The following is a 130,959-nucleotide window of genomic DNA, read 5'->3' on the forward strand; positions in this document are numbered from 1 at the left end:
ATAAAGAGCCACAAACTTAGACATCACTTTAAAGGATCATTGTGCATATCATCCACAAATTGCAGGACTGGTGGAATAAATAAATGTCACCGTAAAAGAATAGGAAAAAAATAAAATAAACGTATGGATGAAACTGTATTGATTTAGTGAAGTTATATATCAGAATAACTCTAACTGTGAAATGACCTACTCCATTAGAGATAATTTTTGGAAGACAGTTTGGAATGTCCCTGTTAACCTCCCTTTTGCAGAAGAATGAAGAAGAATAAAACTTTAGTGATTATTTAAAAGCAATTTTCTCTAAATGAGAAATGTTACAAGCAAACATACTGCCAGATTTTCTCCTCTCTCTGTCATACAGGAAGCAGCTGTCCAGCCAGGTGACTACATCTTAATCAAAGTCTTTAAACAAAAAAAAAAAATGGTGCAGCCCGAAGTGGGAAGGCTTTTATCAAGTTCTTATAACCACACTAACAGCAGTAAAGATTGCAGAAAGACCTTCGTGAATACATCTAAGCCACATCAAGAAACAGTTGGTTTGTTCTGTTCAGGACAGTGAAGTTGTTGTTTAGTTAATTTAGGTAAGAGAAGTGTGGGTAAGTTAGTGGACCCGGAAGACGTGACCCCTGTGTATTTTTCACGGGAGCAAGGGAAGTTTAACCTAGAAGATATTGTAGGTAAAATTAGTTAGCACTGTCCTGTCTACACAGAACAGAAGAAATGGCTGATTTTCTGAAAATAATCATTGTGATCCTACCAATCATGCTGGTGTGTGAGACCCCGCCTGGCTGGAAGAAGCAAGAGAAGCAAGATGATTCTAAGAAGAAGGAGAAAGGCGAATGGCAGCAGATTAAAGAAGGAAAGTATCAGAACACCTACGAGATCAACATGTGGTACACTGAAAAAAATGGACTTAGTGGGTCTTTGAATTCACACAAAATAAACATGTATATGCAACACAAAATATTTATATTCCTTGTGTGAACATAATTTCATTGATTAGGATTAAAATGTTTAGTTTGAATGTAAAATGAACACATTATTCTCACATTGATTAAAATTGATTGAATTGAATACTTAAAGCAATAAAATTGGGTTTGCACACAAAACGGCACCTCCTGAGCAGCAGGTGGCAGTAAAGCTCAATGAAAAGGACGTCAATTGCCATAAAAGAAGAATAAATATCGTTTGTTTTGCGCGACAAAATGAAGACTCAGCACAGCAGTCAGTCAGAAGAACTCTCTCAGACGGACACCACATTATTAAAGTAAGTTCTATTATTTATTTATGCTTGCTTTATACGTGATACATCTTAACGAGATAGACAGGTTTTTTTTTTTTACTATATGTAGCCATTGCAATGACTTGTAGTAAAAATTCGTTTGGAGGAGGTTGGTGGAGTAAGTTAACGTTACAGTCAGTCAGTCAGTCAGTCAGTCAGCAGGCTCATAAAGAAAAACAGCGTTTTAAAAACGTCAGCTGTTTAACGTTATTTCACGTTTGGTTGTTTTATCTGAGTTGAAAACTGTCAGCTTTGAGTTGACTTTTGAGGCACTTTTTACTCAGTTGTTCTATGGAAACGTGTCAGGACAAATAAAACGCTAACCAAAAGTTATTCTGTCCAGAGTAACATTATCCATGTAAGTAATTTACCAGATGATATCAATTGACTACATTAATAATGACATTGCGTATAAAACAAAGTGTCTGCTTAATCAGATTAACAGACCCGCGTCAGTTATTCGTGACTTCGCTACGCCACGAGCAACACTTGATTCAATTAGAAAAAGCTTTTTTTTAAATGTCTCGCGTGACGTCTGGTATATTAACTAAAAAAAAAATCGCTTTGAAGTGGCCACACCTTAAAGCTGACGTTTTCAGAAGAGCACCTTGTTGTTTTAACCTCTTAAACCCTGAGGACCCAGTCCCGGGTACAAAATTTCGTATTTTGACTCAAATAAAATATTCTTTTAATCTTTAATGGTCCATCATGGACCCCAGTAACACATATGAGATACTGTTTGAAAGCTTAGACTCTCTACTTTCTCCAGATATGCATCACTTTGAGAAATCTTTTACTGTAAGAAAGTTATTTACACTTAATTTACACTATCACCCCCCCCATAATTTTTTATATGATTTAATATTCACATATTTCATATTTTTCAAGTATGACAAACATGGGCAAGTCTTATATCAAATGAAAGCTCTCATTCTCAGGAATAAGGCTACAGCCTTATTGAGTGTGGACTGCCTCAGATAGCACATATAGCCACAAATGATACACCATCTTTTCTCTTAGGTCCTGCTCTAAAAAATGAGTCCATTCACAGCATTTTCTTAGGTTGTGTGCATGAATAATCCCTTGTTATTTATTATATGTCCAAAACAAAAAATTAATATTTATATGAAAAATGTATTTTCGGACACTTCAGTAAAATGAAAATAACTTTTGAATGCGACATACTAAAGAGATCATTCTTTTTTTGGGTGTTTACTGTCTGCTGCTGGTAACAACCAGAACTGTCTGCAGTCTGCTAGAGCACCCAGAACCAGAGTTATACACTATCAAAGGCAGTATTTACAACATAAAAAAAGAAAATTTCATCATATGAAAAACAACATAAATAACACTATTTGTCACAAACAGCAGCTTTTTATGTAACTTCAAAGGGTTTTCTTTAAAATGATATAAAGCAATTGCATTTATTCCACTGTATGTGGTTATGGGAGCACTTCAAATGTTTTTAGGCAGAAATTGTATACAAAAAGGGTATTATTCCTCCCATCAGTTGGAGTAAAATAACTTTTGCATAGATTATGATAGAGAAAAAAATATTTTTTCCTCTGAAAGCTGGCAATTGCTGGAATCAAACAAAACTGTCTGCAGGGAGCTGAGGCACTCAGGGCCAGAGTTATACACTTTTAAATAAAAACTTTAGAAAAAAAACATCAAAAAGCGCCTATTTATTTTTGTGCTTATTAGAGGACTGACATCACATACAACCATGTTTAGCACTTTCAACAGTGTTTTATGTAATTTCAAAGGGTTTCCTGTAAAATGATACCAAACATTTGTATGTAAACCTCTGCATGTGGGTATGGGAAGCTTTTGAAATTGGGTAGGCCAAATCCAGGCGAAAATCCCCAAAATAGCTTCAGGGTCTCATTTTGTCCAAAATTGAGTACTATGACAGATATAATACTTAATTCATTATTGCTCTGTGTATGTGTGGTCTCAATCATTTGAGGTTATGTGTTGATTTCACATATTTCCTCTTATAGGTCCATCATCCTTGCATGCGCTATACACTCAAAAGCATTGGTAAGTAATTTCTTTCACTTTTGTACTGCTGTTAGGAGCTAACTCTTATTTTTGTAACTAATATACATGTATTATTCTTTGACTCGCAGTACTCAAAACAATTGTTGGTTAATTTGTTTTCAGATAAATGCTGAATTTAAAAGAATCACTACTGTCTTATGTTCCTGTGTCACCTGGACCTCCAATCCAAAAACCTGACGAAACTCTTCTATCAGAAAGGAGGACAGCTAGCAAAAAGACTTCAAACAATTAATGATCAAATGACAGATGTAAGTAATATAGATTCATAGACATAAAAATGTGTAAACATTGTTGGAAGTACAGAACGTTTAGTATGTTTTAGTTACAACATCTTTTGGCACACGGGTCATTAAAACACCTGGGAAGATTTAAAGGGGTAGTTCACCCAAAAATAAAAATTCTCATCACTTACTCCCTATCATGTTGTTACAAACCTGTATAAATGTCTTTGTTCTTATGAACACTAAGGAAGATATTTTGAGGAATGTTTGTAACCAAACCAATCATAAGCCCCATTCACTTCCATAGTGGGGAAAAATAATACTATGGAAGTGAATGGGGCTCATGAACAGTTTGGTTGCACACATTCCTCAAAATAAATATCTTCCTTTGTGTTCACCAGAAAACAGACATTTATACAGGTCTGTAACAACATGAGAGTGAGAAAATGAGAGAATTCACTTTTGCTGTAATTGTCAGGTATCATTTTACTCATTCCAGTGTAGTAAACGCGCACACACACCTGGAGCAGTGGACAGTGCAGCTGCCTTGCTTTGTAACCCATGTATTTGTAACTAATTGTAACATGCTGTGGCAATGCAGATGGGTCTGTGTACTTACATTTATATTTGTTTGCATTGTACTAATTTCCAATGACACTTTTATTGTAACAGTAACCTTTCTTTTGTTTCTTTAACTACATTTGTCTGTTTTGTACAGGGCATGGATGAAGTCAGCATCAATGAGGTCATTTGAAGACACCACTGTTGGGATTTGTGCTCTCAAACAACATGCTTCTTTTGATGAAGAAGAGGATCTTTGTATAGTCCTGGAAGGCATGAAGGTGTTGCAACATCTTGCCATGTTGTTTGAGCTGATGTATGCCTTAAACCTGAGCTATCCTGATCTCTGCTTTATTTTTGAGGAAATCCAAAAGATTTTAATGGAACTGCATTGAGCGTAACTTTGACAAACTGTTTCTTTCAGTGAAAGGATCAGAAAGACTGTGCTGCTCATTTTTGACTTTGTTTATCTGTTTTAAGTGTTTTCTCTTATTAATACATTAACAGTTTGCTGCTCAGAGTCGATTTTGGAAATGGTTGTTGTATTTTGTTTTTGTTGAATCTTTGATTAACAGTTTATACAAATGCTGTAGCTCTGACTTTCTTAAGGATTGATATTTTCCAGTTTGTAAATCCATTTTAAAAATAATAGTACTTACTGTTTTGCATGTCACTTGGAATGCAGTGTTTGTGCTTTAGCACTTCTAAGGGGCTGTCCACACGGAGACGCGAATCACTGTATACGCATACATTTGTTATCGTATTGGCGTTTCATCCACACGGATCCGGCGATTTCAGAGAGTGAAACCGCTATTTTTTGAAACCTGGTCCTAAAGTGGATAAATCTGAAACCGACACCCTTGCGGTTTCGTCTGTACAGCCAATCCGTATATTTTGTGAAGCGAAAACGTCATCACATCACGTGTCGGAAGCGTCACACGTAACAGCAACAACAATAACGGCGGACTATGTGATTGTGTTCGTGCTACAGAAGCAACTAAAGCCTACTAGCTTTATTACAGCAAAATCTATTGCTTCTATGCAATTGTGGTGACCAACAAGCGATAATGGACAACACCATACGTTGGTTATGCGCATGCTCAAAGTCTTCTTCTCCGTGTATAGTGAATATCTGTAGCAGAATTACAGCGCCCCATACTGGTCCGGCATATATACTACACCGGTTTCAGTGGTTTCGTTTTTACGGATTATTTTTTTAGAGCAAGGGAAAAAAATGATCGGATAGGGAATGCACCGGCTTCGTGTGGATATAGCCTAAATCTACTGTGATTGTAACTATTTTAAACATTTGGGTCAGTTTCACAGATGGCTTTTCCTAGTCCCAGACTTTTGCAATGCCTTAATTTGAAAACATATTGCACTGACATATCTTGACATATATCAGTGCCATTGTTTTGTCTAAAGATGTACTCCAGTGTTGTTTTTGTAAGGTAGGTTTGTTTGTAAACTTTTTTTGTAAAACATATCTTAATATAACAAGGGCCTAGTAATGGCTTAATCTACAACCTTTCTGGGAAATTGTCCCTTTATGTATTTTCTGCATGTGCTTATTTTTGTAATAGTTATTGACTGTTAATGAATTAATGTGTAGTGATTTAAATGAATTGGTGATCTGAAAGCAGTGGTTTGCCTCAATATCACTAAACAATTGTACAAAACTCTTTGCTTTTTATGCCAATGCAAATGTATTTTGTATTTAAAAAACAATAAATAACATTTGGATAATTATGGGGTGATTATTCTGGTGCCAGAGACAATGAAATTGCTTTAGAGTTACATAATCCCATAATATAAGCATTAAAAAAGCATGTTGGAATTACAGATGAAAATCTAGTCCCCTTACATAATAAAATTACTTTAACAGATTTATTTTGTAATGTTTTAGTAAAGAGAAGTATCACTTTGAGTCAACATATTTATATTAGACTACTTAAAATAATTAAAATGTTTTGGTCTGACACATAAAAATTAATTGAGGACAATTATGTTGGTTTTACACAATCGGATTATGTGGGACCGATGTACACATTAAAATTAACTCATTCACCGCCAGCCTTTTTGAGAAAAGTTGCCCACCTGCATTTTTGTGATTTTAACAAAATTTTCACAAAATTCCTTGCAGGAAAAATCATTTTCTATAAATATATAAACATACAAATTATATCAAATTAAAGAACACACCCTCTGCTTTCAAACAAACAATACACAAACAAACAAACAAACAAAATGGGGAAAAAACGTTTCATTATATATTTACTTTTTCTACTTAATTTATCCACTGAAATATGGATATTTCTCTTCAAAAATTTTGAGCAAAAAGCTTAAAAAATAGCGTTTTTTAAAGGAATTTATGTTAGAGATCAGACTCAGAATGACTATCAAACATAAAGGCAGTTAAAATAAAACATAAACTCTTTTTTTACTACCGTTTTTGATAAATTCGATAATCCATCTGGTGGATAAAAGCGGTATTACACTTTCACTTTGAAATTCGTCCAAAAAGGCATATTTATTAGTTAAATATGAACTCATAAATGACGAGATAACTCGTCAATGGCGGGGAATGAGTTAAGTAAATTGAAAGGATTTTTTTTAGTGTACCGTTATGCAAAATATACTGATTTGAGTAGAAATCACACAAACTGTTATGTCTGTTCAAAGATGCCCAAGTCAGGAATGAATCCGCATGTAGTTCCTGAACCTGTGATAATCGTTTCCGACCTGTTTCCTGAATGTCTAGTATCAGCTTATTCACCACAGTTTCTGAACATGACTTTGCAGAACCGCCTGCCTCATGTGGATATTAAGAAACTGACTTGAGTATACCGTTTAATGTTAGTGATAAAATGTACGACCCAGTCCATGTTCCTCCGAGTGCACAGTCTTTGTAAGAGAACACTGTGACTATGGGAGATGAGGTTTATCTTGGAAAAGTGCCCAAACAGAACTATAAGCGCATATTCACTCCTTGTACTAAAAACCAGACAGGTCATTCTAAGTTTCAGACATGTATTTTATGGGAAACTTTGCAGTGGATGATTATGAAGTATTTTCACGAGTCAATCCTTCAGTTAAAACTGATACAATGATATAATGTTTTTGTTTGCTATGTTTTTTATTTTTTTCCTATTAAAGATAGTTGATTACTAAAGTACCTTAGAAGGTAGCGGGGTGTACCTGGAAAAGAAACAGGATAAATGATAAACAGGAGGGAATGTTGGAGAAAATGATTTTATTACCATTTATGAATATGTTTCTTCATAACCAATACTTTGCTTCTTCCTTATAGCAACATAAAAAGTGTACGCGCTGTCCCTTAAGTTTTAACACCCCCCCACCCTTCTTAGTTTGGGGTGGTGGAAAGTTTACTTATCTATTTAGAACACAGCTTTCACCTATAGTCTAGTTCAAAGATGTTTTTAGATGTGTGTGTATGTGCGTGTTACATTCATGACGTATGTTGCCTTGCACTTATCTTTTTTTGGGTGTCAACCCATCTAATAAAATGAGCTTGCAGACAAAGAATCGGAGAGAGACAGCTTGAGCATTTCTTGAGAAGAAATCTCTCTGGTTCTTTCCCTCGCGAGTTTTAAACCTGTATTCTTGGTCTGACGTGTCTTAATTTTGTTAAGGTATAAGTTAAATAAACCTAACATAAACAGCGTAAGTTGGGAAAGGATTTATTTTGTGTTGCTTTCACAAACACGTGAAGGAATAATGTCGTCGTCCTACAGTAAATTCCTGCCTAAATGTTCATTATGCAGCTCATTATGCAAGTCTTTTGTTTCCTCAGCTGTCAATCACAGATTATTCAAGAGCTTCCCACCTTCCTTGCATATTGACTTTGAAATTGCAAATTAATATATTGTTTTATGTGAATGAGTAGGCAGAATGATTTTCACATAATTTTAAAGAAAAAAACTCTAGACTATAAGATCCTGTTTCGAAAAGTCTTGGGAAAACATGTTAAGAAAGAGTTTTGTGGACTTATATCAGTCACTTAAAAATTTTGCTTTTTCAAAAACCATGCATAAACATTTTTCTCTCAAAAATACAAACATGTACATACATGTTGATCCTATAATATTGTAGCCCAGTTTGTGGTGAACACAGTGTTATGAGATTTTTGTCATTATTATATTTTAAAGGGACACTTCACCGATTTGCATAAAGCTTTGTATCGTTAGAACCCCAGTCATGTTTTTGAATGGTCGTGCATTCCCTCAGTTTCTCCTGAGATGGGAGAAATACTGATTTCAGTGAGGCACTTCCTTCTTTCAATGATGTAAAATCGTCATATTGCGTCATTGAAAGAAGGAACTGCTGTATCTTTGTTGAGGGTAAAAGACTACAGACACTCACAACCTTCGGTGTATGAATGTGCGCGTGAATGGGTGAATGTGAGGCTAATTGTAAAGTGCTTTGGATGGCCATAGGTCTGTTTAAAGCGCTATATAAATGCAGTCCATTTACCATTTTTCCAAGGTGGGGGCTATGGGTGGGACCCACTCACGCTAAAGACCTATTACTGATCAGTGGGTGGGACTTACGAAAATATACGAACACAGACAAAAAAAAACGATCAGCCGCCATCTTTATGCAAAGCTAAGCTAAACAGACGTTGTGGAGCGAGCCAGACTTCATGTTACAATAATAGCGGAAGGAAATCGCTATGATATGGAAGAGGGTGATTTCGCAACCATGATGCTCTAATCCCGTTGTTCATTGCTGTTATGAGCAACAATACAGCAAAGAGCTGAGGCAGATGGAGAAACAGAAGCCCGAGTAGTAGGCCGGAGCCTTGGCTTCGGCTGAGTAGAGAAGCCCGGGGAAGACACCGCAACCCTTGGCCTGCGCTGCGTAGAGAAGCCCGGACTGGCTCGAGCTGGACGGACTAGTAGTGGCTGTACTTTCGCTGTGTGCTTTCTATTTAACATTTCTGCATCAGATCAGGATATGAACGTTTGTTTTGTGAATGTTTCCGGGCACTTTGCGAGTGTTTATTTCAAAGACGTGTTTCGGCTTACGAGCACAGAGCTAAGGCAGCGCGTCTGTGGAGGTATTGTGCAGTGGACGCGTTTGTGTGCAGGATGCAGAGATAAACGGATGTCTGACTAAAGTGAGTGTTTCTATTTTCTTTGTTGTACTAACGTGGCATTTATGTACACAATAGCATATCTGAGCGTTGTTTTATATGTCTATATTGTGAAAGCAATGAGGCTGATATAACACAGATGTAATTATAATTACAGTAAACAAAAGAAAATAGGTAAAACTAAATAAACATTTAATATGGTTACCCTTTTTTAAGTACTTGAAAAGAAATTTGTACTGCGGATCTGACACCTCACATTACTGTTTGAATAAGACTTTGCTACACACCAGACCAGAGTGTTATGTGTAACACAACGTAACATCAAGTTTAAGGTAAGTCATGATTGGTTTCTGTCAGACATAGTGGCGGCTATTTTCTTTGTTTTACTAACGTGGCATTTATGTGCATATCTGAGCGGTGTTCCGATTAATGGGAGTGGCTTGCAGAGCTGCGATTGTGGTGCATAGTGGGAGTTGTAGTTTTTCATACAAATGTGCTCTATAGTCACGTTCTGTCTTTTCTCGGTCAAATAGGCACACATTTCTAAATTTATGTTACATTTCGACTACAAATATGACCCACTTCCAATAAAGATTAATGTTTCTATCGATGAAATTGCCCTTTAAGCAACCGAAAAAAGCACAAATGTCAGTGCAGGTAAAAATTTCTTCAGGGCCCTAAAAACCCCTTAGACCCCAGAGGGTTAACTAGATTTTTCTCAAAATTAACTTTCCTGACCTCAAACAGCTGTCATTTTTTGTCAGATTCCAACAATACATCATACATTGTTTTGAATTTTTTGTCAATAGAGAATGTCAAAATATAAATTAATTTCAGAAAATTAGCTCATTCTGAATTTGCCAGCATGGCCAAACGGTGCAGCAGCAAACAGAAATGGAGAAAAAAGTATTTTCTGAACGGAAAATTAATAAATAAACTGATGGTTCTGACAAAATTTAAATAGGTTGATGTAAGTTAATTGCTTTGGCAAAGAAAGAGATGTAACAGGGCCAGTTGTTTTCTTTCTTTTCCATGGGTTTAATAGACAAGTTCATATGTTCTTTATGCTGAGTATGATTTTGCTAATAATAAACGTACATAAAGCATCTGTATTTTGTCCATGGCCATATTGATTGGAGTATTAAAAACTTAAAAATATATATAAAAAAGTCTTAAATTAAGGTAAATTTAGAATAAATAAAAATGTGAGCTTAATTTACAGTTAATCATGATTTAACTCATGACCATCATGCGATTAATCTAGATGAAATATTTTAATTTATTGACAGCCCTAATTTAAACATACTCAGTTATATGCAGTACTGTTGGTTAGTAGCCTTATTTTTTTTTAGGTTTAATTACACAGAATTAATGTACTTCTGATAAATAGATGTCAAAACTGTACACTTTTAACGATTTCAGTAAATTACAAAGTATTTTACTGTATTATGAACTGTATTTTACCGTAGGACATGCTATACTGTATGTTGCTGTATTTTGATGTAGCATTGTGGGACATATCATCTTTGTGCCAGTAAAATACTGTATTTTTTATTTACTGTAAAATTTACAGTTAATTAAAAATACTGTATTTTAATGGCAGGTGGTGCTAATTTGTTTTAAGGTTTGGTGTCGTTGCATAGTTAAGTCTAACTAACTATGCTTTGAGTTCATGTTGAGTGTCAAGCGTTACAATCCAATATAGAAAGCAAATTTATACAAATAATGTAATGTTATTGTATTTATATCTTGATTAAAAATGTAAAGTAAAATTCAGAAGAGGAAAACAAAGTCCTAAAAACAATCAAACAACTAATTAACGCAAGTAGAGCTGGTTTATTTACCAAAACACAATATAATCATCTTCATTAAAGTATTTTGTATATTCCAATTAATTTACAAATGTGTTTAAAAATTAGAGATAGGTTTTGTCGGTTGTTGATGAGTACCAGCTGTGAATTTTCTCAACGCGCCTAGGCAGTCACGTCACAGGAAAAAGTGAACAGTGTCCCAATATAAAGTAAGGGTCCTTGACAGCGCCCGAACCCGCATGCTACACGATATAATGCTTCCCCACCTCGGGAGCTAGGGAACGAATTGAGACACAGCCCTGGATTAAATCACGTCTCTGCGGATCACGTGCCTGTACACAAACGCGCAGCTCCCTTACAAAAGATGATCCTGATATTTATAATAACAAGTATAGTAAACGTTTTTAATGTTATCATGAATCAATGTTATAATTGTGTATTTTATATTATTTTTTGAGAAGAGTCATGACTGAACGCGGACCTTACACGCTGTTAATTTGTGTGTGCGTATGGCCAAGGTACAGTGGCGCTCTTTTGCACTCAGTAAATCCAAGACCAGCCATCAGTAAATCGAAATACAGTAATAAAAAGATGAGCGCGAAACCCTGACACTTTACAGAAAGGCACGGATGTCCCCGCCTGAAGAAAAAAGAACACAGGACACCGGGTTGCAAGTTAAACAGTGAGTAAAGTTAGTAATCCTGTGATTTCTTAACATATTTAATATTTTTGATTTAGTTAATTAATTTGAAACACTTAACAACACGCAGTTAACGGTAATTTACCTCACAATTTAGGACTGTTATGAACAAATAGATAGGGAGAGAGTTTTTTAGTGACAAATTGTAATGGTTTTGTTCTGTGTTTTTCTTGTATTCTGTGTATTTTTGTATTTTGGACTTTTATTTTGACATCCTGTTCTGTTCTGGCTTTTATTTTGATATACATCATGCCATGTCACAGTTCACACTTCCTGTCTGTCTGTATTTAAGCACTTCTTGTATAGCTGTTCCTGGCTGATTATTACATCGCCCCAACCTGTTTGTATCTGCCTGTATCCTGTTTATCTGTACCTGTTACCTGTATCTGTTCCTGTTTTGACCCGTGCCTGTTTATCTGGATTCTGATTGCTTTGCTGCCTGCCCTGAACCTTAGCCTGATTTTGGATTACGTTTGTTGGATTTACCCTGTATGGATTTGTTTGCTGGCCCTTTATGGGATTTTACAATAAACACCTTTTGCACATGGATTCACGTCTCACACGCTTTCATTAAAGCACCTGTTACAGAATAATCAGCCGCACCCGGAATCTAGCAAAGGTTTGTAATCTCCCACCAGCACCATGAAACCTGTTTTTGCACTGCTTGCACTCCGTCAGAACCACCGGCCCATTGAGGATTTTGTGAGTGACTTTCTGGAATTATCGAACCAGGTACATTTTGATGAGGACACTTTAAAACCATTTTTTTATAATGCTCTTGATTGGTTGAGTGGTTGCGTTTGTGTATGCCACACGATATGTCTGCCTGGTCCCTGGAGAGTTATATTGACTTTGCTTTGTTTTTGTGTGGTTCTCCGTTCACTGTGGGTGTGGTGGATAATGAACCAGGGAATATTCACCACACACCTAGCCATGTTCTGCCCGTTCTGCCTAAACCTGTTTATGTCCTGCCTGCTCCCAAAATGGCCGCCACCATGCCTGCTCCCAAAATGGCCGCCACCATGCCTGCTCCCAAAATGGCCGCCACCATGCCTGCTCCCAAAATGGCCGCCACCCTGCCTGTTCCCAAGATGGCCACCATCCTGCCTGGCCCTAAAATGGCCGCCATCACGCCTGTTCCCAAAATGGCCGCCATCCTGCCTGTTTCTGCACCTGTTTTCGAGAGAGCGACCACCATCCCTGTACCTGTGTTTCAGAGAGCCATTGTCACCACCACACCTGCACCTATGAGGGCGGTAGTTCACCCTGCACCTGCCGTCAAGATGGCCGTCTTGCCTGAACCGACTACCACAGAGGTATGTCTCATTGACTCTGTACTTTCTGAATTTGCCATAGCCCTGTAGTGCGTTTGGTCTGCCTTCTGCTCTGTTGTTCCCGAGATTCCTCAATGCCCTGAATCTGAACCATCCGATTCATCTGTCCCGTCTATCTCATCTGATCTGCCCGACTCACCTGATCTGCCCGATTCACCTGATTCACCTGATCTGCCTGATTCACCTGATCTGCCTGATTCACCTGATCTGCCTGATTCACCTGATCTGCCTGATTCACCTGATCTGCCTGATTCACCTGATCTGCCTGATTCACCTGATCTGCCTGATTCACCTGATCCGCCCGACTCCTCTGATTCTTCTGATTCATCTAATCCATCTGATTCATCTGATTCGTCTGTCCTGCCTGATTCACCTGTCCCATCTGATTCGTCTGTCTCACCTGATTCACATGATTCGCCTGGCTCACCTGTCTTATCTGACTCACCTGGCTCATCTGATTCACCTGGCTCACCTGATTCGTCTGGTGCACCATCTGAAATATCCCCACCTTGGACAGTGGAAGCTTTCCCAAGTTTTTTTTTTGGGGGGGTAGTACCCGGACACAGGGAGGAGGCAGAGGACACCAAGGCGGAGGCCGAAGTGTGCTCGGACCCTTCCTCTCCTTGTGTTCCAGGTCCAAGCCTGCCCCATGACCCAGGTCCAAGCCTGCCCCATGACCCAGGTCCAAGCCTGCCCCATGACCCAGGTCCTCTATTGGACTTTGTAATTTGTATGTTGGGCTCCGGGAGTCGCCCTTTAGAGGGGGGGTTATGTAAGGTTTTGTTCTGTGTTTGCTTGTATTCTGTGTATTTTTGTTATTTGTACTTGTATTTTGATATCCTGCTCTGTTTGGACTTTTATTTTGAAATATAGATTAATCAGCCTCAACCAGAATCCAGCAAAGGATTGAAATTTCCCACCAGCAGCATGACTCCAGCAGATCAACTTGTTTGTCTCCGCCAGAACCACCGCCCCATTGAGAACTATGTAGAGGATTTCTGTGAACTATCATGTCAGGTAAACTTCAAAGATTCTTTTCTGAAAGACATTTTTTTATTGTGGACTAGATCGAGACATTGCCCGTTCCATGCCACTCCATACACCACACTGGACCATTGAGATGTACATTGATCACGCTCTGTTATTGTGTGGTTCACCCTTCACTGTGGGTATTGTGGATACACCACCAGGGAACATTCACAACACGCCAAACGATACCATGCCTGTTTTGTCTGAATCTGATACCTCTGTTCCTGTTCACAAAATGGCCGCCACCATGCCTGTTACTAAAATGGCCGCCACCATGCCTGTTGACAAGATGGCCGCCATCCTGCCTGATCCCAAAATGGCCGCCATCCTGCCTGTCTCTGCACCTGCACCTGTCTATGTGAGAGCAACCACAATTTCTGCACCTGTTTTTGAGAGAGCTACCGTCATCCCAGCACCTGTGATTGAGAGGGCCATCGTCACCACCACACCTGCACTGATGAGGGCTATTGTTCACCCTGCAACTCTCATCAAGATGGCCGCCCTGCCTGAACCAACCGCCACAGAGGTATGCCTCATTGACTGTGACATTCTTGAATTTGCTATGGCCCTGTGGTGCGTTTGGTCTGCCTTCTGTTTGTTTGTTCCCGAGGTTCCTCAAGACCCTGAATCTGATCTGCCCGTCTCATCTGATCTGCCCGTCTCATCTGATCTACCCGTCTCATCTGATCTGCCCGTCTCATCTGATCTGCCCGTCTCATCTGATCTGCCCGTCTCATCTGATCTGCCCGACTCTTCTGATCTGCCCGACTCTTCTGATCTGCCCGACTCTTCTGATCTGCCCGACTCTTCTGTTTCGTCTGTCCTGCCTGATTCACCAGTCCCGTCTAACTCATCTGATTTGTCTGGTCCACCATCTGGGACATCGCCACAATGGGCTGTGGAAGCTTTCCCAAGTTTTTTTTTGGGGGGGTAGTACCCGGACACAGGAAGGAGGCAGAGGACACCGAGGCGGAGGCTGAAGTGTACTCTGATCCCTCCTCTCCTTGTGTTACAGGTCTATCCCTACCTCATGACCTAGCTTCATGTTTACCCCTTGATCCTGCTCCATGCCTGCCCCTTGATCCTGCTCCATGTCTGCCCCTTGATCCTGCTCCATGTCTGCCCCTTGATCCTGCTCCATGTCTGCCCCTTGATCCTGCTCCATGTCTGCCCCTTGATCCAGGTCCAAGCCTGCCCCATGACCCAGGTCCAAGCCTGCCCCATGACCCAGGTCCAAGCCTGCCCCATGACCCAGGTCCAAGCCTGCCCCATGACCCAGGTCCAAGCCTGCCCCATGACCCAGGTCCAAGCCTGCCCCATGACCCAGGTCCAAGCCTGCCCCATGACCCAGGTCCAAGCCTGCCCCATGACCCAGGTCCAAGCCTGCCCCATGACCCAGGTCCAAGCCTGCCCCATGACCCAGGTCCAAGCCTGCCCCATGACCCAGGTCCAAGCCTGCCCCATGACCCAGGTCCAAGCCTGCCCCATGACCCAGGTCCAAGCCTGCCCCATGACCCAGGTCCAAGCCTGCCCCATGACCCAGGTCCAAGCCTGCCCCATGACCCAGGTCCAAGCCTGCCCCATGACCCAGGTCCAAGCCTGCCCCATGACCCAGGGCCGCATCTGCCCCATGACCCAGGGCCGCATCTGCCCCATGACCCAGGCCCGCATCTGCCCCACGACCCTGGACCATCCTGGCCTTATGACCCAGGACCTCTCCTGAACTGCCCTGCCTTGCCAAGAGGTCCTGGGCCGCCCGCCCACCCTCTATTTGGACTTAATTATTTGAATGTTGGGCTCCGGGAGTCGCCCTTTAGAGGGGGGGTTCTGTAATGGTTTTGTTCTGTGTTTTTCTTGTATTCTGTGTATTTTTGTATTTTGGACTTTTATTTTGACATCCTGTTCTGTTCTGGCTTTTATTTTGATATACATCCTGCCATGTTTCACTTCACACTTCCTGTCTGTTTTGTATATAAGTCACTTCCTGTTCACCTGTTAGGGGCTGATTAATGTTTAGCCTTACCACTCTGTTACCTGTCTGAATCTGTTCCTGTTTGAATCTGTTCCTGTTATCTGTTATCTGTAATCCTGTTATTTGTATTCTGTTCCTGTTTCTGACCTGTGCCTGTTATTTGGATATATTGCCTGTTTGCCGCCTGCCCTGATATTGTGCATGTTTTGGATTACGTTTTTGGATCACCCCTAATGGATATGTTTGCTGGCCCTTTTTGGGATTTTTCTAATAAACACCTTTTGCAAATGGATTCAACTTCTCCGCTTTCATTAAAGCCAACCCCGTTACAGAACTCTTTTAAGACCCAACAAAACTTTCTGTGCAAATGTTCATATTTATTTCTTTTCCTTTTTAGAACATTTCACCATCTGCAAAGGTAAGTAATCCTGTGATTTCTTACCATATTTAATATTTTTGGTTTAGTTCATTCATTTGGAACACTTCACAACACGCAGTTTACAACGGTAATTTACCTCACACGACTGTTGTGAACAAGATAGGTAGAGAACTTTGAGGTAGAAACTTGTTTAAGACTGAACAAAACGCAACTTTCTGTGCAAATAATCATATTTATTTATTTTCTTCCCCTTTCTAAAACATTACACCATCAAGGTTTTAACATAAACGGGTCTCTTTTTCTTGTTTGACTGCGTATGGTAGCCTACAGGTGAGTGATCATCTGAAATGCTAGCTGACAAACTGAGCTTTTGTGTTTAATGCTATTTTGACGTCAGTCTCTCAGTTTCTCTCTAACATTGTGTAAGGAATAATTGACGATGGGTCGTTGAATTAAATTGATATAACTGCCAGTTAGAAAAACTGTGTGTGTGTGCGCGTGCGTGCGTGTAGGTCACAACAACAATGGCAGATGCAGAGACCACGCTTTCCATTGCTTCCACTCCAGGGCTGATCATGCTTGGTAAGATTCTTTAATACATACTTTGGGAACATTAAAAAGATTAATGTATTGTTAATGTTAATGTAAGCATTCTGCTTAAAGTTTTTCATTCTTCTTGAGTTTTGAATATCAAGGGTAATGAAATGATGATGGCTTTTTTAGGTAAACTTTCCCCCCCAAGAATTGTATTCTGTAATCATTTACTTATTCTTGCGTAGTTCTTAACCTGCATGAGTTACATTTCTTGAGTGAAAATAATATTTTGATAAATGATGGTAATTGAATAGTTGACAAAACCCATTGACCTCCACAGTATTTGTTTTTCTTACTATGGAAGTCAGTGGGTACCATCAACTGTGGTTACCATCAATTATTAAAATATCTTCTTTTGTGTTTTAATAAATACAACAGAATCAACTCCTACAGGCTTAGAACAATACAAGGGTAAGTAAATGATGACACAATTTTGGGGACATATGAACTATCACTTTAAAATGATAGATTTTATATTATTGAGAAAAGCTCTAACATCTAAATATTGTTACTGACACCAAAATCAAATAACAAACACTATTATTAATTAATTATTTTCAGGGGATTCAGATCTACAAAACAAAAAAATGGATGCCGTCCTCTTTCCTGCGATTGACCTACCATTTATGTCTTCAGCATTTGCTGTACTCTTTGGTTGCTACTACATGCTCATCATCGAGTACCAAGTGGAAGCAGCCAGTGCTTTGGAGTTTATTCAGAGGTAAGTACAACTTTCGTTATGCTATAACATTTGGTAAATATTGAAGAAAGACTTCTGTCATCATTTACTTACGTATATGTCCTTCCTAACCTGTATGCTCTTTCTTCAGTGGAACACAAAATAATATATTTTAAAAAATGTTGTTTACCAAACATGTTTAGTTCCTTAACTTTCATTGGTTCCTTGTTGACTGCCATCATATGGAAAAAACAAAGCTGTTTGGTAACAAACATTCTTCAAAATATCTTCTTTTGATATTCATTAAAGGAACAGCATACAGGTTAGGAAGGACATAAGGGCTTTTATATAGGATTTTAGATTTCAGGAAGTGGCAAAGTCTTGTCATCTAATAGCAACTGCTGGTCCTTGTGGTAATTACAGAGCCGGCGCCAGACCATAACTAACAGGGGGGCACGTGGGTTCCAACAGGGGGCACGCAATAGCAACAACAACTTGCAAAAACAAGACATTAAAACAACAAATACAGTGCAAGCACACACTCATACAACTGGTACAAACTGTCAGCTCATTTCCCGTATAAAGTGCAAAAGACCACAAATTACGCGCAAAACTAATTTGAACTTTGACCGTGGGGTGAGCGCAAGCTGCGCTCCTTTGCACTCACGCTTTGCTCGATGCAACAACAAACTGCCCTCGTGCGGCGCAAGCCATTGAAATGAATGGGTTTCATAGCGCACACCGCGTCCTAAAAGCCGCTTTACCATAATCACGTCGTAATGCTGTTAACGGTCTATAGCCACACTTCACATTTAAGCTTATGTAATTTAAAACAACGCTAACTTACCTTTAAAATAGCTGAAGACGGCATGTTTGAACATTAAACTTCCTTAAAACAGTGTTCTGTTGATTTGAAAATTCCACCTCGACCTCTATTCTCTGAGTTTGAGCCAGTCTGTGTTTGCATGAAGTCAGATGGAGCAGGCGGTGCTGGTTCGTTCTAAGTGTTCTAATATCCATATTTTACACAATCCATAAAATGCCGCGAAAAAACACGTTGCTAGTAATACATCCAATCAGAGAAACTGGTCTATTTTAATTAAAGAAAACATATATCAACTATATTTCCTTTGATTACATTACAAGTCATGAAACATTCAATGTTAAATTTATTTTAATTATTCTTGATATATATTAAATTAATAAAAAACTTTGTAGGGGGGGCACAACAACCTGCCTGCGAATGCCCCCCCTTGACGCCGGCCCTGGTTAATTACAGTGGGCCTGAGCAATATGAGGCTATTATCGTATAGCAACAATTAGGAATGGCACTATTTTCAAAAAGTGAAGTGTCCCTCTCTTACACATCAAATGATCTAATGAATTCTTTTTTTTATGTAAAGATTTATTGTGAGGATCAACTCCCGACAACAGCAAGTGCTCCTCTAAGTTCCAGGTGAGCAAAAGAAGTGGGAAGATGGTGCAAAGGAAGAACTCTGGCCTGAATCATCATGTATATATCCACCTTTATCAACTTTTTGCCGCCATTGACGAGATATCTCGTCAATCAAGGGAAAACGCTTCCCTGCCAATGACGATTATTTCCGGCTTTCCGCAATAGCGCTATTATCCACCAGATGGCTCTCTTCCCCAACTTTTTAAACCCAGAAGTATTGCCCTATGGCAAGCGGCTGCATGTCTGTGTCTGTTTTAAAGATCGCTCTGAATGGGATCTCTATGAAAAGTCTGTCACAAAAATGGAATTATCTCTGCTTTTTGCTCAAAATGTGGTGTTTTTGCAGAAACCTACCCATATTCAAAAGCTGATTACAAAAGAACTACTGAAGGTAAGATGAAACTTTTATTTTTAAAGCAGAGGGTCTGTTCTTTCATTTGGTATATTGTATGTTTATATATTTAAAGAATAACATTTTCTGGAAGGCATTAAACTTTTGTGAAAATCATGAAAAACGCTGGCTTTGAAAAGGCTGTTGCTGCAAGAAATTACAATTTACTGAGGATAATATTTTGAATGTATAAGTTTTTGACATTGCTTATGACTGCATTTGAATGTATTGTTCATGAATTGATGCTGTGATATGTGTGTGTAAATGTTTTGTGTGTTACAGGATAAAATAAGTTGCTATAAGCAAATCTATTTTACTCAGGATAGTATTTTGTATTTGAACATTGTTTTGAACATTGTTATTATGAATGAATTAGTTCATGACTTGATTTAAAATTCTGTAATATGATATGAGTAAATGTTATTGCAGGTTTGAGAAAAACAGTTTGTGATGCAAGCTGAAAGTTCAATGTGCAAAAATATGAAAATCTGATTTCATGTATTTGAACAACTAAAATTTAAATTTAAAAAACATGTTGTCATTGCTTATTTTTGTTATTTACTAAGAGCTGTTTTAATACCTCTATTTAAATTTTGTGCAGTTTTGCAGTAAATAGAAATGGGACAATGAATCACAGGAAATTTTACAGTAAAAATACACATTGTAATATATACATTGTATTATATATTACTGGGAAACAGACTGTAAAATTATTGTATATTTTACAGTAAAAACATATAAAATACTGTAAAAACAGTAACAGCATGTAAAACAATACTGTAAAAATTTATACAGTATTTTAAATAGTACTGTAAAGTTATTTTACAGTAAGTTGCTGGCAACCAGCTGCCAGTAAGTTACTGTAAATTCTACAGGAAATTTTTTACAGTGTAGCATGTCTTATGGAAATCACTGTAACATTTACTCTACCATCTGCAAGTTATTAAAGAAAAGTAAAATGTCTAAAAACAAATGAAAAAATAATTGCTATACTAATGTTATTTATGTAAAACAAAATGGCCATTGCTTTTAAAGTGTGGAGCAGAGGAGAAAATGTCTGCTGGAGAAGAAAAGCAGTAAAGGAAAACACAGATTCATGATTGTTGTGCAGTGTTTTCACATTTGTTTGTTTTATTTGGATCCCAATTAGCTTCAGAATAAGCTAAAAGCTATTGTTCCTGGGGTCCTATAATCTTTTCATATGACAAATACATTTAACCACATCACATAACTACATCTGCACATTACACAAATCACTTCACATTACACACATTTAAAATAAACATTTGACACAACAAAAATAAAACTCAGAGTAGATCTAAATCAAAAATAAAATAACAAGTGACCTCTACCAGAATCTCACTTTAGTTACTAATTACAAGTTAATGTTAAATATTAAAATATTTTTGAAGGTAATATTTCTTCAATGATATTTTAAAACCATGATAAGTATTTTGTTGTTTGATATTGGTATTTGGGAGAGAATTCCATTCACACATAGCTCTGTAGCTGACTAAATGTTGAATTGATAAAACTACCCTCTATTGCATGCCTTGTTGGATAATGATGTGTATATTTTGTATATAGGATAACATTTATTACACCCTTTATATTTGTTCGACATTCTATTAAAATAGCATATCAACAAATAGAAAAAAAATGACACAAGGTTATCTCCAGACAAGTGTACCACATCACTACAATGTTCCCTAGTCCAGTGTTTCTCAACCCTGGTCCTCAAGGACCCCCTAATTAACACACCTGATTTAAATTATTAGCTTGATAGGGAGACATTCTGGAAGAAGGCTGATGAGGTGTTTTAAATAAGGAGACATCTAAAACTTACTGGAAGGGGGTCCTTGAGGACCAGGGTTGAGCAACACTGCCCTAGTCTACACGAATAACAACATTATTGGAAGATATAGTCATAATGTTTTTAAAAATTCAGATATAATAATATTCAAAAACGCATGAATTTGGATGAACAAAAGTAAGCCACCAGTATCGGTGGTGCAAGTCAGAGTTTATTTGAATTTGATAAGGTAGTCTGGGTAGGCCTGGCAATCATGGAACACCACAAACATGCTGGGATCCTGTGTGCTGTCCACTGCGCTGTCAAAATTGTCAGGGAGGATCCTCATGCCTTCCTGACCCTGAGTGTAATTACCAGTAAGTACACGAACCACAAACATGAGTTGGGTGCCATCTGATGCAGGAACAGAGTACAGGGGGTTGGCAGAGTAGCTAGCATTTACAGCAAAGTATGTTCCCTCACCATATTTGGTTGCTAGAAAGTACATAAAAAGATTAATCAGTTAACTAATTAGTCATGCAAAGTAAGCAACCAACTGAACAACAAGTGGTGCAAATAAGTCAACATGCTAGGAAGAGTAGAGAAGTAGTTAAAGGATAATTCCGGTATTTAACACTTTGAGTCTCATTTCTGGTTTGTTTTGGATGAACACAGAAATTTTGACAATGGGTCGTGTCTTGAGTTTTTGACTCGTTTAGAAGCGTCTCTTGACTGCTTTAGAATGGAAGTCAATGGCCATGCACAAACATGTCATTAAAACACAACATTCATTTTCAAAACTGTGCTACTCACCGAGTGGTTTGTGGTGTTCGTTGATGATTAAAAACAAGTTGTGTAGCGAAATACAGTTTCTGTTGTGTTTTATTTGACATTTTGTAAAATTCCATTGACTTCTCTTGGAAGACTGTTTGCTCGCTGATATATCACTCCACCGCTGGAAACAGAAAAGGGTCTGTTTGTTTTTACATGTGGTTGTAGTTTTTTCGCTCGGTTTCTCTCAGAAGAAATTTTTCCCATATTTGTAGGGCTGGACCAGAATATTCGAATATTTGTTCCGTGGGTTGACATTCGATTTTCAGTTTTGAGATTCGAATATATATATAAATATTTTACAGCGTTAATGCAGAGCTTTTGCCAAGCAGGAAGTGCGCTTCACGCTCCCGCTCTATAGGTGGCGCAGACAGACCAACATCCACCAAACGGCACAAGTGTGGAAGAGATCGCCTTGAACGTAAAGCGCGCTTCCTGCTTTGGCATTTACGCTAATAGTGTTGTAAATAACGTTCAGTTTCTTGCAAAAACTGATTGATTTGCTTCACAAGATGTCAATATGTCACACGGAGTTATGGGGGATTACTGTTGTATTGGATATATATGCTTTAGCTCTTAAAGTGTGCGGATCTGTTGACTTGCATGACGGAGCACCGGGGTTTCTGCAAAATATCTTATTTATTGTTCTGCCGATGAAAAAACATATTGGATGGTGTAACTGTTATAAATTTACTTGATTTTGAAAGTATGGTACCGTTTTATTACAGTTTGTTGGACTACGTTCATTCATGCTTCAGACTCAAATATAGAGAGGAAGTATATACGCGGTTGTGAAGTATCTGAAAAAATAGTTCCACTATAGCAAATAACACGGATTGAAATCATACATTGCGCCAATATATTTGTTTTTAATCAACGAACACCACGAACCACTCGGTGAGTAGTACAGTTTTGAAAATGAACGTTAAGTGTTTTAATGACATGTTTGTGCATGGCCATTGACTTACATTCTGAAGCAGTCAAGAGACGCTTCTAAATGAGTCGAAAAGTCAAGACTCGACCCATTGTCAAAATTTCTGTGTCCATCACTGTAGTTCATCCAAAACAAACCAGAAATGAGACTCAAAGTGTTAAATACCGGAATTATCCTTTAAGTAAAGATAAAATTAGGTCTGTTTATCGCACAAAGCTATTGTGAGGCTTCACAAAATGTTAAATTTAGCAAACAAATACCATACTTTTAATTTTGCTTTAAGACCCTACAAAAAGAGATGTCTACTTAATCCATATAAGCATGAACCCATAAAAACGGCACACATACCATTTTGCCCAGCATATCCACGGTTAAAGTTGGTATTTATGATGGATGAGCAAGCTTCCTTCGTTGTCCCATGATAAAGTATCTTCTCTGCTGCTCCATTGGGAGCATTCCTGTTCTCCAGCTCTTTTTTACGTCCCTCATACAACCGTCGAAGATTTACATTCTGAATACGTTCAATCTAAGGACAGTTAGCACACACAAAAGATCTGATTACATACGTGTACATGTACCCTGTACTAAGATTTGCTAAGTCATCTGAATTCAATGTAATCTAAATTTGCAGCCCTGTTATTATATAGTGTAATGTTCATAAAAGATATTAGATTGTCATATTAGATGTTTTTTAGACCAAGATCGATATTCAGCCCAACAGCTCAGACTCTGTATTAGTAGCATGAACAAAACTTGGACAAATTGTTGACTGTAGTCTTATGTTCTCAGTTACTGTCAAGTGGTTGCTTGTGATATATTACTGTGCAAAACTTGGACTGCTGCTGAATTTACATTATTTTTCGTAACATAATACTGCAGTGTGTGTATTCAGAATTATCATAAAGTTACTGTTACACTTATATACTATACTTTACAGATTATAAGCCGCACCGGAGTATAAGCCGCATCATTCAGAAATGCGTCATTAACCCAAAATAACATAAAGTCACAGTGGAGTCCATTATAATTGTCTATAAATTAGTGGACTATACATCGTGTTTATTTAGACAATTGATTCACAAAATCCAAGCCGAAGAACAGACATTTAATCTGGAAAGGCAAGTTATTCAACTAAACAATAGCAGACAGAACAGCAGGCTGAATAGATTTCTGTAATTTAAAGTAATATTATCAGTTATTTAAACGATAAACCATAGCATACAGAAGTTACCTGGAAGGTTAAATAGGCTAAATTAACCAAACAAGCCAATTAACGTGAAGTTCGCATACTCATCATTCCACATTACTGAATCCATTGACTTACATAATACAGAAGCAGCATATGGCGGACTCTCGCGGCTGTAGATGGTAATGTTGTCTCTTGCCTCATAAATGTCAATCTTAATTCATACTGACTTACAAGAGGCATCTGACTGTAAGACGCGGCACCACCCAAGTTATATAAAAAAACAGCGGCTTATAGACCGAAAAATAAGGTAGTTGTACTGTATAATTATCATTATAGTTATAGAATGTCATGTTTACTTTGGCATTATTACTAGGTACTGTACAAATTACACATTCACATAGAAGGCAATTTCTGTAGTTTTCCAGAACCAAAGCCAGGTAAAATTGTATCTATAAAGTGGTTTGGTATACACATTTGTTGTATACACATTTAAAAACTGGCGATACCTTGAGGACTGTTTTTGAGACCGTCTTTTTGAAGTCCACCTTTATTTTCTGGAACTCTGATGATGATTGTTTTAGGTCAATGATCTTTTGTGGCTCATTTGGCTTCATGTTGTCCCAGTAGATAGGCAAAGAAAAATCTAAAGCGGAAAACAGAGTTAGAATTAGTCATATTTAACATACACATCTTCACATATAGTTCTTGTGCAATTGTCCCAAAATTGACCGAAATGCAGATGTTACAACTTATGCCATGGGCAAGGTTAATTGTAACAGACAGACGCTGTCTACAAAAGCACAACAAATATTAGTGGTGCTTGCATTTATACAAAGCATCACTATTGTTATTGGTCAGGGATAATATTATTCTTACATCTGGACCAAATTTCGGTCCTGCAAGCTTTGGGGTCATAGCTCCGAGCTCTGTAAGAACATATCTTGAAATGGGGTGTAAGTTAGGGATGGGCATTTTCCAGTAATTTACTATTCGAATATTTAAGCTCATAAAGAACAAATATTCAAATATTCATTTATTTAAATTATGTTAATTAAGACATGCGCGTTTTATATTTTTCATTTTGTCATAATTTCACAGAAGGCTTATGTGGGCGACAATCCGAAATCCAAATTTGTCGGCCGAGAGGCTGAGCAGGGGAAACTATTGCCAGACGCGCTTCCTGATCTTCAATGATAATGAATCCAAAGATTTAGTTGTATAGATTTATTTGCGTGAGAAACAAACAAGGTTATGTATCCAATACATTCCATAATTATTTCACTTGCATATGAAATCGTGCCCGGACAGCATTAGATTGCGTTTGTATAGCGGTCAACAAAAATAAAACTTCCCCAGTCACCCCCTCTCTCCCCTCGTGAACTACACAGGTGAACAGATGATATGCTTTACCTCTTCCGCCACCACCAGGTGCTTTAATTACCGTAAGTGACCAAAAAGGTGTTGAGAATAATAAAACCCATTCCTAGCGCTTACAGCTTATAATTAGGAAATATCCACAACAAGCTAAACTTCTATTCTGTATGTATATATATATATGTATTTTTAAGTTGAAAACATTGTAAAAAATTATGTATTTTTTTAATTCTTCTTTAAAAATATCCTACAGAAAAAAGGCCTTAAAACCCCATGCGGAGCGAAGTCTGAGTCAAATCCTTAGTTTCAAGTCGGTCGTTAGTATGAATTCATTACTGTTTGATCTTACATACATTATATTATACCAAATATTATACACTAACCCCAAATCTAAGCGAAGTTTGAGGACTTGCGAAGTTTAAAGTTTGAGGACTTGACAAAGTAGGCTATCATCATTTAAACAGACTCAAAACACCAAATAAGAGCCCGGAGCAAACGAAAAAACACATCAACATAACCGACTGCTCAGTCGCCATATTAATATCTTCTCAGTTTAGTTTGACATGTATTTGTCAATAAAGAAACCATATTTACCCTACCTGCTTCGGTGAAAGCTCGTTCTTCTGACTAGATACAATAATGCCGGTGCTGCGGAGAAAACTCTTCCTCGTGATGATGGTTATCCGATAAAACAACAAACGGATTGTTGAACAAGATTGAATATCAGTATTTAACATTATTTTACAAATAACGTAAGCTGGCTCGATACATTATTGTTGACTGTGCAAAGTTACTAACATTAGCTTAATTTAACAACATTTCACAAAGACGGAGCTTTGCTTTTACACTGCCATGTGCAGTTATCCAGTTAATTTTCGAAAGAGCACCGCATATAATAAATGTTCTCTGTTTCATTTCATTCTCTGTGTCTGTCGCGTTATTAACAAAACAAAGTAGACTTTATAGCAGAAAGCTTACAAATCTCCCATGATGTGTTGATGCGGGCGGCGGAGAAGCACATTTAATAACACGTGAGCCCTCACTGAGCCAGTGGCCAAATACGGCGCACCGCGGACAAACCCGGAGATAAAAGGAAAAACTTAAATTCGTCTAGGTCTAGGTCATACAGGATTTTCCTACTATATTATCTAGGACGTATAGGGCTTTTTAATTAAAACATTTCTGTGTCACAGAGACCAGTGGGTGGGGTCATTTTACACCGGCATCCAATCAGTCTCTTAGGGTCACGCCCTGGCAACCATTTTGGGCACCCTAGCAACCAATCCCATAGACTGCCATTATAAAAGGCAGAGATTGATATCTTTGCAGAACAAGTTAATGGGCTCATTTCACTCAGACATTCAATTAGTCTCTCGGGATACTCATAGCTATCAAGTCATTCCTCTAGCAACTACTGCTCAGGACCCAAGCAACAAAAACTCAAACAATCTTAAAATCTGAATGTCGTATTGGTTTATATCCATCAAACTGACATGCAGCCATTGGAGTATTGTCATTGACAGCTGCCAAGCCACTTCCTAGCAACCAAAGACAAAATTAAGTAAATGTGAATCAACTGTGTGTATGTGCTTGGCCATTTCGTTTGTTGGAGCACCCAGGGGATTGGTGCATATCTGTGTGTTTATTGTAGCACTTCCACTCATGGTCAATAATATAATAGTGCTTTAAGCCACTCCCCTCCATTTTTAACCAGAAACTTTGTCTGTGCCTCTCTCCCTTGTGGTGACATGGTGATTAGATCAATCCCATGGTTTTGAAGTAAATGTGATCAAAAGTTTTGAAATCAGTGTGTGACATTTATGAATGTCACTACCGATCACACATTTTCAATGATTAATTCAGTTTTTTTATTTTTTCTACTGGTCATTTAGGTTTTACTCATGTTTCAATGTCGAGAACTGTGCTAGCTAACTACGTACTGATTAGCATCTTAGCAGTAGGATCAAAGTTAGCTTAAATCGTCACTACCGAAACAGTCACAACCAAAACAGTCACAACCGAAACATTTGTTGACGTGTCGGTTGTGACGTGATTGTTTCGGTAGTGACAAAATGACACTTATTTCTTTATCTTAATTAATAAATAGAAACTTTCAACTGCACATATATTCTTTTTCAGTAGGCTACAAATAATTTGTCAGTCAATTTCTGTAATGTTGTACGTGATTTGACTAGGACTACAAACTAAGATAAAATGAACTAGGCCAGATTAATGTAATTCATACAGTAGTAGCTTGACTCATTATTGAAATAAATGAAGGCTATATGATTCTACCTCTGGTCTCTAGGAAAACTTTCTGCGATAATTAAGCGGGACTTTGACTGATTGCTTTATATAATTGACATAACAGATAGTTATCAGTATCATTGTAAATTGACATGTCATTGTTAAGTGTAGACATGGCAGGCTCACACTAATAATGTAAATGTAAATATCTTTGGTTAATTTGTAGAGATAGCTACAGAGAGAGAGGAATCACCAACATGCATAGACGGAAAGATGAAAGTAGAGCTGAGTGACTGAGAGAGCCTATTTTCTTGAGCCGATACTTCTTTTGCTCACTCAGTTTACTTATAAAATGACACGATGATGCCAAATGTTACAAGTCTCAATTTAAAAAAGTAACATTTATTGAACTTAAAAAACTATATTTCTGTCTGTAAATAATGCCGGAAAAACTCGGTGAACACAGCAGCCACAAATCGGCCAATGCCAATACACATAAAACTCGCAAAAATCGGCCGATATATCGGTCGTTCACTAGTTCTTTTATATGAAAAATGATTCAACCAACCTCAAATCAAATAAAAAATTAAGTTTATTTCAAACTCAAAAAAGTCAAACTCAGCAACAAGAGAATCAGTTAAGGAGGTTTAGAGAAGTTAGCATGTGTAATGGAAAAACAGGCACACATTTGTACACCAACATTACAGATGGACATGGGTGCACACACACCAAATTCTGTAGTTTATACTGTGGGCCTGAAGTTTTATATGGACATACATTATGTAATCTTTTTCTCAAGAGATATGAAAATCAACACAGCATCTTGCATCCCTTCAAGGTCTGAACTATCCGCCATCTCTATAGTGTAATTTCAGTTTTTTTTCTGCTTTTATGTGGTGTTGTGTTAGATATTCTTTGTGCTGTATGTTTTGACTGCATAATGCCAACCATTTTTGACTAACTAATTACTTTTTTTACACAAAATATGGACAATCCAATATGGTTGTCACTACTGAACATTTGATGTCACGACCGAAACAAATAATGTTCTGGAAAAATAAAATAGGTTTTGTTATCAGAAAAGATGACATAATTTTATTTAGTTAGATAAAAACTTAAACTAATGAATTCTTGAATTTGAAAACTGTTTAAGTGCATGTATGGCAATTACAGATAAATATTGCCTTCAAAATGCATTTAATTTGATGAACCACTCTTATAGTTTTGTTAAAATAATATTTCTAATCAATATAACCAGTCTTTAAAATAAAAATATATATATATATTTAGAAGGTTAATGTAAAGAAAATCAGAATAGGCTATTAAAAACCTAATTTTTATATCAAATGTTGTTGTGTTTCGGTAGTGACAAATTCTGGGAGAGAGATAACATTTCGAAACTGTATAAAAACATGCTAAGAAACTAAAGTGTCCAATCAGTAGATTAGTGTTCCTTAGATGTTCTACTATGTTTATGACTCCAAAGCTTGCAGGAAAAAACACACTTTTTTCAAGAAGTTTTGAAGTGTCAATTTGCACCAATTCGGTAGAATGGCCCAGATATGTGTTCGAAATGTTGTGGAATACATTTTACATATATGAAAAATTCGATGGAAATATATATATTGTAAATGTATGCACAATATGTGTACATATAATATATGTACACATACTGAGAACATGCACATACAATTCATTAACATATATGGGGATATATACAGTATATGTACATGAAACACGTAAAATATATAAATACTTAAATATGCAACCTGCAATATACAAACATTTACACCACATATTAAGACAGAGTGATGGGTAATCTATCAAAAGCCACCTTTATTTCCTTTTAACCAGGCACAGATACTAAACCCAATTTGAGTTATATAGGCCTATTAAAACCACAAGAGTTTTTGCATATGGTCAGTCAAAGAAAATGTGGTTGGCTTTACATTACATTACATAAATGTGTTGCATTGCATTTACATAAACTACATTTTAAAAGAGTGCCATTAAACAAAAAATATACAAAATATGAATTAACGCAACTTAAATTACCAATGTCCATTTCAAACTTTCAGCAGTGCCTTTATACAATATAAAGACAATATCTATAAACAAAATGCACAGAAAATAATGAATAAATAAATAATAAACCAACTTTCAAAAAACTTTGGGAACCGTGGAAAGCAAATAAATAAATTGCCAAAAGAACAGTCCGTTATCCTGGTTAGGAGTCCATCTTGGTTCTTCACTGATTTAAACAACTTATATAACCATGCTTTTGCTCTTCACCTGGAGCCGGTTGCACCAACAGGGCTTACGCCTGGTCCTAAGGTAAGTAGGTCTTAACTCCGCATTCTAAGTCCGACATAAAAGTTACGACAGTTGCACCGTCCAGGCTTAAGTCTTCTTCTCGCTAAGACCAGGCGTAAATCTTACGCCTAGTCAGTAGCAGGCATAAATTCAAAATCTAGGCATATAATAGCCGTTATCATCCGATAAATAATGTTTCTATAGTAACCACATAACTAAAGAGAAGTAAAGACATGGCGCGCCTTATACACAGGCTTTACAATGAGCGGGCTTTTAGACGGGAGAGAGTAATTAGGGACAGAAGCAATCCATTGGACATTTACAATGATGATGAGCTGATAGAGAGGTTTCGATTCTGTCGGAGGGATATATATGAACTTGTTGAAGAGCTGTCAGCCGACTTACAGTACATATCAAACCACAACGCAGCATTGCCACCAGCATTACAGCTGTTAATAGCGCTACGTTTTTATGCAAATGGTGCGTTTCAAAACAATGTTGGAGATATGATTAATGTCCACAAATCCACCGCATGTCGGGCCATCCGCAGAGTTTCATTGGCACTAAGCCGTCGCCTTCCGCAATCTGCTCACCTCCCCACTGAGGCCGAGGCTGCGGTGATGAAACACCGATTCCGCCGGGCCTCTGGCATCCCTGGTATTGTGGGCTGCATCGATGGGACTCACGTCAGGATCCAGGCACCATCTGAGCATGAGTATCTTTATGTCAACCGCAAGGGATACCATTCAATCAATGTGCAGATTGCTTGTGACACCAATTATAAAATCTTTAATTTGGTGGCGAGATGGCCTGGATCTACCCATGACGCACGCATCCTCCGGGAGAGTGCCTTATACCAGGATTTCGAGGCTGGAAGAGTAAACGGGCTGCTTCTCGGCGACAGTGGATACCCACTGAAACACTGGCTGATGACGCCTATAATTGCTCCGAGGACTGAGCAAGAACGACGGTATAACACCATCCACACCACCACTAGGTCACTCGTTGAGCGGTGCATCGGAGTCCTCAAGCGCAGGTAAAATCCTTCCCACAGTGTCTGTGCCCCTATCCATGGTGCTGATGTAGTGTGGTCATTAAAAACTATACATGGGCGGCGCTAGTGTGGGGCTAGCAGTTGCTTTATATTTGTTAAAATGTTATATCTTAATTTTAATACATTTTTCATCAACCAATTGCCTGTATTTGGCTTATTCTATGAAAATGGTGGCTTTCCTGTCCCAGCCCCAATCATCAGGAAAACACTTAAAATTTTCAGAAAGTGACACAAAATATATGTTTTTTGTTTTAATTAAATTGTTTTATTATTAAAAAAACATATCTAATACAGCTATATTGCAAACCAATTTTATATATATTGTAGAACACGATCAGTACCATGAAATTGGCTTGTGCCTCGGGTCAGGAGTCGTGATTTAGTGACATAGCCTATTTTGAGTTGAAAAAATATATAATTCTCCCCCTTTAAATGTCATAATACAAAGGGAAGCAGTACAGTTATTTAGTAAAACTAAAATATCAACTAAATATTATAAATAATTTACAGGGAATACCTGTACCCCAATTTCATGTCACTTGTGTTACAATTTATAAAAAACACCACTTTGAAAAAAAATCAACATCCTTGCCAACTTCTTCCTGGGTCAAACATTCATTGTAGGCATTGCTGTTTTGAAAAGCACATAGTGAGTGTGCGCACTCTCGCAATTTGATAAATAATTTGATAATTTCATGCGAGGACTTAAGATTTGTCACTGATGCTACTACAGTATAGTAAGGGGAAAGAAACATTTTATTAATATAATTTTAAACATTTCATGATTAAGTGATTTATTTACAATTTAAGAAGTGTGGATTGAGCTACTGTGGCCGCCCTCTTAGATATGCCATTGTGTCTGCAGATCAATTATTTCTAATGTTACAACAAAAAACACAATTGTAGAAATAGAAAAAGGTCACACAATAGAACTTTACGGAGGTCTTTGATTATGTATGCAAATAAAATAGTCAAAATACATTCTGGTAATCCTGAATTGTCATCTAAAATATAGGTAACATCAGTGACAAAAAAGCAGCACAAGATTTTTTAATGTAATGTAGCACAATTTTTAATGTAATGTAGGCTAGTAAAAATATAAAAATACATTAAGCTGTCATTTAAGTTGATTTATAATGTTAAGAGGTTAACTATTATCTGACTGTAAGTTTTGGTATAAAAAAGTCTTTTCAAAAAGACACCATTTTCATAGAATGACCCATTTAATAAATTAGAAGCAAATATAGCAGACAATAATGTATGCGCCCGCGCTGTCACTTGCATTGGATGTTAAGAGAGCATTTCATCCTAACTTGACGAAAATCAGTGTATGCCTCACACAGATATGAGAAATACATCAAATACACAAAGCTTGAAATATCTTTAAACGAAATAATTACAAACGAAAAGACAAAGGCTATTCTCTGATTATGTAATCCATTATGTGCATTTGTCTCTATATGCGCGTTCACTATGAATATGGCGATCGTCAAAATAATAAAAAAATGAATATTACATATTTAGTGGCCAAGTTTTGCTCATTTATTAATAGTAAAAAATTGAAACATTTAGGTTTTACATTAATCATTGACTATTTCATCTAGGTTTTATTGTCTTCATGGAGAAATGCGGATGCACCCTGAGAGAGTCTGCACCGTAATAGCAGCGTGCACTGTCCTCCACAAAATCTGTGTCACCAAGATGATCCCTCTCCCTAGGCAACACCATCAGCCGGTGCCGGAGGAAGGTGTCGACCCTGTGGACCATGCAGGGCATGAAGATGTCGGTGGACGACTAGTCCGTACACGCATAATTAATGCTTTATAAATGTTAAAAATAATTTTGCCAATAATCTGCAGGTTGTAAACCATAAAAATAAGCCACAAAGAAATCCCACTAGGTCTATAATAAACTTATTTTATTTACATATAATTGTCATTGATTCATTGTACACAATTTGCCATAAGGCTTATTTACAGAAATACAAAAGACCGCCCATCATCTTCAGAAATAGGCGAAGATGAACTGTTTATCTGTTGTTGGAGCAACTGTATTTCTAACAATATTTTTTGTTTTTCAAGTTCTAACTTTTCCTGCTCGGTCTGTAGTTTTTTTGTTTCAGTCTCCACTCTCACAATTTCCTTCTCAAGAAGTGTCTGCTGCAGATTATCCAGCCTCCTCATCCGTTTCACCGGTGGTGCACCGCTGCTGTGTTCGTGAGAACTTTGTGGAGTGACTGGGTCCTCCATCGAGTCTAAAAATACAGATAATCTATCATACCCCTATTGTTATCTGACAACTACTAAAATCCTTATTTTAGGCCATTCTAATATGGGCTACACACCTTCACAATTCACACTCTCGATTGAGTGATCGACAGCCATCTCTGGGGAGACAAGGGTTTCTTGCATGTCAGAACCGCCACTTTCCGCACCGACCAAACCAATAAAAGCCGGTGAATCCTCTCCAAAGATATCCACAATTATGGTACTGTACAGGGAAGTTTTTGGGGGAGGACCCCCGCCGGTCGGGTGGTGTTTTTTTGCAGATAAATCTTTTTTTGCTTTGCTCAGGAGGTCTTTCCACTTTTTTCTTACATCGCTCTCTGTCCTAAGGCAGCCGGAGTCAGAGCAATCGTTAATCGCCTCTGTTATCTGTCTCCATGTTGTTTGTTTTTTCTGGTTTGTAATTGTGTTTGATTGCTTGGAAGTCAGTGTGTGTTTGTGCTGACTGTACAGCTCTATTAACTTTCGTATCTCAATGTCGGTGAAGTTTCCTTTTCTTTTTCTTTGCTCCTCCATCGATATGGCTAACGTTACAACGAAACAGCGGAAGATAGTTTACAGCGTAACCTAGCAACGCACGCTGCTGGTAAACAACACATGAACGCGCAACGCTAAGACCGGGCGTAGTTACGCCTAGGCTTAAGTTTGGTTGGTGCAACCGACGTCAGATCAACTCTAAAGACTGGTCTTAACTAAGACCTACTTAGCAGTTAGGACCAGGCTTACTAAAGCCCTGTTGGTGCAACCGGCCCCTGGTGTCTTAGCTCGCAGATTCTACTGTTGATGGGTTTTCTGACATCAGCTTCCTTGGCCATTTTAAAACGGCATCTGTGGAGAAGAACAACAAGGATTACTCTTTCCCTCCTCCTGCTGCCCCTCTTGTTCACAAAAATCTCTCAGAGATGCAATAAAAACTGGAAAGCACCAGCTCTGAAAACTTTGTACCTTTTAAAACTTAAAGTTTCATTGGAGCCTGCTGACATCAGCCTTCTTCGCCTTCTTCTTCTTGAGTTTTACTGGCAGTTGGCAAACAACTTTTAGGGGCATTACCGCCACCTACTTATTAGGAGTGTGGGTCAGGATCATAGGTCAGGACCTATCTATCAGGGGCTACAGTCTTCGGATTGAGAAACAGCCAATATCTTGCCTCATTGTTCCGCCCCAAGCCAGCGGGTCATCATCACTGATATCAGTTGCCTTCTCTTGCAAATAACGCATTAACTCCGCATTTGCTGGCAGTTTGCGTTAACACGAACCTGAAGATATCTCACTGGGCGAGATTGTACTTTGTTTTTCATAATTTGTGACGTGCACATCACCGCAGGCGTGCACTTCCCGACCGGGGGTCGCACTCCACTACCGTGGTGGTCCGGTGGTAATTACAACCGTCTTAGCCCTACTAGCTTCATGCTAAATCATGCTACCTTCATTCTTAATAATGCAATTTTCATGCTAAATCTTGTTAAATTCATGTTACATCATGCAAGCTTTAAACTAAAACATATCAGCCAGCTAGACTACTAAATAAAACTTCTTCGTCCATGTTAAATCTGTCAAAGTTTTTGTCTGTTTTAACTGTTTTAAACTTTCAGTCCAGGATTTGTCAAGCCAACAGGACCACAAAACCAAAAAAAGGGTAAATTTTTGGAACTGAGCTTTATAGACCCTTTTACTGTTTTTACACAATGATGACGTGGCAGCGTATGCACGCGCATTTAGGCAACGGAAGTATGGTAAGAATCGGCAGTGAAGCAACACAGACAGAGAAAGCATGTAAGCAAACAAAAGGCATCATTTTAGTTGAAACTGAAATTCGGTTGATTTGAACTAAAGTAACATTTCAATTAACTGCATCCTGGATGTGATCTCAGATCTTAAATATTAAAGCAGCAGAGAGATTTGGAATATATAAATACCAATTTGGAACTACTGTAAATTAAATTAGATTACACACTTTAAACAATCACAAATTACATAAAAGGTTAACTATACCTGAACAATTCTCTAGTCGTTTAAGACTGGTCTTCTTTCCTGTTCCACATGCTGTGGCAACCATCTTTCTCAAATCCACAGTCCATTTTACACCGTGTGCATCCACAATTCCATCTTTCACATCACCTTTTTCAAGCTTATGATTCATCTCTTTTGATACCTTCTCCCAAAAGCCCCTTGGTCCCAGAATGCACCATGTGACTTTGGTATAAAGGCTTTCCCGGTCTCTTTTTATCACCTTAGAGTAAAAAAACTGTTAGAAGTTGATAAAACTGTGCATTCATTTATTAAATTATTCATATACAATTTTTTTCTTTTAAGCTTTAATTTGAAAAAAAAAATCAGAAAAATTTGATGTTTCATTTAAGTAAAACAGTTGAATGAGGGGGGATTACATTATGAAATAAATGTTTTTCTCTAATGTGTACACACTGGACACAATTATTGGAAAATATCTCTGAAGTATATAAACATTGATATTAACATTTTCTTAGCGAACTATGGTGACTAGACACACGATGTTTCTCTGTTTCACGAGAGAAAAAATATATTAAGTAACAAGATTAAGTCCCAAAGACTAAAACCAAAAGACTATAGTTCTGATGGGCAGCAAAAGATTGTTGAGCTACGAAAAGTAGAAAATTGGCTTAAAGGAAATAGTTAAACCATAAAAACATCTATTTCCAAATCTGCCTGAAAGAGTACTTGTGTCTATATCATCGTAAAGGTGCCCTTTTAATGTTCAGCAAGGAGAATAATTTAAGTGGATATAGACTCCAAAATCACAGATGGAAAACTTCAGAAATCAGTTGAATCCTGGGGTCAGAAAGCTTTAAACTTATAGGGTCGGTTTCCCGAACAGGGATTAGACTAGTCCTAGACTCAAATAAATGTAAGAGGTGTCCAAACTAAAAACAACTTGCACTGATGTATCATTAAATACATCAGTGCCCTTTGTTTTGCCTCAAAATTCACAAAAGTAATGTTTTTAGTAAGGCATGTTTGTTAAAACTAGTTATATTTCATAATTAATCTAAGGCCTAGTCCTGGCTTAAACCAATCCCTGTCCTGGAAACCATACCATAAAATTATAAAGAAAAACAGCAACTCCACACAGTTTAAGAAATCCTCTGCTCTCATGCAAAAACAAACTCTAGTATATTTATTTGGAACTGGAACAGGACTGGGTTCGGTGCCAAATGAAACAAAGTTTTTTGGAAGCAGGAACACAAGATTGTTGTTTAATAATGACTCAGAACAATTGTTTAAATGCAAAAATGCACCGAGCAAAAGTGCGTCACCTTTACTCGTTTTTCAAAAACAAAGATAACTTCTACAGCTTTTATAAGCACAAACATTGACATAGCTCCATCTAGAGCAGTGTTTCCCAATACTGGTCCTCGAGCACCCCCTCCCAGAAAGTTTTAGATGTCTCCTTATTTAACACACCTGATTCAACTAATCAGCCTCCTTCCAAAATGATAAACATGTCTCCCTAACAAGCTGATGAGTTGAATCAGGTGTGTTAAATAAGGAGACATCTAAAACTTCTTGGGAGGGGGTGTGCGAGGACCAGGATTGGGAAATACTGATCTAGAGGATATCAGAAAAATGCATGAAAGTTTACATAAGACTTACTAAATATTCAAGTTCAACATAATTATTTAGAAAGAGTGTAATAATATTTCTCAACACTACTACTCACTCGCAATTAAAATAATTAGCAAACTGGTTTCACTTCAGCCAATAATCTCAGTTTTGTGAATTTTTCTTTACTCAGTCCTTTTGTGAACATATCTGCAATCATGTCTTCAGTGCTGCAATATTTTAAGTCTATGGCTCCACTTGCAGTTTGCTCTCGAATGAAGTGGTACTTAAGGTCAATGTGTTTTGCACGTCCATGAAATTGAGGGTTCTTTGACATAGAGATAGCAGACTGATTGTCCTCATACATCACCATTGGTCCTGTTTGTTTGTTTCTTAGCTCTGTTAAACAATTTTTGGATCCAAACCGCTTCTTGAGTTGCGCTTGCCAAGGCCTTCTACTCCGCTTCAGCGGTAGAAAGAGCTTCACATGTCTGTCTTGCTGCTCCAACTCACAGCTGCTCCGCTGGTTTAAAACATGTATCCTGATACAGATTTGTGATCATCTTGGTCTCCAGTAGAGCCCTGCGCGGGACTGTTTTTTTAAACCCATGCCCGCCCGCACCCGCTAAATTTATGACCAGTCCCGCCCGCTCCCGCAACCTGCGTGTTCCACTCCCGCCCGCAATATTTGTGTCCACTCCTGCCCGCTCCCGCGGATTTTCTCAGAGCTTGTGAAAACTGTACACAAATGCATGCTCATACAAAACATTGGTTCAGAAAAACAGACTTTCAACACTATTGTGTTTAAAATTAGGGATGTGCACGAATGGTCGAATATTTGATCTGCAATAATAATTCTAATGGAAAGATGCTATTGGAATGTTAGTTTGTTTGTTTTTAATGCGCCACCGCAGGGTAAATGCTACTATTCATTTAATTTTTTCACTTCATGTATTGTCTTTTACAGTCTTTAATGTAAATATACATCAAATATAAATTACATATACATGAAAATGTATTTGTTTGTATGTCTGATTGTTTTGGCAATTCAGATCGCAGACTAATTTAAGTATTTACAGTTTTAACACCGGGGTTGTCTGTTTTTGTCCACCGGCTCAGGTTTAATTTAGACGTGCTTCTCCGCCGCATCAGCGCGCATCATGAGAGATTTGTTAGCTTCTTGTTGTGACTTATTTTATTTTGTTATTACAGCTAAACAAGACAGACATGGAAAACGAAACGAAGAACATTTATGATATGCGGTGCAAATGGAAAATGAAGTGGAACTGCAAGTGCCTGTTTAAGCAGAGTTTTCTCCGCTGGCATTAAGAACAGGCTTTCACGGAGCACGTAGGCAAAATATGGTTGTCTTTCTTCATAAAAACATGTCAAACCAAATAAAGAAGATATTCATATGCCGACCGTGCAGTCTGTTATGTATATGTTTATTCGTTCGCTCCGGGCTCTTACTTGGTGTTTCGAGTCTGCTTGATAGCGTACTTTGTTATGTCCTCAAACTTTAAACTTCGCTTGCGTTTGGGGTTAGAGTATAATATTTGCTAAACTATAATTTCTGTAAGATCAAACAGAATTCGTACTAACGACCGCATTGAAACCAAGGATTTGATTCAGCCTTCGCTCCACGTGGGGTTTTACGCAGTTAAAATTACATAATTTTTTAAGTTTAGCTGCAAAATCCCACCGGAACCCACGGGTCTCCCGCAAAAAAATTCTGACCGCCCACTCCCACCCGCAGCAAAGGTGAACCCGCCCGCCCCCGCGAGATTTGCGTTGGGTCCCGCAGGAGTCCAATCCCCATGCAGCCCTCTAGTCTCCAGCCCAATCTGCATCTGAATATCTAACATATTCCTTTGGCTTGACCTTGCTATACGCAGGCCGAGATGATTCATTTGACAACACACTAATGTTGTTTTGTGGGTTTAGCACAAAACCTTGCAACATTGCTCACAGCATCTGGTCTTGTTCTCGTTGACAGATAAAGCTAAAACTACCAACAGCAGACTGAAATTGTGTCTGATGTACTTCTTCGTCATCAGAATGTTTTAAGAGTTTCATGTTTATGTCTACTGGTGTGTTTATTGGCTTTGAATTTTCCATTCCAAATTTCTCCAACAGGATTTTTGCATGTTGCTTGACCCATCCAGATTTCTTTAGTGTTTGGTTTTTGGACAATTTTCAAAAATTATTTAGTTCACCTATGTGCATGGTCTCAAAGTATTTCAAAGCATTTTTGTCACAGGTCGGAGCGGACCACAGATGTCGTGAGTCACGCCCCTTCCTAGGTTCCACCTCGAGGAGGTCCCCAGAGCACCCCAATGACCAAACACACGAAAAGGTAAGTAAAATTAAAACAAACTTTATTTAAATTAGTTAAAATACTTGGGGGAGGGGGAAATGGAAATCTTAAAATAACGTCTTCTGTTCTGCAGGGGGAGAACGGGCCAGAGGGGACTTGACGGCAAGGGTAAGTATTCGGAAGCCCTTAGTCCTTCTCTTTGGGTTTTGTTGACTCGTGGCGCCCTTCGTTTTTTCCTGAAGGCAGAGTAAAACACACAATCAATAATCGGTCGGGTAAGAGTGGCTACCTGCTACTTAGTTCCCTCAAGTCCAGCTGACGAATGACTCGTTCCTCTGATGTTGTTATACAGGGTGCTCGGGCGGCGTCTCCCCTCCTGCAAGCTTCGAGATGGATGCAGCCCACAACAAAAGACTCCTAAAGGACAGGTAAGCGGCAAAGTGAATATTTCTGAATGTCTACCCTGCACCCTGGCCGACTGAGCTTTTCGGAATCAGTACCCCTGGATGTTGACGTTCGAGAGGCACGGGGTTTGCAAGGCGAATGGAACTTTAATTCCTTACAGATGATACTCCCTTTCATTAGACCGTCTATTCATGACTTACGAGGCTTACGAGGTAGGTATGGCTTTTGGGCTTGTTATAGGTGATATTCTCTTTCGTCACTGGGTCGTCTATTCGTGGCTTATAGAGCTTACGAGGTAAGTATAACTTTAGCTTGTTGTAGGCAATGCTCTCTTTCGTCGCTGGATCAGCTATTCGTGGCTTACAGGGCTTGTGAGGTAAGTATGACTTTAGCTTGTTGTAGGCAATGCTCTCTTTCGTCGCTGAATCAGCTATTCGTGGCTTACAGGGCTTACGAGGTAAGTGTAACTTTAGTTCGTTGTAGGCAATGCTCTCTTTCGTCGCTGGATCAGCTACTCGTGGCTTACGAGGCAAGTGTAACTTTAGTTTGTTGTAGGCAATGCTCTCTTTCGTCGCTGGATCAGCTATTCGTGGCTTACAGGCCTTACGAGGTAAGTGTAACTTTAGTTCGTTGTAGCCAATGCTCTCTTTCCTCGCTGGATCAGCTATTCGTGGCTTACAGGGCTTACATAGTAAGTATAGGTTTTAGCTCTGACTCTACAGAACTTCAAGGTGAGTGTACACAGGGAAACCCATACGTCACCTCTTAACTCCGTTTTTGGGGGGGGCAGGGGATTCTACCAGCTCCGCGTTACTGCTCGTTGGGCCGACTACGGCCGATGTAGTCATCGTGGGGGGTTCAAGTAGAGCCGCCACACCGGGCGCACACATGCTGTTGACCTAGATCTGAGAGCGGACGGCCAAGCTCACTCCACCACACAAGGTATGCAACACAGTGGTTAGATGAAAATTACAATGCTCTCCTTCAATGGTATGGTCTACCCCACAGTACCTTAGCCGACATACACTGCCTCCTGGCTGAACACAAGGCCTGGACTTACACGTGGGGAGATGTACAATGATGATTACCGCCACAGCAGCTCACATGAACGTCTAGCTGGGACTTCCTTGACCTAGAGGACGAATATAAACAACGAGAGACACAGCACAGCACTGCAAGACTTCGGTGCACACACGTCAAAGACAGACTCACCCACTGCACTCCACACACTTCAATGACTTTTTAAGGTCCGTACTCTGCACTCGGTCGTGGTTCGCCCCGGCGGAAGTTCAAGGTTGCTGTCACAGCCGGTATTCAGCTGGCGTCCGTAAAACCCACAATGTAATATCCGTTGCCTTGTAACTCTTCGGCTCACCCACCTGTCTCGTCATCCACGGTGGGGCCGCTACTCAAGGGTCAAACACTCCAACACAGGTAATTATGTCCATTCTTCAGATGAAACAACAATGTAAACAAACCGCTGTACTCACTACTTCCTGGTTATTGATCTCCTCTCTTCTTCGTCTCTGGTTCTCCCCAGACAACTCACCCAACGCCCAGCAGTGCTGCTTATATTTCTGTCCCGCGATTGTCTTTTCCACTTGGCCTTTAACATAGCACACACACCATAGGTAAGTACATATCTCTGTCGACTTCACCCGTCTCAAACCTGTTCTGATTGTTGGTCTCCGATCGCTTCATTCACTCCATAAATCCTCCAAATGGCTCTGCCTGTTCGCCTTGCCTCTGTATCCAAACACCGATCCATCCGTCGTATTCCTTTCCAAACAATCACACTTCCTGTAACTTACACGCCTCTTTTATACTCTTTCCAGCGTGTGAACTGCCCCATCAGCGATCGCCACGTCATCGCACACACCTGTTACGGATTTTGCTTCATTTGGCATTTTTTTTTACCCGACGACCCAAATGTAAATGGCACTGAAATGTTTGCATTCGGCAGACCCACATGCAACCAATTTGGCGAGCTGCTCCATTTGTTTTTGTCGGAAGCACTCTTGGCAAACAGATGAGAGGTTTGAAAAGGAGATTGACACACACACACGCGAGAGAGTCCGGTCCGTTCGGCAAAAACACATTGATTTTAAATGACCAGAGACCCGATGCTGCTATTATTGTACCCAACCCGTCTCCAAGGCACATGTGAAACTTTTAGACCCGAACCCAATCGGGTCGGACCTTGGGTTTTCAGATCTAAGTGGACCCGTGAAAACCTCTAGTTTTGACACAGTTTTGTTTCATCAAAGTCTGATCCAAATTTTTGTGAACAACCTTGTGAAAACTAGGGATGCTTTAATGCCTTTTAAACGTTCCATCAGCATCAACCTTGAACACCTATTTACTGCCTACTGCTTTTTGATCATTTGGTAGCTCTACCAATATCCACACATTGTCTTCAGTGATTTTCTTTCTTTCTTCAAGGCTTCCTTCCATTGTGCTTTTTCTGGACTGGTTAATGCTTCTTTCATAGTTTTCAGCTGTCTGGTTATTAGTGAGTGTTAACTATTCTCCATAAAAGTCTGGTGGTTTTCTCATTCTTGCTGATCTTTTAATGATCTCTTGATCAATAATCTCCTCATTGTGAGGTTCTTGACAGTCAAATTCCCCATTCTATATCACCTCATCTTCCACAAGTTCCTTCTCAACTACATATTCTGACTCATTGAATATAATATCTCGACTGTAGAATACTTTGGCGAGTTTTGGATCATAAAGGCAATGTTCTTTTGTTACTGTTCCATACCCTAAAAGGATAAATTTCCTGGCTTTGAAATCCAGTTTCTTTCTTCCATCCTTGGGGACATGTGCATATGCTGTACATCCAAATACACATAAATGATCAGCTTCAGGTTTCTTACTTGTCCAGGCCTCAAAAGGAGTCATTTTTTTCAACCAATTTTGTTGGGCTTCGATTCCTCAAGTACACAGCTGTTGACAGTGCTTCTGCCCAAACTTTTGAGGTAGCTTTGTATCAGCTAACATTGATCTTACTGGCTCCATCAACATTTCGTTCATTCTTTTAGCTACTCCATTTTGTTCAGGAGTTTTTGGTACTGTGAGTTCATGTTAAACTCCTTCTTTCCTCAGGTACTTCTAAAACTCCAATGAAATATATTCACCTCCATTATCTGTGCGTAAAACTTTAAGTTGTCTTCCAGTAGATTTTTCTGCAATGGCTTTCCATTCCAGAAACTTCTGAAAAACTTCACATTTCCACTTCAGAACATACAACCATACATAATGAGTATTCTCATCAATGAATGTCAGGAAGTATTCTACTCTGCTCAAGGATTTTTCATTAATTTTCCCATATACAGTTGTGTTAAAAAGTAGTGTACTAATAAAAGTGAATAAAGTGTTAGAAATAGAGTTTATTTTCTTATTTTTAAATGTATTGAAAACATTACACATTGAATGTGTAATCAAAGCTTTAACCAAATTGATCAAGTCTGTCTTGTTCTTTTAAGGGAACAAAGAAAATTAACATTAAGCTGTTAAAAAGTTGCAGTGTCAGCATTTTTTCTGTAGACACTTAAAGAAATTTCTTAAGATTTAACTTCACTTAAACTATTAAATTGCTAATATTTAGTTGCATAACCATTGTTCCTGATAACTGCTGCACATCTGTGTCAAATTAAGCCAACCGACTTCTGGCACCTATAAACAGATATTTCAGTATCCACAGTTTCTGTCAATGTTTAGGTTTTGCTTCAGAAACTGCATTTTTAATGTCACGCCACAAGTTTTCAATGGGGTAGAGATCAGGGGATTGAGCTGGCCACTCCCTAACCTCTGTGACAACCGGGTGGCAAATGCTTTAGAGTATCTTCTCTAATCACCTTTCCATTAATACAACCTGTTCTGGTGTTGGGAATAAAGCATGTTTTAGAGCAGGGGTCTTCAACGTTTTTTGTCACGAGTTTGAGTAACGCAGGTTTATTTTCTGCATAGCTTCATATCAGACTCAGGAGAAAACATGCATTGAGTCCGCGTGCATCTCTTTGGGGCAACTTTTTGAGAGGCGGATTTCAACCTGACTATGAATCTTGCACAAAGCACCATCACGGTGGGGGTTTCATACATTTTTAAATGCGAGTGATAGTTTTGTCACAGTTTAAAATGCAGATGCGGTGTGGCGTCATTTGCCTGTTGAGTTAGCGCTTTAAATCTGAACCGCGTGAAACAGCCGTCCAAGTTCAGAAATATAACTTAGATTAGACAATGTCGCACTGATTCGAAAATAACTTTCTGAAAGAAGGATACAGATAAGATTTACCTGTTTTATGATGCCTTTTCTGTCGGTACTGCTGCTTCCTGAGTGTACATTTATAATCTTCAGATATTTTATTTTGGTTCACTTGCTAAACTGAACGCGCGCTTCACGGCCACGCACGTGCACAATTTAAAGGGGACATGTAACGGTTTTTTGTACATATATTTTACGTTTTTAGCAAAAAATAGCTTGTGGTCAAACATCATTTGGCGGACCCCCGGTTAGAGACCTGTTCCTGAAGACCTTTGTTCAAAATAAGTTGAATTTTTTTATATTTCAGGGCTATACAGTGCGAGTATTTCACTTAGCAATGAAGCAAAGCATACCATTGATTTAGCATAGAAAGCATGCAAGAGGACGGGGTCGCAATTACAGTTACGAGTTGATGCGCGTGCATCTGTTTCATCTCATACAGCATGAGATGCAGAGCACGGGTTACGCCATTATTTACAGGCAGAGTGCTGGAAGCCACAAGCGATTGAAGGTCATGTGACTAAAAACAACCAACCTTTCCATGACAACATCGAAAGCTCGGCCTAACAGCTGATCATACTGTAGCTGGACAAAGTGGGTTTTTATTTCACATCTCTATGGGGCGGTTTCCCGGACATGGATTAGACTAGTCCTAGACTAAAATAAATGTAAGAACTGTCCAAACTAAAAACATCTATTTTTAACATATCTTAAAATGCATCAGTGCCCTGTGTTTTGCCAAAAAATGGACACAAGTAATGTTTTTAGTATGGCATGTTTGTTAAAACTAGTTTATTTCCTAATTAAACTAAACTCTAGTCCTAGTTTAAGATAATTCCTGTCCGGGAAACCACCCCTATATATATTTGTATTAGTAAAGTGCTAGAAATCAATATTTTTGCTGACAGTTCCTCGTCATTGTGGAGAGTGCAGTTCATGGTTCCATAGCACCCTCACCTGTTTTTACTATTTGTTAAATAGGGACTGCTAATATGCGTGTGTGGCGTGCTGTCCCGGGGCGAAGGTTTCCGAGCTCGGGAAATACCCCCCCAAGTTCGGAACGTTCGTCCCTTGACCGGGGAAGGAGCCCCGGGCTTGGGGCGTGCCCTGACCCGGGTTATCCCTGGTGCTGAGCTAAATGTACGTAGTGAGGTGAAGGGGTGGAGGTGGGTTTGCGATAATTCCGGAGAATGAGGGTAAGGAGTCTTGATTATTTATAGGGCTGGTACTAAGTTGTTGTGTTGATTAGTGATTGATAACCAGCCGTGTTCATTGCTTAATGATCGAGAGCCAGCCGTGTTCATTGACTGATCGACTTCTCCCAAACCTTGTTTATAAAACATATTTTTTTACGTTCAATAAATGTTACTTTTTTAAAATTGAGACTTGTAACATTTGGCATCATCATTTCATTTTTATGATGTAAATTCAGTGAGCAAAAGCAGTATCGGCTCCAAATATTGGCTCAAGAAATTCGGCAGCCTGTCATCGGCTTAGGCTGATAAAACAAAAATCGGCATCGGCACTGAAAAATCCATATAGATCGATCCCTACTCTGGAGCACCGCTGGTGGTCTGCTGACTAATCTGGGGTTGCACTGCTATTTTTTTAAACACATCTGTGCATCACTGTGCACTACTCCAAGTGGTTCCACAACTCTCTTGTGATCACTTTTTGTAAATTTGCTGTGATGATGCTTTCCTTTTGTACATGATTCACAGAAGTCTATGTCTTTTGAGATATCAAAGTCAAAGCAATCAACTAGATTCTCAATACATTCATGTTTCTGTTCACTTTTCCTACAGTTCACATAATAAAGACTTTTAGCCTTCTTTGTTGCCGTACAATAAGCTTTTGACATGTATCTGTGATATAACGTCTGTCCTCTATGAATTTCACCCTTTTTCCAGATTGTGTTGACCTTGACACACTCAGTAAATTATATGACAACTGTGGTATATACAGCACATTATTCATCTTACCCTCAGGCAGTGTCATTTTCAAATGAACAACTCCACATCCAGTTGCTTTAACTGAGTAACCATCTCCCAGCATAACATCTTGTAAGGATTTCATGCTTTTAAACTCAACAAAATTACCTTTGTCATTACGCATGTGACAGGTTGCTCATGAATCTACAACCTACCCCAAAAGGGCTCATGTAACACCGCTCTTCATCATTCTACACTGGCTACCTATTATAGCGAGTGTCAGGTATAAGTCACTTCTGCTCACTTACAAAACTTTCACTGGCACTGCACCAGCAAACCTTTACACTTTCCTGCATTCCTACACCCCATCCAGAACCTCACGTTCAGCAAAGGAGCGGTGCCTTGTCTTATCTTCACAAAAGGCCACTTAATCGCGCTCCCGCTCATTTTCCTGCACTTTTCCCTGCTGGTGGAAGTATCTTCCTATAGGAGTCCGATCAGCCACATCTCTCGCTACATTTAAAAAACAACTAAAAACTGAACAACTAAAAAAACTTTTCCAAATATTCTTGACAAATTGATACTGACTGTAGACACACCTATTCTATCATAATTAACTTACTCGCCTTCTCTCTAAACAAGTATTGTTTCAGAATTGTAAAAAAAACCTTGGTAACTTGGTATAAGCACTTTTTGTATTATTGCCTCCCTATGGCAAATCACTTGATTGTTTCCTTATCTTTGTAAGTCGCTTTGAATGAAAGTGTCTTCTAAATGCCTAAATGTAAATATGTAAATCAACAAGACTTACACGTTAAGTTATGGTACAATTTATACGATTACTGACCTGTTTGCGAAGTCCACATTGTAGCTGACCAACCACCTCATTTACTCCATCCTTCAGGCCAAACACTACCCATTCTTTTGAGCTGGTGTTTTGCATCTGCAGGTGCAGTGACTTGACTTTGGAGCACAGCTGGTCCACCTCACCATCACTGAGACAATCAATGTCTTCAGAGCAGAAAGACTGGGAAGAACACTGTTTCTCATATGCATGCTGAAGCTCTCTGCAGGCATTTGACACGTCAACAGTGCTGTGTCCAATGACTAGAAACTCAGCCTTGTCCTGTCTGACCGGCAAAGACAAAAGCAAATTACGGTTGATCTGTATAGGTAAAGACTGTGATCGGCTCGGTCTATTGGTTGGGCTGCGCCCTCTGGTGGTTGTTAGGGTGGGTACAAGAGGTCCAGGAACTGAAAAAGGTATGCATTGTTGACAATGAGTGTGAATTATTTGACTTGTGAAAATATTGTACACACATCATTGTTAAAAAAGTAAGAATCAGAAAGGCACGTCTAGTATAAATTCAGTTGAATAAAATTATTCAGACAGATACATCTTATATAAATTATAGCCTGTCATAACATTAAACAGATTTATCTTCACCTGAAAACTGCGTATGAATGCCAAAGATGTTTTGTGCCGTTGCTTTGAATGCCAGGAAAATGTTGATTTTTAGCAGAATGATGCGAATATTTTTGAGATATTGAAGATTTGCTCCTTGAACACCATCCTTTACTCCCTGTAGAATGGACTTGGCCACCTCTGTTGGGTCCATAGCTCCTTTTCCAGTGCACAAGCCAAAAATTTAAGTCAAGCACAATTATGTTGTCAACATGTCTATTCATATGTATTTCTAATTAGATAAAGTAAGATATTAGGCTATACAAAACCTAAATATTTACTTGGTGAACTTTTTATTGGAGCTGTAAAATCTTTGTATGATTAATAATGTGTCAAGTCATGGCATTTAATGAGATGTCAAAGTGAGATACAGTCTCCAACAATAAAAAACATGTATGCCTGTGTCATGATTTACGAGAAACGGGACCCAAGTGTAAGTAAATGTTGAACTCAAAAAACTTTTATTTAACACAAAGTTAAACAAAAGCACAACATGAGGGACAATTACATAACAAACAGATGACAATAAATGATGAGACTATGACGAGATTACTTGATTTAACAATGACAGAATTGTCAAACAAACCAACAGATCTAACAAACCAAAACAATTCAGCACAGGACAGACCACACTGGGGCCGTAAATAGGAAAACTAAACAACATAACGTGGGAAGGTTAGGTGAGGAGAGTTAACTAATAATAAATAATTAACAAAGAAACAAGGCGGCAGAAGCGCAAGACAAGGAGACAGCCCAAACAAAAGGCCATGTGCTTCCACACAAAACATGGGTACCACCACGATCCTGCCACATGAACTATGATTTACTGTGACAGGCTGACAGAATCATAACATGTCTGTGCATATATACCTAAGATCATTAAAAACAAAATAATTTTTCTTAACCACATTTTAAAAAACCTGATCTGCTATCTTTTACTGTGAAAATTGCAACGTTTTGTCTTTTTAATGTGCAGGGGAATTTTTAAACAAAATTTCTATTTATGAGTATTTATCGTTGTAATATTAAGTGTTAAGTAATTTACTTAAACAAAATAAAGAGAGATTAAATATATTTTTATAAAATGTGTCCGAAAGGACCTACTGTGTGTTCACACCAGCCGCTTGACCATTTTGAGGTTACGCGCTTCATTCACGCGTAAAAGCAGCAAGTGAAGTTCAAGTGATTAAAGACATTCACTTGGAAATTTGCATCATGGGAGGGGCTTTTGCGATGGGTGCTCACTCCCTGTAATCACGTGACTATTAGAGCAAGCTCCTGATTGGTTAACGCAGCACGAATATCCATCAAAATTCGAAAAGGCATCCTGCAGCGCCGCAGGATGCCTTTTCTTGTCTTTACATTGACTTAACATGTAAATAACTCCTCTTTCTCAATACAATTGCGCCTCTTCCGTGTCTGGTGTGAATACCACATTACTTTATACCATTATTTGGGCATTTGACAACAACTGTATAAGAGATTCATAAAGGCATAACTTACTGCTATGCAAAAAGAGTGAGCTAATGAGTTCCCTGCTGGTTTAACTGGTGAAGCAGGCTGGTTTGGGCTACTTTTTAAGATGGCCAAGCTTGTCCTGGCTAGTAAGGCAGGAAGACCAACCATCTAGGACAACCGTCTAGGACAACTCGAAGGTATTGTAAACCGGAAGTGCACGTTAAATAGCACAAGCTTCGTCTGATGGCGTCTACTTCAAAATGTAAAATATACGTTAGCAGCCAATGTTAATCGTTAATGATTTGGGACAAATATGATGTTATTTAATGTTAAACTATGTGAGTGGCGCTGTGTGGCGCGACAGGGATTTGAGCAACTTCCTGAGTCACAGCTGAGCGGCGCGGACAGGCGCCACCTGGCGGCGCCGGTGTGCGTATACTCATAGAAAACAATGTTCGATTTTTTTAGAACGCCGCGGCGCTGGGCGCTGAGCTGCGCAGCCGGTGTGCGATCCCCTTAACTCACCAGCTAAGACCAGCTAAAACTCTATCTTCACCAGGCTGAAAGACCAGCTTTGCCAGGGAGGACCATCTTAAACCAGCTAAGACCAGCCAACTGACCTAGCCAAGCTGTACACAATCTGATGCAAAAATACCTTGTGCACATGCACAAAAGATTGTGCTTAATTTAATGTATGTCTTATGTTTACCTCTTATTTACCTATAACATGATTCTCATCATAGAAACCATGGCGACCTATATAATTAAGCACAGTCTAATGACAGACAGGTGCGAAGCATACGTTTTTTTTTTTAATGTGAGGTCTGGTAGCATGCAGGGAGTTAAGTTTCATTGTTTGGGGTATGTTATGCCTGTTTGAAGATATGGTTTATGAACTGTTGTTCTTGGATAATGTTAATATTGAGGAAAAAAGAGCTATCTTTAATCCTATTCCCGACTGCATGGACCATTTTATCACGCATTAAATACCCTTAATAAATTCTCCAACGATACGGCTTAATGGAAGCCGTAACAGTTACTCATGCACACTTTAAAAAAACCTACAATGGGACAATTTGTATTCTTGTGGACCTCACAGGAATGCAGGGTTCACAAATCATCAGACAAAATATATTACCGATAATAAAAGCAAATTGCCAGATAAAAACAAAATGCATTTAACTGCCCATATCAGGTTGACTTAGTTGATGAAACTTAAAAACTTACCAGTGCATATAGCTGGTATGGCCACTGACTGGTAGTGGCCATGTTCACATTGAATCACTATTTCTTTTGCCAAGGTCTTGATTACATTGGCATCCCTCTCTCCACATACATGCATGATCTGCTTACATGGGAAGCCTCCTGGTTGGGTCTTAAAGATTTGTCCACGCTGTACCTGAGCTGCAGAACACATAAGAGATAGTGCTAATACAGTGGTTCTCAAACTGGGGGCAGCAAGATGGTGCCAGGGGGCGCTTTATATAAAATATATAAATTTATCAGAAACTCTGTGTAATCAAACTTATGAAAAATAAGGTGACCAACCAACAACACACTGTATAGTTTAGTACAGGGGTTCTCAAAGTCCCGACTCCGGTCCGGCTCCGAAGGGAATTTGATCCGGATGCGCATACACTTTATATTCATTTCTATGTGATTGATTAAATGTGTGCATTTGCTACTTTAAAAATCCATATTTAACTTGTAAACCATTTGTTTAGTTTTTTCTTTCTTTTTAGATTTAAGAGAATATTTAAGATTTATTCCTGGTCCGAAAATAAAACTGTCACGATCTCGATCTGATCGACTGCTTTGCTTTGGGATTTGTCATGTGTCTGTGTGTTTTGACAGCTTTCACGTGCACGTCTGTCACTCGGGTGGTCCTCCTCCCGCTTCATTCCTTTCACCTGCGTCCAACACCTGATGATAATTTTCTCTCCCTCGGTTGGCTATTTAATTCTCATCCTCCCTCTGTTTCTCTGCAAGTTCGTTATGTTATGTGCTTCGCCGTCCCAGTCTTGTCCAGTTTTTGTTCCTTTATCTAGTTCTAGTTTTCGTAGTTTATTTTGTCATCTGTGCGCTCTGCTGTGTCGTTCTGTGCTGATTGGTGTGCTCTGTGTGTTTTCTCTGCCCTCAGGATTACTTCACCGCGGACTCACTCTGCTTCGGACATTCTCTCCGCCTGTTCAGAACTGTCGCTGTCCAGCGGTGTATGCTGACCATCCGCGGCGTGTTACTGATACTCTATAGCCTGCTTTGCTGTCATCATCGCACCCTGTCTCCGTATAGCGGAATCATCACCCTGTCATCGTACAGCGGAAACATCACCCTGTCATCGTACAGTGGAATCATCACCCTGTCTACGTACAGTGGACATCTCGTCTAGACTCTAGCAGTGGGTTTTGCCCAGCAGAATTCTCGCCCTGTCACCAAGCAGCGGAACACACATTCTGCTATTTAGCAGTGGAACTCTCACCCTGTCACCAAGCAGTGGATCTCTTCCTGTCTTCTATCAGCATTCTCCTCTCTCTCTCCTTATTGTGCAAATAAAAGTCATATCTGCATTTGAATCTGTGTTTGTGTTTCTTACCCTGACAAAAACAAGTTATTAAAAAATTTTACTGTGTGACCCTGTAGCCATCACACTCATAAATTATTCACATCTATTTCATGTACTACGGCTTTTGATCAGTAAGTCCTTCCGTGTGTCTCAATTCGCTCCCCAGCTCCCGAGGTCGTGAATCAGTATATCGTGTACACAGGTTCGGGCACTGGTAAGGACCCTAGCTCACTTCACATTGGGACAATGTTGACTTATTTTCCTGTCACGTGGCTGCTTAAGCGCGTTGTGATTATTCACAGCTGTACTCATCAACAACCGGCAAAACCAAAATTTCTCTGACTTAATTTTAAAAACAGTACATTGTGAAAATGCTGTCATTACTCTCTTACATATCTGTGCATAAAATTGGAGGCTATAATTAAATTTTAAATGTAATAAATATATTTACAATTTTAAATAAATATTATTATTTTAAATATTGAGTAGATTGTGGTCCCTTACTGTGTAGCAATGTGTGTTTATATTTACAACTAAAACAAACGTTTGTCTTTATAAAAGTTCTGTAACATTTCATAAAGTTTATTGAGTTGGATCACGTGATGTTCGGTTGGCGAGCTTCAGAGAAGGTCACGTGATTTCCGGTTAGGGAACATAGAGACCATCGATGCTCACTGGTTTTTGCATTGCATTGTGGGAATTTTTAGGGAACGAACGGATTTTGCGATTGAGACAGCCCTTAAAATGGCCGACTCCCTGATCAGTGCCCTGACTACTGAACAAGGGAGCTGATTGAGACACACGGTTATCAATCTGAAATCGCATTTGAAAAAGCAACAATCATCAAACATAATCATTATACATATTTTTTTATTATCATGAAAATACCTGAAAAGGTTTGAAGCACAGCAATATAAATATATCCTTAAGACATTTCCTAGAGCTGCGTGTCATAGCTTCGTGTGTATGGTTCTTAGTCTGCAGCGCATTAAAAAAAGAAAGAAAAAAGTCTGCAGCGCATATTAAGTTTCTGCACGAGAGCGGCTTTTGAATGTAGCGGCATTTCATCGTAATTCATTGAGAAACATAGCAAGCATCATCGGCCAATTTATAGGTGCACCACTAATTTAGAGGAGTGTCTCTGTCTACCAACCACACTTTTTTTGCCACGGTTTATGCATCTAATGCAGGGTTCTTCAACGTTTTTTGGGTCGGGGACCCCTTAGATGAGAGAGGCATGGAGCAGGGACCCCCTGATACTAAATGTGTAAAACAGAGATATTTAAGTAAGCAGTAAGGTACGAGAGGCTGCCTTTTCGTATTAGGCACAACGCAAAGTGAAGTAAAGTACAACTGATGACCAATCAGAATCAAGGACTGGAACTGTTTTATAAATAGAAACAAACCATATTGTCACACAGCCATACTATATTAACATGCATAATTTTTTTTTGTTAAAGTAGATTTATTTTTTATATTAATATAATAATAATAATAATAATATATTATTTTAAGGTATTTGCAGTGTAATAGATTTTCATTTTACTGTGAATTGGACAAGGGCTTTCAGTTTATAAAGATGACTGATCATGGTGAATGGCACAAAGACTCTCTATTCTGGTTGGGATGGAGGTTGTGCTACTTTATAATTCAGAGGTCTGTTGGTCTGTCATGAGTTTGAGTAACGCAGGTTTATTTACTGCATAGCTTAATATCAGACTCAGGAGAACAACATGCAACGAGTCCGCGCGCATCTCTTTGGGGCAACTTTTTAAGAGGCGGACTTGCACAAAGAACCATGACGGCGCGCGTTTCATTCGTTTTTAAATGCGAGCGATAGTTTTGTCACAGTTTAAAATGCCGACGCTGTGTGGTGTCATTTGCCTGTTGAATTAGCGCTTTAAATCTGAACCGCGTGAAACAGCCGTCCAAGTTCAGAAATATAGATGAAACAACATGTCGCACTGATTCTAAAAATGACATTCTGAAAGAAAAAAAAAAAATAGCTTGTCGTTAAACATCATTTGGCGGACCCCCTGCAGTTCCGTCACGGACCCCCGGTTGAAGACCCATGATCTAATGGAAGACAAACTGACATTTTTCTAAATAGGTTGCTCTGTATTTTGTACCTGGTTACTTTTGGCATATTGCATGTGTTTCATGGTTTTTTTTTTACTTTAGATGCAAAATACACTGCGTGAAACAGCCGTCCAAGTTCAGAAATATAGATGAAACAACATGTCGCACTGATTCTAAAAATGACATTCTGAAAGAAAGACACACATAAGATTTACCTGTTTTATGATGACTTTTCTGTCGCTATTGCTGCTTCCTGAGTGGACATTTATAATCTTTAGATATTTTATTTTGGTCCGCTGTCTAAACTGAACGCGCGCCTTCAAACCTATGCGGCCACGCACGTGCACAACTTAAAGGGGACATGTAACATTTTGTACATATATATTTTGTTTTAAGCAAAAAATAGCTTGTCGTTAAACATCATTTGGCGGACCCCTTGCAGTTCCGTCACGGACCCCCGGTTGAAGACCCATGATCTAATGGAAGACAAACTGACATTTTTCTAATTAGGTTGCTCTGTATTTTGCACCTGGTTACTTTTGGCATATTGCATGTGTTTCATGTTTTTTTTTTTACTTTAGATGCAAAATACACTTGTTATAAATGTACTTTAATAGAGAATACTTTTTTCCAAACTACTTGTGTTAATTTGTTATATAAACAAATGATTTACATAAAGTTATTACCATGCTTGACAAAGTTTTACTGGACCTATGATGAGAATTCAGATTTGGACCTTTGAATGTAAACTTTGAGAACCCCTGGTTTAGTAGGTTGTTTAAGTAAAATTGTAAGTTTAAAAGTTTAATGTTATATTTAATATTATATAATATAGTTATTTAATATTTTATGCATTTTCTTTGGCGGGCCACAAAGAAGATGGGCCCTATACAAAGTTTGATAACCACTTTGCTATTACATCAACTGTACTGTACTGCAAAACTTTGTAGTCTTTTCACAGAGTTGATTTCACATATTTAAGATGTTTTAACATGACAAAATTAAATAATTAAACAAGAAGTACGCTTTCTTTTCAAGACAAACTCGTTTAAAGGGGCCATGGCATGAAAATCTGACTTTTTCCATGTTTAAGTGCTATGATCGGGTCCCCATTGCTTCTATCAACCTAGAACATGTGAAAAAGATCAACCCAGTAACTTCGTTTTGGTAAACCATTCTCTACAAGCACATAAAAAAATAGATTGTTGAAATTTGGCTCTCCTTATGATGTCATAAGGAGCTGTTATTATAATAATATTATAATAATTCATCAGCTCATTTGCATTTTAAAGGACACACCCAAAACGGCACATTTTTGCACACATCTACAAAGTGGCCATTTTAACATGCTAAAATAAATTAATTATATGGAATTTTTAGCTGAAACTTCACATATGTGCTCTGGGGACACCAAAGATTTATTTGACATCTTAAAAAAGTCTTGTGCAATGGCCCCTTTAAATGATTTTATGAAGTTATTTTTATACAAACTGTTTTGTTAAGGCTATGTACCATTCAGGAATAGAAGTTTAAAATGTTTCTTCTGTCTCTCAAGCTACAAATCAAGCTGTTTTTGAGGCATTTTTCTATTTACACGGGAATTATGATACCAATTCCACAAATATTTGCAACTTTGTTATGTGTATAATGTGTAGTAGTACTGCATATTTTGCTCACCCCCTTTCACTTGAACCAAGATTTCTGATCCTGCCTTAGTGAGAATGTCCTGACACACTCCTGTGAAATAAAAGATTTGGATAGAGCCAAAGGGTGTTCTCTTATGATCTAAACAGTTTAGCATTTAGTAGGCTACCTTTAATTATTTGATGAAAAACACATTTGTCTTAAGACATTTGTTAAAATATTTACAGTAATTGTCATTATGAAAAAATGTCAACCTGTCTGGAGGTCTGTAAAGTCAGTAGTGTTGACAATGACATCAGTTGTCTCATTGGAGATGTCACCAAACACTATATGGAGTTGAATCCCAGCTATTGCAACAACGATCTCATCGAGGTCAGAGGTCAATGAAAAAAGAGCTGTGTGGACAAGGTATGTAAACCAATGAATCTCTGTGTAGGTCTGCACTTTTTTTGTCTGCATTTGCAACCCATCCTCACCCCATGTCGTGACCATTCGTCAATATGTGACGGGGAGGGTATACCTTTCGCGTCATTTTTTGACGAACTGGGGACTTCAATACTATTACGTCCGTTGCATTCTCTTTCCTATTTTCTACCCATTTTCACGTCGGTTCAGGGTTAGATTTACATAATGACATCCCTACCCAAACCTAACTCTAACCCCAATGCCAGGTGACAACTGTCGTACCTAACTCTAACCCCAACGCCAGGTGACAACTGTTTAATTTCGCGTACACTGTTTAATTTTGCGTAATCTAACCCTAAACCGACGCGAAAATGGTAAGAAAACAGGAAAGAGAATGCAACGGACGTAATAGTATTGAAGTCCCCAGTTCGTCAAAAAATAACGCGAAAGGCACACCCTCCCCGCCACATACCGACGAATGGTCAAGTGTCGCCAAATATTGACGACATGGGATGAGGATGTGTTGGCATTTGTGTAATATTTTATAGTTTACTTCTTGTTTGTACTTGTAGAATATAAGCAGAAGCTGACAAAGTTTTATAACAAACTAATATTTTGATGGCTTATAATGTGATGGCTTATTTTTTATTCTCAGTCACTGATTTATTTTGTAAAGTGTTACTGCCACTGGTTGGTTGTAATCTTTCTATGTCATATTTTATTTCTAAACTCTTGCCTTGCCCTGTGTCATCCACCATTTTTACACTTAGATCCCCACAGATCGTTTGGAACATCTGCAAAACATTTAAAAGTAATGTAAATATCATGAAAATGTTGTCATTTTCATTGGGTTATTCAAACTTCATATGGCTTTCTTTCTTCTTTAGAACCAAAAACATACCCAATATTCATATATTTAAAAATTAATGCAAATCATGTCCTGTACTGAATACAAATTGGCTAAGCAAGAACAAACTAACATATAAACTATTATCTTATGACCCATTTGTATGCTAGTGGGAACTTTGAATGGATTGGTTATTTCATTTCTGAGTAATCTGTGCATTTCATAGCCTTTAATAAACCACATTTTTAAATCGTTTACCTCTTCAGAATGAACATTATCAGGCATAATGATGATGCTGATGGTGTGGAGAGAGCCAGTGGATCCAGATAAAAATCTGATCATCTGACTGTTGAGAATATTAACAGCATCTTTGACAGGTATTGACATTGCCAAACCAGGTCCAATTATTGGTAATGCAACAGAACCCAAGGACTGCTGCTCACATAGTGCAAAAACTTTGCGCAGTCCACTACGTAGTGCCTGTGACAAATTGATACAAAAAATACTAAAGTGATCGGCAAACTAATAATCATTTGCCCATTCAGTCTTTTTACCAAACTTTTCTGATCACAACACTATAGAAATGTCTGTCTCTTACTTCATCACTCTTGTCCTTTTGTTCACCTTTGGGCAGACATTCTATGAAGAAAACCTTGGAACATTCTAACGTTGGTGTCCCTTTGACCTCCAGCACATCTCCAGGCGTAAGTGAAAGCTGTCCCTTAGCATTGTTGAAATTACTCTGAAACTGTTGTCCTCCTTTACGCAACAAGCATGAGCCGATCGCGGTTGAAGTCAAGTTTGTTTTTATCATCGGAGCAACAAACACATCAGCCTGCATTAAAAGGTGTATAACATTCAGAATGGGTGCATAGAGGTAACGCAATTAATTGAAAGTAAGATACCTTCTTAAGGTAGTCAGTCTTACCTGCTGTTCCTCAAGACAACCAACCACAACTTTAATGTTGATGTCCTTGTCATCTGTCTGCATTGATTGTGGAGTATTTGGTAGATTCTGGAGACTGACACAGCTTGTGTCATTGGGCACATTATCAATTCTTTGTGTCTCATCACTGAGCACAATTTGTACCCTAAAACTATTCTTTACTAACTGCAAAGTCTTCTTGTCATCACCTTTAAAAAACTGTTGGGCTCCAGGGCCCTCCACTTTGTATCGTTTAATGACAAGTCTCTTAAGAGCTGTCTCAAGCTTTTTCTTCAAACTGTCGACTTCACAATGAGGTCCTATGAGGTGGACACATGGGGAAGGTAAACATGTTGGATTTATTTCAACTGTACTGTTCTTCAAGTCAACTAATGACAAAATCTCAGAGAAGTCTTCTGCCATCTCTTGCATGGGAAGAAGTACAGTTTGAACAGTATTCTCTTGGTTTCTTTTGTATTCTAATACAATGTCTTTCAGCCTACAAACTTCAGTAGTGTCGCCCACAATATCTATAGTGATTCTAGGGCCAGTTGAATCTGTTCTATGCTGATAGTCAACATTCACTTTAACACCTTGTTGATTGGCCTGCTGGATGGCTTTGCTCAAAGCCTCCTTCAGTTTAATAAATTGAGGTGATTGTCCTTCAGTGTTTTCCAAGCTCATAGTTTCAAAGCGCAGGTCTCTCTGCACTGCAGCAGCAGCCTCCAATAGTGCTTCATTAGAAAGACTCAACAAAAGGAGATCTGAACCTGCATTCTCAAGCATAACTGGGCTGCGGAGGCTATGCTGAAATCGTCTTTGGAAATGCTGTACAACACCACTTGATTCCAAGAATGTAAGAAGAGTGTTATGCAATGGGATCCTTTTATCTTTGATCTCGCTCACTAAATTCAAAAGCTCCTTTTCACCTGCATGGACCTCATTCTCTGAACCTTTCAAAATCAAAATGCCTGGCCTATCTTGGTTGATCTTAACATTAGGAAAATTAGATTTCCTGTTCTGTTCAAACTGTTCTTTCACTAGATCATATTTTTTCTCAGATATGTGACACACTCTCTGATCCATCTGTTTGGCCTGCAAGGCATCAACATACTTTGTAATCTTGTCTACTTGTTCACGCTCTCCAACCACAACAGCTAAGGTTCCTTCATGAAAGATTTTTATGTGTTCATTGGAAAGGAAAGAATTTTCTTGCAGAACTGCAAGTCTGTCTCTCTCAACCTCAAAGTGGAGGATATAGCTCTTCTGTATTTGCGTTACCACTTCCTCAATTGCAAAATGCAATTTCTTTAGTGAATAGCCATCTTTAGTTGAGTCCGTTACCACCACTAACTCTTCAGACTCTATGTCAATCTGGAAGGTGCTGGAGAGCAGAGACAAACGTTTCTCCAAGATTGAATTTGCCAGTGTACACTCACTGAGGTAACGTAGCAGATAAGGCTCCAACTTAAAAACCTTCTTTGTTTGTTTAACACTAGCAGATGCCTATAAAACAACAACATAATAAATAATATTTGAATAAATTATCTAAATATGGCTCCTACAACTGTAATGCATAAGGAGGACAAGTATTTTACAAAAATTCTGTAGTGAGAACTTTACAATAAGAATTTTAAATGAAAAGCTCTGACAATACCCAGCAAGCAATAGGCGTCATTTCACCATCTAGGTTAAAGGTGGGGAAGGTGCTATTTGAAAAACGCTTGGGAAAAGTGTTGGACGAGTACCAAAACACACTTGTAGCCAATCAGCAGTAAGGGGTGTGTCTACAAATGATGTGGAGGATAAAGTTTTCTGTTCTATCATACCACATACCTGTAACTAAATACTGTGTATGGACTCTAAAACAATTATATATACTATAATACAATAGTGAAAATACTGTGTATGCACTCTAAAACAATTATATACTATAATACAATAGTGGATATAACATGGTTTAAGTTTACAATTCTCACTATTAACTGGTTGATTATTAGCATTAATATTTATGAGATGTTGGCTGTTTATTAATACTTAATAGCACATATTAATGCCTGATTCTGCAAAACCTTATTCTACGTCCTTATCCCTGCCCATTTCTATCAATACTTAAAATTAATAACTTCTTTAGTATTAATAAGCAGTAGTTGGAGTATATTGAGGCAAAAGTAGTTAATAGTTAGTTAATAGAGAGAATTGGACCCTAAAGTGGGTCCAGAATAATTGATGTACTTTTATACATTATTTTGTCGAGCTATTTCAAGCCTTACCTTGTATCATGTACTAAATAGGATTTAGAAAGTAATTAGTAATAAGTAATTAAAAACTTTTTGGAGAGAGTAATTTGTAATCTAATTACATGATTGAAGATTTAATTTGTAACTAGTAATTAATTACTTTTTTTAAGTTACTTAACCAACACTGTCCATACCACAAGTGTTGAATTTATTACAGAGAACCAAATGTTTACTTTTGTAAGATTTAATAAAATGAATAAAATAAAATATGTAGTCACAATGGTGCACTTAGTATTTATTGGTGTGTGATTTCCGAGAATTATTGGGAGCATTTACTTTAAACCAACAGAAAGTAAGTCTCTCTCTCGCCTTCTGGAAAAACAGGTTTGACCACATTGTATCAGCAAAAAAAAAAAAAAAAAAAAAACAAGTCATAGTTGCGGTCCTGGATCAAATATGAGCTAAACAAACATATATAAATACAGCTGCTTTTAATTGTGCAACATACCTGTTGACCAGATGCTTGAGGCTGTTTATTGCTTTCAGCAACATTGTCACAGCTTAAAGAAACACAAATACTGTCTTGCCCAGGTAAATTGATGACATGATCTTCCCGTCTCAGAACTCTTTCCTGGGCTTTAAATTCAAAAGCATTTTGACGAGTACATCAATTAATACAGTGTTTTAAATCTAAAATAAGTCATATAGTTGTTTTAACAAGCATGAACCGTGACCTGGTTGAAGGAAAGATGAAAAGGGGAGGTAAACACTAATTAGCTTACCTTCTTTCTCCCTAAAACATATCTTGTATTTGTTGGCATCTACTTTTAGGATTTCACAGTCACCCCCTCCAGACCGTCTCTTGATTTGAAAGTATTTATGTATATGTTTAAGTTCAGTATCTGAAAGATTTTTTGTCTTAAAAAACACTCCGTGCTCGTACTTTTCCATTTTGAACCGGTTGTTGTGTTAAGCTCGGAAATGTATGATGCTAGTGCCTTTATACTTTCACTTTTACTTATTGTAGATCATATTACACACCGCAATATCCGTAGCCACTCCTCTAGTTGTCTAGAGCTAAAATAAATGACTCACAAAGCCTACCAACCGGAAATGATTTTCAAAAAACACTGAAGCACAATACCCAGTGAAGATTGCAGTAAATGAATAGACGAGTCATTCTCTGAGATGGGTGCCTTTTGGGTCATATTTTTTTTTAAATATATACCTTAAATAGTTATACTTTTGATCATTTCATGTGATAGTGGATTAGTCAAACCTTTAAGAAAATACATTTTCCTACCTCAGGCATGAAATTCTAATCAATATTTAGTGTTTTTTCTTACTGAAAGTTGTTTTGGAGTTCAACCCCGTCACAGACAACTTGGACCCTGTTTAAATATGATTTAAAAAGATTTTCAAGTAAATTCTTGTAGAAGCTTTTCAATGAGATGTCCCTTGTTTGATATCATTTATTGCATGTAGAATTTTATTTTTTAATACTCACCATTTGAATACCAAATCAGGTCACGAAAACTTTATCTAACATTGGTCTTCATATCTTATCACAAAATATGCATTAACATTAGAATTTAATCAGGCTTTCGTTTTTTTCAGACTGTCCTGTAAATTCTGCATACAGCAAAACAAACATTGACCTAAGTTGTATTTTATCACCAAAATATTAATAAAACTATCAAATAACAGGGTTGAACTCAGCATAACGGGGTTGAAAATGATAACAGGGTTGAAGTGATGATCATTATTTAATATAGCATGGATTTCTTACCTGTAAAATTAATGATATCACATTCAATAAAATTGTATTTTAATAAAGTTGGCAAAAAAACAAACATTTTAGTAAGTATTTAACATTAAATCAAAAGCATTAAGGATTAATTGATCACAAACATCAATCAATCTTTCCATTTGGTTTTATTGAACATAAAATACCATAATCGATTATTTCTAACAGGTCACATCACAATATAACAAGTTTGGGGCTGCTTATCACCCCAATGCCAGTCTACAATTGAGTACTCTACTAAAAAGTGTCAAATATTCAACCCCATCACAACGATTCAACCCTGTTATAATAAAAATGTGACAGGGTTGAATGTGACGGGGTTGAAGTTTTTGCCTAACAGTAGCTGTAACTCCGTACTTAACTAAGACAGTAGCATCACATGGCATTTAGGAAATTATACAAGTTTAATATTTTGCAAAACTATTATTTAATTCTTCTTAAACCGTTGTTTACTATCATTTAGTAATACAACAGAGTTGAAATGTTGAGCCTGACAATCTTGATCTGACAGTGAAAAACATTAAATAAATGTAAGAAAAGATTCTGACACTTGCCTTTCTTTGCAGCATGTTCTTCAAGAGACTTGTGTGATATCACTTTCTGGGTGTGATGCCACAGAGATTGATTTGTTATTTTTATAGGGGGGTAAATAGTATGGCGTGACGGGGTTGAAATATTGCAATTTCATATAATGCATTTTTATATACATATGTATATTTTAGTTAAAGTTAATCCACATATGATTATATTAGCAGTAACTATTTTGCATTAATTGCAGTTTTTATTTGTTTAATATTCAATGAAAATGTAATGATGGTTAGTGAGGACATGCAAGCATGCTTGTTGTCTACTACTTAGGCAACCCATATCTATAAATTAAAATAAAAGCATTTTTTGTTGCATTATAATGCAAAGCCACCTGGTTTTATTAATTGACAGCGTTAAAATGCATTTTGTGATTTCCTGTAATTGAAAATCTTCGAAGTAAGTTTGGGGGGACTTAAAGGGCACCCAATTCAGATAATCACCCAGACAATGTTACACAGCAAAGCTTGTGTTATATAAAAAATACAGCACATTGTGCTCATACTGCATGATCCCACACACTACATAGTCAAAAATTCACTCTGTTGTTTTGATGATGATAAGCCTTTAGAGATTGTATTTGTTGTTAACAGAGTCAAGTACACAAGTAGGGACAAACAGGAACAGAAAAGGAGTACTAAGCTACATTCATAGATGCAACAAATTTCTTATCATTTTATAGGAGAACACTCGTTTTATTTTCACATTAAACTGTGCATGTTGTCCCACATGAAAAAATACTATGGTATACTTTAGTATTTACTATAGTAAACTGTAGTAAATTATAGTATATTATAGTATTTACTACACATACCATAGTATTAGGGCTGTCCTCGACTAAGGATTTACATATTCGAATCAGAATTGTTTAATCTTTCCACAGTCGACCGATAGTCAAATCATCTATGTTTGTGTGCATGGGTTGGGAGGGGGCCAGACCAAGTACAAATTGGTAACTTTTATTTTCTTTCACAAGCAGCACACATAAACAACTTTCTGTTAAAGTGACCAAAACTGTCTTTCAAGTGATGAACGAAGACAAAACTGACGATGCATTTATTTTTTTAAGGTAAAATATATAAGGCAACATTTGTTTATTTATTCCTCATAACATTTTAAAGCTACGATCTACAGAACATCACACAAAAATACATTTTGAAACCTAAAAAAAAATAACAAAGGTGATTCTGCCTTGGAAACCCTGGCTACAATTAAGTGTTTTTATTTAATTTGGAGATATAGCTCGTCAAAGCAGTCATGACCAAAAAAACCCGACAAATGAGAAATGACAAATAATTTGTGGTTGTGACTGTAAATGATAAAAACTAATCTTTATTTACAATTCATTAAACGTTAATTTATAACACGAAAAACACTGAAATTAATGATTTTATAGACACTACGCGTTATTATTTAGCACAGAAATACCTGCTTGCTTGCTCTGGCTTTGATAATCTCTGTATTCACTTTAGATACAGAAAGACCGGATGATATTATTTATTTCAGGAATCTCTTTGATATCATTTGAAAGTGAACACCGGTAGATTAAATCACAAGAAAGACATTCGTGTCAGGCAGAAATAGGTTCGGTGCAGATAGTTACCGTTTCATCACCAAAATTTAAAAAAACACTTACCTGTTTTGTAGTTTCACTTTTGACAAGATAACCAAAATGTATGATAAATACATTTTAAAAACTTATACCCATCGAAAAACATCCTTTTTTAATGTTTAGTTTGATGAACTCCTAAATATAAGACGCAGAGCACCTAGCCCGTTCGGCTAAATTACATGCGTAAGCATGGCCAGCACGCAATAGTGCAACATCGATACAACGAAAAGCTATCCAAAATTTACAGACTTAAATTAGATCAGAATTTACGTTCATAATAGATACATTTTTTTAATAAAATAAGGTCAGAAGTAACAAAGTGCAGAACAAATATGCAAAATGCCTCAAGTGCACAGAAACAAAACACAAGCCAAATAGTTAAATCAGATAACCCAGAGTGATTTATAAATAAAATAAAATATTAAAAGAATAGAAAAGTATAGCCATAATTTAATTGCCAGCTTTGTCTTTTAAATGTAGAAACAAAGAGGCAATGGTTTATTAACGAAGAAACCTCCGTGTAGCCCGGTCACAGGGGATGTTGGATTTATTAACGCATTTTAAAAATATTTATTGAAAGCTGTTACTTCACATACTATTTGCAGCATTATCATAATATGCTGTATTAATATATTGCGAGAAAGCTGTTATATGTGAAATCAGATAATGTGTGCACCCATGTACGGCCACAATTGAATGATCCTCATTTCATAACACATCTGCGACAATTGGACTGTGACATTGGTAGTCGAATCAGGCTTCTCCTATCGATGCATCGAATCTTCGACTATTCGGGGTCACCCCTACATATTAACTGTAGTAAACTGATAAACTGTAGTAAAGACCATAGTATACTTTAGTTTTTACTACAGTAAACTGGTGTATTGTAGTATACTATACACTGTAAAACCCAACAGTATCTGTCTGCGTCCTGCAAGACAGAGGCGTCAGTTGTAGTAGGCGTGTCTTGTATTAGGAGGCGTGTCTTATACCCTTTTAAATTGCGGTCCACCACGCGAGATCTTCCCGTTCCATTACCCACAGTAGATGGTGGTAATGCTATTTTAAAAATGCGAGCCTTTAAGCTCGAAGAAGAAGAAGAAGAGATCTGCCTCTTTCGCGGTAAAACTTCTAGATCACGCATCACGCGAGGAAGTTAAGATGATGTCGGTAAGTACGAAAGAAGTGGATTAACAAGAATGAATGTTTTGTTTTTACAAGCTGTTTTGTTTTTCTTGTGTTTGTGCTACTGTTTAACATTCTTTACGAACTATTTTAACGTCGCCAAAACCGAATTATGTATTTTGAATCATATCTCCTGAACCGAACATAATAACACAGAAAATGTGTTGTCTATGTTTTGATATTCAAGGATTATAGCGATAATGATGTTCAGGTGAATAGTTATGGTCAATTCAGTGACGTTGTGAGCAGGGAGTCACAGTATCTGAGAACCTAGGCTAGACTTTATAATATTATATATGTCATGTTTAAGGTCATATTGAATATTGTTCTACTCTTTACAGTCACTGTATTGTTAGGGTTAATGAACAAAGGATTGTGTTTTACAACTCTACACAACATGCATGCAACAGACATGATATTATAAAGTCTAGCCTAGGTTCTCAGATAGTATGATTTCCTTCTCACAACGTCACTGAATTCACCATGAACTTTGGAACATTTGTAATTAAGAGTATGCACCTATTTTCCAATAAGGGTATGGCCCTTAGGAGGTGGTGATGTATCATGTTGATGGAGAACTTCCAACTGGACAAGTACTTATTTAACATTAGGGCATTTACAGATTCTCACATGATTTAACACTTAATAGCAGGATTTATGCTTCAGGTTATTGCATTTCTGATAATATTTGTATTTCACTTTTATTTCCCTCCACTACCTCATTTAGCCACAACAAGCTTTTTGCACATTGGACCAATGACTCCATGGATCTCCTAAAAGGTCATCGGCAGCCTGTTATGCATCTGAGGAAGTGCAGGTTAAAGGAGATTAAGGTAATAGGTTTGCCTTTCATAGAATGCTTGGTCGTAAACACAGATGATGGTTGCTTGTACATTTGCTAGATGAAAAAGTAAACATTGTAAAGAGAAAATTATTGGCGTTTATTAGTTACACCTGCGCTTACTTTGCTACTTCTGGGAAAGCTGACTTAACAGCCTGCTGCAACATGGGTCCATTAACCAGAAATGATACCAGGAATAGAATTAAAATAGTTTCAACACACTATACTAAGTTTGCACGTAGAACATCAAGACCTAGCTAGGCCGCGCCGCCTAGTGGCTCCGCTCGACTTTAATTTCATTTCACCACATACGTAGTGAAAGCAGATGGTTATATCAGGCTCAGTAAGGCCACCCTCACAACATACGCAGTACACTTACCCCCCACCCCTGCCACAACAGCTCTGCCCATCCTCAGTAAGCCTCCCCTCCATTCGTTGTATATCTTCTGTATTGTATTCCCTTGAATCTGAAACGTGATCTTGGGTCACGTGATCTCAACATGGCGGCGCCCTGTGAAAATGCTGTATCTCGACTCGATAAAAAATGCACTTTATTTGTATAACGCATACATAAGAAAACTGAAACAGCACGGGAAAACGTGGCTATGCCACCGAAGAAAACAATCAGTAAAGTAGAGATGGAGAACGAGATGCCGGAAATTCGTAAGTCGCTCAATCATCTGACTGAGGAGTTGTTCAAAGTGACTCACCAGCTGACGAAGCTGATGGGACTTTTTGACGAGGTGAAACAATTGAGAGACTTGATAAAAGAAAAAGACCAAACTATAAATGAGCTTGAAATGAGGATTGATCAGCTTTAACAATACACGCGAATGGAAGACATTATCATCACAGGCTTGAGCGTCAAACCCCACTCATATGCCAAAGCGGCAGCAGTGGGGAGAAATGTAAGTGCGGATGTTGACACCGAGGATGTGCTATCACTGGAGAGACAAGTTGTAACATTTCTGAGGGGAAAAGATATCTAGACGCTAATAACATCGCTGCGTGTCACACTCTGCCAAGAAAAGACACAAAACAGCCAGCAATTATTCTGCGTCTTGCAAATCGGAAACACAAAATTTATTTACTGCGACAAGGAAGGAAGTTGAAAGGAACAAATGTTTATTTAAACGAGCATGTTAAAAAAAGAAATGCTGAGATCGCCCGAGAAGCCCGTATTCTGAGAAGAAATGATAAGATAAAGGCGACATGGACTCGGAGTTGTAAGATCTTCATTCAGCTAAAGGCATCTACTCCGGAACAAGCCAGGGTAATACTGGTAAGACAACTTAAAGACCTTGACCAGTTTAGATAATGTTGATTGAACACAACAAATGAACAAACAAATTAAAAAAAGAGACATGGCGCATGTTGATGACTATTATTTTATGCTATGGGTGAGACTACGTTTGTTTCAATTAGATCGGGTTCAAATGGATCTCTTTGCATTCTGTTGGAGCTATGCGGACTATGAAAATGTGCGGACAAATTTTCAGCGTGTTGGAGAGTGGATTATTATGGGCCCACTTTACGTTGATTATTGTTGGACAATCTTTTCATGTATTGGACTGTGGATAAGTTTATGTGCAGACAAACTGGAAAATTGGTCTACTTTATGTTGGACGGAGGAAATTTGCTTTAAAATTATCGTTACGATGCATGGAGAAATAATTTTTATAATAATATAATAAATGAATGTAAATACTATACTGAAGAGCAAAGTAACGGTATTAATATGGAAGGAGCTTTTGGCTTGATTCATTTCAATAGTAGAAGCCTGTCTAAAAATTTTGACGACATTAAAGAATGCCTCAGTAAAATTAACAAATTTAGTGTTATTGCAGTGTCGGAGACTTGGCTGGATGGGGATAAGGCTTGTGAAGTGGAATTGTAGGGATATAAGCAGAGGTGGGTAGAGTACCCAAAATCTGTACTCAAGTAAAAGTACAAGTACTTATACAAAAATTTACTCAAGTAAAAGTAAAAGTAACAATCTAATTATTTACTTGAGTAAGAGTAAAAAAGTATTAGATTGAAAAACTACTCAAGCAGTTAGTTACTCGTTACTTCCGATCTGATTGAAAAGAAGCGTAAAATCCCTGAATTTCAGACTACTTGGAGGGCTTTCACAAACCTCTCCTTAAAAGTCTCATTGTTCTGCTTATATACTACTTATAAACCTAGGTTAAAGTAAAGCAGTCTATCTCAGTCCTCCAACCTCACATAACGTGTCATTAAAAAAAATCTTAAACACACACTGACTGTTTTCTGACAGTTAACTGTGTCTTTATTTTCACGTTCACAACAAAATTTGGCTGCATCTGCCTTTAAACAAGCTTACAGTAAGCAAAAAAGAATGTGTGTGTTTGTTTGTTATCATGTTTTTATATGAATAGGTTATTTTCATTGCCATTAATGTGCAATTAATGAACATAAGGAGCTTGATAAAATGCTTATTTTAGAATTTCAAATGGAACTCATCTGTTTTTGCAAATCAACTCTACATTTATTATAATATATAAAACATGTTTCTTTAAAAACATACTTTATTCTTTTATTTTTATTTTTAAGTATATAGATTCTTTAGGAAGGAATTAAATAAAATACAATCCAGTTTTATTCGTATGTATTTTCTACATTTAAGTAAGGTGTCCGGTTATGTGTAGGGGAGAACAGGCGAAAAGTACCATTTTTCAGAATTTTTTTTACGTTTTTTAAATTTTTAAAGATAATGTTTCAGACAGAGATATATTTTTTCTGTGGTCAGTAACTATCAATACCAGGTGGAATTTTGAACAAATGTAAAATGACTAGTATAATTTCACTTTGAACATAAGTGGTGAATTGTTTTTTTTTAACACAACAAAACAATGTAGATTTTCGTGTTACACTTGTTTTTATTAACTATACATGACTATGACCTCTTTAATATGTAACTGCAAACATATTTTGTAATTTATCTTTGTAAAAAATAATGAAATTATATTTTCAAAAGCAACCAACAGTACAAACTTAAATTCAACAGTTTGAACACTATGAAAATTAAATTAAATAAAATTAGAATAATATAAATGGTACAAAAGTAAGTGTTATTTTCGTCCCGACAGGATCTCCTCACATTTAAACCCGATTTACTTTTATTTTGAAAAACTCTTGAGAAGTCAAACTTCAGGATGTGTTAGAGCACTAAATAACCTGAAGATTGATGAAACGAGAAACACAACGCGTTATAAGAAAACAATGACCGCTTTTGGAATTTACTTATGGTTGAAAACACCTTTCTGGTTCTACACCCGGAAAATGGTCAGTAAATAACGCGATATTTGTCAGCTCTGTCAAGGGTTGCGGAGATGCTGTCATAGTTTGGGATGCAAATGTTATCAGTCCTCTGAGAAAATCGCTTTGTTACTTTCGTCCAGCGTTACTTTTGCCCCGGTTCTCCCGTATTATTAATGCAAGACTTAACATTATGCTGTTCAATTTTCGTTTTATGAGGAAATTATATGGAAATGTGCAGATGTGAACGTGTGTTGTTTGTAAGGTTAGAGTAATTTTCATTGCTTGCACAAGAGCGCATATGACAAAAACAGTGCCTGAAATAATATTATAATAAGGCACTGCACAAAGTGACACTTACCGCCGTGTTGTTTCAGGTTGGAGCTTGAATTCCTGTACGCTGATATTACGCATATTACGCTGATATTACGCTGATAGTACGCAGGTATTATCCAGCATCACAGCATGAATTGCCACCTCTGATCCTAATAAGGCCTATGACATTTTTTTGTCTATACCCAGATAGCACACGTACGTCACGGAGACGTCTGCTAAATATCGCTTCATCTTCTGTAGATCGGCCGCGAACATTGAAAAGTAAGACATCTGCAATATCTCTGCAAGACGTCTTGGCGATGTCTTGAAACATTCGAAATTTTTACGAGCTGCATATATCTTCTGGAGATCTTGAATCCGAGCAAACGCAGACGAATCAGCTGACCGAAATGCTCAACTCATTTCATTGTTTACACTCATTTCTTGTTTAATTGTATTGAACACAAACAAAAAGATTGAAAAAAACCCTCAGCTGCATATAATTAGCCAGTTTTTTAAGAGTTTTGCATTTAATTTGCATTCATAAAATATAATTATTATATACCCTTCCTCGTATCACGTGTAATATAGAAACATGAAATCATACCCTTATTTGCGTTTAGTCCAGTTTCACTTGCATATTTTGCAGTTCTAAGGACGAGACGCCTGCATTTAAATTGCGTTTATGTTTTAAGTGCAGAATAAAACACATAAAGGTACTCAAAGTACCTTGTACACGGAAAGGAGCTTCATAATCTTACTGGCAACATTTTAACAAATACACTATAACCAATAATGGACAGCAGTCTCTGCACCATTCTTTAAAAGATATCTATATAGATGAAGAAACCTTATACAATGTATTCATTTGACCAGGTATATCCAGCATCACAGCATGAATTGTTTCGACAAGTTTGTTTACCAAATTAAATTTATGAAACGTAGGCTATGTGCTGAATGTTCATTACATCCAGAACTTACCCAATATACTGCAACGCTATGACATTTACTACCTGCTCATTTAATCACTGCACAAGACCCAGAGCTGATCATGACACTTTACATTTTAGACTTTGCATGTTCTACATAAAGAAGGAATTCTTTAAAAATGAATGAATTTATAATAACCCTAAAAATTAAAGCATTAAAAACACTGTGATGTAGTAAGTGCTGAAAGTACCATGTGACACTATGAATATAATCACAAATAATGGAGACTGTTACACAAGACTTAGATGCAACTTTAATTACAATACAACATTCGGTACACCAGGGGATTTTAAATTGTGTGTCAGGAGGACCCACTTGTCCGTCACACAGTAGGTTAAGGTGTGCTGCACACCGTAATGATGCAACAACAGTTTGGCCAAATTAATAATTAACAATGACAATGGTTTTGAAAGAATATACCATAAAATATTTGGTATTGCAAATAAACTTATATTTACTTTACATCATGAAATATTATGAAAATAAAACTACTCCACTGAAAGAGACCAAATGTGTTTTACCCCATTAAAAAAATGTATATTTAAAAATATTTTAGTGGGCCTAGAATAGATTACACTTGTCTAATAGGTTTTGAAATGAGAAGTTTGGAAACCCCAGCTTTATACAATACTAGTCTCAATTAAAGTTAAAGGAATAGTCTACCCTTTTGCCATATTAAACTATGTTATTACCTCAACTTAGACAAATTAATACATATCTATTGTTTTTCAATGCGTGCACTGTACAGCGCGTCGTGAATGTGTTAGCATTTAGCCTAGGCCCATTCATTCCTATGGTACCAAACAGGGAAGCCACCAAACACTTTCGTGTTCTTCCCTATTTAAAGACTGTTACATGAGGAGTTATACCAGTAAGTATGGTGCCACAAACTAAAACTTTTTTGGTACCATAGGAATGAATGGGGCTAGGCTAAATGCGAACACATTCACAACGCGCTGTATGGTGCACGCATTGAAAAAAGGTAATAACATAGTTTAATATGGCAAAAGGGTAGACTATTCCTTTGATGTTGAGTTGTAATATGGCTGAAGTAGGTGCCATTTGCAGTTGACAGACATTGGATTGGACTGATGGCGGATGGGGTGTGGGGATGATGCTGGGCCAGAGTTGAATCTGTGCATCTTAGTAGATCAGGGTGGTTCATCCTTAAGTGCTGCATTAAAAAGAGAAAGGATCTAAAAAGAAATGAAATATTTCTCCCAAATCAACATTGGACTATCAACACCAAATTAACAATAATGCAATTACATGCAAACAAACCTGTCAACCGTCAATATATAACAGATACTACACACCTGTGTCCAATACATCAAGATTCTCACAACATTTTAGGGCTGGCTTATTGCCACAGTTCTGGCTGTTCTTCGTGTTCTGTGTGGTGGTTGGTTTGCAGCGGTGACAGAGATGAACTTTTCATTGACATTGCCGTTTGTTCACTTGGGCTGACTTCCAAGAGCACAGTTATCTAACACAGTCTACTGTTAAGTGTTTTTTAACATTAAATATAGATAATTTTTTTTGAGAGAGATACAAAGGACAAATGTCTCTGCTTGCTGCCTTCATCCGTGTGACCAATCAATGGTTGTGTTAAAAACATGATAATCAGGTGGTAACAATTAGGTGAAATATTGTGCTGTGTTACAGACAACTCTGATTTCTGATGTTATGTCATTAAATATCCTACCTCCGACCTCAATGCATTCCAGTCAATCACGTATCACATTTGCGTGTTTACCACATAATGAGACGCCAGGAGAAGTTTGTGCTCTTGTGCCAATTATGGCAGAAAATGGTTACTGGATAATTTTCCATTCATGTTCATCTATATTACGTGCTGTTTAAAGTTTGTTTGCAGTTCATGTAAGGCTGTGAAAGGCTAGCCACCACGGCACCACCTTGTCTGCCATGTCAAATGACGCATCTCGTTGAGGTCGGTGTTGATCGATCTGTTCCAAGTTGAGAGGACGGATACTCCACTTTGTTTCCTGTTCCTGACTTCTTACGGGTTTAAGGTCAATAATATCCAACATCCAAGTTTTCTCGAACACAGCATTAGTTCATAGACTCCAGTTCAGTTCTATCTGTAACAAAAGAACACAATGAGACCATCATCACATCAGATGATCACATGAAGGGATAACGCCGAAACATCTGCCCTTGTATTGTTTGATTAGAAAAACAGGTCTAAGCACCTAAAGCTGGGAGAGCATGGTGAGGGTGTTGATTGAACTAGATCTATTGACCCCTAGATATAATAATTAATAAAAATAATGTTTTTTTCTTATCTGTCCTGTCCTATTTTGTACTGCAAAATAAACAAAAGCAAGTGACCATAGTATATAAAGGATAAACTATGGGTAATAAGGTATTTAGCAAGGCTTACATTTAAACATGTTTGTTTTATCTCATAGACCAGGGGTCTTCAACGTTTTTTGGGTCGGGGACCCCTTAGATGAGAGAGGCATGGAGCAGGGACCCCCTAATACTAAATGTGTAAAACAGAGATATTTAAGTAAGCAGTAAGGTACGAGAGGCTGCCTTTTCGTATTAGGCACAACGCAAAGTGTAGTAAAGTACAACGGATGACCAATCAGAATCAAGGACTGGAACTGTTTTATATATAGAAACAAACCATATTGTCACACAGCCATGATACTATATTAACATGCATCATTTTTTTTGTTAAAGTAGAGTTTGTTTTTATATTAATATAATAATAATAATAATAAAATATTATTTTAAGGTATTTGCAGTGTAATATATTTTCATTTTACTGTGAATTGGACAAGGGCTTTCAGTTTATAAAGATGACTGACCATGGTGAATGGCACAAAGACTCTCTATTCTGGTGGGGATAGAGTTGTGCTACTTTATAATTTTGAGGTCTGTTGCCTTGCTCGTGTACTATCATTGTCATGAGTTTGAGTGACGCAGGTTTATATTTTCTGCATAGCTTCATATCCGACTCAGGAGAACAACATGCAACGAGTCCGCGCGCATCTCTTTGGGGAAACTTTTTGAAAGGCGGATTGCAACCTGACTATAAATCTTGCACAAAGCACCATCGCGGCGCGCGTTTCATTCATTTTTAAAATCGAGCAATAGTTTTGTCACAGTTTAAAATGCAGATGCGGTGTGGTGTCATTTACCTGTTGAATTAGCGCTTTAAATCTGAACCGCGTAAAACAGCTGTCCAAGTTTAGAAATATAGAGACAACATGTCGCAATGATTCTAAAATGACATTCTGAAAGAAAGACACACATAAGATTTACCTGTTTTATGATGACATTTCTGTCGCTACTGCTGCTTCCTGAGTGGACATTTATAATCTTTAGATATTTTATTTTGATCCGCTGGCTAAACTGAACGCGCGCCTTTAAACCTATGCGGCCACGCACGTGCACAACTTAAAGGGGACATGTAACGTTTTGTACATGTATTTTACATTTTTAACCAAAAAATTGCTTGTAGTTAAACATCATATGGCGGACCCCCTGCAGTGCCGTCACGGACCCCCGGTTGAAGACCCATGTCATAGACTATGTTTACACTGTCAGTTTAAATCTGATTTTTGTGTATATCCAATTTGAATGACTGACTGTACACACTGTGTATGACAACTCTTCGTGTTTGATTTGTGTGACCTGAGGCACAAATCCAAAATAGCTGCATTGGTTTATAGCAATGACGTTGCGTTGATGTGTTTGAAATAAATGTGCTTGAGTTCATGCAGCAACAACCAGTTTTCATAAATGAAAAATAAAATATTGTCTTTTTATCCAATTCATCCGAGAAATCATTTGGTAATTAAAATAATGTACCCTAAAAAAACTTTCATTTGTAAGACCGCATTCATTACTTTACTAAATATGGGAAGAGACTCACAGGTGGAGGTAGAAGTTTGGTCTGCACTTTCCATAGCTGGTGCACAGGGATTGTGGTAGGCTAGTGACACAATTGAAGAAGACTGGTTCAAAATCTGCTTTACAACAGAGGTTGAATTAAACTTTTTCATTTTGACAGATAAGACTGTAACAAATCTGTCATAATCAATTAGGACTAAAATTAGGGATGCACGATATATCGCCCGACATATCGTTATCGGCCGATAACTGCTTATTTTTAATATTATCGGTTATCGGTCTGATAGCAAAATTAGGCCGATAAATGAAAGACGATAAATTATGGATTATTTTGGTTTGTTGAACCACTTCACTTGCTCATTGCTGGCCATGTGGAATTTGATAGTCTCTTAACCCTTCAAAGTCTTCAAAAAAAAGGGGGTTTTAAGTCCGCCTGGCACTATGTTGACATATTGGCTTCTGGAATGGTCAATATTCATAGCAGAGTGAAGAGAGACATATTTCTGGATTCTATAGACTCTCAGCTACAATGTGGATGCATTGACAATACACTTCTTGAGACACTTGTGTGTGTTCTAATATGATATATCACCAAGAAATACAAAAACAGAAGTTACATTTTTTTTGTTTTTATTATATAAAAATATGAAACATAAATGAATAAAGGATTTTACAACAAATATTTATTCCTCAAAGGCTTTAGAACACCTGCAAAAAGAATTGGGTGAAAAAATATAAAAAAACAAAAGAACTATTTACATTTATGTGACTGTAGTCACCATACGTTTTTATTTGAAAAACACAGAAATAAGAAATAAGAAAATATAAAGGGAAAAAAAATGTTCATTTGAATGGAATATTCTGTCTCAATTTACTAAACATCCAAAAACCACCCCTAGATGGCACTGTGCACTGCATTTGAAAGACTTGAAAGATTGATGTGCTGTTCATCAGTTATTCTTTTCTTACATGTTGTGCCACATATGGAAGCAGTAACGCTCTGGCTGTAGGCAGAGTGGCACATCACACTCATTGCATTTCCATGAGGTGTCTTTTCTTGGGAGCCCATCTGTCTTGCATTTCTCACACCTCAGCCTTCCAACTGGTTTTGAGATAGGCACAGGTGTATGTCCAGTTCTCCTCTGTACAGGCACGGCCCCGACTGTGACACCACACAGCTCAGCCACAAGCTGCTACACGTAGGCCTTGTGGGTGATGAGCTGGTTGGCTGGTGTGTTCCTCAGCTTCTGAATTTCTCTGTACATTATAAAGCCATTGGTCACAGCAATGTCAATGAAATGAAAAAACATGGTCCTGTACCATCTTCTTGTTGTGTGGTGAACTGAATAGTACTGTATCAGCTGGTCTGATAAGTCCACTCCCCCATGTACATGTTGTAGTCCACAATAGGTTTTGGGACTGGTATGTTTGTCTCCTCCCAGGATCCATCCATCTTTTTCTGTTTCCTCTTGACAGTGTCCCCATCATAAGCAACATGGACACTGCTGCACATTGCCACCTCCCTGTTGTCCATCCACTTGGTGAAGACAAGGTTCTCTTCTCTTCTCCACCTGAGAGTTCCTCTGGGGGATTTCTTGGTCAGTTGGGTTATTTTTGTTTTTGGAGCCTCCTTCCTCCCTTCACGAATGGTACCACAGGCTCCAAAATTGAGGGACAGCAGGTGCCTGAAGAGTTTTGGGCTGGTGTAAAAATTATCACAGTAGAGGTGATAACCACTGCCTAGGAAAGATGGCCTCATCAATGCCACCACAGAATCAAATGAGAGCCCTAGCCCAGAGGCCAACCTGCTTTTACCTGTGTAGATGTTGAAGTCACAGGTATAGCCATTGCTGGAGTCTGTCAGCACAAACAGCTTTATCCCCCACTTGGTCGGTTTTGCTTTCATGTACTGGGTCATCCCAGTTCTTGCCTTGGTGGCCACCATCCTCTAATCGATGGAAAGCTGCTTCTTGGGATGGTATGCAGACTGACAGGAGGCCTTGATCTCGGTCATCAGTGGCTTCAAACGAAAGAGTGTGTCATACTCATCTGGCTGACTCTGCTTCTTTCTGTCATTCACATCTTCCTCTGGGTCACTCATATGAATATTCCAGGATATTGCACGGAACCTATCCCTTGTCATGACCGTGTTCGGAAAATTCACAGAAAAAATGTCTTTTCTCTTCCAATAGTCACTGACTGCTGGGAGCTTTAGAACTCCCATGTACAGAACTAAGCCAATGAATTTGAACATTTCTGCAGGGTTGATGGTGGTCCACTTTTATCTTTTCCCAGCAGCAATGTTTCTCTCTCCCAGTTTGTTTGTGTTGGCAGACAATGTCCTGATGGAATCAGCACTAAAAAAGTGCTTGAAAAGGCCAAGGGGGCTTTGCTCTACAGAGGTGTCCAATTGCACTCCAGGTTCCAGTCTGGGGCAAAACCTATGTGGAATGGGGGCCACATCAGGATCCTTTTCAGTCTTCCATCCTTGTTCCAGCTGGTCTGGTGGTGCTGGACATCTCACAGGTGAAAGTGACTGGCCTACTGTGGAGCCAAACTGACTCTGTGACACAGAGGGCCCCCTTCCCCTATGACGCGACCTCAAGGCAGGGGTCAAAGACGATCTTGGTGGCTCTGTGGCAGTGCTGGAGGAGCCGGGTCGAGGAGGACAAATGGATCTGCGGGCTGCAGGAGGAGCAGAAGCGGTGCTGGGTGGAAAAGGGCGAGCCGTCGGGGTCCTGGGTTCAGCAGATGTACTCGGCTGCTCTGTGGTTTCTGGATTTAGACTAAAACACACAGATTTTGTCATTAGTTTAGATTCCCACATATCAAAAGGTGTACACCCTTTCTTATTTATATATGTGTATGTGTGAGTATTTATAGTTGTATTCGTGTATTGTTGTGTGTAAGATTTGGACCTTGAATCTGTAATAATAAAAGTATATATATTATAATGAAATAAAGATTAGCTAGTCATCATCATGTGTGCATTTTTTTACATTCAAGTCATAGGACTTCTAACTACAAAATTATTACTGGAGCCTTCATCATAGTATTATATGCACAGAGTAAATACAATGTCTAAACCAACCAAACCCCCTCCCATGTAGACAAATAGTACAGGCCTTAGATAAGGCTTACTGCACCATTATTTCTGAAAAACTACAATACAATTTCCCTAAAAAACATTACAATAAAATAGACAAGCAAAGTAGACAAAATAGCTTATAATGAAGATGGACTCGTTACATGCGGCCAAAACGCGCACATTTGATGGCACACATTATTTGATTACTGCTCCGTTATTTCGGAAAAGCTAAAATAAAATATTTCTACTAAAAAAACGATACAATATATATTAGAAAATATATTATCAGCAATGTAGCATTCAAAATACTTACTCCTCAAATGGATCGATTCTGTCCAAGATTTGATCCTCTTCCTCCGAATCAAACCTATCTGGATCAGATCCATTCTCACTCTCATCGCTGTCGGCAAAAAGCATTTCAGCAACTTGCTCGGCAGAGAATCTTCGTTGTGCCATGTTTTCTTTGAAAATAATCTTTCCGAGTACAAACAAGCGTATCTGATATATCTCTAAATGTGCGCGTCCAAAGACCGTGTATGAGAAAGTTGCGTCAGCAAACAATCCGGGAATCCCAGGTGGAAATTATTCCAACCCCCTCCCCTTTTTTACGTTCCTAGGCCATTCTGACAACGTCATTTTTTGTTTTTGGTCTGTGATTGGTTCACACACCCAAACAGCCTTGCATATCATTTGATACAATAAAGTATAATTTCCTTGTTTTGCGGTAAAATACTATAGATTTGCACTAAAATACTGAAGGCTTATCATTCGCGGAAGTCAACACTGTCTATGCAGACGAATGTCAGCTTTTTCATAAAAAAAAGTAAGTTAATACCATAATCCATTCCGAAGTTATTAATAGATATATCAGGGGTGCGCACTTTGACGCTCTAGAGCGTCAATCGACTTAGAAGGGTTAAAGACTGCCTTCTCCATCAGCGAGCTGAGGATTCTCGCCGCGGCTTTGCCGCTGTCCAGCGGGGCGGTCCCACGCCGCGGGAGCTGTCCAGCTTCCCCTGTCAGCTCTCAGCACCACTAATGCTCTCTCTCTCTCTGCCCGCCTCAGGATCATCTCGCTCGTCTGCCGAGCTGGCGTTGTGCCCAAGTGAGCTGTGGATCTCTCTCGCTGTGTCGTGTTTTCTCCTCCCTCTCTCCCACCGTTCGTTTGAGTGTGGCAGTAGCCCGGACGTGTGTGGTCTTTCTCTCAAGCCCAGCGTGTGTGGTTTCTGTTTTGCCGTCTTCCTTGGAGTGGCCTTTGCGCCCAGACGTGCTACTGACATTATTAATATTATTATTTAAATAAATATTTCTGTTTATCTTGTAATAATTTTGATTGATCCTGACCAAAAGGTCAGCACTTCCTGAGAAACAGCATGGATGCCCGAGAATGCAGTGTGTGTGCCCTGTAGGTGCCCGAGGCAGCAAAACATCAAAAGAGAACCTTTTGCAACACAACAAGTTTCCTACAGGACTCACAGCAGGAGACCAAGACCCCCAAAACACCTCTCTCGAGAATCAGAACTTTGTATTGTCGAGCATCACATACGCATACAAATGGTTGATATGCGAACAGATGGATGCCCTTGATTGCCGGGCATCACATCTCCATGCAAATGGTAGATCTGCAGACAAATGTCTGACCCCTCTACCCCTCCTTTCATTGTTATTCATGTTTGATTTCATTAAAAAGGTTTCATCGCAACTGGTACACAGGTTTCATTCCCATATCAATAAAACAAAGGTTTAATAGCTTACACCCACTACAAATGTATCCAGGATGAGGTGCCTCCCACAGGTCTGTAAGAACCAATCACTGCAAACTCCCATTTGTAAATAATGTATACACAATGTTTATTCCGTCTGGGTATTTAAGGAGAGCTGACAAACATTTCAGGGAATCTGTAGACAGATTTCCCACACAAGCTCTGTGTGTAGTTTTTCATCTCCAGGTTACATTTCACACATTCTCATTTTCGTACCATTAGGGGTTTTATATGATTGGTCAATGTATTACATCGTTTTGAACTATTTCATACTATTGATATTTCTTATGATTGATTAATATACTCTATTGGTTGAATTGGCTTTTGAATTACTGTACCGTTACCTGGTTAATAAATTGTTATGTTTTGCATTCATTCTGCCTTACTCTGAATTATTGACTACAAGTAAATTGATGTATCCTTTGTTACTGCAAATCTACGGCCAGGATTAAGTAGGCGTATTGTCTGCCATTTTGTGTTTTGGTTATTTGGTCTGACGAACCACTTACTTTTAATAAGGTTAAGTTTGGCGTATCGTCTGCCTTTTACTATTTTGGTCTGACGAACCACTTACTTTTAATAAGGTTAAGTTTGGCGTATCGTCTGCCTTTTACTATTTTGGTCTGACGAACCACTTACTCTTAATAGGGTTAAGTTTGGCGTATCGTCTGCCTTTTACTATTTTGGTCTGACGAACCACTTACTCTTAATAGGGTAAGTTTGGCGTATCGTCTGCCTTTTACTATTTTGGTCTGACGAACCACTTACTCTTAATAGGGTAAGTTTGGCGTATCGTCTGCCTTTTACTATTTTGGTCTGACGAACCACTTACTCTTAATAGGGTAAGTTTGGCGTATCGTCTGCCTTTTACTATTTTGGTCTGACGAACCACTTACTCTTAATAGGGTAAGTTTGGCGTATCGTCTGCCTTTTCGTTATATTATTTTGGTTTGACGAACCACTTAATTTTAACTACAGGGTTAAGCATCGACATATTGACTGCCATTAATTATAAGGTCTGACGAACTTCTTAACTCTTGATTAGTTGTATGGTCGAGTTTGCGTTCAGTACCCACACAACGGTCGGTGTGGACTGATATGACATTGATAATCGAATGAATGAGTTCAATGTAAACATGAGTGAATAGAATGATCAAACGTTTATCCAAATTTAATAATTACCAATAAATTCTTAAACTGTTTCATTAAGGAGTCAGATGAAATAACGAGGTAATGTATATTAATTCATATTTGTTTGTAAACAAAGATCTTTAAACCAATTATGTTATGTCGCAAAAAGGAAAGACAGCAACGCGCAAGAATCCTTCTGCCGCGCCATTGGCTACCGTCGTTGGACCTGTGGGCGGACCCGGAAAGGGACCTTACAATCTGCTCTGGGATCTCTCTGTGTTTCTCACCGTAACACTTACTAATTTCTGGGTTATTTAAACCCAGATATTGGGGTTGCTCTTTTGACCCAGAAGTTGGGTTATATTAACTACAATGTTGGATTATTTTAACCCAACATTTGGGTCAGATATTTAACCCAGAAATTAGTTGGTCCCTTTTTAATCCAAGATTTGTGTCAAAAATAACCCATTATGGGTTATTTTTGAGCCAGGAGTTTTTAGTGTGTTGCCTCCTGTGCTTGTCTTTTTCTTCCCTGTTTTTTGCCATCTCTTCTTTGCATTTTCTCTTGTTATCTTCCTTCTCTTTCTCCTCTGCTTCTTTTTTGTCCAGCAGTTCAATATATTCGTCGCTGGTAATGACACGGGCTGGCAACGGAATGCGACGCCTCACTTTGTCATTCCTCTTCAGGGCTGGACTCATGAGGACGTTAGCCAGAGTCTCGGGGATTACACCTGCTGCCACCAGGTGTCATGGTTCTGCCCTCTTGTCCTTGTTCTACTCTAGTTTTGAGGCAGGATCATGACAGGCCCATGTTTTGTGTGCTAGTATATGGCCTTTTGTTTGGGCTGTGTGCTTGCGTGTCTAGTCTCCTGACCCCGCCCCCTCATCTGCTCATTAATCACCTTGTTATTGTTTGATTCATGTCACCTGTTCCCCTCTTGAGTCTTTGTATAAAGTGAAATCAAGTCTAGTAAGTTTTTCAAGTCTGTTTTGTCTAGTTTAGTGTTACCCTGAAAGTTTGCCTGTGAAGTAGCTTCTATTTCAAAAATGTCACAGCCTGGTTTGTCTAAAAATCTAACAAAAGTGGCAAAGGCTATCAGCGCTTTAGCACCTACCTACATTAGGTTTCCAAGTGGAGAGGAGCTTTCCACTATCAAGACCGAGTTTTTCCGAGCGAGCAGAATGCCAGGGGTTATAGGACTCGTAGATGGGTCACTCTTTCCAATGAAGGCCCCTAGTTGCGAAAATGAGGCAGCATATGTCTGCCGAAAAGGGAATCATGCTCTCAATGTAAAGGCCATAGGGGATCACAATATGATCATAAGACATTTAGTAGCAAAGTGGCCTGGGTCAACACATGATTCCTTCATTTTTAATACAAGGTAGGTTAGCATTATTTTACAGATTTATTTCATTAATAAATACTAATACGCCTATTTTTATTATTACTATTTAAAAATATAATTGAACATTTTGGTTTGTTATCAAGACAACATACCATTATTATCACCTTTCTGTTAACTGTTTTTCTCAACACACACAAAAAACATTATTATTCTAGTGACATTAGTGCATATCTGGAGGAAAGTGTACAAAATGGTTGGCTTCTAGGAGATTCAGGATATCCTTTAAAACCATTCATAATGACTCCTGTGCTCAATGGGCAAACACCAGCAGAAATGCGATAAGAGAGATGCAGACCTCAAATTAATAAACCTCTTATACATACTATACAGTACAAGCAGTAATATTTTTATTAGCAATATTGCCTAATATATTTTATTCTGCTTACAGATACAACCAGGCACATAAAAAATGTAGGTCCAGGCAAGAGCATCTCTTTGGAGTTTGGAAGAGCAGGTATTTCTAAATATTAGAAATAATATAATATAATAATAATATAGAGATAATTTAATGTAAACAGAAAACGCATAGGTTACTCATGTAACCCCGGTTCCCTGAAATAACGGGAACGAGCATTGCGTCAGTTGCTGACGGTATGGGTGAAACTCCTGTTTTTACTCCGCGATTGAAGCCTATTGGTTAACGTCTCTAGAAAATACAGACCAATGACGTTTGAGCCTGCGCGCGACGTGGCACACGTCCTTGTATAAGCCCTGGATCAAGCGTCAAGAGCTCATTATTATTCGATTGAAGCGGGCAGCCGAATAACACTCGCTGCGTAGACGTTTGTAGCACGGCCAGCTACGCAATGCTCGGTCCCGTTATTTCAGGGAACCGGGGTTACGTGAATAACCTAAGCGTTCCCTTTCAATACGGTTCACTTCGCATTGCGTCAGTTGCTGACGTTATGGGAACACGTAATCCCATCCCGCCATGCATACACAACGGACTGAAGTGCCTTACCGGAGAGACACTGTATGTGGCCCTATATCCAGCATATTCACAGCTTTAAAGCAAAGTGTAATCACCATATATAAAATGATACACGCATACAGTGGGGTTTTAATGCAGCCAGAGAGAGCGGAGAACAGCAAATGATCTAGGTGACAGGCTTCCAAAATCTATGGGTAGCAGAGAGCACAGACTAACAGGGGAAAATAAAACTGACAAGATTAACTGGCAAAAACTCGACAGGACAAGACAAGAATCTAGCAGCGCTAGAAACCGGCGAGTACATACAAAGACGGACTTGCAAAGAACACAAAAACACAGAGATTAAATACTGAACCGAATGGCCATGAAATAAACTGCAGGTAAGAGACGCAGGTGAAACAGATAACACTAATTACACCCGTGACTGAGATGCGCACGTGTGAAACTATAAACATAAAACAACAACACAGAGAAACCAAAATAAAGCAGTCAATAAAACCATAGTCATGACAGGACCCCCCCACGACCGCCACCAGGCGGTCCAAGGGAGGGCTCACCTCGTCGCCGACGGAAGTCCTCAATCAAATCAGGGTCCAGGATGTCCCGGGCCGGTACCCAACACCTCTCCTCCGGACCATAGCCCTCCCAATCCACTAAATACTGAAAACCCCTGCCCCGCCGACACACATCTAACAGAGATTTAACCGTATACACAGGGGCACCGTCCAAAAGCTGCGGGGTGGGAGCAGAAGGGACAGGGTTAAGGGGAGAAAAAAAACAGGCTTCAGTTTAGACACATGAAAAACTGGGTGAACCCGATCGAGAGCAGGAGGCAATCTGAGCTCGACCGTCACCGGGTTAATAACCTTCTCAATACTGTATGGCCCAAGGAAGCGAGGTGTCAGTTTGCGAGATGGCCCTCGGAGAGACAGATCCTTGGAAGAAAGCCATACCTTCTGCCCACAGATAAAGCGGGGCGCGGGTCAACGGTGACGATCGGCCGCGGCTTTGGTTCGTCTGGAGGTTTCGAGTAAAGTATTTCTAGCCCTCCTCCAGGTGCGTCTGCAACGTCGAACGAAGGCTAGCGCAGACAAAACCACCGCATCGGATTCTTGAGCTGGGAAAAGAGGAGGCTGAAAACCCATGGAAGCCTCAAACGGGGACATTTTAAGGGATGAAACAGGAAGAGAGTTATGAGCATATTCAACCCAGGGTAACTGTTGGCACCAGGAGCTCGGATATTGAGATGTCAGACAGCGGAGCGCACGATCTGTGGGTGATAACCTGAAGACAAGCTGGCTGTGGAGCCGATCTGCCTACAGAACTCTTGCCAAAAACGGGAAATAAACTGAGGACCCCTATCAGAAACCACGTCAGAAGGCAGACCATGTGAGCGAAAGACGTGTTCTATCATAATCTGAGCCCTTTCTTTGGCAGAGGGGAGCTTGGGCAGAGGGACAAAATGCGCTGCTTTAGAGAAGCGATCGACAATGGTCAAAATTACAGTGTTACCTCTAGAACTGGGTAAATTGGTAACAAAATCAAAGGGACGGGAAGGGACAGATAAGGGCTTAAACAGACCTACTGGGGCTTGATGAGAAGCCTTATTGCGGGCACAAACCTGACAGGCTAACACAAACTGTCTGACATCGGAGCCCATAGAGGGCCACCAAAATCGCTGACGGACGGCAGCCAGCGATCTCTGAACTCCAGGATGACAAACTAACTTGGACTCATGACCCCACCGGATGACCTCGGAATGGAAAGATTCCGGAACCCATGCTGGCCCGCTGGGCACCCCTCTGGCACTTCCTCCTCCCATCCGGCCTCCCTCACTCTGTGTTCGATGCCCCAGCGCAGAGCCCCCACCACCCGCCCCTCCGGGAGGATGGTTTCGTCTCTGTCAGAACTGGAAACCTCAAACAACTGAGAGAGGGCATCAGGTTTTGTGTTTTTAGAGCCAGGCCGGTACGAGAGGATGAAGTTAAATCTGTCAAAGAAGAGTGCCCAACGAGCCTGACGTGATGTTAACCTCCTGGCTGAACGGATATATTCTAAATTCTTGTGATCCGTCCAGACCAGGAAAGGTTCCGAGGTCCCCTCCAACCAGTGACGCCACTCACCCAAAGCCAATCTGACGGCCAGCAGCTCCCGATTCCCTATGTCGTAGTTTCGTTTTGCTGGGTTAAGCCGGTGTGAGAAGAAAGCGCAAGGATGCACCTTGCCATCCTTAGACGATCGTTGAGACAGAACGGCACCAACCCCGACATCCGAAGCATCCACCTCAACAATGAATTGGGAGGTAGGATCTGGAATAGAAAGAACAGGAGCAGTGATAAACCGGGACTTTAAATTATCAAAGGCCTCTTGAGCATCCTTACCCCAGACAAACCTCTCCTTAGTAGAAGTGAGAGCCGTAAGGGGTTGAGCAATCTGACCAAAGTTTCTAATGAATCACCGGTAAAAATTGGCGAACCCTAAGAAACAAAGTAATGCCTTACGGGAGTTGGGGACAGACCACTCGGCCACCGTTCTGACCTTGGCTGGATCGGGACGTATCTCACCCTCGGCAATCACAAAACCCAGAAACAAAACCGACCTCTTGTGAAACTCTCCCTTCTCTGCCTTCACATATAACTTGTTCTCCAGTAATCGACGTAAGACTCGGCGGACATGCTGAGTGTGTTCCTGCATAGAGGGAGAAAAGATGAGAATATCATCTATGTACACAAAGACAAATTTGTTAATCATGTCTCTGAGCACATCATTAACCAAAGTCTGGAAGATAGACGGAGCGTTACAAAGCCCGAAAGGGAGAACACAGTACTCAAAGTGTCCAGTAGGGGTGTTAAATGCTGTCTTCCACTCATCGCCCTCTCTTATGCGCAGCAAATGATAGGCGTTGCGCAAATCCAACTTGGTGAAGAACCGTGCTCCCTGCAAAAGCTCAAAAACAGAAGACATTAAAGGAAGAGGGTACCTATTCTTAACAGTAATGTCATTCAAACCCCTATAATCAATACAGGGACGAAGGGAGCCGTCCTTCTTTTTAGCAACGAAAAACCCCGCCCCTGCGGGGGAGGTGGAGGGACAGATGAGACCGGCACGAAGGGCATCATTAATATAACGGTCCATAGCCTCTCTCTCAAAACCAGACAAAGAATAAAGTCTACCTTTAGGCGGAGAAGTGCCTGGGAGGAGTTCGATAGAACAATCGTACGGCCGGTGAGGGGGAAGGGAGGTGGCCCAGGCTTTACTGAACACCTGACTGATATCGGCATACTCCGCCGGGACTCCGGTCAAATCAACCACCGAAACCTGAGGGAGAGAAGAAACAGAACCCGAAACAGCAGAACCAAGACAAGACACATGACAAGACTGAGACCAAGCTAAAATAACATTTTGATGCCAATCAACGTGGGGATTGTGTTGTGCCAACCTTGCATGCCCCAAAATGATGGGAGATTGAAGCATGAAGAATGTACAACACAATCTCCTCACGATGATTGCCAGAAATAAAAAGACTTACAGGGGGAGTGCAATGAGTGATCTGTGCCATCTGCTTACCTCTGATGGACCATACATACAGGGGAGCTTCGAGAGAGACAGCAGGAATGCCACAAGCACGAGCCAGGTCCTCACTAATAAAGTTGCCCTCGGCGCCCAAGTCGAGCAGAACCTATAGTAGTTTTTGTTGGGTAAATTACTGATCATATGCTGTATTAATATTATATTAGGCCTAAGGCCTGTTGTTTCTACACAAGGCTATATGACACCCAGTTAAACTTTAGTTTTCTCAGTTAACTTTCGTTTCCTAATTAAAAGAGACCAGGTGCTATCCTGCAACTATACCCTGATTGTTCTCGCCACGATTAGTTTGAGAACCAAGGTCGACATAAGCGATAAAGAAGAGGACGCCATTTGAGATTAGTTATCTTTCATTTTCTCAGTTTCCTAATTAAAAGAGACCAGGTGCTATCCTGCAACTATAGCCCGATTGTTCTCGCCACGATTAGTTTGAGAAACAAGGTCAAACAACCAATAAACAAGAGTACGTCATTTTAGATTAGAGAATTCGTCCAGCTGTACTTTGCTACATTAACAAAAAGTTGGTTATGTCAGGGAAAGCCAAGGCCAATCGAAATAATAAACAGAGAACGTCACTTTAAGATTTAAGAAGTCCAGCTGTCATTTTAGATATGAAGAAGGATTCAGCTGCACATAAAACAAACAGATTAATTGTGGCAGACTGAGACCAATGAGAAGAACATACGTCATCTCAGATAAGAAGTGTTTGATCTTACTGTATAAAAATGGAGTCAGATGTTGGGAGGGCAGATGATCTTTTAGCGCCTCTATGAGGGGTATTGATTGTCTCACTTTGTTGGCTCGGGCGAATAAAGTAATGTTTGTTTGGCACCTGGAACCTTTGTCTCCTGAGTATTTTTTCTTATGAAGATTCAAGCTAAGACTTTTTGCCACAACATAACTTGGTGACCCCGTGACGTGATTGGACAGAGGCTACGGAGTGGAGGGCTGCAGACGGGCAGAGGTCGGCCAGGTCACACAAGGGCGCGCCACTATAGAGGTGAGCATAAATTTACTTGCTTATTCTGTATAGTGCTTGTGTGGTCTGCCGAAGGTAAGCCCTGAGCAGTGTTGATACTCCAGGCCTCTCCAAATTGAACACAGCGATTTGATACTTATACTACTAATTAATTTGCTTCTATTAAGATAAAGATAAAATATTGAATTGCAAAAGCAAGAAAGGGTTCCAGATTTCAAACAAGTGTGTGTATGTGAGTGCGGGTGTATTTTGGTGTTGGACCTGAGTGTTACAGTGCCTTGGGATCTTAAAAAAGATCTGAGTGTTACGGCATTTTGGGGTCCCACGAGAAACCTGAGTGTGACGGCACCTTGGGGTCTTGATAAAGATCTGAGTGTTACGGTGTCTTGGGGTTTCAGAACTTGAGTGAAATTGCAAGGGTGTGAGTGTAACCACGTCTTAGGCAAGGCGTGTTGGCACCCAGTGTTGGATCTGAGTGTTACGGTGTCTTGGGGTTTCAGAACTTGAGTGAAATTGCAAGGGTGTGAGTGTAACCACGTCTTAGGCAAGGCGTGTTGGCACCCAGTGTTGGACCTGAGTGTTACAGTGCCTTGGGGTCTTAAAAAGATGAGTGTTACGGCATTTTGGGGTCCCACGAGAAACCTGAGTGTGACGGCACCTTGGGGTCTTGATAAAGATCTGAGTGTTACGGTGTCTTGGGGTTTCAGAACTTGAGTGAAATTGCAAGGGTGTGAGTGTAACCACGTCTTAGGCAAGGCGTGTTGGCACCCAGTATTGGACCTGAGTGTTACAGTGCCTTGGGGTCTTAAAAAAGATCTGAGTGTTACGGCATTTTGGGGTCCCACGAGAAACCTGAGTGTGACGGCACCTTGGGGTCTTGATAAAGATCTGAGTGTTACGGTGTCTTGGGGTTTCAGAACCTGAGTGAAACTGCGTTTTAGGTAAAACGTATTGGGGTTCCAGGGCGTGAGTGAGACCACGGTTTAGATAAATCGTGTTGGCGTCCAGAGCGAAGAGCGCTCATAAATCCTGTAGGCCAGGTGGCCGTAGGTACGGTCTTTATTATTTTGTTGCTTTGTACATTGCTTTTGTCAATCATTGTAATAATTTGTGGTGAATTGTGTTGAGACAACAATCACTGCCAAAAAGAAGTAATATAGGAAGTTTGAGTGTTCTGTGTGAAGGCCCGGGCCGATGAGAGAGTGTTTTGCATGTCTGTGTCTTATTCAGCGTGGGAAAATGTTTGCCTGCTAGAACAGTGTCTGTGAAGAGATAAAAGCTTAGAGAGCAGAGAAGGGAGGGGCTCATGGTGTATGAGAAAGAGAGTGAGAGAGATTTTTGTGAATGAAAAACTGTTTTGAGTGAGAGCATATGAGAGATCAGTGTGTGTGTCTATATGTGTGTGTTAGTAAAGATAAAGTGAGGCCTCTGTAAATATAAACTGTAAATATGAGTGATTTTATCTTTAAAAACATAGCTTTTGATCTTATTTTTCATTTTCTCATTTTCTTTTTGGCTTAATATACCTGATGAAGTAATTATGGATGATAATAACTTAAAATATAAGAGACGTGTATTTATAGCAGCTAGGGATGTTCATTTTGTATATAATAATAATTGCTAACGCATGGTGACACAAAGGTGGCCCCTAAATGAGACAAATTAGCAAAAGCAAAACTTTTTGAAATGCGTCCTACTTTAGAAATGACTTCTGTGGTAGATGAAAAAGAGACAATCTGCCCTTTTTGGATAATAATCATCTGAGCTAATTGCGTGCTCTTTGATGAGGTAATGTTGCGTGAATATCTGATAATGTATGAATCTTGATTCTGTTGTTGATCTGTCGCTGCTGTTTGCACGTTTAAATGAGATAAAATGTTTTGTTTTTTATCAGAACACAGACAACCGTCAACTATTTTTACTCAATGACAATTTAATATTAAAATCGTATAAGTTAATGGATAATGTTCAGTTAATAAGCTGCGGTTGTCGGTTGAGAAAATTAACTGATATGAACATCCCTATTAGCAGCAGAAAGAGTGTGAAATGCTCAAATTCAAACTGAAATAAGAGATATTAACAATAACTTCTGGAAAAGCATTTAGCAAATATTTAGCAGTAATATAAATTAATAGACTGGTATCTGAGATAATTAGTGGAAGTACAAAAGTTACCAGAAGTAGAGAAAAACTGGCCATAGATAACCTGGCAAGTAATAATTGAATCCTTTGTGGAATGTCATGTTGATAGAATATTTAGATGAGGTTTGCTCATACAACCTTCAGAGATCAAGTAGGCCACATACGCCTGAAACTGGAAATAATAATATTTTGGAAATATTATTTGTGAGTGAAGTTGTCTATTTATTCATTGGTCACCCCTTATTTTGTATTAGGGAATATACAATAATTATTACATAATAGTAAACAATAATAAACAATATTATCAATACATAAATTAATAATTAAAAGTAATCCGTGATAAGAGTATATGGGTAAATAAGACCGGTGCATTGTGAATGTAGGCCTTTGATTGCCTGTGACAGAGAGAGTGTAATAAAAATATTTGTGGGAGAATTTGAGGGAGGAACCTTGAAGAAATACATTTTCCAAATTGACCTATGTAATTAATTCTAATTATGGTGAAGTGTGTTTACAGACATGGCATCCATATCATTGGAAAGGCTGAAGTCCAGACATCCTATCAGCACGGATTTGATTACAAGAACTTCCAAACAAATGGACCAAACATACCAAACACTTGAGGACAAAATGGCCAGAGGATGGGACATTTGAGGTAACAGTGTGTGAGGACGTGGAAAATTTGTAGAAATTACAAACCCTAAGAGTAAAATATGAGAAGAGATGAGAAAATAGTAATAATAATAATGATGATAATAATAAAATAATAGTTTTTAATTTATTAAAAAAAGGTGGGACTTAACTTTTTAAAATTTAGAGTAAATAGATTTAGAATAAAGAGATTCTAAAAGAAGATGATAAAAAGTTGTAGAAAAAGGAAAAAGGCCTCCTCTAGGGATGAGGGATTTAAAAACCAATTACCAATAAATACAGGTGACATACAATTTTAGGACAGAATAGAATTAGAGCCAGACCAATCACAGGCTAGAGCACAACCCCTTTAACAAACCCCTAAACTCACCACAAACACAGATGAGCCCACAAGCCCAATTAAAAAAAAAAAAAAATAGACAGCAAACCAAGGCCACAACCCAGTTCTTAACGCATAGGCTGATGCAGCCAAAACATTAGGAAAGATGTTAACACCCCCATGAGAAAAATAAAACATATAACAGTGTAGCCACAGCCCTACATCAGATACAGGGTTTCCGCGGGGTTGTAAAAGGTAGTAAAAGGTAGTAAATTAAATTATGCCAAATTAAGGCCAGTAAAAAGTAGTAAAAAGTAGTAAGCGTCATCTGACGAGGTAGTAAATTTTCGTTGCCTTTTGTAATGTTATGATGCCTGGAAATTAGTTCAAATCGCCTGCATATCTGTGCAAATAATCAAAGATCTTTCGTCTCTGGGATGTGATCAAAGCCTGGAGTGGAGCCAAATCACGTTCCTCTCTCCGCTGTAAGCGTACTGTAATCACTACGGACCGGATCCACTCCGTGTTTTCTGACTGTATCACGTTAAGCTGAGGTAAAACTTTTTCAGCTAGCATGGTCAAACTTATAATGCAGTTAGGCTCCGATGTTTTGAAGATCGATAAAGGTGTAAAAGACGATCGACTTGGCTTAGCGAAATAATGAAGATTGGCAAGCCTTTCAGTTCGTGGGATAAGAAAACCAAACAGGTAATTGCGTGTCTTTGCACAGTATGACTAACGTAAGGGGTCCTGTATTTTGGGGGTAAATGATTTCTCACGTTACTGATCATCCGCGGCACGCTTTTTAATCCTTTGCTGATTTAACCAGTTGCTGATACAACGGGTTTGTTAAACTCGTAGGTAAACTTGTGGTGGCATCCAAATCCCGTGAGAGCGATTGACGAGGAATCATAAGAGGAGCCTGCTTCCGAAATGCTCTTGCGGGACTTTGATGTCATCCACCTGTCGGTTCTTGCAGTTGCATTTGCGTGTGGTCACAAAAACGTAACATTTGTACATATATTTAAGCACAGCAGTTTAAAAACAGGTGATTTTAAGCCATTCAAACACAAACAACTGTGCGTCCGCTGTTTCTGTGTCAGAGGAGCACGCAAGCCGCGCATTCGATTCTCATTGAGCATGTGTTGTACGTATTTTTGCCGCTTAATTGGTCTTAAATAACACACATGCGTCAAAAATCCCGTCTTTGCAAATATCCTCATATAAACATGACCATTCAGGTCTTAGGAGAAAGTAAACAGCAGAAACATTGCGCATAAAGTACCACATCAGCGCTGCCTCTATTGTAACATAATATTTTGTTGATAAATGTAACTTACAGTCATTCAATTAACAACTGTCACTATGGTTACAGACATCCTGTGTGAATTCTACACGAGTTTGACTCGAGTTACTCGTTCAGGGTTTATATTCATTAGGGCTGTCAAAATTAACGCGTTAATAACGCGTTAACGCAAATTCATTTTAACGCCACAAATTTTTTTTTACGGAGATTAACGCAACGCGCAATTTCTGTTTGACCCTTGGTCCAGCCCATAGTTGAATGAACAGAGACGCAGACAAATGTGACTCTCTCTAAATGAGTAAAAGGTTTTCATAGAAATAAGAACATTAAGCAAATCGTCTACCAAATCCAATGCTCTAAATGCTCGTTGGACATCTGATATGATCTTTATTTATACGTCTGAGAGGTGTAACGTTACCGTCCTCCTAATGCTTAATCTAATACAAAAATGCGTCTCAATTCATTTTGGTTTCGCTTTTATGCATGACTTAGAAAATAGACTGCAGGACTTGCTTGATGTTAAAAGAGTCATTAAGAGAGATAAAGTTCGGTACCTGATTAATGTTAAAGAGTTATTAAGAGCGACAAGACTCAAAAGCGATCCCCTCACGCTGACTGACTGATATCTGAAGCGCGTGCACACAGACGCGCGAGTGCGCGACCCGGATATATAGACATCTACACAAAATTACAGTTTTACAAATATCTGTTTTGATAAGAATTCACGCAGGTAGGCTCTATAATCTGTTATGTTTTAAGTAAATGTTTGGTTAACTGTTGGGTAAAACTATCTGATGTGTAACATTATATTAGATCACTTGGATTTTAAGCAGTCTGTCTCAATGTCAATCAAACAAAAGGAAAAAAAGTTGAACATACATTGATGATGTTTTTGCTTTGTGTTTGCTAAATCTATTAGTTTTACCAGTGATTTTAAGGTATTGATGTGGTAATATAATGTATGGATGTGGGAATTTTTGTGGTAATTTGACTCTTTCAACTTCAAACACGTGTAGTTCTGTCATATTTTGTTATATTTCAACAAATCATGCATTGTTCTATGTTTTAATAGAGAATGTCAAAATATGAACAACTATTTTTTTTTAAATTTGCTAATTCCGACTCAACTTGCCTGCACAGGTCACAAATGATGCAGCAGCAAACAAAAATGGAGAAAGAAAAATCTTCTGAAAGGAAAATTCATATACAAAACAATGGCTGGTGATTCTGTTAAAATGTAAACAGGCTGTTGTTAACATACATTTGCATAAAGCATCTATATATGTATATATGATTAGAATATTAAAAACCTGAAAAGTGTTAAATTAGGGTAAATTTAGAATGGATAAAAATGTGCGATTAATTTGCGATTAATCGCAGTTAACTCATGAAATCATGCGATTAATCTAGATTAATTTTTTTAATCTATTGACAGCCCTAATATTCATACATAACGTTACTGTATTAGAGCTGTGACTGTAAACTGTTGTGTGAACAGAACAGACCCTGGATTATTTGTTTATGTGTACTGAATAATATGATATGAAAAAGTTGTATTTGTTCACATTAGTAAATGCATTATATAACATAAACAAACAATGAAAAATATTGAGTATATAAGCATTAATGAATTCTTGTTTATGTCATTACAGTAATTGACGGTGGTTCATGGTGCATTCACTTATGTTAACAGTTTCAACTTTGATTAAAAAATTATTAGTAAATGCTAAAATAAATACATTTACAAATAATAAATAATTAATAAAAGATTCATTAAAGGTGGTGATATTCATGTTTTCTTTTTATACAGTATAGTGAGTTATTTAGCTGTTTTGCCTTAATCTGAAATGCCCTGCAAACTACAGCTACCTATATGCCACATGAGACTCCAATATGGAATTTATGGCAAAAAAATCTCCCCTTAAAATGCTATTGGTCTCGCCTACATAAAGTGTTAGGTAAAGGAATATGACTTGGCCTGAAAAATATTTCAGTCAGAAGAATTTTTTCACTTGTCAAAATCTGTGTAAATAATAGAAAGGTCGCTGATTAACACTTGCAATTCAGTGTCGTGATGGTTTTAAAAAATATTCTGAAGGTAGTAAAAAGTAGTAAATTTAACTTAAGGATTTCTGTATAAACCCTGAGATAACACCCCTAGACGTAGGCAGAACAGAAAGGCCTAAGTTAAGGATGGACAAATTTAGGAATGACATTTTAGAAAAAGTAAATGATACAACACTGACAGGAAGTGTAGAGTAGGGACCAGGCAGGCTGGAGAAACCAGACCAGTAAAAGCTACAAGCAAGAGGAAAATTCAAGCAAGCAGCCGGTATCTCAAGGATGGAGAGAGAGGGTGCAAGGATTTAAAGTTTGAGACTGGACGCTGGGTAAACGTTGGACAAGAACAGCAAGCTGCATGGATTTATGCCAAGAGACAATGTTTATGTTGATGAACCCAGAAATACATCAATGTGCCTGATTTTGATAAACGGACAACAAGGACAATGTAAACCCTGGGCCACTCAGGATTTGGATGGACTAGCTGCACGCCTTCCAGAAATACATGAAGGAGCCGGAAAATGGATACAAACTTTTGAGCAAAAGACAGCAGGGTGTGTATCAGCCATAGGAGATATCGAGGCCCTGTTGGCAAAGAGTGTCGGTGGAACAAAGTTGAATGAACTTTTGAATGATGTTGAACTGAGAATTGCAATTGACAACATCAGAAGAGATAAAATGACCTTTGCCCCCTTCAGGAAGAGCACGTGGACAACAATACACAGAGAATACCCCATGCAGATTGACCCGAAGATGCTGAGAGGTGATCCGATTGGTGAAACAGAAAATCCAACAGCATATATACAAGAACAGCTGAAACGGTGGTGTGAAGAACTGGAAAAAGACCCGGAAGAAGACTTTGTTTTAGCTGCACTGTTCAGAAAGGCAATAGTGGAAGCTGTGCCACCACCGGTTAAAACCAAACTCGAAGATGTAGTCGAACTGAACTCCAAATCACACAAGGAGTTCTGTGATCATGTTTCACATGCAGTCAAGCAGCACCAAAAGAATGAGCTGAAGGAAAAACAGCAGGGAGAGAGAGATACAGAGGGGGCTGGCAAAGTTACAGCGGGATGACTTTGTGAGCAAAACTAAGAAAAAAGCACAAGCTGTTCTGAAGGAGAAACAACCAGCTTTAATGGTGCTCATCAACACACCTGCCCCCACCATCCAGCAAACACAGATAGCAACACCAGCCCAACCCACTCCGGGAAATGCTCAACAGCAAGCCACTCTCATTGTTATCTGTGCAAAGCCAAAACAGCAGGAATGGAAAAAAACAGCAAGGAGGCAGAGGACAAGGCAGAACAAAAAGATCACGTGATAGATGCTGGGGCTGTGAAGATGCTGGGGCAGCCTGGACACTTCAGAAGTGAATTTCTGAATAACCCATGATCTAATTAAGATCAACAAAACTGACAGCAGAATTAACAAGGCGGATGGTTGAACCAACAAGACTGGTAGCCAAACCAGAGACAGTAAGGCCCACCCATAACAGCACCAGCAGCAATCACAACAACAATCACAGTGTGGTCCAGTGAATCTGTGGTGTGGGCCAGACCAAAGCTACTAAGGTTGCCCAGAGGATTCTAACGGGAGGGGCCAACATCCAATGATAACTGACAATGCTGACAAGAGATTATTGACTCTGCGGGTTGAAGTTGAAGGGAAGGATGAACCTATGATGACTGACACTGGAGCAACTTACACATGCGTAAATCCAAATTATACCACACACCTCCACCTGTCTGAAAATTTTGAAAAACAAGCAGGATTTTAAGGAAAAAACCCAGCTCAGACACCTCTGCCTGCTCCAGTCTGTCTGTAATAAAAAGCCAAACTAGTGATTTTAGCAATATTAGTTTCTAAGCACACCCATTAATTTTTAGAAAGAGGTACCCTGTGTAGATTAAAATTGCAGATATCTTGTTCCCCTGATGGAATTTAGATTAACAGTAAGGCAGTTAGAAAAATTACAATGATGACACCACAAGTAAACTTATATTGGATAGGAAAATTTAGAATAGAATATATACAAGATAATTACAAAATGGAAAAAGCTTGTGAAAGAGCAAATTAATGAACATAGAAGGTACAGTCTGAATTTTTACTGTATTATGATGTATGACCCCTTATGCAGAACAGATCTAGAAAAAGAGTGAATAAATGAGAAGGAAGGATAGAAAGTTCCCCTGATTTCCCCACTTATAGAATAGCGCCCCAAGTTACAGCTTCACAGATAGACACTTGATTTAAAAAAAAAAAAAAAGAAGGATTTTTGACTCTACAGCACATGTAACTATTTTGCAGGCAAATAAATTAAGTATTAAGATCTTAGCCATATGATAAAAAATCAAATAGGGAACGCAGTAAAATTCTATACTGCTCATTTGGAAGAGAGGAGAAACAAGAAAGTTGTGTGCACCATGGTTCTGGCAGTAGTTGCAACTGATAAGATAGAGATGCTTTGGCAGTCATCCCAGAAGTATAGGCAGGCCTAACATCAGAAATAGAGCAGCTGATTCAAACTAATTTATGGAAAATCTAAAACATATGTGAGTTTAATAAAAATTTGCAAAATCCGTAAGAATTAAAATGGAAAACAACAATACCCATTGTGACAGGAAACAACAAAATGTTAGAAGCACTATTGAGGCATTACGAGTTTTTAGTAGAAACAACAAGCTATTGTAAAACACCAATATTTTCTGTAGCTAAAGCTTTATTTTTATACATGATTGGAGAAATATAAATGATGAATTTGAAGATTGGCCAGCACACAGTAAGTTCCGGATCCACACACACTGTTAACTAGTATCCCTCCTGAAGTTAAATATTTCAATGAAATTGACTTATGCTCTGCTTTCTTTAGTATTTAACTGGACGAGAAATGCAGAAACTTTACCTACAAAGGTAAACAACTCACTTATTCTATATTACTGAAAAATTTCCTCATTTACTTTGTATTTTCAATTAATTAATTATTAAAAACAGATTTGAAAAGATCTAGTGTTGGACAATGCGCTGTTCCAATATGTGGATGACCTATTAATTTACTATCACACACTTGACCCATGCTGTAGAGATTATAAAAGTATTAAATAAATTATCTGAGGGGGGAGGCACAAAGCCTCTAGAGCTAAATTACAACATTGTTAAACATAAGTTAAATATTTGATAAGATTAATTGCATATAAGGCTGAAATTATGACCCAACAAATTAGAAGGCATAAGCAATGCACTTATGCCACAAAGGAAAAAAACATGACAGAGTTTAACTTTGATAGGATAGAAGATCATTTAACAAAGATTGCATGTCCCTAAAATCATTAATAATTGAGTGAAGCAACAAAATTTAAGTGCCTTACTTTTACTTTAAAGCATTCATATTATAAAATTGAGACATATCTGTAGCCCCAATTGTGTATGATGAAGATTTTTCACTAGATGATAATGTCTCAACGGAACTAATGGAACAGGGGAAATAAATGTGGGAAAAATTCCATAATAATTGTATCACAATTTGACATTTGGATAAATACAGTATATGTTTTGGCAAAATTGATATGTCAGAAGTTATTTAATCTGTGAGCTAAAATGACATTTGCAGACAACTTCACAACAGTACAGTCAACTAGGAATACCTGTAAAAACTAACTAAACTATAACTTTTTCCTGTTACAAACAAAAAACGCTGTTGTAGCTGAATGTTTTTGGATATGTGGGAGAAATGGCTTACGATACACACTCCCCAGATACTGAAAATGCTTGTGTGCTTGTTAACTTAGCCCAGGCCATTAGTATTTAAATGTGAAAATTATATAACCTTGTTAAACCCCTGCTCTTTATTTTTGTGTAGTTTGGGTTTTTCTCTGTCCTAGTAGTGGTTGTCCATTTAAAAGGGGACAGAAACCAATTATCTATGACACCTGAGGTATAACTATTTAAGAGCTGTTGCCCCCCCCACAGAGGATAGCTACCCATTTGTTTGAAAAACCTTTCGTATGTTGGCATTTCTTTTGGCATCAAACAGTGAGTTGGAATTTGTCTAGTTAAACTAGATCAGAGAAAGTGTGGGTAAGTGAGCTGAACCGGAAGACTTTTTCCTGTGTTTGTTGTTTTCTTTTTTGGAAGTTAGGAGAGTTTTAACTCAGGAGATCTTGTAGTTCAGATTAGTTAGCTCACTGTCCTGGCCTTATGTAAGTATTTAGCTTTGACTTTAGTAACATTATATTTTCCATTAGTTTGTTTCGGTTACATTTTTATTTTGGGAAAAACGTGATTGATTGATTGATTATCTTTTGCTTCGCCATAGTGATGTTTTTTCTGTTTTTGATTAGATTAATATGTTGGTCCCTTAATTGGGTGGTAACAAACCTGTTGAGCATGTTGAGCCCTGACCACTTTATGATAGAATAAAAAGAGCATATCAAATTGCCAATTCTTTTATGATTGGATAGATTATATTGATCAGCCAAGAGGAATACCAAATGATCTGAATTCCACATTTGGATTTAAATTTACACTGATTTGGATCTGAATGGATTAATCATCTCTATTACAATTAGAATCAATTTATTAACTATAGTGATGATAAAATGAAGCTGATAGAACAAGTAAGACTTAATGATGATACTGATTTGAAAATTGATAACTGGTTTGCTTTTTTCCTGGGGAGCTTGGCTAACCAAAACCGATATTTCATGTTATATTGCAATTGTTGTTTTTTTTCTTGCTCTTCTGTTGTGTTCTACCTATCTCCAGGTCTGTGGTGACTAAGGCAACTGCCAAGCAGATGGCAGTACAAACAGGACTAAGTGTTCACCAAAGTCCTGACGGCCTAATGCTAAAAATACATACTACATCGTTAGTTGACACCACACCACCAGCTGACAATACTTATGAAACTATGGATTAAAATGTTACATTCTTTTGTTTCTTTGTTTTCCATCTTTTTGTGATATGTTTGGTTAGTAAGGGAGCAAGTTTATAATTGTATTTCTTTTATTGTTTTTCAGTATTAGTTACAAATCATTAGTCCTGAGTAGGCAGGAAGTTAGAGAAATTTTGTTTTTAAACTTTGTTTTCATCTTTAATTTCCCCTCTTGTGTGGTGACTGTAGATCCTGGTGTCTTTTTAGATATAAAATCCAATGTAATGTAAAGATGTGAAATATACCATATAATACACATAGACTCGTATTACGAAACACAGATATCATGAGAGCACAACTTCACCTCAACGACTACGCTAAAGAGTGTCTCAGATAGCGCCCCTGGTGACCGGAAAAGCTAGGGGTTCCTCTGAGAACGAAGGTCCATCATTGTGCAGTCGCTGGAAATATAATCGTTGCACTAAAGTCACACACATCACCATTATATTATTAAAAGTAGATTGTCTAGATGTTTTGATTACTGATATACTACACTAATGAATTTTTACTGCTGTATTACACTACAGTTGTATCTCTCTACCTGCACTGAGAACTTTAATTAATCAATATATTTACTACTGATCATGATTACTGGCTTATTTTGATTGATATATTTTCTTTCAGCATTCTTTAGTAATGATAAGTCTTACACATTTTAAAATTACTGAATTTGATTTTACATGTGTCTTTCTTTTTCTTAATTACAAATAATGAGATATTAATTGTTTTTGAACATTTTCATTTTTTGGGTTCCTTTAGTATGTACAGGGTCCAAGAATCTTTTTTCATTCTTTTAAGCTAATATACTCACTTAAACAAACAAGAATGGTGCCATTTTGGGAAGGTTTTTGATTCTTGTTCCCTTAAGGGAGTGAGTGCTGCATCTTAACTGCGTCTGTGTTAGGATCTGCATGGAACTTTTGATCCATGAAAGCTCTTAGCTAGTATAACACCATGTGCGACAACGTTCTGCTGCAGCACTCTCATTATGTGATGTTTTCTTAAAGGTACCCCCTCATGTTTGATGGACTCAGGAGTCCATAAGGGGGGAATATATAGTAGTTTTTGTTGGGTAAATTACTGATCATATGCTGTATTAATATTATATTAGGCCTAAGGCCTGTTGTTTCTACACAAGGCTATATGACACCCAGTTAAACTTTCGTTTGCTCAGTTAACTTTCGTTTCCTAATTAAAAGAGTCCAGGTGCTATCCTGCAACTATACCCTGATTGTTCTCCCCACGATTAGTTTGAGAAACAAGGTCGACATAAGCGATAAAGAAGAGGACGCCATTTCAGATTAGTTATCTTTAGTTTTCTCAGTTTCCTAATTAAAAGAGACCAGGTGCTATCCTGCAACTATAGCCCGATTGTGTCACGTTCGGTATACACCGGAAAGTGAAAACAAAAGGAGAACCCAAACGCAGAGGATGTATCAAAATAAACAATGTATTTAATAAGACTGAACAGAAAATACCCACGTGGGGGTAAAACAGAGGATAACAAAACACTGTGATAAAACACAAACCAAAACACGGGAACAAAAATAGGAACTGGTAACAGAGAACACGGAATACATGAAAACTCTGCACATTCAACAACGCACGCGCACAACACAGAGAACGCGAGGGCATTATAAAGACAGCACATCAATGGGGAACAGGTGGACACAGGGGCGAAAATCTCATCTAAATGTTGGGGGGACAATAAACATAAAATTTTTCATGAACAATTTTTGAAGGGGACACCAATAATACAGGCAAAATTGTACTTGCAAGGAAATGGGTACAGATAGAAAACGTTTCTCTTTCTCTATGAACGGACGCAAATTTAATTTGAATACATATGAATGCAGAGGTGAAAAGAGTAATAAAATTTTCTACTCAAGTAAGAGTAAAGTTACTTTAATAATATTTTACTTAAGTAAAAGGAAAGTTACTTTAATAATATTTTACTTAAGTAAAAGTAAAGTTACTTTAATAATATTTTACTTAAGTAAAAGTAAAGTTACTGGTCTAAAAATCTACTCAAGTAAAAAGTAAGTCATTTTAATTTTAAGAGTTACTTTTTTACAGCGGGGAGAGGTTTCTAGTATAGTTCAAAAAGGAAGGATATATACATCTCAAACTATGTTTTTAATTGTAAACATCTCTACAATTAAAGTGCAATAACAAATGTTAATAAAATAAAAAGCTTTTTTATAAATAAGAAACATTTATGGAATTATTTAATGATTTTTACAGGTGAGTTATGCACTTTTGAAGCAAAAATAATATGAGGTCAGCAGCTAGTAAATACAATCATTATATGAAGGTTGTAATTGATGTATTGCTGGTAATATACATTGTTATTAAACTATATACATAAATGAGCATATAATGAGATGGGTGTCATGGCTATACACTACACGTTTATTAGCTCCCAGACCTGTGTACCTGATGTCTTTCAATCTCTCTCTCTCTCGCTCTCTCTCTCTCTCTGCAATGTCTAATGACATGCGCATTCTCGAGGACGTTCTTAAGTTGTTTGACTTGACGCGAAGCTGCTAGACCTCGGAAGATAATGCGCATGTATTAAAAACGCATCGTGCAAATTAGCGGCTAAAACCCGGTCGGCAATTCTCAAACTCCGTACTCAAGAGCATGAACCCTAATTGAATGAAACAATCGCTTTGCGTCAATGGCCAGGGGTTTCTTTCATAAGAATTGAATTGAGGGTCTGCATTAACCCGCGCCTGTCTTGTCCCTCTCCATGGTTCTTTTTGCGCGTTCCCCCGCCCATCAATCATCCGACTGTGGCGCGTCTTTATCACCTTACTTTTTTTTTATTTTTACTCAGTAACGGATGAGTTAACATGTAGCGAAGTAACCTACAATACTTTAAACATACTTAAAAGTAAAGTACAGATTTTAAAAACTACTCAAAGTAAAAGTACACAAAAAACTCAGGTGAGTAAATGTAATTTGTTACTTTCAGCTCTGCCTCACCTCTGCATGAATGCATAAAAATGTTTTCTTGATCGTTTATCTGCTTCTGTTCTCAGAAAACGAAATATGTTCATGTTTATATGTCAAAATAGTCCAATTTTAAAACATATGAGGATAAACTGATAAGTGATGGGAAACGTTGTATTGTATATAGCTGATTAAGGCGTCGGCTCCGTACACTTCTCTACCACCGGAATGTGTGTCGGTGGTGACGTAAAAGGGGCGTGGGCAGTGGACCAAACCACTGTGAGGCAAGGGAGGGGGAATCAAAATGTTTAAAACTTTTTTTGTTGTTGCTCCGTTTGCATTTGTATTGTTTCACTTCTTACACAACTATTTTAAGTATTATAAATCATTAAATTATTTTCAATACACATATTCTAATGATATTATAGGGGGGACAACCCTCAGATGGGGGGGTCCTGTCCCCCCTGACCCCCCCGGGATTTCCGCCCATGGGTGGACATAATTAATCACGTAAGACACGAGTACATAAGGGAGTAGGGTAAAAGTGACAATACACTGGGAACACGTGTCACACATACATGATGTGAAAACACACATGTTCCCACGTAAACACAATGCTGCCATAGTCTTGCCCTCTAACATCCGACCTGGATAATAACCAAGGTCAGGCAAGACCATGACAGCCACAAAACACTGGGAACACGTGGAAGCCACACATACTATATGACTCCACATGTTCCCACACAGAACATAGTACTGTCATGTTCTTGCCAGATACACTCAGACCTGAGTCTAGTACAAAAGATCTGGCAAGCCCATGACAGATTGTTCTTGCCACGATTAGTTTGAGAAACAAGGTCAAACAACCAATAAACAAGAGTACGTCATTTTAGATTAGAGAATTCGTCCAGCTGTACTTTGCTACATTAACAAAAAGTTGGTTATGTCAGGGAAAGCCAAGGCCAATCGAAATAATAAACAGAGAACGTCACTTTAAGATTTAAGAAGTCCAGCTGTCATTTTAGATATGAAGAGGGATTCAGCTGCACATAAAACAAACAGATTAATTGTGGCAGACTGAGACCAATGAGAAGAACATACGTCATCTCAGATAAGAAGTGTTTGATCTTACTGTATAAAAATTGAGTCAGATGTTGGGAGGGCAGATGATCTTTTAGCGCCTCTATGAGGGGTATTGATTGTCTCACTTTGTTGGCTCGGGCGAATAAAGTAATTTTTGTTTGGCACCTGGAACCTTTGTCTCCTGAGTATTTTTTCTTATGAAGATTCAAGCTAAGACTTTTTGCCACAACAAACCATAGTGGGATGATTGAAACCAGAGAAGGACAAAGTGACCGGAAGTTGGGTACAGGATGACGGGGAGGTTTTCTGTGACGTGATGCCCACCAGGACCGGTGGGCGACCCCTTTTACCGGGAAGAGCTTGGCAAAGTGCCCAGGTTTGCCACAATAGACGCATAGAGAATTCTGAAGGCGACGCTCTCTCTCTCTCTGCGATAGTCGCATCCTGCCCAGCTGCATGGGCTCACTCTCCACAGACAAAGAATTACTGGGCTGGGTGGACTCGCTCAAAAAGGCCCGGTGACGGAGAAAACGGCGCTGGTTGCGGAACAGCATCCGGGCTTCAACCCTAAGCGCAAGCTTGATGATGCCGTCAAGAGAGTGTGGCAGGTCGTAGGTCGCTATCTCATCTTGAATGTTGTCACTCAGACCCTCAAGGAACTGCACCCGGAGGGCTGCCTCGTTCCAGCTGCATGCCGCTGCCAAAGTTTTAAACTGAATGGAATAGTCCGTCACCGAGCCCGTTCCCTGGATGAGGTGAGCCAGCCGAGCCGCGGCGGCATCACCACGAACGGAGCGATCAAAGAGCTTCACCATCTCCTCCCAAAACTCCTCAAATGACTGTCAGCATGGATCCTGGGCATCCCAAACGGCGGTGCCCCACTGGCACGCTCTCCCCACCAGCAGGGTGATAACATAGGCGACTCGGGTGCACTCAGTCGCGTAGCGGTGAGGCTGGAGAGCGAACACCAGCGAGCACTGGGACAGAAACGCCCGACAGGAAGAAGGATCGCCGTCGTAGGGTGGAGGGTTGGCAGCATGGGGCTCCGAATCGAGGGAATGACGAGTCCGGTCGAGGCGTGTGGAGAGCTTGTTTATGCGAGTGGACAAATCCTCCACCTCCTGAGCTGTAGTGGACAGCTGAGCAGAGTATTGGCCCAGCCAGGCTCCCTGCTGCGCGAGCGCAGAACGGACAGAATCTGCATCTGCGGGATCCATGGTGGCAAGTCCGTTCTGTTACGGTGAGAAACACAGAGAGATCCCAGAGCAGATAAACAGAAATATTTATTTAAATAATTATATTAATAATGTCAGTAGCACGTCTGGGCGCAAAGACCACTCCAAGGCAGACGGCAAAACAGAAACCACACACACTCGCTTGGCTTGAGAGAAAGACCACACACGTCCGGGCTACTGCCACACTCAAACGAACAGTGGGAGAGAGGGAGGAGAACACACGACACAGCGAGAGAGATCCACAGCTCACTTGGGCACAACGCCAGCTCGGCAGACGAGCGAGATGATCCTGAGGCGGGCAGAGAGAGAGAGAGCGCGTTAGTGGTGCTGAGAGCTGACAGGGGAAGCTGGACAGCTCCTGCGGCGTGGGACCGCCCCGCTGGACAGCGGCAAAGCTGCGGCGAGAATCCTCAGCTCGCTGATGGAGAAGGCAGTCTTTAATGCAGCGAGAGAGAGCGGAGAACAGCAAATGATCTAGGTGACAGGCTTCCAAAATCTATGGGTAGCAGAGAGCACAGACTAACAGGGGAAAATAAAACTGACAAGAGTAACTGGCAAAAACTCGACAGGACAAGACAAGAATCTAGCAGCGCTAGAAACCGGCGAGTACATACAAAGACGGACTTGCAAAGAACACAAAAACACACAGGGATTAAATACTGAACCGAATGGCCATGAAATAAACTGCAGGTGAGAGACGCATGTGAAACAGATAACACTAATTACACCCGTGACTGAGACGCGCACGTGTGAAACTATAAACACAAAACACCAACACAGAGAAACCAAAATAAAGCAGTCAATAAAACCAAAGTCATGACAGTAAGTATGTACAGTATGTCAGTATGCCTTATTAAAAAAAGAAACTTCAAGCGCTTCAAGCACTTTTACATTTTTATTGCTTTAAATTAAATTAAATTCTATATAAAAACACAGACTTGGACCTATTCATTTTCAAAGTGTGTGTTGGTCCTATTTATTTTAGGTCACATTTTAAAAACATTAGGGAGAAAAAAATAACTCTCAAACATTCTCTCTCAAACATTTGACAACTTAAAATACCTGAATTATACTTGAGGCTTAAAGTCTTAAAACATTGGTTTTGTACACAATTACAATGACAGAAACACAATTAAACAGTTCTGCAATTAATCAAGGCAGTCTTAAGAAATATAAAAACGCTCTATATAAAAACACACAGGGCCCTATCTTGCACCCAGCGCAATTGACTTTGTCAGTGACGCATGTATCATTTCGTATTTTGCACCGGCGCACAGCGGGTTTTTCCCTCCACAGACGCACATCGGCAAACTAGGGAATGAACTTGCGCTCCCTGGGCGGTTCAGCGCAAAAAAGAGGCGTGCTCCGGCGCAAACCATCCCTGATGCTATTTTGCAGTTTCAAAAAACAATTGCGCTACTAACCAAAAAAAACTAGTCTAAAGTCAGTGGCGCGTTGCGTGTGGTTCATTATGCTACTTTAAGGGCGCATGCTTGACCATAATGTATAGCGTGCACAACGCGCATTGCTTATCTAATCTACACAGATGCAACAGTTATTTTTGCAAATCATAAATTGTTACAATAAAAAATATAAGATAAGGGAAATCATTAAATCATAAATTGTTACAATAAAAAATATTGATACATGAGATAAGGGAAATCATTGTGGTGAGCTTTGTGGTGATAGTTTTTATTTATTTTGTGTGGCAGCGTTAAACAATTATCATGCAAATAACGATTAAAATATTTTCATAAGTTTGTTGTGTGGCTGTATTACGTTTATTTTATCTCATTGTGGTGAGCTTTGTGGTGATAGTTTTTATTTATTTTGTGTGGCAGCGTTAAACAATTATCATGCAAATAACGATTAAAATATTTTCATAAGTTTGTTGTGTGGCTGTATTACGTTTATTTTATCTAAATAATAATTTAAATGTTTTCATAAGAAACCTTCATGTATGTGAACTTGATTTGTAAGTGTACTTTGGGGTTGGACCTTGCTTGCGTTTCTTGTGTCCGATTTCAAAGCCCCCAAACCCTTTCAGCGGTGAGGGTGGACGCAGCGATGTCCTCCTGTGTGCCCGGCGTGCCCGATTTATGCTGGCAAGCTTGGGATCCCCCGTCTCCTGACATCATTGTAGTGCTTGGCGCAGCTGATGAAACAATTGCGGCTATTTCCTCTCACGCCTGTTTAACCGACGCTGATTTGGGCGGGTTTCTCCCATCCCCATACAAAACAACTTCTCTGTCTTTGACTGCTCTTACAAGAACGTCGGTCTCCTCGGCTGTGAACCGCTCCTGGCGTGCGGCTGTCAAATCCGTCATAATAATAGCAACCCGCCATGGAACTTGCGCCCTTGGGTTTAAAGGGAATGTTGGATAGCGTTCTGATTGGTTTATTTGACGTTACGCCCAAACCACACCTATGAATAATGAACCTACTTCAGACCAACCCCTTATTGATTTGCGCCTGGCGCAAGACTTATTTCTCCCGCCGGGAAAATAGCAACAGCGCCCAAGATGTGTGTTGGTCCTATTTATTTTAGGTCACATTTTAAAAACATTAGAGAGAAAAAAATAGAAAAATAACCCTCAAACATTATCTCTCAAACATTTGACAACATAAAATACCTAAATTAAACTTGAGGCTTAAAGTCTTAAAACATTTGTTTTGTACTCAATCACGAAAATACAATTAAACAGTTCTGCAATTAATCAAGGCAGTCTTAAGAAATTTGACAGGTTTTGATTCAGATCCCTCAATCTGATACACAACCTGCTGCAGAAACTCCCATGCAAGACCACACTGCTTGGGGTAGTTGATATCAAGAACATAAAATGCCTTGAAGCACACATCAACTGCCCCAAGCAGTGTGCTCTTGAGGGAGTGCCTGACCAGCTAATATAACAAATGCCTGAGAAGCACATTGCTGGGGATCTCCCAGTGCCAGGACAGAGGGAAATGGCTTTGATTGCTGGAGATATTCCACCATATTTGTTCCAACTTAAACAGACAGAGACAGAAAGATAGACAAAAGAAAGTGTTTGTGTTAGACCAGTTTGTGTTATAAAGCTGATACTAACAGTACAAGGAAGCCAAATGAGCTGTGGTTCTTAAAGGGATAGTTTGGCCAAAAATGAAATGAAACCCATGATTTACTCACCCCCAAGCCGTCCAAGATGCATATTTGATTTATGTAATTTTGGCCGAACTATCCATTTAAAGTTGCAGTCGGACAAGATTTTTTTTATCATATTCACTGAAACCGACACTATGCTCCGATAAACAGTCTAATTTATGTTGTTCTAAGAAAAAAACACGCTTCTACCTCCACCTAGTGCCTGTTATTTGTTTGGCAAAAATCCACAGCTCCCAGGTTCATCTGGTCCAATCAGCGCAGGGCTGTGTAAATCTGCCTATTAATCACAGTTCCTGCACTCACCACAGATCCACCCTTCCCCCTCGCACGCAATATCACATGCATCCGCCTGAAGTTCACAGGTGTGTTGGATTGAATGCAGCGTGATGGCGGAGAAAACATTCACTAACAAACTTCTGATTCCTCGGTTACCAAGCAGAGCTAGTAGAACAACCAAGGAAAATAATTAAACAAAGATAGAAAGTGTGCGCATTTTGCAAGGTGGAGAGATCTATGATATTTTAAAGGGTTCTCGACAGGTAATTGTGCTTTATCAACCATTGATTGTATTTCTGAGTGTTATGTAAGTAACCGAAGTATGCTTGTAGATGCACTGATGAGCTTAATGGGAGATTGCTCGGTGGTAGTGTGGGAGGGGCATGAAAACTGTAAACATTCAAAATCATCTCAATACTCCAGAGTTGCCGTCTGCAGCTTTAAAGGAACCCCTGTCATGTTTTTGAATGGTCGTGCATCATTTCCTCAGTTTCCGCTGAGACAAGAGAAATACAGATTTCAGTGTGCACTTCCTTCTTTCAATTATGTAAAATCATCATTTTGCATCATTGAAAGAAGGAAGTCCAATATCTTTGTTGAGGGCGTGAGACTACAAACTAGGGATGCACCGAATCCAGGATTCGGATTCGGCCGAATACTGGGCTTTTTGACGGGGTTCGGGTTCGCCCGAATCCTAGATTTTTTTTCCACCAAACCGAACCCTAGGCTTGCACTACGCTGGTCGACGTCACGTGGCCGTTGATTACACACACGTGGATATGAGCTTTTTCTTTCGGTGAGCCTTAGGGGCTGGACACACCAAAACTTTTAAACACGGCTGAAAACGCCTTGAGGACGCCAAATGCCAGCTGTTTTTCAGCCGAGCGCTTGGTAGCTGTGATGCTTCAGCTGTGAGCCGGTTGGTTGCTGTGGTAATGTCCCGCCCCTCCTCCACTGTAATTGGACGGCCGTGTGAAAACTGACATTGACGAGCGGAGCTTCTCACTCAAAGTTAAATATAGTTTTCAGCGTGGAGCTCCTTGCTTATTAGAAAAAAGAGCGGTCGCAATGCATCGCTTTCATTATGCATAGGGTAATTGTCAAAATAGTTTTCCAACTTGTCATCCTGGCATAATGTACAGTTAAAATTAAATAAAATGAAAAATACACTGCTGTGGACGTTGTATAATTCATTAATGTGTTTTACTGTGTTAATGGAATAAGGATGCCAGTAGGATTCGGTTTCGGCCGAATCTTAAACGGTGGATTCGGCCGAACCTAAAAAATCTGGATTCGGTGCATCCCTACTACAAACACCCCTTTTCTCGGTCAAATTCGAAATGTATGTTACATTTGGACTACAAATATGACGCACTTTCAATAAAGATGAATGTTTCTATGGGTGAAATGCTCCTTTAATGGGTGTGTTCATTCTGAGTGGGTCATGAATGTGTACAAGAAAATGTAGGTTGAGAACCACTGAGTAATAAAACTTAACATCTTTAACTTCACTTTCTAGTCAGATTGCTACCTTAGATGGCATCAACCAAAACTGAAATACAACTGCAAGAAACCTTGGTTAATCACCCTTTAGCTTTCACATAAAACATGTTACGTGGATTGTCTTATTTAACCTGTACAGTATTCACAAGTTCACACTTACACATAATTTGGAGGGGTAAAGTTTAATGCATATTTGGCGTGCTGTCCGGAGGGAGGGCTCTGAGCTTGGAGTTCGGCCCGAACCCAGAGTACTCCCCCCGGTATGTAAGTGTGTTTTATGACTAAAAAATGTGTGGAGAAGGGGTGGTGGGGGATGCTGCGAACTGACAACATAATGAGGTAAGACTGCTGAGTCTATTTGTACCCTCTTAGGTTGATTGCTGAGTGCTTCCACCTGTGTTTGATTATCTAAGAATGCTTTCACCAGTGTTTGATTATCTGAGAGTGCTTCCACCTGTGTTTAATTATCTGAACGTGTTCCTCCCGAACCTTGTTAATAAAACATCATTTCACGAGTTCACACTTACATATAATTTGGAGGGGTAAAGTTTAATGCGTATTTGTAGTTTTGTAGTTCTCACTCCGTCTGCTGTGGGACCAGTGCTTGCTGGACGGAAAAAGGAAACTGGAAAGTAAGTGCTTGCCCGGGAGATTTTCTCGCACTGCATCGCTGGATGGAAGAGAAAATGTAAGTGCTCTACCAGGAAAATTCTTACTCCGTCCGCTATGAGACCAATGCTAGCTGGATGGAAGGAAAACAGAAAAAATGAGTCCTTGCCCAGGAGGTTTTCTCACACTGCATCGCTGGATGAAAGTGAAAACGTAAGTGCTCTACCGGGGAAGTTCTCACTCCCTCCACTGTGAGACCAATGCTCGCTTGACGGAAAGAGGAAACAGGAAAGAGGAGAAAAGAGGGGATTTGAGTTTGAGGGTTACTTGATTAGGGTTTGGGGGCTTTTTTAATGTGGAACCGGTTCGTCCTGATATAGCTTTGGAAAGCATCGGAGGACCATCTCCCAAGGGCTTGGATCTGCTGTTGGGAGAGGCCTTTTTGAGCTGCTGAAGTTGCTGCCCCGATGCGGAATGAGTGACTTGAAAAATTCTTTGCTGGAATGCCTGACTGTTGGAGAACAGATTTCAGGTGTTTCTGGAACCAAAAACGCGTCACAGGTTTTTTGGATTCATATAAAAACAGGGGTTCCAGGGGAGATTTAGCCTGGGAAGTTCTCCATTGTTGATAGGCCAGAATTGATTGGTATGGTTGGATTTGCGAAGCGAGATTAAAAACGTAGATGAAAGGTAGACGTGAAATAGTTTCGCCGTCTAGTATTAATAAGTCTGAGATGGTTGGGTGGATTTTAAGGTCGAATTTAGAAGTAATGGCGAGTTCCGAGCATCTAAGAAAACCAAAAAGACTAGGATAAACAGCATCGAGTGTGTGAGCGGAACCAATGGGCTGGTAGCCTGTGCGGAGGGTCTGAATACGTTTGGTGAGAATGTCTAGCGTTATGGGTTGTCTGGCGTCGGGGCGGGTGGGCTGGGATTTTTTTAATCCCTTTAATTAGGAGGGAGGTTTGGGAATTGATTATCTCTGTGGAAGGAACGCCGTACGTCAATTTATGGAAAAAACTAGATGCTGCTCAAATAACCTTTAATGGATCTGACTTGTAGGCCATTAATGATGTTAAGGTAGGAGATAAAAGAGGTGATTGAAAGGAGAGAAAAATAAGGGAAAGGCAGGTTATAAGAGACATGGAATGTTTTAAAACATCTCTAAGCGGTAACGCAGGATTGAAGGGTCCTGGGAGATACCGCTTGGAGGATAGTGTTGAGTGATGCGCCATACAGGGGTTTTAACGGGTGGGTTACGGGAATATTAGTTCTGAATAGCGAAGAGCTGAAGTCGGGAATTGTTCCGCCTCTGGAGCCAGCATCCTGAATTTCTGAGAGGATCTGAGCTCAGATGGATTGGGAAACTGGTGGAGGTTCCATAGCAACTGCGTTGGATGGAACAGGCGTTGGAGTGGCTGAAAAACAAAGAGAATATGGTGATTTATTTGTATAGTAGAACCGGGAAGGGTATGATCCGGGGCTGCGAATGACAGCGGTGCCCTTGGGATTGGAAGTCCTGTTGGAAATTGAAAAGGAAAGTTAGAATGAGGATGTGAGGGATGATAGAAATCGCTGTGTGCTTGTGCTGCAAGCGGAGGCGGGGCCACGCTCGTTTAAGTTGTTGCAGCTGCGGGCCATTGGAAGTGGGCGGGGTTGTAACCTGTTGGGTAGAACTGATGACCTTGTTGTATCTGTGGTGCTAGCGGCGATAGCTTCGCGCTAGTGTTTGCCACTGGAACTGGAAACCACTGAAAAAGAAAAGGGTTATGAACAGCGGGAGAATAAAACTGCATGGCTGTGGGGAGGCTTCTGGGCCCGTCTGCATGCAGCGCTGCTGTAACGGAGGCAGAGGTGGAGGGCTGAGCCTCATCGGCTGGCGGTAATGGACCTGTCATGGCAAAAACTGGAGCTTTGCCCAGGCTAGCTGAGGGCCTGTTGCTGCGGCGACTCGACAGCTGGAGCGAGCCGCGCCCTGAGTGAGAAGACGGTGGTGGTGACTGGGCAGGCGATTTTTGAGCCCTGCGCACTTTGCTCTGCTTGTGGGTCATCTTGGGAGTCGACTGAAGGGAGACATACAGAGCGTACAGCTCCGTTTTGTTCATCTTCCTCGGAGCTTGAAGGTCTGAGTTACTCAGCGCTTGCCTCAGTCCGGCTACGGTCCATTTCCCAATAGGAGGGATCGTCGGGACAGCCGAGCGGTAGGAGGAAGCTGGAGAAGGAGGTGGGTGTCTAGTCGGGGGCGGTGAAGATTGGTCTTTGCGTTTTGCTGAGTGCCGGGCTGATAGGGCCGGTGTGCGGCCGCGAGGGGAAGCCGGGGCCTCAAGTGCGACGTCCGGTGTAGGAGGGATGACCGTGGGCTCAGTGGGCTGCGGAGATGCATCCTTGGAGGTGTCCGTGTCTTCGTTAGAAGAGGAGCTTGATTGAGACATTTCTGTTGCAAACTGACAACATAATGAGGTAAGACTGCTGAGTCTATTTGTACCCTCTTAGGTTGATTGCCGAGTGCTTCCACCTGTGTTTGATTATCTGAGAGTGCTTCCACCTGTGCTTAATTATCTGAATGTGCTCCTCCCGAACCTTGTTATTAAAACATCATTAGTTACAATTAAGAATATTCTCTGTCAGAGTGGTGCTGAGAAACTGGTCCATTGTACTTACAGGCATATGGTGTGTGATGGCTATCCGGGACTCTTCAGGGGAGTGCCGGATAGTCTTCTTTCCAATTCTGTAGACGGACTGTGGCACCATGGTTGGTAGGAGTGTTAGAGCTTGTTCCCCTTTGGCATCTGTAGGTTAACAATATTCTAAGTATCCATATGTGTGTGGAAAATAAAATGACTGTATAGAAATATGTAAATGAACAGATATTTGTGTCTCAACATACAGCTAAATGTGACCCAAAGGAAAGGAATCACAGAACCCTTGCTATAGAACACACAAAAGGTCAGTTTCAACCTACCCAGTGTCATGTCGTCAACAGCAAATGAGGGTAGTTTATTGTCCTGCTTGGCCAAGTACAGGACCTTTTCTGCATATTCAGAGACCCAGGTCTCAAATAATTTTGGTGCAGCCTCACCATGCAACACCTGAAAGTCCTGCACAATCTAAAAAAAACAGGAAAAAATGTGATATTCAAGCCTTTGATAAAAATGTAAATAAGATATTGCTACTATATGTTCCAGTGGAACCATACCATGCCCAGACTGGTGAGATGTCCTTGGAATTATTAGCCCGGATCCAGTGGCTCTGCATAAAACTGTGTCCTTCATGTAGGACTGCACTTGTAGGGCCCTATAATTTCCGCGATCACGGAATCGCGGAATTGGCTAATTAACACGGAATCTAGTATTAATGCGGAATTTCAGATATATTTTGAATAAAACTATGTTTTTGTGTGGGAGACGAACGTATGTCTGGGGAAATGCAGACCGGAGGAAGTAAATCTGGGCGACACGCCCCCTCCCGTCGTTTCAGACCCCCTCTAAAACACAAACCATGTGGAAGCGGCTCTCCACGACTCTGCTTTCATCAGCGAAAAAATTTAGAAATTCAACGCTAAGCACTTAGTTCCGAGCAGGTCTCACATGACTTTTATGTGACCGGAGAACTGTTATTTTGTAAGTTTTGTCAACACTCTGTTCACGGTGAGCGCAAAGATACATGCACTCTCTCATCCACGTCTGTCTCACTGTACCTCTCTCACGTGCAAGTGCTCACGCATCTGTCCGAAGTGCGAACACAAATCCTCATGTATTTGTTCAGTTTTATGCATTTCAAGTGAGCTGAGGCAAACTAACTATCCCTCGCATTTAAAATATAATCATCTGCATCATGGCGCCGCTCTCTGTCTCTCTTTCGTTCGCACGTGCAAAGAGCTGCTTGCTCATGCTATCCTAAGTCAGATCACTATCCTGTGTATGTTTGTAAAGTTATATGCATTTCAAGCGATTGTGTATAAAATATGGATCGCGTTCCGCTGGATTGATGTGTTTAAGGCACTTCTGAAGGCACCACTGCTTTGACACCTTGTTGTAGCCTCCTGCAACAACACTGAACAATGCATTGAATTGAGTTGTGTGTGTATGTGCGTGTGTAAATGCATCTTTTATAGTCATTAAGTAATCCTGTTATCCAGTTTTTCCCCAAATCATTTACATTTTAATCATTAACATTAAAGGCACACTCTTTTTATAACTAAAATAACAGTAAAGGGTAAAAAATATAATTGCCAAAAATTAAAACGGAGAAAACGGAATTTGGGAAAAAATAAAACTGATTTTATAGGGCCCTACACTTGTGTGAAAGGCTCTGAATTGTGTCAGCCATTCCTTCTGCTGTAGGGCCCTTTCTTCTGGAACGGTTGATTCTTCAGAGAAACACAAGAGACTACAAATAAGTTTATGAGTTTTCTTCCTGTAGCGTGCGATCAGACAAGGACAGGGAAGCTGGCAACGTTTTTCAATTCATTTCAGTTGGGGTCATGCGTTTCACTGTTAAACTGATACGTGGTATTGGCACAAGTTCAATATGACAACTTTGAAAACCTTTTTAATATGCATAAGGGAGGAGTGTCAAAAGATGCAAAGTGCCTGTTGTTGTGGCATCAGCTATTTTCACATTTTCTATATCTGCCCAAATCAAGAAACAAACAACAGAGAGGAACATAAACATGATCCTTTCACTCCTACATTACATCAAATTCATTAATAATGTAAATAAAAGAGTTTTGGGAGTCTGTGTCACCTGGTATGTATGCCCTTCGTGACTGGGTGGCTTCAGGCATTTGTTGGGTGGACCCACGGTTTGACCTCTTTCTAACGTTTCGTAGTCTTTCTTTGAGGAAGCCCGTGGCTGGGTAGTGGATCAGTCCTCCATCCTTCATTACCTTCCTGGCCTTTGTGTACCATATTTCCTTAAAAAAAAAATAGAACTTTCCTTATCCAAGAGGGACATTTTTAATATTTTACAAAGATTTGCAGTAGAGATAACACACATCAGGTACAGATAAGGAACAATTAAGAGAAACAAGGGTTAAAAGCAAAACAAACATAAATGATACATGTATACCAACAATATATTATGTCTTGTATGACCCTCTCATCTCATTAGACACCATTGCTTATTAAGTGCATTTACATCTTTGTAAAAAAAGTTTTACAGTTCCAAATCAGCATCAATTTCCATATGAACCAAGATAATTAAACTTACATAGCCACTGTCTGGTCCATCATTTAGGATCGGGAATGTCTGCACCAATGATAGCACCAGGGCCTCTTTTATGCTTGTGGATGGCCTGTAAATATATAAAAAAACACATTCAGTAGATAAACAAACAAGTGACAAATGAATGTACAGCCTATTCCTTTTAAACAATTCCAGAAGTAAGATAATCTGAAAATATTACTGACACTGAATTTCAAATAGTCAACCTGATACTTTTGCAAGCATCGACAGACAACCTGAACACAAAAAACTTATGTTTAAGTCCTGCTAAAACTTAGTTTCAGTTTGTGTGTTTTGTTGTCAGGGTCATTTTCCAGCTTCAAGACGTACTCTTGTATGGATGAAGTCAACATTTTCAATAGTAAACAAGCCAATTTCTGTACTTCATTTACTGGGTGTGACAACTTCCTTTTATGTGAGCAGAAACATCTCTCCCACCTCTCCCTGGGCTGCTGCATGCATGGGTGAAACACTACATCTGAGGGCGCACTCACACTATCCAAACCACACCGCGCCCGGGCGCGGATTGGCTAATCGCGCCGTGGCCGGGTTGCAGAGGTGGGCCGGAGCGCGGTTCATTTGGGCTCAGGCGCGGAAGGCTGTGGTGTGAGTGCGTTTCCAAAGGTGAAGACGTCAATTGCGCGACCACTCACCTTCATCTACCTCCGTAAAAACCTTTTGATGCGAGCAGCAGGGTTACGTAAATGTCCGAGCTGCACAAGTGACAGATCAACTAAGCAATATGATGACATGTGAGAGGGCTGTCTGTAATCGCGCACCAAACGACTCCGAATAGAAAAACACAGCCTTATCATTACGGAGGGTTCCAGTGTTAAAGTGCCCAAATTATGAAAAACTCACTTTTTCTGGGTTTCGGGGTGTTATTTTGTGTCTCTGATGCTCCCACACGCATACAAACTTGGAAAAAATCCATCCATGCTATTTTGAGTGAGATACAGGTTTCTGAATGTCCTCTGCCTTGAGTCTCAGATGGCGCGAGTTCAAATTCAGCTCCGTTGTTACGTAACTAGCCGTTTCATCACATTCAGTTTGAATTTTCCCGCCCACCACCCCACTCGAAGGTCTCCAACCACCAGGGAGCTAGAGAGAGCACAGAGCAGTCAGTCACTTCGCTGATACCCTGCTGTTATCATGTCTCACTGAAATAACAGCGCTATCAGGCACGTGCAGAGGGGGGGGCGGTGGGTGCCCAAGCACCTGCCCCTTTACCCCTGGATGACCAAAGTGCCCTTTTTGTCAAGGCATTTTTTTTGTAATTAAATGCCCTTTTGTGAAGGCCTGCCCAATCTAACTATTAGTAAAATTAATAAAAAATAATTTAGACGCAAATAAAATTAGTCACATGATGACGTATTGACCTTTCATTGGACAATCTCTTTAGGGACGATCACTAGCTAGCTCACAGCGCTAACAGCGCCCAAACGTGCACGGCACGGTGCGCAGTAGAGGGAGGATCCCCCTCGAGCCGGCATTGAACCGAAGCGATGCTTGTTATATTGTTATTATTTTACAAGAATAACGTGAGGAGAGCATGCACAGCTTTTGTTTATTGCTGTCTGTGTGTATTAACATCTTTAGAACGTTAGATGCAAACATGGCTCTCAAGTCTCACGCATTCGGCGGGAGACACACGCATTTCAGCCAGTTTACTCGCCACACCTTGCATTTCTCACGCTGAAAAGAAAACATTCTTCCCATATAAAAACAATGGATGAAGCAAAGGCAGGGACATTCTCTGCCGTGAGTTCATACAGGTAGCTGTCTCGAGTTTTTAGGTGTGCTCAACTTCACGCAGCAGCAATGCAAGAACCGAAACGCACATGACATCAAAGTACCGCGAGAAATATTCGGGAAATCATACGGAGGAGTTCGATTTCAAATTGCTCTCGAGCTGTTCTAATGTCATCCACCTGTCACGCGGAGGTTGTTGGAAGAGCAAGATCCGATGAATACGGTAAAAAACTCGTTTAACTTTTGTATCATATTGAATTTACGATTGAGCTGATGTTGGGTAATATAGCCATACTCGTGCTAAATTATTAACTCAGTCAAAAACTCTCCAGCTTTGCAACCAGTTAGTTTACCTGAAAATAAAGTAAAGTACTAGAGGCTTCATGAAATGAATAAAAGGAGAGATGAATGTCATTATTTTATTTCCCTGTCATCAAGGCATCAAAGTGTGCAAAAACACAACACAAACACGATTCAAAAGCTAAAATATGTAGGCTACTCTCTTTGTATACAAATTTCGAACAGGATTAGAATTGAATTATATTTTAAATATGACAACAAAAACACAAGCCTGTAAACGTAATAATATCTTAATGTCACAATGCAATAATATCATATAATTTTAAAACTGCATACTGTTCACACACACAAACACAATATGAAATGCACTGTAAGTCGTTTTGGATAAAAGTGGCTGCCAAATGCATAAATATATAGATATAAAACTCAGTCTATATCGATTTTTCTGTCTCACTCTATTTGCAAGGAAAATAAAGAAAAACGTTAGACCTAAAATCATCTTTCTATTCTGTATTACTTTATTATTTGTTTCAGTTGTGTGCTTGCGTATCAGCGAGCAAAGTGCCCTTTTTATTCTTTGAGCACCTGCCCCTCCAATTGTCTCTGCACGGCCCTGAGCGCTATTTGGATATTATGGATTATACTCCCGCCTACTTTTAAAAACAAAGTTTTAACGCGTGGTTATTGGAACCCGGAGTAATCTTAAATACAGTGTGTTACGACGCAAATAGTCATCAGATTGTAGGCGATAAGACCTTCATGCGAAATCTGATGTAAACAACAGACTATGTATCTATATTTCACGGATTACACGCATTTGTGGACAAAAATGGTCATTGGATGTATTTTATTGGACTTTCATGGATCATTCACACATCTGAAACAGACTGGATTCGATTCGCGATGGTTGTATCAACACAAAAGGTAAGAAGTCACGTTATATTTTGCATGTTGTCATCTTCTGTCACAAAATACTACATTTATGATACTAGAGCATCTGTATCTCAAAACAGAGATCATACATTGATGATAATCCCGTAAATTATACCTTTTAAATGTATAGTGATGTTAAAATTGGTTGTAAACAGTAGGCTATATAGATATTTTTGCAGGCTAGATAGTTTACAGTGTGGTTTCGAAAGTTAAAAGAAATATTTAACGGCTTTATTTTACAATTCTACAAGAACTAAGTAATAGTGGTTTGCCAAACTAAACGTTTTTTGACAAACTAACCGAGACCGGGCCTTACCGCCCCGGCTTTTCTGACGAGGTTAACCCCCGAGCCTCTTATAACTTTACGGTCCGGACCTCCCGCTAGCTTCTAGCAATTAGCACGAGGTCCACAAACAGTATACATCCCCCGCTGGGTCTTAATTTCTGTAATTTGCGAAAATAATGCGTTTGAAAATGTTTTATAACGGGATTATGTTAGCATTGTCCAGGGAAAACGAGTGTATTGTTGAAACTGCTACATCACAATTTACTCTGGAATCATTGTGTGTCATGAGTTTCTTCTCCTGGAGTGTACTTATTAGTGATACTTTTCTGCTTGATTTGTCTGTTGGCAACATAAACCGTTAATAATAATATATAAAATAATAACACAGTATGGTCTGTACTGCTCACGATACCACTGAGCATGCGCACATGACGTTAGTAGTGGGGCGTGATCAAAGGAGCAGCAGCTCATAAATATGTAATGACTAGCTCAAAACGGCACAATCTGAAATGCCCTGAAACAGAGGCTACTAGAGATGGGTAACAATCTTTTCCTACAAGCTATTTCGAGCAAACAACTTTTGAAACATGCTTTATGGAACTCATACACCTATTTAACTTGTGGAAAAGCAGTCATAAGATGGGCACTTTAAGACTACATACTGATTTCTACAATCTTTACTGATGTGCCCTGTACACATACAGCCAAAACAAATGCCATTCTCCTTAATGAATGCAATCTTTTCATTATGACTCCTCTTTTCCAATAAAGGGCACAATTCCAAAGTATGTTCACATCTACAAAAACAACAACTTTTGTTGCTAGGTGAGACAATTTCCTTTTGGTTCATTCCAGTTCGTGATTTCTTTTCCATTGTTGTAACAGTAGCAAAACTGCTTCTTTTAGGTTTAAAATAAGACTGAAGTTTTCCTTTATTTGATGATTTGGTTCCTGTCAGTGCTGTAGCATCCTGAATATCTCCAAATACTGGATCAGTCATTATTTTTACTTGTCTTTCAACAAAGTTAACAACGTCGATAAAGGTAGCTCTTTGATGGCTTGATTCTTGCAATTCACAAACCTTGGACCTCAATTTTTCCCTTAATTTGTAAGGTAATTTCTTCACTACAGTCAACATGTTAGTAGGTGTATTCATCTCATGCATATATTGAATATCTTCCACGCAATTACAACAACTTCTTAAAAGCAGACTATAATCTTGCAAAGCCTTGAGATCTTCACTTTTGATATTTGACCATGAGAGAACTTTCTCCATATAAGCTGATGCAATTTTATACTGATCACCAAACTGCTCTTGAAGTAAAGCCTTAGCTCTTAAATAACCACGATCAGCAGGCATATGCAGACAACTCCTTACGATCTCTCTTGGATGACCCCTGGTGTACTGTTCAAGAAAGTACAAGCAATCATTAGGGTGGCTGGGTGATTCTCACGAAACCATTGAAACACCACGGCACTAATGATTTTAGCTATAAAATGTGTAATATAGTAATATTAAAAAGGATCAGAATTAACACAATACTGTGTTCTACCTTGCACAATGTGTGATTTTAACATAAGAATTTACAATTTGTCAATTTTATCTAATTTTCTGCTTAAATTCTCATTACCGCAATGCGTCTGGCTATGTTTGAACATGCGTTATGTTGTAATTTAAACAAATTAACACAAAAATATTTAGAAAAAAATAAATGGATGTTTTCCTAGACTACTTTAGATGACAGAAAAATAATTTACTGAATATTCATGTATAATAATAATAATAATGAAGAAAAATTAGGAAAATGTTGTGTCCATGCCTGATGTTCTCATCCTCCGCAACACTTTTTGAGAACAGTTTAAGCACACATACATAATTTTAATAAAGTTTGATTTTGAGTGACCAAGCACATGGACCAGTTACTTCAAGATGGCTACCAGGTAAGATCATCTCTTTATATCTTTCCAGTTAAATTTGAAATATTCTCTTGTCAGAATGCTTACACAACATTTTGATTATCATTACCGACACAGGTAGTTTTCTACATTTCAAACATTTTTTGATTTACAATTTTTTTATGAAAATGTTCTTTATTAAAGTCTAATTATATGCACTGAATAAAAAATGAGCAAAGCCTTAATGGCTTCTCTATTTTTAGCAAAACATACTGGGGTACCTCATCCTCCGCAACACCATTCTCATATACCGCAATTATTTAATAGCAGTTGCGGTAAAGAGAACTTCTGTTTCGGAAATGAGAATTTAAGCATATTGTTTATTACTTTTAAATATCTCTTATGAATTTAATAAAAATTTAAAATGTAATAACTGTTGATATTTTGCTTTATGATGCTTCATTGTAGACAATCAGCAAGTGAGAAAAAAGCTTAAGCAAAGGCCAGGTTGACAAAGTTCAGGGAGAAACTTTACAACAACCCAGAATGGCTCGAGGAGCATAGAAGGAAGGACAGAGAGAGAGATGTTAGGTTTGGAGATATTACTAGCAGGTGTATTTAGCAGAAAACACACTACAGTAGGAAATGTACATGACACACACACAACACAACGCAACAAGACTATAATATATTATGATGTGTACATAAATTTTTCTCTTCCAATGTTGTGAGACATGCTAATTTAATGTAATGCTTTCTTTCCACTTTCAGGTATCAAAGACAACCTAGCGATGGCACGCCACGCGTCTAGGCGCTGCAACAGCAGTTGCTTTACAAGATCCACAAAGTTGGATCCCATGTGTGCCAGCATCTCAGCTCCCTGCGACCGCACAACGCGCGCTGTCTGCAGCGTCAGATTGCTGCCTGGGGGCGAGGGACAAAGGGAGACTACCTCCTTTCTGCGCAGTGCGTGAGTCACAGACACCAGAGAGGATGGCCTATAAGCGCCCGGCGCTGTGACAGAAAGGGGGCTGCCGCACAATTCATTAGGACTGTGCATTAACCCTTTCCACCTCTGCTGTCTTCGCAGCATGTGGGTTGTGTTCGAGAGTGGGGGGGCGTGTTGTAGACGCTTATGTGAGGACGGGCCCTGGGGCGAGCAACACAAAACCAACTGAAGAGAAAAATGCTCTGTTTTTGACAAAATAACAATCTTTATTACATTTTACAAACAAACATTTCAACATAAAGTCCCTGCGTCGCCCGCAACAGCCAGGGGGACATCCAACGAGACTCTCATTCTTTTCCGCCGCTCAGCGTTCTCTCCTTCACAGCACTCTCGTCATGAACGCGGCTTCGTTCCGGACGGCAGTCCCCCAGGACCCGGTTTCTTGCATCATATACTGGAGGATTTGTGCCAGGGACTCTTGCGATGCACCACCGGTTCTGGTCCATGAGACACAGGGTGGTGGTGAGGTAGGAAGTGGCTCATAGTCTTAGAGCTTTTCACCGCTTCCGAGAAATGCTCCGTGAATGTGCCCACCGTGTCCCCACACAGGCCGGATAGAGAAACAGGCGTGACTGTGCATGAGCACCATGAGTGGTCTTCGTGGCCCTTATCGCCATAGTGTGCAATGCAGACAGAGCCTCTCCCGGCGCGGGTATGCTTTTTCGGACAGGTGTGCTGACAGGTGGCAGAGGTGAGCAGCCACAGCGTCCTTGATGGGGGGAATACACAGGTAGCCTACCAAAAGCTTGGTACACACCAAAAGATAATCGGGCTGATTTTGGGCCGATTTTCCCCCTTCCGACAATCCTAGCTATGTCCGGAGTATCGCAATGGTTTTACAGATTATCTTATCAGATTGTCCCTTCGTGTGAGTTGTGTTAAGAGTGTCCGAACCTGCTCGGAAGAACGTCGGAGCCGCGCCGATCACGAATCGTAAATATTCAACATGTTGAATATTTACGATCAGAAATCCCGATGTGTGTGGGGAATCCCGATGACAAACGCAAGCACGCTATTGAGATTATCACGTGAAACGAAACCATATCCAATCAAAAAGCCAGATGAGGGAAGACGAAAGCAGTAATGGCACGGCACAAAGGCCGCTTCTCATTTCCAGGCTGCATAAACGTCATCAAGACTGTCTCAGAATATTAACAGTTATAAAATTTACTATTATTCCTAGTTTATTGTATATTGTTGTAATATACTTATGACTTTTGAATGTAATGCTCAGTTAACTTGAATAAACCAGGTTTCATGACATATGCAGCCTGCATATGCAACCTCCGCAGGCTACAGCCTTCGGATTGAGAAACGGCCAAAGTGAAGTTGATGTGGACAGCAGAGATGGAGGATCAGCTTCTTGATTTGTGGCAACAGCACGAATGTTTTTACAACATGTCTTGTAAAAATTATTCCAAGCACATTAATTGAAATGTCTTCCTGCATATCGTCCGCCATTCTGAAGTCTTGCGAGATTTTGTGGGATTTCCTGTGTTCACAGTCGAGACTCTGGTTAAAAATCTGTTTGTGTGTGGTGTGCTGTCTTTGACACATAATGGCACACCACACACTATAGGAGCAAAACGGTTAAATCTAGGATTTTTTGTCCTCATGTTTGTGGTCTGTCACATATTTAAAATCTTATAAGATGTAAAAAATCTTTGGGTGTGTACCCAGCATAAGAAAAAAAATGGGGGGAAGGGTAGCCCACGCTTTGGTGACTTTCCTCCGAGCGGCAGCGGGCGGCCCGAGTGAAGAAAACAAAAGTCAAGCTTGCTTCTCTGGGAATCTTGGGGGTGTTCCACTCAATCTCCAAGTCCTGCATGGCTTTGAAGAGAATGCGCACCAGTTCCTTGTAGAAGGAGGGCTGTGTGACTGATGCACCACGTGGAGCCTGGTCCCAGTCTCCGTCCAACGCTGTCAGAGACATCTCATCTTTCTCCGCTGGAAACCCAAAGGAAACAGACATGGCAGCTCCCGGTTCAGGACACAGGCTCTCGGCGACAAACTGAAGTGGTGAGACACTGCATTAAGAAACATCCAAGGGCGATGTTGAGCCGGGTCCTGAGCACCTTCATTGGGAGATCCTCACAATAAGGGACACCCTGAGCCAACAATTGCCGCCTTTGGGTGGAGAAGCCCCAAGCAGAGCACACAGAGCTCGTGTGAATTGGGTGGGTCCATCAGACCTCCGCACCACAAGCAGATTTGCGACATCCCGGAACATAGAGAGGGCTGCTTACATTTTAACCTAAATACCATTTTGCTGCCTATGAAGTCTGTCCTAAAGCATTTCTCATTGTCATTGTCTCATAAGGCAGCAAGTCAACAAGTCAGCTGTCTAAGCTTTCGGACACATTATCTCTCTCTCGCGCATTAATGGAAACAGATACATAATGATAAAAGGTCAGAATACCAAATCATATCCAGCAAGTAAATATTTTTCATCTTATTTACACAAATGTTTTGTGATATCCAGCTGACATTAGCTGGCCATTTCTCAATCCGATGGTTGCAGCCTTCAGAGCTCGCATTTGTAGGCAGCATATGTCATCAAGACCATCTTATTTCAGTATGCTAAATGCATAATGGGGACTTAAATATGACACAAAGGGATATTAATATAGGCCTTCCTGTTCTCATGTTTTTTCTATAATATTTTTTTCAAAGACTACACAATAAAACAGTTTTGAACTTGAACGCATGATGCTGTAAATATTATCAGTTTTTTCTACTTTATAATTTGTTTTTAACAAAATCTCAGGCTAGTATATGTATTCTCATTACCGAAACAATTAACCTCATTTCCGAAACCTATGTATCATTACCGCAACAGATACTTATTAAATGTTAATTTCATTAATAGAAGCATAATACTTTTAATTTAAATGCATGTGCAGAATCTCCAAATTATGTTCTTTCAGGTTTGTCATGTCATTTTGAAAATGTGTCAGGTTTCTTCAAAATATTTAAAAAAATAGTTGCAAATTGTGGAAGGTGTTGCGGTATATGAGCTAAATAAAACAAAATAAAAAAAAAACGTTAAATTTAAAATAAATATTATTTCAGAATTTCAATTTACTGTGCATGACTATTAATAATCCATTTTTAAAAATGTGAAATTATATTAGCTTTTTTAACAGTGTTGATGTTTTCTGACTGTTGCGGTAATGAGATTTTTTAGGACTTACTTTTGAAATTGTTACAAAAAGTGTTAAATGATAAGTAAACTTTTTTAAATTAATGTTTCCATATACTCCAGACTTTGTTTCTAATGTCTGGTGGGAAAAAAAGTAAATTTAAGCAATTTTTACATTTTCAGCTTGACATTTTTCAAACCAAGTTTTCATGAGAATCACCCGGCTACTTTTGCACTCCACTCCGCTTTCAAAGGATTTCATAAAGGCATAAAAATGCAGAGGATTTCCATCAAACACTTGAATTTCCTTTTTTGGCAAAGATGACATACACTGTTGTTGAATCAGCAAAGATGTAATTTCATTTTGTTTATCCATAATATGGAGAACTTCATTAGTAAGTCTTGTATCAGCAGATCTTGAAGTCTTGTATCAGCAGATCTTGAATCAGTGTTGGGACTGTTTCCATGCTGAACATTAAGGTTCCCAAGACCACTCTGAATTGTTTGACCTGAATTTAGAATAGTCTGAGAATAGACAGCCTGAGATACATTTCCTGTCTTTGCCTTGGCACCTGAATTACCATACTCATTATAAGAAACAATGTGTTGTGTCATATTTGTGGGAATAAATGAATCTGCATCAACATCAAGTCTCTGTGTTGTCTGTTGTCCTTTATCAAAGTAAGAATTCATTCCATCAGACTGATAAGTCACATCACTTTTAGCAGAGCGTACACTTGAGCCTTTAAGAACTTTCACTTTTGCCATAGCTGCAGCAATTTCCATTTGTAACTCAAAATCCTCCTTTTGTTTCCTTAGACTTTGCTCCTTTTCTTCAATTGTATATTCAAGAACACATAGCAATCCAAAACTAAACACGGCAACAACAGCCGCGATCCAAAGCCAATCACAACGACAGCGATTGTGTACTTAACAGCCACTTCTGTCACACTTAATCCGCAGCACACAAGCATAAATACTGTAACTTTGTCCTACCAGTTAGACGATAGCAGACGTTGAGACTCAATGGCCCTCATTTATCAAAAGTGCGTACACCAAAATTCCAGCGTACACCTGGCGTACACCCAAAACCACGGTGACTTTGAGATTTACCAATATGGACGTTGGCGTACGGTACGCTCAAATCCTACGCCTGCTCAGGAGGTGGTGTACGCACATTTTGAGTTAGTGCAGAAATGCGCAAACACTTCCTAACACCACAAAACGCACTGACAAACTAAAATATATGATATATTATGACCCACTGTAAAAAAAAAATAATAATTACAAACTTCAGTGTTTATTTTTATGCAACATGGACTTTAATGTTTAATTTGAGAGACATTACCAAAGCATTTGATTTGTATGCATATGTATTCCTTCAGTTGAGAGCCTGGGCGCTTTACCTGACGTTTCAGGGCAAAGCATGTGAGCGGAGCGGAGCCTTGAGCGGTGCGGTAATATTACCATCAAAGCGCCTTTCTAAAAAGTCCGCTCGCACCGCTCGTTGAACCCAGAATGCCCTTTGATAATTTGCTAGTTCGAGAATCTGTAAAAACGTCTAGCAATAAGTTGTGGAACTCAAGCCTTATACATAAATGTAAAGTAAAAATCAAAGTTAAGATTGGACAGGAAGAAAACATTAAAAGGAAGTGCGGAGAAACTGTAAAAGTTAGCAAATATTCATCCTGGAATCTGAAGCGGCACATTGCAAGAAAGCACAAGGATGTGCTACGAAAACATGGTAATAATGCATCGAAGGGCCTTTTTACACCTGGTCACTTCATGTGTTTTCTCTGATCGGATAGCTATCTGATTTGTTAAAACTGTTCCATTTACATTTGGCCACATAAATGCATCTTGGCAAAAAGGATATGAATCCGATCTTTTACCTCCGCCCAAAATGCAAATACACTATTTATTACTCCGCCTTAAAAAACTTAAGATGACGTTTATGCAACAATATGCAGCACTTATTGTATGTTGTACTGTATGTTAGGCAGGGGACGCGCGTCTCCTTGCTCAGCATGAGCTAAAGCTCGCAGTACAGCGCAGCAGGAGAGTGACAGCGCGGTGATTTCATGTACAGGTCCATGACAGGAAAAGCATTCACAAAACTCTCTCTTAACGGTTATTTCTTTGTTTAATATCATTTGAGTTTGTCATTAGACTCTTGTAAAGCTTCTATGAAGCTTTTTTACCTGCTGTCATCACTCCATAAAGCAATAGGCGTGTCATCTTTGTTTGTTTGGCGCTCTTCCAGCCTTCTTGCGAGTGACGTGTTTACGCTTGGGAGGAGTAAAGCGCGACGTATGTGGTTTCATCAACCAGATGCATTTACACTTCTCTGAAATGCGTCCCAGACCACCTTCTGAAGTGGTTTGAGTGATCGGATTTAAATCTGTCTCGAAATCGTTTCAGAGGGCGTTTACACCTGGTCTTTTTACGATCGGATAGCTATCCGATCAGAGAAAACGCATGAAGTGACCAGGTGTAAAAAGCCCCAAAAGGTAAGCTAGTTACGTACCATTCGATGATAAATAAATACATATGAGGTAAAGTAAAATGTTTGTGTTGAATGGAGCCATAAATCCGATCATGATGACATGCGGACAAAATCATGGAAACGAATTATCTTTTATGCTACATTATGGACACTTCTTTTTCTTATTTAGTCTAAAGTATGGCCATAAATATAAAATTCGTTCCCAATATTCAACAGTTTGTTCCTTGGGATTAATTATTATAATATTTCGTCATTACATTTACAATTATTATTACTTCAAATTATGAATTAGCCTAGTAAAACATGTGGATGTCGTGGAAACAAATTGTTAATTTGAATTATATCCGGAGCTCCGTATGAAACTGGATCTTAGCTAACAAACAACTGTTTGTAAATACAGAAAAACACACTATAAAAGTTACTACATCATTTTAAAATATTATTTAAAAAAAATTAACTGAACCATTAAGCAGACATATAATTTAGATGTAAGCAACAGTAAATAATAATAATAATAATAAATAATTATTATTCTAAATATCAATTAAGCGTCATTAATAATAAAAATAATAATACAAATATTACAAAATGTCATGCAATTATTAATGTGTCTTTAATCCCGCTCTTTAAACTCCCAAATAAAACAATTTTGTTTCTTTCCACTTCCCTGGTTTCTCTTCTTTGCCGTCTTCCATATGTCAATGTTGTAAAATTAGGGCGTGGGAGAGGTGGAGACTTGAATTTATATGGGCGTGTTATTCTAATGACGATCGTTTTCAGCCGCGGCATTTATGAAGGGCAGATATTGCGTACACCTGAATATCAACGGTACGCACAGTTTCATAAATCAGGCGGTGAGAGGAGTGTAAGCATAATCTTACGCCAACATATACGCCCGTTTCTACGCAAGAATGATTAATGAGGGCCACTGTGTCCAAGCATGCAACAGTTTCCAACTAAGCAGACAGAGCCTTTCCAATCCATACTCCATCGATGCAGCCTTTTCTCGCTGTACTCAGTCAAAGCGCACAGGCCTCTTCACTTATTGTTCCATGCGTAATGTCCCAAAAGTGTCAATTTTTTGGTTGACATAGATGTAGCCGCACAGTATCTTAAAAACCGCCAAGGAGCTGAGTGAGAGCAATAAACGGTGACTCGTTTATCATCTTGCAAGTTTACTGTTTATTCTCTGCATGTTTTGTTTCAATGCAGCAATAACAGTGATTTGCCCAAGATCAAATACGGCTTATCAATAAACAAACAGGCATTACATATTGCTGTACGTACGGTCAACCAAAAAATATGTGCTCTTGCACTCACCCCATCTTCCCAAGATACACACAGGTGTTTTAAACATACGTATAGGTGACGCCCCATTCTCCCACGGTCACATGACATGGCTACTACAATTACGTTATGTGTTCTACAGCAGTGGTTCTTAACGTTATTCCTGGAGGCCCACTGCCCTGCACATTTTGTATGTCTCCCTTATTTAACACACCTGATTCAAATCATCAGCTCATTAGAAGAGCTCTCCATGAACTGAACTGAGTCTTTCAGATAAAAGAGACATACAAAATGTGCAGGGCAGTGGGCCTCCAGGAATAACGTTAAGAACCACTGTTCTACAGAACAGTACTGAAGGAGATGGACCTGTTGGGTGTGGTATTCCCTGCCAGAGTGGCCAAAAAGTGGGAAAAAAAACTACAAGATAACATATTCATATACAGCAGGGGTGTCCACTCCTGCTCCTGAAGGGCCGGTGTCTCTGCAGAGTTTTATTCCAACCCTAATCAAACACACCTGATCCAGCTAATCAAGGTCTTACTAGGCAGATGTTGTGGTTTCCCCTTTTCAGATGAAACAGTCTTCAGTCTTAGGTTTTGATTTCAAGATAGACTTTATTGTTAGCGAAATAAAGCCGTGAGGAGAAACATATGGTTTGTATCATATAGAAAACATATGGCATCACTTTATCAAGATTACAGTTCTGGGACAGTACGTCTTTTGTCTCTGCCCTCAGCATGTAGAGACCCTCACCATGTACATGAACAGACTGCAATGCATGCTGGTAAATTTACTACACACACACACTGGTAAACTATATAACTGGTTATATTCATATAGAAAAACATAATTGTAAAGTAAGATTATACTTAATTCCTTTATATTTGGATTAAAACAAACTTCCTCAGTTTTCCTGTTTATTTATTTTAATCCGAAGTGCCGTTTCATAATTCAGTGTCTCAGTTATCACTACATATGGTGGTTAAAGAAAACCACTATACATTACCAATTACTAAATTATGCCACTGCACTTCGAGCTATGGACAATAAGAGCAAACATCTTTCCATTCTCATTTTTTTTTTGAATGCAAAAGTAAAATAACTTAAGTGTCCTACATAAACAGTTTGTGTGCAATTGGTTCTGCACTTGTCTGCGGATGTTGTAGTTATCTTGAATATATGTGGTAAAACTAGGATAATACATGATATAGAATATATGATAATCATACCGTATTTATAATTTTTTGCAAATGAAAAGCAATAACAATAGTAAGTACTTAAAACAAAATAAAGTATGTATGGAGAACAAATAAATGTAGAGTAAAATCAAACCAAGTAAGTAGAAGTAAACAAAATTAAGTAAAGCATGCAAAATAATTATAAAGTAAATATAAAGTTAAATCACATAAAATAAGTAACTAGAAATAATCTAGTTAATAAGTATGTATGATAACCATAAGATAAAATGTAAAATTAAATAAAAAACAAGTAATATTGAAATAATTGATACTAAAATCTAAGTTAAGTATGCATGATAAACACAAGAGAAATGTAAAATTAAATTGAATAAAACAAGTGAAAATAAAATACCCAAAAATAAACTGAAGCTAAGCATACATATAAAACCCGAAAAAAAAGGTAAAATCAAGTCAATAAAACAATAGTACTGCCTAATAATAAAATTTAAGTAAGGTTTGTGTAATACGTTTTGATTATAATTAACCTACTAATGTGCTTGAGGTTTATTTTTATTCCTCGTTTTCATCCTCCTAAGAGGTGCTTGAATACTCATTTATTAACTGTAGGTTCATTATTGTTCTGTAAAGTAGGTCCTGGTAATGCACGGATTGATCATTTTGTGATGTTAGTTTTTTATCGTCCTGATAAGTTATAATTTCCATTTGTTTAACAGTAGCTTTGATAACGAAGGATTTTAATAAAGGTATAACACAACAAAATAATAGTCCTCCGATGCCGATCGCCACTCCTACAAATATTCCTAATTTTGCTAACCAAGCTCCCCATGCTCCTAGTTTTAAATCAAACCAATCCCATATTTTCTCATCCCTTCTGGCATTAGTTGCCATTTCTATCTGTAATTCTTTGAGTTTGGTTATGGCTTTTGTAAACGTACCTTCTGGTGGTGTATTATTCGCAATGAAAGTACAGCAGTAATTAGAAAATAAAATACATACTCCTCCTTTATCCACTAATATCCAATTAAGCGTGAGTCTATTTTGCCATGTCATTTTACTTGTTGCATCTAGTTGCTCTCCAAGCGAAGTTAAAGCTTCATTGGTGTGGTTAATGAATCTCTGCTGATTATAGTATATATAATTGATCCATTCTGTATTTTTATTTTGTGAAATTCAAATGAATATTGACTGAAAACCTGCTTTAACTGCATCTCGCCTTAAATTGATTTGGTACACCTATGGGTTGACCTATTGCGTCTATATATACTGTAGGATCTGATTTGTAACCTCTCTTGGTTACTTGTAAACTCTATGGTTACTTGTGTCCTTTGGTTCTGACTTGTAATCAAAATCCCATTCCATTATATGAATCTCCTGTATTAGTTGTACATTTTCCTTTCCATCCTAATGGCAAAAAAGGTAAAAGTTTTCTATGTCTGCAAACCCAGAAAAAATCTGCTATCGCTTGTGTTTGATCAGTATAGATGTCTACATCGGGGAATGCTGTAGTTTGATTTTCACAGGTTTTTTCTGGAATTATTTTCTTCCCATTTCTTATTCCTGATGACCTCATAGGTGGGATATCTAAGGAATCGCTGACGTGTCGAATTTTTGTCTTATCTAAAGTCCAAATTACTTAGCATTTTCCTTTAAATTGTCCCATATTAATATTCCCTATGGTTTTTACAAAGCATTCATATTCCTTACTATAATCTATGATGTACCATTTTGGGATTTCTATTTAATTATTTTGTATTTGCATAATTTTTGATACACTGATACCTTGACATCTAGCTGCTTATGATCGTATGTGTCGATACATAAGTCTTTCTCTGCTATTACTTAGCGAACCCAAACATTCTGCTGGACAAATAGGTTTAAACAGTTTCACATTACAATGTAGTCTATTTATCTCGGCACATTTTTCAAAATCAAATGGATTTGGCACTATTACTACTTGACTTGCAGGTGACTTAGAACAAAACAAACAGTTTTTTTCTTGTAAATCTGTTGCTGTAAAGGTTTCCCATTCATACCATTGATTACTTTGTGCCGTTTCCCATAAAATGTCTAGTTGGGTATCTTCTCTATACA

The 130,959-nt window shown here is 38.9% G+C and overlaps 1 protein-coding gene and 1 long non-coding RNA gene across 2 annotated transcripts; one reads left to right on the forward strand and one right to left on the reverse strand.

Annotated features, from left to right (window-relative positions):
* The first annotated feature begins 3,163 nt into the window (after positions 1 to 3,163).
* LOC129438273 (uncharacterized) lies at positions 3,164 to 5,977 on the forward strand. Its single transcript, XR_012360075.1, has 3 exons — positions 3,164 to 3,325; positions 3,449 to 3,594; positions 4,286 to 5,977. It is a non-coding gene; the product is annotated as an uncharacterized lncRNA (long non-coding RNA).
* A 14,712-nt stretch (positions 5,978 to 20,689) lies between these two features.
* LOC129436283 (protein mono-ADP-ribosyltransferase PARP14) lies at positions 20,690 to 60,740 on the reverse strand. Its single transcript, XM_073859663.1, has 15 exons — positions 60,516 to 60,740; positions 60,242 to 60,369; positions 57,497 to 58,999; positions 57,167 to 57,403; positions 56,827 to 57,048; positions 56,458 to 56,515; positions 55,571 to 55,711; positions 55,350 to 55,409; positions 50,257 to 50,434; positions 47,555 to 47,736; positions 46,955 to 47,361; positions 35,601 to 35,838; positions 24,842 to 24,978; positions 23,495 to 23,672; positions 20,690 to 21,876 (listed from the first exon to the last, which is right to left on the reverse strand). The coding sequence occupies exons 1-15, from the start codon at positions 60,682 to 60,684 to the stop codon at positions 21,614 to 21,616; spliced, it is 4,101 nt and encodes a 1,366-aa protein (XP_073715764.1). The 5' UTR covers positions 60,685 to 60,740; the 3' UTR covers positions 20,690 to 21,613.
* Between the last annotated feature and the right edge of the window lie 70,219 nt (positions 60,741 to 130,959).

The sequence above is a fragment of the Misgurnus anguillicaudatus genome, chromosome 21 (assembly GCF_027580225.2).
Source record: "Misgurnus anguillicaudatus chromosome 21, ASM2758022v2, whole genome shotgun sequence".
Taxonomy (NCBI): Eukaryota; Metazoa; Chordata; class Actinopteri; order Cypriniformes; family Cobitidae; genus Misgurnus; species Misgurnus anguillicaudatus.

Bases quoted from the DNA above. Each gene is read 5' to 3' on its own strand.
- LOC129436283 (XM_073859663.1), bottom strand. From the start codon at position 60,684: ATGGAAAAGTACGAGCACGGAGTGTTTTTTAAGACAAAAAATCTTTCA. The intron at 56,516-56,826 runs GTAAACGATTTA...AATGTTTTGCAG, and splicing joins ATAATGTTCATTCTGAAGAG to ATGTTCCAAACGATCTGTGG. The intron at 55,712-56,457 runs GCAAGAGTTTAG...TTGTCCACACAG, and splicing joins GGTGGATGACACAGGGCAAG to CTCTTTTTTCATTGACCTCT.